Below are 144,179 nucleotides of genomic sequence, written 5' to 3' on the forward strand. Positions count from 1 at the left end.
GATCAAGTGATCATTAGCTTTACAATAATGGCAACGCGTCTTCTTTTTGCCCTTATCACCAGAATTGCCAGATGAAGTGCTGCCAGCAGTAGCATTAGGAACATAAGTTTTGCCACTCGTAGCAAAACCATAAGAAGTGGTTGCATTACTGTTACCACCCTTTCTTTGAGAAGCAATAAAAGCCTGTTCAACTGCAGGCTGCCTAGTCCTGTTTTTTCTGGAAAGTGACTCTTGCAACAGCAATGTGCATAATGCATCAAACTTGACAACTTCAGGATTTCCTTGGGTCATAAGTCTCCAAGTACTAGCAAAAGTTTAGTAAGAATCTGGTAAGGTATCAAGAACAGTCTGCACTAGGGAACTGTCTGAAATGACTTCACCTGCAGAAATAAGTTGCTCATTGATATCCTTGACACTACTAAGGAAAGTGTCCATATCATCTTCCTCATGCATGATCTTCGACTTCAGCTCTTTACGCAGCAAGGCAATTTTAGCCTCATTGCGACTTGCATAAAGACCAGCCAAAATATCCCAAGCCTGTTTTGCAGATTTTTCTGAACGGATGTGAGGAACAATGGTGTGCTTCACAGTTAACACAATCGTTGCATGAGCATGCGCATCCTTTACATCCCAACGAGCTTGTTCTGCCGTAGGCAAAACAACTCTAATAGCTGCAATCCTTGCAGGAAGACCTGCAACATCCTCAACATCGCCTACATCCTCAGAACCAGGACGTACATCAATGCCCTGCACAATATTCCAGACACCCTTTGACACAAGAACGTGTTGCATCATGTAAGCCCACATAGGGTAATTGTCCCCATGCAACCTGTCCTCAGCAGCAGCAAAGATCTTGAACACATCTGTTTTGTTGTTGTCAGCCATGGTAAATGTTGCACCTGATGTGAAAATTGCCCAAAAATAGGAGAAACGGAGTGGGAACAACACGTGCTATATAGCACAAACTGTAGAAGACTATATGGCACCTGTTATGCAGAAAACAGCATTGACATAAATTCTGCACAAAATGATGAAATTGCATGTGCAGACCTGCATGTAGTGGAAACGAAGGACAAAATGAGCCCGAATCAAAAATCTGAGCAGAGTAAGCTCTATGAGCTTTCTCGAAATATTTGTCGACCTGCGAACGCTTGCCAAACCTCGCTGTAATCGGAGAAAGTGAGCAAGCGTGTGCTGGAGCGGCTAGCAACTAAGCCCAGGAGGATGCAACCTGCTCTGATACCAATCGTTGGATTTAGGGTTGCAGAGAAACACACAGCTTGGAGAAGACAAAGGAAGCTCAAGGCACACAATAGAGAGTGTGTTACTTAGTGTGCAATTGAAAGATAGATAGCCCTAGAGTGATGGGTGTATATACAATGCTCGGGGGGAAAAACCTCCTAAAGAGGGAAAAAATGCCCCGGCGGTCCTAGTTTGTTCACACACATCACTACCACATGTATGTGGTAACAGTGCTTGGTATGAGAAAGCGTACACTCATTTGGTCAAACAAGGCTTTCGTAACAGTCTAACAGAAAGCACATTGTTTGTAAAGCGTGAGGGTGATGTTTTTCTCATTGTGGTTCTTTATGTAGATGATTTGCTGATCATTGGACCAAATGAGAGACATATTGTTGAATTTAAGGCTGATTTGAATGCTACTTTCAAGATGAAAGATTTGGGGTTGTTGCATCATTACTTGGGTATAGAGTTTAAGCAGTGTGATGGTGGTATTGCCTTGTGTCAGAAAAGTTACATAGAGACATTGCTATCTAAGTTTGGACTTGAGGATTGCAAACCTATTGCCACTCCCATGGAAACAAGTATGAATTAAGTCTTCATGACGCTGGTGATCCTGCTGATGTCACTCTTTACCAAACTGTTGTTGGATGTCTCATTTATGTATGCAACACGAGGCCAGATATTCAGTTTGCAGTCTCACAAGTCATCAGATTTATGCATAGCCCAGGGTCTAAGCATTGGCAGGCTGTCAAGAGGATTTTTCGCTACCTTAGTGGCACTTTACATCTTGGATTGTTTTATCCCAAGGTGGGATCATTGCCACCAGACTTACATGCTTTTTCAGACTCAAAGTGGGCTGGTTGTTTTGACAGGCGAGTGTCCACAAGTGGTTTTTGTTTCATGCTTGGCAGTTCATGTATATCATGGTTGAGCAAGAAGCAGCCTACTCTGGCCACTTCGAGTTGTGAGGCTGAGTACAGGGCAATCTTCATAGCTACGGTTGAGTGTATATGGCTCAGACGCCTTATGGTTGATTTAGGTGTTGGACATGACACTGTCGACACTATCTACACTGACAGTCAGAGCACATTGGCAATTGTGAGGAATCTAGTTTTTCATGCTCGCACAAAGCACATTGAGGTGCATTACCACTATGTCAGGGAGAGGCTCTCAGCAGGAGAGATCAGCTTGGCTTATGTGCCAACACAAGACAACCTTGCAGATATTTTCACAAAGGCATTGTCTCTTGAGAAGCTTGAAGATTTCTGCAAAGCTTTGGGCTTACTCCCCTTTGTGGACTGATCATGTCCTCAGGGCATGGCACTTCCCTTTACTCATGTGCCAGCTCTCGTTCACCGCATCACTCCAGGGGGGATTTGTTACCATACACATGTGGTAGTGATGTGTGTGAGCACATCACTACCACATGTGTGAACACACTAGGACCGTCCTAGTGTGTGAACACGCTAGGACCGTCGGGGCATTTTTTCCCTCTTTAGGAGGTTTTTTCCCCGTGCATTGTATATACACCCATCACTCTAGGGCTATCCATCTTTCCATTACACTGTAAGTAACACACTCTCTATCGTGTGCCTTGAGCTTCCTTTGTCTTCTCCAAGCTGTGTGTGTTTCTCTGCAACCCTAATTCCAACATCTCTCTCTCTCTCTCTCTCTCTCTCTCTCTCTCTCTCTCTCTCTCTCTCTCTCTCTCTCAAACTTCCATTATACTATTTGAAATATAAAATGAAATGATAAACAATAAGCACTTGTGTGAGATAAGAGTATAAATATTGTTTGACACAACCAAGAAGTAGCAAACACTTTCTTTAACAAAGCGCATGTATGAAAAATGTGGCAGGGCCAAGAAGCTCTAAAGAAAATTTAGATGATGCAAAGTGAGTGCATCTCTCCGAATGAAATCACCTATGCTTGCATCTTGAAGGCACGTGGCAATTTGGAAGCCGCTGAGATGGGCAAAAGAACTCATGATGATATTGTTAGCCATGGGTTGTTGAAGAAAAATGTTATGCTTGGCATTGCATTGGTCAACATGTATGCCAAATGTGGCAAGGCCAGGAAGCCTTGGGCTTCTTTTAGCAGATGCAAAGCAAGGGCATCACTCCAGATGCAATCACCTATGTGTTCGTCTTGAAGCCATGTGGCACTACGCAAGACGCTAATATGGGCAACAACATTCACTATGATATTGTTAGCCAATGGATGCTAAAAACAAAAGTTGTGCTTGGCGTTTCCTTGGTCGACATGTATGCCAAATATGGTGTACTTTAGAAAGCACAAAAAGTGATTGCGGAGCTTCTTCTATGGAATATCGACCCTTGAAATGCACTGATTGCAGGATATACAAAACAGGGCAAGGCTAGGAAGAGGTAGTGTACTTCAAAAAGCACAAAGAGTTTTGAAGGAGCTGTTTGTTTGGAATGTTAAGTCTTGGAATGCACCGATTGTGGGAATATTGCAAAGGGGATCGGGGCCAGGAGCTCTAGACTTCTTTTAGCTTATGAAGGGAGCACATTTCTCCAGATGGGCTCGCATCTCTCCAGATGCAATCATCTATGCTTGCATCTTGAAGGCATGTGACAATTTGGAAGACGCTGAGATGGACAAAGAACTCATCTTGATATACTATTTGCTAGAAAAAATTCTTTCAATAGTATTAATTTACTATAATTTGAGAAAATAAATTGTCACAAACAAGGCCAATCAAGCTTGTCAATAAACCAATAGCCAGAAAAGGATTGACAAAGACAATAAAAAACGTAGTTGAGGGCATGTGGGTTACCTTTAATTGAGAGAGAAGCTTCTTAAAAGGTCGACTACTTACATGGTTACTTCATTGGCCTAAGGCCTTTTTATCAAATGAGCCACCAACCTCCTCCATGATGCCGAGCTCTTTGACATCCTAACAAAGTATCATTAGAGTTCATTATGCATAGAGCTGAAAGTCAACATCTTATATCTCGATCAGATGAGGGAACATTGATTGAGATAGATTGATGGCATGCTAGAGATACTAATCGAGGACTTTTGGCTATCAACATTGAAGCCTTGATACTACATATGTCTCTAGCCTTGATACTGCATATGCCTCGTTTGAACTTTTAGAGCTTATTTCTTGATGTGAGAAAACACTGATTGCAGTGATCATAGTGAGCTCTCTCACCATTTGGCTTCTGTGGATGGATTTGCTACGAGGAAATGCACTTTGAGCTTTATGAGTAATTTGTCTAAAGTTTGCACACCAAAGAGAGGAGCAACACCAAAGGAACATGTTGATCCGAGCCTATCACAAATTTTTGTTTATTATATTTTGTTGGTTTTCCTTGCTTCTAGAGGTTTACAATAAAAGAAAGAGTGAGAACAACCTCTTGGAAAAATTAAAAAAATGATTTGATGGGAATTTTTTCTTGACTAGTTCACCGGAGGTGAAAGGTAGAGGGAGAACCTAGTGGTAAAGGGAAGGGAAAATATGTAAATGTGAAAAGAAAAGATATGATGTGGTTGTGGAGCCATGCACCCATGATTCAAGGGTCATGAGTGGCTCATATTATCATGGCTTTGGAGCCATATGATGATTCAAACAGATGGGACCCAAGTGAAGACTTGGTAAAGGAAGGAACAGACACATGATTTTGCTGAATTTTTAAAAAATCCTTCCACTCCGATCCAAGAAAAGTTGTCTTCATCAAAGTTGTAGCTGATGAGCTGGAGATTCTGACCATATTTTTTTTATAATTTTTGCATCTACGGTCTAGGAGATATGGCCAAAATGGCGGATGCCAGTTTTTTCAACTGTGGTGGAGACCACCCCCTCTACCTTTACACACACACACCCTTCCTTTTCCACATTGAGACCTTCTCTAAAAATCAGCCATTAGCCTTCTCACCCTCCTCTCCTTCCTCCTCTCTCTCAAGCTCAAAAACCCATCAAAGTTCCTCTTCTAATCACCTCTCAAGTCATGCTTAATCTTGTTGTAATTCATAAGTTCTCATTCAACCCCTTTCTATTATTACTAGATATGTATTGATTTTATGTAGATTCTTTACATTTTGAAATAAGGAAGCTCTTGGACTCAAGCTATGGAGGAAGGAGTGAAGACAACACAAGTGATGATGGAGCTAATTGGTCAACAAATCACTTGGAAGGAGCTTCTTCATTGGTTGAATGTCCCTAATCAAGCTTCATTTGTACAAATTACACTTGGATCCTAACCTCACTCCTAATCACTCTCTTTCCTATATAAAGAGGCCTTCCCCTTTGTAATTTCAAGCCTCCCTCAGCCCCATTGAGTCTTTGTATCACTCACCATGAGCCCATAAGCTCATTCATTCACTCTATTCTTGCACATTCTAGAGTGCAAATTGTTTCATGCTAGTAAGCTCTCCTCCTCTCACTTATGTTAATTAAGAGAAATCTTTTATATGTGTGTGAGAGTGCTTGATGTGATCTTGGCTAATCCTTGAGTGGTTGTTTGGTAATCTACACGCTATTTGTGTTGGGAGTGTTTGAAGTCATCCATTCCTTGTACACACACTAAGGTTAATGTTTCATTCATAGTGATCTCTCTCTCTCTCTCTCTCTCTCTCTCTCTCTCTCTCTCTCTCTCTCTCTCTCTCTCTCTCTCTCTCTCTCTTTGTGTAGCGATCCTAGTCCACGCTTCCAAAACTAGGTGGTGCCCTCATCTCATTTCCCTTGTGGCGCAATGGAGTTTGTTTTGGTGTAGAGGCCGCCATTCCAAATTTCCTTCATCATAAATTGGTGCCCCCACTGAGGAGTTCTCAAGCAGTGCTCTGTCAATCCTATGAAGGAAGATCCATCAAATTCTCCGAGACTTCCACTATGGTCTCCCCAAGAAGCTCGAGAAAAGAAGCGTCTTTATCGACAAACGGCACGTATGCGGGTAAAGAGAGTTAACTACACACACCCTTCTTTGCTTCAAGGAAAATCTTGTAGTCATCAAGTCCCTAGGTCAAAGCATTGTGTTGAGTGCTTTGTGGCTAGTGTGAAGACCCTTCCTTTGAAGCCTCGACTCCAGGTGGTGAAAGCACTCTCAAACTCGGGTATTAACAAATTTTTGGAGGGGGAGCTACACATCAATGAGGTGCGGTATTGGCAAGAGGCTACATATGGTGATGCACTCCAACTACTACTAGCAAGAAGGCTCAAGGTGGTTGAGAGGGTAGCCATTGAACCCTATGAACTCTACAAAGCTGAAGATGGTCACACCAAAGCTAGGCTAATCACTGGTGAGCAAATTCTTCGCATCTCTCAAATGGTGGGATCCAAGAGAGAGAGCTCAACTTCAATGAAGTGCTTCATGGAAGTTTGTATTTAATGCACCAATGAATAATCCTATTTTCTATAACTTCTTTCAATCAGTTCATAATATTAGGGTGAATGTGCGCATTGATAGAAAGATTTTTTTCCAACAAAGATTGGTCTTCTATTGTGGAGCTGAGAGGTTGAGAGAGATATTGTTGTCCCCTGACCCTATAATATTTCCTATTTTGGAGTATAATGTATCTTTTGATGTTCACATCTTCATCTTGCTTTAAGCATACTCCATGAATCATAGGGATTTATATGGACCTTTCCAACCTCTTGCTAGACAAACTGTGCATATAATAGCTAGCACAAAGCTTAGGTTCCAAAACATCATAAGGAACTTACTAGGCCCTCGTCGTCTAGCTGAGATTAATGCATCTATCAATCCATTTATTCTACCCTTAATAAGATATGATTTGGGCTTAGACGTTTTCATCTTTGTGCTGTATTGAGAGGAAGGCAACCCATTTTTATGATGGCTTTCCCAAAATTTTTTGGGCGTAGTGGGGAAAATGTTGGGGATTTTTTGGATAACTTGGAGATGGCTTTCCTTGTCTCTGGGAGGGATGACGAAGCATTGAAATTGAGAGCTTTTCCTTTGGTGCTCAAAGAAGAAGCTAGGGTATGGTTCCAGGCTCTAGATCCAACCCAAAGAATTGATTGGGAGGGATTGAAGGCGGCTTTCCTACAAAGATTTCAACGAGCCAATTCGGCAGAAGAACTATGGCAACGGCTTCTGGCCCTTCATCAAGTTGACCCTCATGGTTATGCAACCTATGAGGAAGGTTTTCTGAAACTTTGGGGGCAATGGTCAGACTCACTAAACCCTGGTGAGCGAGCTCCCAATTGCCTCCAAAAGGATCGATTTATCTCAGGGTTGTACCCCTTGCTAAGGGAGAAGGTAAAGAGCAAATTTCCAAATGCTTTTGAAGATGCCTTAAGAATTGCCAGGGAAAAGAATAGAAAGATTCTCTATCAAGCCCAAGCTGGCCAGCTAGCTTTGGGAGGCAATATCACAACTATGGAATCTTCTCACATACCTCCAAATGTGCCTAATGCACCAGACCTCAATAGAGGTCAACAAGAAGATATGCTCCAACAAATAAACAATCTCACAAACCAGCTAGAGGGGTTGAGAGTAAATTTTGTGCAGGGTGCAAGAAGGCCTATTGAGGGAAATGGTGGGAATCGGCCACCAATGCGACGTCAAGCAAGGGAAATGTTGTGTTACAATTGTGGGGAAAATGGCCACGGCATGTATAATTGCCCTCATCCCAGAAGATATGACTACCCTGTCAGAGGTCCTCGACAACAAGTAAGTCCTCCCCGTGCTAGAGCTCAAGCACAAGAGCAACCGCAACCTCAAATTTTGCAGCCACCTCGTGCTCAAGCTCAAGCCCCTGCTACTCAACCAAATGTGAGCATCATAAGGATGGAGGAGGTCCTCAAGGGCAGAAGCAACCAGGAAGAAATAGCTAAAGGGAAGATGAAGATAGATGAAGTGGCTACAATGCCTATCAAACGTGTGCGTGTCCAAGATGAAGTAGGTAAAGAAACAAGCAAGGATGCAAGCAATGAAGCAAGTACATCTCGGGCAACTAAAGATGAAGCCAAGAAGAGAAAGACCCGTACTAGGTCTCAAATTGACATCTCTGATTTCCCTATGGGATCTCGGACACAACCTTATGACTTGACAGCTGATGTGAGTTCTCAAGGACCAAAGATTACTTGGCCACAACTACTTCATATCTCCCCAAAGCTTCGACGACAATGGTCAAAAATGGTGAGCACGAGGGCAAAGCGAAGTAAGCTAGTAAGTGTAATCAAAGCATATGGTCTCAAGGATATAGTGCCTTTGGTGGAGGCTCAAATCAAGGGACAACAGATTCCAAAAACTTACATTGACAGTGGAGCAGAGGTTTGTGTCATGACAGAAAAGCTAATGCATCAATTGGGTTTAGAGGTAATGGAATCATCAAACTTTAGGGCAAAAATGGCCAATAATGTCTCTGTCACTTGTGTGGGTGTAGTGAAAGCTTTGAGAGTTTCTGTTTTTGGAATCACTACAGAGGTTGATGCTTATGTGATGCCAGTAAAGGGAGAAGGATACCCCCTTATTTTAGGACGACCTTGGCTCATGGGTATAGGAGCTAGGCAAGATTGGGCAACAGGAGACTTGGAGTTGAGGCCTCGCATGGGTGGCCATAGTCGGAAGGTGGTTTATAACCTAAAGAATGGGCGACAAGAGAACCTTGAACTAGAGACGTCAGCTGATGAGTGGAGCTCAAGTGGATGCTCCTCATCCATGGACGAGGAAGAGAGTTCAAGTGAAGAGAGTGATAGCACTCTCGAAGTCATGGGCATCACCATAAAGGAAACTACCTCATCAGAAGACAACCCAAGGATCCAAATGAAGAATGTGTGGGATGCCAGCCTAGAGGAGATGTTATCCAAGGATATAAAGGAAGAAGAAAAGGAGGGTTATGTAAATGTTCTCAAGAAGCATGCATCATTGTTTATTTCTGATTACACTCACATTACAGGTGTCACTGCAGTGAAGCATCATATCCATCTAAAAGAAGGGAGCAAGCCAGTAGTACAAAAACTAAGAAGATTAGGAGTTGTGCAACAAAATGCACTGTTGTCCGAGGTGAAGAGACTCTTAGAAGCAGGATTCATATACCCAGTAGAAGATTCAGAATGGGTCTCCCCAGTAGTGGTGAGGCCAAAGAAGAATGGTAAATGGCGAGTGTGCGTGGATTACAAGCCACTAAATGCTGCAACAAAGAGGGACCACTTCCCTCTCCCATTTCAAGATGAGATTCTAAATGAAGTAGCAGGCCATGAGAGATACATAGTGTGTGATGGCTACTCTGGCTACTTTCAAATACGCATTGCAGAGGAGGACCAAAAAAAGACTACTTTCATCACACCATGGGGCTGTTTTGCATTTCGAGTCATGCCTTTTGGTCTCACCAACGCTCCAGCCACCTTTCAACGATTCATGAACATGGTCTTCCAACCTTACTTTGGTAAGTCCATAAGGGTTTTCATAGATGACTTTTGTATTTACAGCTCCAAAAGTATGCATCTCGGCAAGATTGATGAAGGATTTACTCGTTTAGCTAAGCTGGGTGGACAACTAAACAAGGACAAATGTCACATTGGGGAAAGCAAGGCTACACTATTAGGGCATGTAGTGTCCATTGATGGAATCGAGGTAGATCCTGAAAAGATAGAAACATTGCTAAATCTACCTTCCCTAACTTCCATCAAACAATTAATCTCTTTCTTGCAAAAGCTAAGATATTTGAGTAGGTTCATACACTTACTCTCCCAAGTGATATTTCCTCTACAACAGCTGACTCGTCAAGAGACGCTTGTTTGGAGTGAAGAAAGTGATGGGCATTTTAGAGAGATTAAAAAAATGTTAGGGTCACTCCCTGTAATCCTCCAACCTTGTTGGGAAGAAACATTCTTTGTAAACCCTAGTGTGGGAGAAGAGGCCATTGGTGCTGCCCTCCTACAAAAAGATCCAAAAACATCCTTTATGAGGCCTGTGTATTTTGCTAGCCGTCTCATGGAAAACACAGAGAAGGCCTACACCCTGATGGAACAGCTAGTGTTAGCTCTCATGTTTGCGGTAACCAAATTTTGGCCATACTTGCTGCCGAAGAGGTTTGTAATTATCACTGTGGAGGATATGTTTCCCTATGCACTACAACATATGGAAATCTCTGACAAAATAGCAAAGTGGGTGGTGCGACTTCAAGAGTTTGATTATACAATACAGGTTGAAAGAACAACTCGAGCATGCTTAGCCGACATTTTAACAAACAAGTGCTATGAAAAAGTTTTCCATTTGAAGAGAAAGGAACTTCCACTACCTCCTGCTCCAGAGGCTTTGGTCAATACTTATAGCCTCTACTTTGATGGAGCATACAAGAGAACCAAGGATAAGGCAGCTGCAGGCATCGTGGTCTTATCTCCATTGGGAGAGAGGATCCATGGTGAAGGGATCACTCTAGAAGATGTCCACTCCAACAATGAAGCAGAATATCATGCTCTAATTCATGGCCTTTGTTGGTGCCTCAATAATTCAATTAATAGATTAAACGCTTTTGGTGACTCCATGCTTTTGGTAAGGCAAATGCAAGGTACATGGGCTTGCAAAAATGCCCGTCTCTCTACTAAAATGAGAGAAGCCAAAGCTCTTATGAGGAGATTTAGGGAGGCACAAGTACATCATGTGCCAAGAGACCAGAACAAGGATGCAGACCACCTAGCATCATCAAAGTTAACTGAGTCAATAGTGGGAGCAGTGGCCATCAAACTTCCACTTCAGCAAGGCAAGGAGGACTTAGAAGATATTATGCACATTCTGGAGCAAGAAGAGGCTCCTAAACACTTGAATGCAGGGAAAAGGCGATGGTTAGCTAGGAAGGCTACCAGGTATCGCATAGTAAATGATGACTTGTATTGTCTTGGTAAGGATGGTGTGCTTAGGAGAGTGCCTTTGAAGAGTGAAATTGAAGAGATTTTAAAAGCTTGTCACGATGATATGTGCGGAGGACACTTTGCACACGACGTCACTAGTAGAAAGGTTCTACAAGCTGGGTTTACTTGGCCAAGTCTTCATCGTGATGTCAAATACTGGTGTCAAACATGTGATGAATGTCAGAAAGCAAGACCACGATGGCTCATAGCTGAACCTCAGAACCCAATAAAGGTATATGGGCCCTTTGAGAAGTGGGGAATTGATGCCATAGGGCCTCTACCACGCACTCAGTTAGGTAAAGAGTACATCATCATGGGAGTAGACTACATGACTAGATGGGTTGAGGCTATGCCGACCAATAGAATTACTGCTAAGGATGTGAGTCGGTTCATCTTTGACCACATTTGTTGCCGGTTTGGCACCCCTCTTGAAATACTATCTGATAGAGGACCAGGGTTTAGAGCAGACTTGGTAGGAGAACTCATGAAGAAGCTAAATATTCAGCATCAACTCTCTACTCCTTACTACCCTCAGTGCAATGGTTTGGTGGAAAAGGTAAATGGAATCATTTGCAAAATTCTCACCAAACAGGTACATGCCAGGCGCCAAGATTGGGACAAACACCTGAATGGAGCTCTATGGGCCTATAGAACCTCCTTCAAAACCACATTAGGGTACACACCCTTTCATTTGGTTTATGGAAAGGAGGCGCTTTTGCCCATTGAAGTGAAGTTAACAAGTCTTCGAATATTGGGTAGCCAGGTAGGCTCTCAAAAGGAGAAAGTACATCAAAGGATCATGGATCTAGAGAGGCTGCAATTGGATCGTGAAGAAGCCATCAACCACTATTCTCAAGAAGCAGAGAAGCGCAGAGAAAAGTTCAATAAAAAGCTAGCATCCAAAGACATCAAAAAGGGATCTCTGGTGCTTCGATATGACAATCGCTTTGACACTCGTAAGGATGGAAAGTTTCTTTTTCAATGGGAAGGCCCGTTCTTGGTCACCAAAAAGTTCAAAAATGGCTCTTACAGACTTCAAGACATTGATGGTAAAGTGCACAAGACCAGGACAAATGGGTGGCGTCTAAAGCCTTATCACATCAGGATAAGGTCAGCTCAAGATCAAAGAAAGTAGGCTAGAGGCATAAATACCCCTAGCCAGGTTTGGGGGGGCTATGATCCGAGCCTATCACAAATTTTTGTTTATTATATTTTGTTGGTTTTCCTTGCTTCTAGAGGTTTACAATAAAAGAAAGAGTGAGAACAACCTCTTGGAAAAATTAAAAAAATGATTTGATAGGAATTTTTTCTTGACTAGTTCACCGGAGGTGAAAGGTAGAGGGAGAACCTAGTGGTAAAGGGAAGGGAAAATATGTAAATGTGAAAAGAAAAGATATGATGTGGTTGTGGAGCCATGCACCCATGATTCAAGGGTCATGAGTGGCTCATATCATCATGGCTTTGGAGCCATATGATGATTCAAACAGATGGGATCCAAGTGGAAGACTTGGTAAAGGAAGGAACCAGACACATGATTTTGCTGAATTTTTAAAAAATACTTCCACTCCGATCCAAGAAAAGTTGTCTTCATCAAAGTTGTAGCTGATGAGCTGGAGATTTTGACCATATTTTTTTTATAATTTTTGCATCTACGGTCTAGGAGATATGGCCAAAATGGCGGACGCCAGTTTTTTCAACTGTGGTGGAGACCACCCCTCTACCTTTACACACACACACCCTTCCTTTTCCACATTGAGACCTTCTCTAAAAATCATCCATTAGTCTTCTCACCCTCCTCTCCTTCCTCCTCTCTCTCAAGCTCAAAAACCCATCAAAATTCCTCTTCTAATCACCTCTCAAGTCATGCTTAATCTTGTTGTAATTCATAAGTTCTAATTCAACCCCTTTCTATTATTACTAGATATGTATTGATTTTATGTAGATTCTTTACATTTTGAAATAAGGAAGCTCTTGGACTCAAGCTATGGAGGAAGGAGTGAAGACAACACAAGTGATGATGGAGCTAATTGGTCAACAAATCACTTGGAAGGAGCTTCTTCATTGGTTGAATGTCCCTAATCAAGCTTCATTTGTACAAATTACACTTGGATCTTAACCTCACTCCTAATCACTCTCTTTCCTATATAAAGAGGCCTTCCCCTTTGTAATTTCAAGCCTCCCTCAGCCCCATTGAGTCTTTGTATCACTCACCATGAGCCCATAAGCTCATTCATTCACTCTATTCTTGCACATTCTAGAGTGCAAATTGTTTCATGCTAGTAAGCTCTCCTCCTCTCACTTATGTTAATTAAGAGAAATCTTTTATATGTGTGTGAGAGTGCTTGATGTGATCTTGGCTAATCCTTGAGTGGTTGTTTGGTAATCTACACGCTATTTGTGTTGGGAGTGTTTGAAGTCATCCATTCCTTGTACACACACTAAGGTTAATGCTTCATTCATAGTGATCTCGCTCTCTCTCTCTCTCTCTCTCTCTCTCTTTCTCTCTCTCTCTCTCTCTCTCTCTCTCTCTCTCTTTGTGTAGCGGTCCTAGTCCACGCTTCCAAGACTAGGTGGTGCCCTCATCTCATTTCCCTTGTGGCGCAATGGAGTTTGTTTTGGTGTAGAGGCCGTTCCTTCGTGAATGTTTAATTCTATCCCAAAGAATCTATGTTGTCCTTGGGAAGATCGCATGCTAGAAATAGGAGAGCGGAATCTTGATGAGATTTTTGTTTAAAATTTCATCTCTTGGAATGCGTTGATTATAGTATATGCCCAACATGGCTATAACAAGGAAGCTTTGGGCTCATTGCTCCTCTACCTCTACTACGATAGCTTACTCAACCCAACTCTGCCAACATTTTTCATTAGCCTCATTGCTCTTGCACTTGTACTCCAACAGCTTACACAACCCAATCCTACTAGAATTTTGCATTCCCCTGGCTCAATAATAGTTTATTGCTTCAGCCATTCTCCTATAGTGATTGCGCCGAAGCTTATGAAGTGAGAACTCATCAGTACGATAAACAATACACCATCTATGATGTAGAACATAAAGTTACATTTGTTTCTCTTTAAGTTAAATCTATATCTTGCATCTTTTGTATCTGTGTTAACTCCTATTTTGTGTGTAACATTTAATGGCCTAAAAACTTGTGTGTAGCGGAAATTAGCATGAACATAGTGGGCATTTCATTAGAATAGATTCCTAATGAGAATTACAAGAGTGCTTGGGTGGAGAGAGCAACAAAAAGCATAACACCTAGTTAGATAGCATGAACAATACTTTCAAAAGAGACAGAAATTAAGCTATTGACAACAGTTGAGGACCGGATTTGCATGGAGCCGGTCCCCCCTCCAAAAGGCTTTGTATTATGGTTTCTCCCATCAAGAGAGACATTGTACAATACAATTCTTTGTGTTCCTTCAAGACTAGCTAGTGCAATGAAGATGAAAGCTTCATGCACTAAGCAAAACACAACATCAATTATCCCCGGTCTCAGACCCAAGACCTCACACACCTTCGAAGATGGTGAGAGCTAGCAGGGTATGAGAGTAGATTGAGAGGAAGTAGGAGTATTCTTACGAGAAAGATGTACATCTCCTCACATAATCACTCATATTAGCATAGCTTAGCTTAGTAATTAGCATGGTAGAGGAGATGATCATGCATTGAAGCTTGGATCTTGGTTGGATTTGCATCACAAAGCCAAGAGTTGTTGGTGTAGGCCTCCCTTCTCACAAGCTTGGAGTAGGTGATAAGCTTTCCATTAAAACTTGAGAAGGAGAGAGAGTTTTCTTTACTTCACACATGAGATTGTGTGAGTGTGTGTGTGTAATAATGCCTTCCAAAAATCAGCCCCCTCTCTCTCTTGGGCGACCCCTCTTGCTGTCCTCTCATTGGACCTCCCTAGGGCTAGCCAATGACAATTAAGCACCATAAGTGATAGCCTTCTGACATGTGTCCCCCTTTCCCCTTTTGTGAGAGCTTTAGGTAATTTGATAATTCAACTAAACTCTCATTGGACCCCTTTGCCTCCTGGCCAATAGGAATCAGGCAAGCCATTGGGCTGCTGAATGCTCATTGGACCCCTTGGGAGACTGTCCAATAGTCTTCTAGAGGACTTAATTCTCATTGGTTCTTTTATTAAGTGTTTTTAAATTAATTAAACTAGATTTACTCTACTTAATTCTCATTGGTCCACCTCCAAGGCCATCCAATAGAAATTGGGTACACCTTGTGGGCATCTGGCCTAGGGAGCTGACATGTGTCCCTCATTCCCTTTGTGTAAAGGGAGCTTGTGTGTGTGTGTGTGTGTGTGTGTGTGTGTGTGTGTGACTTTCTCTCTCATCCCCTACAAGCTAGGCTCGCCTCCTCCTATGTAGGGATTTGAAAAGACTTTTCGGACACACACAAAGCATCCAATTCCCCCTATGGTTGACCTTTGGACACAACCTTTGAATTTTGGAACCTTAGCATTTTGGAAGTCTTAATGGGCTGAACCTTAGGGTCTTTTTAGCCCATTGTTGCACATGGCTCTTTTGCAGATGGCCCCCCCTTTGGATCCCTACTGTGGCCAGTCTGCTAGCTTAACCAATATTGTAGCTTTTTCTCCCCTGGCACTTCCCCATATTAAATGATCAGTTTAACATGAGAAAATCATTTAGGAGAATTAGATATTGATTATTATGGCATTGCGTGTCACATAAAGTGCATATATTCACAAACAGTGGATGTTTCGACTACACAACTATGACTCCAGCTCGATGACACTGCAAGGTCTGTTATCTGCATCTAGTTCCCCATGCCTATGCATTTGCTTGGTCCACTCATAAAGCCTACAAAGTAGGGCACGACTTGCGGTTCTTATAACTTTTGGAAAGACCATAGTGTCAACTCTCTACCATATTTTGTATGGCACTTTTGCATGATGTGCACTATATAATTTGCAATTCACTTTGTGGTTGTTCATTGGAAGACAAAATGTTTTACTATTCACGTTGCTTTTATGTAGCTTGACTCATTGTCCTCTAGCTTGCACAATTAGAAGACACCCATACACGATTACCAGGTCGATAGTGCAGTTTAATTTTTACAGTCTGTTGATGCTTTCCGTATTTTTTGAGTTTGTCAAATGCTTAGTTTAGCCACACATTTTCCTCACTAGTGCATGCTCAATATCGATCATCATATCTATATATCGAATAGACACACACTTCTTTTCTCACAGTTTGGAAATTCAACTTATGTATTGCAATACTCAATGCACTCTGTACATATGTGGTTGATGTGAATCTACGTAAGTCCTTGTTTGATTTGACATACATCTTATATATTGCAACCCAATGTTCTCCTCTGTATACCCGCTTTATAGCATGAGGATAAACCTTTATCCCATCGTTTTTCTCCTTAGATATGTTTTGCACTAGGTTCTATGATCAACAGCAAGACTCAGTTCTCCCTCCAACTGTGACAACACATAACTCCCTCTCTCTCTCCCTCTCTCTCTCTCTCTCTCTCTCTCTCTCTTAGTTCTATAAGAAATAAGGCAAAATTCACTACGCATGATTTTGAGTAAGATAGGTGTCTCAACAAAGATGGGTCCACGGTCCAGAGCTAAATGGCCGATATTACTAGGTTGAATGGCAATCAACAAAAAACTATCAAAGTAGGTTAAGGAGTAGGTTTAAGCAAAATGATTAAGCTGCAACCCTTTGATCAATTCAATTCCCCCTTCAGTAGCCCTTTGTTGTATAGAGATCGCTATGGGACAAAACTTGTGAGACTTGGGGAACTACCTTGGGTAATCCTCCTCCCTATCGTCCTTTATATAGACTCTTGGGCTTCTAGCCCTAGCCGAGGCCCTAGCCTATTTTAGGATCCCCCTATCCACACTATGCAATCCAAACCCTTGGCCTAGGTTCGTGACTTGGCCTTTGGCCTTATGCAACTTGCTTCTTTCCAATGCTCATCAAGTCCCAAACTGAGCTATTGTTGTTGCCTATCAATTGGTTCTAATCATCTGCTCGTGTTCCACAACAAAAGTTAAGGTCATAGCAATCACAACCAACTAATCAAGTAACCAATGCTCTCCAAAATCTATCAAAACACGTGTGGAAAAGGCCCACTAAGAAAGACTACTTTCTTTACCTTCCCTAGTCTTTCTTCTCCCTAGAGGTCATTACACTGTGTATGTATTGAATTTATTTCTTGGAAACCATTTAAAAGAGCAACAGGGGTATGTTGATTGAACCGTCAAGGTCCCGAGGAGGGGGGAGCAGATCTGTGCCCTCCATATGCCCTACATTATCCAATGGAATTGAAGCAATTGGTTGTTGGATTTCTGCCACCTCAACAATTGTAATAAAAAACGTTGCCTCTTACATGACAGTGACAACTTCAACAATCAATGGCTGTCATCTCAACATCTGGAATGGATCCAATATTTGATATATTAGCAACTTAAGAGGAATGTCGTGCAATTATAGCTTCCCACGTCAACACTTGGAACAACTATGGTGAAGCGTTGAACGACATGTCCGTAGTGGAAAAATTTCCACCATTTGACAACTCAGCATCAGGAATGTCTCCAACGTACTGCAGCAATGAAAGTGAGCCTCTTTAGCAGTGGGAATTTCTATGCTGTGCTCTGCAGGTCACTGAGCTGCAGTGATCACTTAAACTCTGTACGTCGCACTACATGAAACAACAACTTTGGCTGCCCCGCCCCCTCCTCCCGACACTTGACGGCCGGGAAAGGTCATTGGTTGACCTTTTCGTGCAACCATGCTCTCCATGAATATCGATCGCCGTGAGTTGCTTGGATTAGAGCTAATGAGTTTACTTTCACGCCAACGCAAGCTTACGTCGTATTTGGCTATTAAAAAATTATGCCCTGAATTTTGAAAAGTCACTACGTGTAATTCGAAGCTGTAGAATCCTTGTTTTGGTGCCCATCTAGGCGGTGCTTCTCTTCTCTCTCTCTCTCTCTCTCTCTCTCTCTCTCTCTCTCGCGCATCGCAGGACCGGTTCGAGGTATCTCTCTGTCTCTGCGCTTTTGTTCCTTGTGTGTGGAGGGATGTCATTCACATTAGCGCGCGTGTGCAAAAAAAAAAAAGAACAAGGAGGAGGATTGGGGATTTCGCTTCAATCAATAAAATCAATCAGCTTCCGTGAGGAGGAGAGAACAGACAATTGTCGCCTACAAATGCGTGTGCGGAGCGTTGAACAAAACGGTGGAAGCTTCGACTTCCTAGCGTGTCCCTGGAACAGATTATAGAGAATGAGAGTTTTTTTTTTTGGCTGTGCTTGGTCCTATGTGAGGGATGAGCCCTGCCTTGTGTGCGTTGGTAGTGCTTAAGCTACCTGTTCCTAGACATGCTCATTTTGCTCGAGAGTCTTGAAAATCTGTCATCAGAGATGGGTGTAACACAGCTGGAAGAGCTGCCTATGTCGCCTCCTCATTGTGCAGGGAGTGAGCCTTGGACCCGCAAATGGGCATAAGCCACAAACCCATGTACGTCTTACGTCTTTGGCAGAGCGTACGGAATTCCGTGATTTGCAGCAGGGCTGTACGGAATACTGGTTTTTGCGCAAGAGAATTCTACGCTAGCTCCAGTTGCTTTATTTTAAGGTGTTTTTAAAAGTGAAAGCTTTTGGGGCTCTGCTTTTGGACATCCCTTGTAACCTTTATAATGAACCCAAGGGGGCTCACTTTGCAGAGCATTTGGATGCAGAGTCCGAGAGCGAGCACCCGTGGGAGTTGTACTTTGTCGAAGATTAATATAAAAAGAAATACCGAAAGGGGCGCTAGTCTTTGGGGCCAATACCTCATGGCACGGAACTTCGTCGGGCTGTGTCGAATCAGTTGTGAACTGTTTTGAAGTGAATTTATATTGTGTCGCGGTAGAATCTTGACTTGGAGTGTCCAAGTTTGTTATATACGCGATTGACCAGAGCCTATGTAGCATTGGGGAGACTTGAGAGGATATGTTCGCAGGTTCAATTCCAGGAACCTTGGACAAGCTTTGACTTTTTGACACTTTGGTCACCTCGGCCATGCTGTACAGAATGGAGATATGGGGCCCCTCAATTGATCATCATAGCAGAGCTGGAAGTACTGATGGATGGAGATGTATGGAGAAGCCCTTGGTGTCTATGATTTCTCGGCGGATGATTAGGACCAAGGTCTTAGTACCACATGACATTGTTAGGGCGGAGCTCGCTACTCCTCCATTGGTAGTGGAGGCACTCACTCGATCAATTTCATTTATGCATAGCACTTGGGCTTTCCATAGAGATAGATATGCTCGATTAGCACTAGAGTCTTCACGACAGCTAGCATTGCAGGGAGATAGATCATGTTGGTATGCAGAGATGGCATCTTGTTTTCAGTTACATGGCTTTAGTATGGATCGGCTACCTCCATTTCAGTACTCTTTGGATGCACCCTCCATCTTTCTCACTCGGGCAGAGATTACCACGCTCCTCAGACAGGACTTGATTCAGTTGGATACGAAGAGGACATGGATATAGCCTACACACGAGCTAGGTACGAAGATGACTTTCTATAGAGAGCATCTTCTCCAGCTCATGGAGGATGGTTTTGTGATCAGATCAGGATACATGGATACTCATCTATCCCACGGGATACAATGTGCTATTGGTCAAATACGCACATCCTCACATCAACTAGAGATCAAGACGGGCAGATTTAGAGGAGTACCCGTTGAGTCCAGGATTTGTCAGGTGTGCGAGATAGAGCCCGACACAGAGCTACATTACATGTCACTGCCCAGCATACTATGAGATACGAGGCCGCTTTCACTCTCTATTCAGAGAGGGTTTTGGGCCACTTTCTAGAGTCATGAGATACCATGCCTCGGATTATACTTACTGGAGATTCGCAAACACAGAGAGGACCTCTTGAAGAGGGGCACAATGAGAGGGATCCAGCGACAGCGGAAGACTACAGATTTCTTTCAGTCAAAGACAGAGTTCGAGCAGGCCTCACAGCATAACAACACTAGAGGCACCAGAGGCATATTGCTTGATCGGGTGAGAGAGTTGGGGCGGTCGTCGCCCACGGATGACGGGCCCTCTTGACATCGACGCAGATTGCGACAGAGGATCCATACCATACTGCGACATAGGAGCCGTCCCGACAGAGTGCCTACTTTGGAGGGCATTGAATCTCTATAGCCTTTTGGATACTGATGTATATGTATATGATGCCTCGATTGTTAGAGAGCTCCATTTATTCCCTTTGTATCAGCTTTCACCCCACCCCTACCCACTATTTTCTTTTCAATTCTTTGTACTTTTTGTACCCAGACCTGGTATTAGATTCACCACATGTAACCTTTTGGTCTCATAGGTCATTTTGGCCTTTTGAAGACGTAAATATTACATTTCATTTCTCTGAACCTGAATTTCAGATTCTCTTTCTGGGCAAATTTTCTCTCTCTATCAAAATCTGCAGTATTTTATCTCTAAAAACAAGGATTTTTTTCTCTCAAACAGAATTTGAAAAATCAGTTTCTCTCTTCTGAATGTTTTTTTAAAAAGAATGCCTTTTCGCTTTTTCCCTCTTCTGAGAAAAATGCCATCATTTGTGGAAAAAGCGGCCTGGGGGGGCCTGTTTTTGGATGTCCCTGCTTTATGGAGATCTGCTATTATTGGAGCCTATAAAAGCCCCTCTTTCTCCAGTTTTGTGCACACAGAGATTATGGAAATTGTTGTCGCATTATTGGTTGAGCTTATAATCGCGATTTCAGCCCTCCGACTTTTGTACCAGAAGATATCAATTAAATAAAGAAATATCGACTGGGGGTGCTGACAGTGGCAGTTCGAGGGCCCTGATTTTGTACAGGGGCATCCCACTCTGATATCTTCTCTCTTTGTCTTACACTCTCAGTTTCAATTCAGTTATTTCAAGTTTTTTTTGATGATGAAGTGTTCCAAACTGTTGCAAATTGTGGTTGCCTCTGTGTTTCTGTCCGATCACTTGTTGTATGTGATTACATGTCAGGTCAGGTTTTTTTCAACTGCCTAGGCTTTTGCAACACTGTCTATGTATGCCTGCAGTTGTCATTTGCTGCTGTGAAGTCTAGAACAGATTATGGATTTCTTTGTCGATATCTTATGACAAGTGGCTGGATTTTATTTCTAAATTGTAGACTTTTTCCAACACTGTTTGTCTATGCCTGCAGTTATGAGTTTGCTGCTGTGAAGGCTATAATAGATAACAGCTGTTGTCAATGTCTTGTGACAGGTGGCAACCATTTATCTACTGTTTTAAGTGGGCTACCAAGTTTTTATTGGTATGGACAAAGTTAGAACCATGCTGACACACAAATATCCCTATCCGCATGAGCACTCTCGACATGCAGTCTTGGCAGTTATTATTGGCTGGGTTTTTTTCTTATCATCTGATAACATGCACACTCTTGTATACAAGCTCGATAACAATCTTAAATGGTGGTCTATGTATGGATGCCTCTTTGGGTTTTTTTATTTTTTCGCATCCCCCTTTTATGGAAAAACAATTCAGCCAAGCTACTCCAATTTTAGCCGATGGTAAATGAGCTCTTTTATTTTTCCTCTTTGGAAATGGAGAAGTTTTGCATCTGTAACCCTTGATTTAATTGATGTCCAGGTATGTAGCCTGGCTGATGGTTGCAGCTTGCTATCATCTTCCAAGTTTTCAGTCTATGGGGGTTGATATAAAGATGAATCTCTCTCTCTTTTTGACATTGTTTCTATCATCTGTTACTGCTTTGATACTTTTTCACATAACTTTCTTGGGTCTCTGGTATTTTGGACTTGCCGCACGTCTAGCTGGGAAACGACCTGAAATTTTCATCATTCTACAAAACAGTGCGGTAATTTATAAGCACCAAAACTGTTGGTGATTGTTGCAGTGTCATTCGCTGAAATAGTTAATAGAAGACTTGTCTTGCAGGTTTTAAGCATAGCTTGCTGTTATTTCTACAGCCACTGTGGAAACCGTTCACCGTCATTTGGCAGACAAAGATCTGGTCATTTATTTTTTGAATACTTGAAGAATTCAAAGAAAACCTGGCTTTGGGGATGGCCTACAATTCAAGAGGCAAAAGAACAAATTTGCTCAACCTGGCTAGGTCCTGTGGGTTCTGCAAGTGACTACCCCTTTTTCTCCAAATGGGTTTTATATGGAGAAGTGAGTTTATGTTACCTTTTTTGTTTTGTGTAAGCTACTTGGGTTTGCTCCATGGTCTTTTTATTGCAGGGGTGCGGGTGATGATGTTCTTGAATTTTTGCTTGTAGCTTGCTTGCAACGAGGGATGTGATGGGACAGCCAACATATCACCGGTCTATTCATTGTGGGCTACATTTATTGGACTCTACATTGCGAATTATGTGGTGGAGCGCTCAACTGGGTAAAGCTCTTTGATGTTAATGCTGGTATTTTGGCATCATGGTAGTGTTCAACTTGATTATGATGGTCGGCATGTTTGTGTGTAAACCACAAGGTGGGCTTTGACGCATCCAACATCCACGAAAGGCAATAATGAGCTTTTATCTGTATCCAAAACCCCGATGTTTTTGGACATGGTTCCTTGGTATTCTGGGTTTGTGAACAACTTTTCTTTTATATACCTGTTAGATTTTTTATCTGCTTTTGAAAGGAGGCTTGTTTAGGCATAGAATTTCACAGTAAGTGGTTAAACTTGGTGCAGAACATCAGCTGACTTGTTCAAAACTGCTTTCGACCTCTTGGTCTCTGTCACTTTATTTCTTGGCCGTTTCGACATGCGGACAATGCAGGTATGATCCATCTTTGTGAGAGATTTTGCGCCCTCCTTATTCAAGCAGGTTCCTTATCCTTAAGGACATAAGCAAATCTTGACTAAATTGTTGTATTTTGTCGGGCCTTCTTTATGTTTGACCAGCTGATAGCACCCCCTTTCTAGTCTCTTTAGTGAGAATTTGAGCCCAAAATAGGGATTTCTTCTTTTTGAGATTTGTGGTGTCAAGTTTTTTCGTGTTTTCTGCTTTAATATTTAGGGGGTGGGATCTTTTTTATTGACAGGCTGCAATGGCAAAGGCGCAGCCCTGCGGCAAAGAAGATGACTTTTTGTACAATCATTTATCCCAGCGTGCAGATCTATGGTTCGACTTCATGGCAGACACCGGAGATGGTGGCAACCCCACATATACAGTGGCCCGTCTTCTTGCCCAGCCACTCTTAAATGTGGACATGGATGGAGAAAAAACACGTTTACCACGTGGGGACTTGTTACTGATTGGAGGAGATTTGGCGTAAGTTTAGAATGTGTGCTACTCACTCTGCGAATTGTTTCTATTGCTTCAAGATTTTGAAAGCCATAGTATCTCTTGTTCCAGGTACCCAAATCCTTCTCCCTATTCCTACGAAAATCGGCTTTTTCGTCCCTTTGAGTATGCTTTACAGCCCCCGGATTTTTACAACCCTGCACATATAGCTGTGAAAAAACCAGAGCTTCCAAAAGGGTTAAAGTCACTTGACAGCTATGAAGGACCACAATGTTTTGCGATTCCAGGAAACCATGGTGTGTTTCTTCTTTCTTCCTCTGCCTATCATCAAATTATCATCTCCAAATTACGATTTATTCAAATATCAGTTCTTTTAGTAAAAAGCTTTTGCATGTATAAAACTGTGGATGGTTATTTTTTATCATGTATAGATTGGTTGGATGGGCTGGAAGTGTTTGTTCGGTATATTTGCCATAAAAGCTGGCTGGGTGGCTGGCTCCTTCCTCAGAAGAAGAGCTACTTTGCTCTGCAGCTTCCTCAAGGCTGGTGGGTTTTTGGCCTAGATCAGGCCCTGTATGCGGATATAGACATTTTGCAATTTCGTTACTTCTCGGAACTAGTAAGAAAGCAGGTAGAATTCAACTCTTATGAAAGGTCAATAGAAAGAAATAGAAGGCCTTTGAATAACGTTCAATCATGCCAAGCTACTTGTAGAGGAATTGTTGATCGTAAAATATTTCAGAGAAAGCTAAGTTTCAAAGTGTGAAGTTTTCTTTGTGTGGTTACATATGTTTCCAGTCTGTATTATTCATCCCCGTTGGCACGTGGTGCGACTTAGACAGATTCGGAAAAACACGCAGTCCTGGCGAAAGGAAATGTCAGGCGGGTGCATGGTTTTTAGCCTTAATAGAAAAGAAAGTTTTGATACACCATTTTCAACATGGTCAAGAACGGTGTTTCGCAGTCTTAAGTCGAATGCGATGACCAGTAGTGTATCCAATTTGCTTTATAGGATGCCAATAAAGCTTTCTTTCTTTCTTTCTCATTCCGATGCATCATCTATGTAAACCCCCCCCCCCCCCCCCCCCCTCCCCCCGCCCCTGCCACATCTTTGCATGAGTGTTAGTATGATATCTTCCGGTACAATTAGTACAGTGCCATACCAGGGTTGGCGCATGGTTTTTAGCCTTAATAAAAAAGAAAGTTTTGAAACACCATTCCAACATGGTCAAGAACGGTGTTTTGCAGTCTTGAAGTCAAATGCGATGACCAGTAGTGTATCCAATTTTCTTTATAGGATGCAAATAAAGCTTTCTCTCTTTCTTTCTCATTCCGATGCATCATCCATGTAAAACATCCCCCCCCCCCCCCCCCCCCCCCCCCCCCCCCCCCCCCCCCCCCCCCCCCTTCTTCCACATCAATGCACGAGTGTTAGTAATAAGTATGATATCTTCCGGTACAATTCATTGTGAAGCTTTTCTCAATCTTAAGCTGGATCTTTAACTATCTAATTTAAAAGAATCTCTTGTCATGTAGGTTAAAAAGAAAGATTCTGTTATAATTATGACACATGAACCTTCTTGGTTATTGGATTGGTATTGGGGTGGCAGTACTGGGCCAAATGTATCACACTTGATTCAAGACCTTTTGAAGGGTCGTTGCAGGATACGGATTGCTGGCGATTTGCACCACTATTTCCGCCATTCTCTCATAAGCAAATCCTCCAAGATTCCCAGTATAGAGCATCTTCTTGTCAATGGATGCGGAGGGGCCTTTCTCCATCCGACTCATGTATTTGCAAAATTTAACCATTTTTTGGGGTCTGCTTATGAAAAGAAGGCAGCATACCCATCCTTTGAAGACTCCCAAAGAGTATGTAAAACTTATCACTTTTTTTCTTTATTTGTGTTTATTTTTCTTCATGTGCTTATAGAGATGCTTTTTCTATCTAGATAGCTTTGGGGAACATTTTGAAGTTCCGCAAGAAAAATTGGCGATTTGATGTTATCGGTGGAATTGTTTACTTTGTTCTGGCCTTCTCAACTTTTCCACAGGTAATCCTTCTTCCCTCTCATGCTCTCTGTGTCAAAGATGCTAGATATTTGACAGATCTTTAATTACAACAGACCTTTATTAGCACAATGAGCAGAATTAACAGCAGAATTTAGCTGCATTTGTGTAATTTTGAGTAATCAAATTAAGGAATAAAGAAGATCAAGGAGAAAGAGGCGTGCACAGGAGGAAAATAAGCAACTGCTAAGTCTGCAAATTTGTGCACGATTGATTTGCTTGGATTTTGTGATGCGTGTTTTCTACGTGACTGTGCATGTATAAGAAGCACATGACCATTATAATTTAGCTTTGTTAGTTTGTTTGCAATAAGAATTGTGGTATGTGTTGTTCTTTTAGATTGTATGATGTTGCATGTGAATGTGAGTGTTTGAGTTTGAGTGCTAAACATGGGGATTTTATTTGCTAGTGTGATTTAGACAAGATATTACAAGACAACGCGTTCGCAGTACGAATCCAAAACTTCTTGCAGACATTGTGGATAGCAATTCTGAATATGCTGGAGTACTCATACATATCCCTTGGTGGAACCTTGGTGCTGTTGATCATAGCTTATTTTTTTGTTCCTCCTAAAATATCGAGGAAGCGTCGTTTGTTTCTTGGATTTGTGCATGTCAGTGCACATCTGACAGCAGCTATGATCCTCATGCTATTATTGGAAATAGCAGTGGAGATGTGTATCCGGCATGGGCTACTGGGAACAGCAGGTATTTTCACATTTTTCTGATGATGATGCATCGATGAAGCTATGGCCTAGCATGTTTTCCATGATTTTAAACATTATGTAAAGCTTCTCCTTGTAGTTAACTTTATTTTTAAATCCTCTCTTAGTGAAGTAGTCAGCTGCAGATCTCAGCCTTCAGAGGATGAGTGCATTTGCTGTCTTGGAGGGTTTTCCTTGCAGTCATTACCTTGGCTAGCTCTTAACTGTGTTCAGTCGAGGAGAATTGATGTTTTTGTGCCCTCGTAGAGTTGGAAGCTATACAGTGTAGGCTATTCTCTTGGACTTGTGGGGTTCTTCTGGTTGTCAGCTGCTCTTAGAGGGTAGCACAACCTTGGCACCTATGTTTGTAGCCACACACCTATCCTGCTGCTGCCCCTGCTTTCGCCATGGACACACACTTCCCCCCTTTGCCATCCACCTCCACACCTCCTCCTGCTCCGCTGCCTCCCCCACATTCCACTCTGGCCATGCATGTGCCTCTGCCTGGTTCCCCCTCCCTACCTTTTGACACCTTCCCATCTTCTCCACCTCTGTTTTGTGCCCCGTCACCACCACTTATTCCCCGCTCTCTTCATGGATAGCTCCCCCCCACATGGCAGTTTTTGTGCACCGAGCACAGTGGGAATTCTTCTGGTCCTATGATGGATGCCTCTATATTCTGCGCCCGGAGGAGCCGGTCCTTTCTTGGTAGTCATCAGAGCCGCATGCTCTCTTTTTCCTTACCTTTGACGGGATGATATGAAAAGAGAGCTTTGTTATGGAGTTGTGTTATCAACATACTTTGAGAGCCCTTCAGTCATGGACGGCTAGTCCCCCCGTTTCTTCTTACATTATGGAGTTGCGTTTATCAACATACCTTGAGAGCTCTTCAGTCATGGGCGGGACGAGAGACATGGAGGGAGAGCGTTGTCCACAAGATGATTATTCCTCTTGGTATATTGCTGCATGTTCTTTTGTCTGAGGCTAGTTGCTCAGGCTGTTACCTCCAGATGTTGATGCACTCCCGCTTGACCCCACAGTCGGTGATAGATGATGTTATACAGGCTAGAGCCTTGTTTGAATGTAGATACGTGTGGGAGTTTGATGGCTCCGTTCTCCATGTAGGAGATGCATGATGTGTTTGGTATTGATGGTGCCTCTTGTCTTGGAGAGGATGGCTTGACGTGTCGGTTCTTCTTGCAGTATTGGGATATGCTTTGCCATGTACTACCGTAGGGTATGTTACATAGTAACAAGAAACGCTGTTTCAGGTTGGCAGAAATGGAACACCATTTCTTGACAGTTTTGGCTGTTCCGAAATGGCATTTGGAATATTTTTTTTACGAAGGGAAAAAATCATGCACCCCCATTTCAATATGAAAACAGGCTTTATTTTGTGGGGTGTACGATGTTTTTGGAATGTGTGTTTATATGTCTGCGCTTTGCTGGTTTCTTGCCCTTGATTTTTATTTAATTTTTGGGACCCTCTTGTTAAAATCACAAATGCTCGGACATTGCATGGCCAGTGTGAAACGGCCGTTGGTTGAGAGTTTCACCTGCAGTCAGGAAGGGTAGGTATCATGAGATGGTTGGGCGAGTCGGCACTGAAATCCGAGCAGTAAAAGGTTGGCTAGGCTGAGTTCAAAGTCATTTAGGCCCCTTGGCAGGACTTTTAAGTTGGTGGGTACTAGGGAGTTAAACCAAAGGGAGTCAAATGGACACTTGGCGGTAGGGGAGCTGCATGCAGACCAACACACACTATCCAAAAGCCTCATCCAAGTGGGGGCGCCCAAAAGTGAGGCAAAAGGCTGGTTTTGATAATAAGTGACTACAATGTGTGTGTGTGTGTGAGTAGTGGGTGCAGGTGATCACAACTTTAATGGAAAGCTTGCCTTCTCCCCTGTTTTATGTAGCGTGATGATTTTGCTCTCGTCACCTCTCTCCCGCTTTGAATACATAATCATAATGCCCAGTTGTAAGGTGTAGTGGAAGTGAATGTTGAACTTTGCTCAAGATGAGTGCTCCGAACTGTGCTCAAGGTTCCTTTTACTTACGGAAGGGAGAGCCTTCCGTTCCTTTGATGAGAGAGTGCAAATGATCATAAACAAAGTGGTAAACACTGTGAATGAAGGTGCATGAGACTGAGAGATAGAGAGAGAATAATACGACACTAGAATGTTGTCAAACCCTCATCCGAAGGCCCCACTCTCTATGGCAAGAGCGGTCTACTATTGATTGCACAAATCTCTACAATGCTTTGGACTTGTTGACGATGTCGACGATGATGAGGATGACGACGAGACGGGCTGAAATCTGAAAACGTTAATGGCTGAAATCTGCAAATCTTTATCTGCTGAATTCTGACTCTCTGTCGGTGATGACGACGACGACGACGACGCGCTGAAAACGCAGATGCTGAAATCTGCCTTTTCCGGGCTGAATCTACAAACTTCGGTGGATCTAACCGTGCAGTGAGGATCTGTTGCGGGAAGGTGAGATCTGTGTCACAAAGTGATGATGTGGCTACCGATAGCAAAAACCCTAATTTTCAGCAAACCCTAATTTCTGGAAACCCTAACCCTAACTGCTGGCTGAAATCCTAATTGGCTAAAACTGCCACGTGGGCCAGCGTACGGATTTCCGGATTTGGCGGGCTGCTTTTTCCTCTTCCGAGCGACGCTATTTGCCTTTTCTGGCTATGCATGGGAGAGAGAGAGAGAGAGAGAGAGAGAGAGAGAGAGAGAGAGAGAGAGAGAGAGAGAGAGAGAGCATCATTGCTTTTTTTTGGATTAAAAGCTCAAGAGAGAGCTTGTGTGAGAGAGAGAGAAAACTTTGCTTTTGCTTTCAAGCTTTTGGGGCTCTGCTTTTGGGCATCCCTTGTAACCTTTAAATTGGTGGTGAGGGCCTCACTTCTCAGAGCATCTAGACGTAGAGTCTGAGAGTGAAACCCTAACCGCTCTTGTACTTTGACATCGATTAATACATAAAGAAATACCGAAAGGGGCGCCAGTCTTTGGGGCCAATATCTCTAGGCACGGAACTCCGCTGGGCCAGTGTAAATCTATTGTGATCTGTGAATTGTTTTGAAGTGGTTATTTGGTGGTGTCGCGATTGATTCTTGACTTGGAGCATCCAAGTCTGTTACAGTGGTATCAGAGCATGGTTGATTTCTCTTCTACGGGAAATCCGATCCCCAAATTTTTTTCCGCAGCACCTATGGCTTCAAGCAAGGATCAGTCGACTCCCTCCGCATCTGGAGATGCGGGCAGGGATCACAACGAAGATTCAGACAGAGAGTATGGCCCGACTCGGCCTACTCAGGCAGAGCGGTGAGAGATGGAGCGTCGTCAATTGATTGGCGATGCAACAAAGACGATGCTCAATTTTGCCAAGGACCCGAAGATGGCAAAATATATGAGCCAGACAGACCTCTTTGGAGGAAGTGCAGATGGAGTGCAAAGAACCACAACACCACTCCCGAAACCCGCTCTCAAGAAACCTCCCGTCTCCAAGAAATATACAGCGAAGGAATTGGAGAACGTGGTTGATGCACGGATTGCTCAGCTTTTTGACATGCAAAAGAAAGACAAAAAGCACGGCAAAAAGCAGAAGAAAGGCACTGACTTGCTGGGATATTTGGGTCGTCAGTCGACATTCGACAAGGCAAAGAAACAGAAGAAGCGTGTCAAATTTGAAGGAGTACCCAGTTCTTCTTCTTCTGACAGTTCTTCTAGCTCTTCAGACTCGAGCGAAGAAGACAGAAAAAGCAAAAAGCGAAGCAAGAAGCAACGCTTCGGAAAGGGCAAGAAAAAGGCAAAGAAGTCTAAATCTCGCCCAGTGAGAGACAGTTCTACAGAGGACTCGTATACAGAAAGTTCAGACTTCGATAACGGCAACTTTTATTCGAACAAGAAGGATTTTTACAAAGCCAACCAGTGTGACTTTCTCGAAGATAAAAGCAAGAAAGTCCGAGAGTTTAAGGAAGGTGGCCACGTGATCAAGTTTGATACTTTTTCAGGATACTCAGATGCTTCGAAGGCTTTGTCTTTTATACAGCAGTTTGACATCGCTTTCGCGGGAGGACGCTATTCAGAGTACTCCAAGATTCGGAGAGCTGCCTCTTACTCTAAGGGGAATGCTCGCACTTGGTGGTCCACACTTCTATTAAGCAAGACTGTGCCAGTTACATGACTGAAATTCAAGAGGCTTTTTATTTCTTCTTGGTTGACGCAAGAGTATGAACGAGATATACGAGTTGCTTGGAACCATCTTCGGATGACCAAGAGAGATACAATGGATGCTTACTGTGAGAGATTCTGGAGCTTTTTTCTACTCGCCTCTTCATTCAAGAAGATCTCGTTCAGAGAACAGATTGAGCGGTTTACCTTGGGTCTACCTACAGAGATCCGAGATCACTGCTTGGAATAGAAGTCAGCTTCTATTCAGGAGTTGATGAGTCATGCGAAGCGGGGCTTTGCCATTCACTCTGGCAGTCTGACCTACCCCACAGATGAGGTCATGACACAACGAACCGAACAGACTTTTGGGAATGAAAGTAGAAAGAGAAAGAGCAATCCAGAGAAAAAGGATGCACGACCCAAGTTTACTCTTGAGGAAAGAGCTCGCTTCATCAGGGAGGGGAAGTGCTTTGGATGCGGGGAACGTTGACATTTCTCCGCGAAGTGCCCTAACAAGGCACCGAATGAACAAGATGAAGAAAGGCTAGAAAGTTCTAAAGCAGTTGAGAGACGTGGCAGAAAAGGCAGATAAAAAGCAGAACTGGTACCACATGACGTGGGACTTGAACCGTATCAAATGAATGAAAGTACAAACTTTGCCGTTTTTGGGGCAAAGTGAAGGAACAAGAAGCTCTTTTGAAGGAGCCAAGGCCAACTTCTTTTCACTTGGAATTGGCGGCTCGATTTGGAATTATGCCCGACAGACTGACGCCACAGGCGGAGGTAGTTCGACTAGCACCCGGACGGGATGTTGCCATTACACCGAGCATTGGCAAACTTCGTTTGCAATGACACGGGTGTTCAGGGCACGCGAGTGACGTTCTACTCGGAATCCCTTGGTACCACCAGAACTACGCTGTGGTTGACTACCGAGCCGAGAAAGCGACTTTGATAAATGCAGAGCTCAGAGATTGTACTTGATGAACTTCAGTTTCTTCACTCATTCTTTTGGGAGAGAACTGAACGATGGATAAAGGTTGAATATGTTTTGACCTGAACAAAAGAATGCCAAGATTTTTCTTCACACTCATGCCGATTGCTTTTTAGAGGGCCTGAAGATCATACCATTGATCTGATACCTGGAAGCACACCACCGAACCGGCCAACTTACCGTGGGAGCCGAGCACAGAATGAAGAGATTATGAACCAAGTGAAAGACCTCTTGGAAAAGGGTCTTGTCCAGCCTAGTACTTCACCGTATTGCTCTCCAGTGGTGTTGGTTTTTAAGAAAGACAGATCTTGGAGAATGTGCATCGATTATAGAGCTCTCAACAAAATCACCATCAAGAATAGATTTCCGATTCCTAGGATCGATGATATACTCCACAGGTTACAGGGATCCTCGTGCTTTAGCAGGATTGACTTGAAGAGTGGATATCATCAGATCAGGATAGCGCTGGGAGACGTCTACAAGACAGCTTTTCGGATGACTTTTGGGTTATTTGAGTTTTGGGTGATGCCTTTTGCCTTAACCAATGCTCCTGCGACATTTAACCGGATGATGGACAGGATTTTTCGAGAGTACAGGCTATTTGTTGGCACTTTCTTTGACGACATCATTGTGTTCTCCAAGAAAGAGGCAGAACACAAAGATCATCTGCTTCAGGTCTTTCAGGCATTACGAGATCACAAGTTAGTGATTAATGCAAAGAAAAGTGAATTTTTCCTACCAGAGATACACTTTTTGGGACACATTGTTTCAACAGCAGAAGGAGTGCAAATGGATCCGGCCAAGATAGAGACTATCAGTGATTGGCTCGATTTGAAGAATGTCCATGAAGTTAGAAGCTTCTTCGGACTGTGTTCGTACTACAGGCGGTTCATACAAAAGTTTGCAGAGGTTGCTTCCCCTTTGCATATCTTGACACAGAAAAGAGTCCCTTTCTCGTGGGGACCTACAAAGGTGACTGCCTTTCAGACATTGGAAGAGAAATTTGACTACAAGACCTATTTTGACTTTGTCGGACTTGCAGAAGTCATTTGAAGTATATTGTGATGCTTGTGGTCGTAGTCTGGGTGCGGTCTTGATGCAAGAAGGCCATGTCATTGCTTACGAGAGCCGATTGTTCTCTAGGCCGGAGATGACAGCACAGATTTATGTGATAGAGCTTTTGGCGGTTATCCATGCTCTTACTCAGTGGCATTACCTACTCGGAGCGGATTTTACTGTCTTTACAGACCATCAGAGTTTGCGCTACTTCTTGTCACAGAAGCAGCTTTCGGAAAAGCAGATGCGGTGGGCGAACATCTTGTCTCAATTTCACTTCCAGATTGTCCACGTGCAGGGACAGAACAATGTGGTGGCAGATGCTTTGTCTCGGAAGCCGTTGGTTTTGGCTATTTCCGCGATACACCATAGGAGCTTCGACGATTTGGTAGATCAATATGCCACAGATACAGATTTTGCAGATATTTTCACACGGATACGGGATGGGGAGACAGTAGCTGGATACTCCCTTCGAGAAGGCTACTTGATGAAAATGACTATGTTGTGCGTTACACAGCCGTTGAGAGAAAAGGTTATGACTGAATGCCACTGTCCACCTTTTACGGGTCACTCGGCATTGCTACCACCATGAAAGGGGTAGAGAGATATTTCTTTTGGCCGACACTCAAAAAGGATGTGGAAGTGTTTGTGTGCAGTATGCCAGAAGGTCAAGTTTGACAAGCATAAGACACAGGGATTGTTACAGCCTTTATCCATACCCACCCACCCCTGGGAAATTATTGCAATGGATTTCATTTTTGATTTCCCGAGAACACAGAATGATCACGATGATTTTCCGATTACATGGCACGTCTGAGACCATTGTCTCTGACGGAGACCCTAGATTTACGAGTTTGTTTTGGAAGGCAATTTGGGTGAACATTGGCACGCGGTTGCAGTTCTCATCATCTTTCCACCCGCAGACTGACGGGCAATCCGAGATTTGCCAATTCAGTGGTTCTAGATTTATTGAAGTCTTATATCTCAGATCAGAAGACTCAATGGGAAGATACTTACCTTTGGTGGAATTTGCCTACAATAACACGATACACTCTTCGACGGGGAAGACGCCATTTGAGATTATTGAAAGTGCTACGAATGTTCCATCCTTCCTGAGCACGAAAGATTGATATTTGAAGCGGATGAATATTTGCGAGATTTGGATACGGCTTTTGCCAAGGTTTGCGAGACTTTGCAGAAGTCTCAAGAACGACAGAAAAAGGCAGCGGATCGTCATCGTCACGACTTGAAATTGAAGGAGGATGATTGGGTGCTCTTACGTTTTTGAGAAGGCACGCCTAAGAAAGAAAAAGGGAAAGGAGAGGCTTTTTACAAAGCTTAGTATGCGATACTACGGCCCTTGCCAAATCACCGAAAAGATAAATGATGTCTCCTTCTGATTGAAACTGCCAGATACTTGGAGGATTCACAATGCATTTCATTTGAGTCTCTTGAAACCTTTTCGGGGTGATGTGCCAGATGATGGGGAGCCCGATGAGCAACCCGAAGTGGAAGAAGACCCTTGTTCCTGAACAGATTTTGGCACAGAGGGATACGAATAAAGGTAAAGTTCGAAGGCGGCTCTTGGTTAAGTTCAAGAACTATCCTGCATTTGATGCGAAGTGGATGGAGGAGGAGGACCTAGCAGATACTCCTCGGATTGTGAAACTTTACCTCGATGTTTTTGGTTTAGCGTTGTCTACTCCAAATGGAACCCAAAATTCAGCTTGGCTGGAGATCTGGTGCAGTGGGATGCACAAGAGGGGAGTCGCTCCGCTCCTTTGTCAACAGATGCCTTGATTTTGATACTAAAGTCATTGGTGTCTCTTTGAGCTTCAGGGATACCGAGAGTTGACAATATTCTGCTGGATGACTTTATGAAATGGAATTCCTGATAATGATACTGATTTGTTCTTGACTTCTTTTGAGTGCAGGAACTGATAGACGAAATGACTGCAGCATTTTGGTCTGATTGATCTCGAATAGACATGGTTGCAATAGGGGTTAGTCAATCGGACATCGATGAGGTCCCGATTGGACCTAGATGTGATTGCTAGCTACATTGCCGATAAATCATGGTCTAAGATCCGAATGAATGTTGCATGTCATGTGATGTCCTGTGATGTCTAGTGATGTCGTGTGATGTGATTGTCGATTTGGTACATGTGCTAGATGTGTGTCCCTAGTACGTAGGTACTAACAGTCAGTGTTTGCTAAGACGGTTTATGGCTTTTATCGGTTTTGCAGGCGTAATCGCGGCCGATTACAATGCTTTCAAGAGGGGGGTATGTCACAAAGTGATGACGTGGCTACCGACAACAAAAACCCTAAAATTCTTGCAAATCCTAATTTCTGCCATAAACCCTAATTTCCGAAAATCGCGGAGGTAATATATATATTTTTTGTTTTTTTGTTTTTTTGAGCGACGCAAATCTCAGCTTTTGGCTACGCTTTGGAAGATAGAGAGAGAGAAAGGCATAATTGCTTTTTGTTGCTCTCATTGAGAGAGAGAATCTGCTTTTGCTTTCAAGCTTTTGGGCATCCCTTGTAATCTTTATATACACGGTTTAGGGCTCACTCTGCAGAGCATCTGGACGGAGAGTCTGAGAGTGAAACCCTAACCGCTCTTGTACTTTGACATTGATTAACACATAAAGAAATACCGAAAGGGGCGTTAGTCTTTGGGGCCAATATCTCTAGGCACGGAATTCTGCCGGGCCAGTGTAAATCTATTGTGATCTGTGAATTGTTTTGAAGTGGTTATTTGGTGTTGTCGTGATTGATTCTTGACTTGGAGTGTCCAAGTCTGTTACAGGTACCAATCCCGACACCATGGACGAAAGTACAGAACTTTGCCGAGCTTGGGGCAAAGTGAAAGATCAAGAGGCCCTGATCTTCTTTGATGGAGGAGCCAAGGTCAACTTCATTTCACCGGAATTGGCGGCGCGGCTGGAGATCACTCTTGATCGGATGGGACCACTTGCGGAGGCAGTTCTAGCGGCACCAGGCAGGGACATGGCCATTACACCTGTCATTGGCAAACTTCGGTTGCATTGTCAGGGGTATTTGGGGCATGAGGACTTCTTCATAATGCCTTTGGAAGGTTGTGATGTTCTCTTAGGGATTCCCTGGTACCACAAGAACAACGCTGTGGTCGATTATCAGGCGAGGAAAGCGACATTGACTACAGAGAAGGGCAGAACCATTGTACTTGATAGTAAATTGAAGGGCCAGTCTGTCCCTATTGTATCGGCTTCGGCCATTTCTAAATTAATGAAATACAGTTTGTTTGTTTACTCGATCTTTATGAAAGAGTTGATTGATGAGGATAAAACAAATATGTCTAAACTTGATAAAGAACGCCAAGATTTTCTACACTCTCATGCCAATTGCTTCTTAGACGGCCTGCCAGGCCCACCTGCTCGTCCTGAAGATCATACCATTGATCTAATACCTGGAGACACACCACCGAACCGGCCACCTCACCGTGTGAGCCGAGCTCAGAATGAAGAGATTATGAACTAAGTGAAAGACCTCTTGGAAAAGGGTCTTGTCCAGCCTAGTACTTCACCGTATTGCTCTCCAATGTTGTTGGTTTTGAAGAAAGACGGATCTTGGAGAATGTGCATCGATTATAGAGCTCTCAACAAAATCACCATCAAGAACAGATTTCCGATTCCTAGAATCGATGATATACTCGACAAGTTACAGGGATCCTCGTGCTTTAGGAGGATTGACTTGAAGAGTGGATATCATCAGATCAGGATAGCGTCGGGAGACGTCTACAAGACAACTTTTCGGATGACTTTTAAGTTATTTGACTTTTTGGTGATGCCTTTTGGCTTGACCAATGCTCCTGTGACATTTAACCGGATGATGGATAGGATTTTTCGAGAGTACAGGCTATTTGTTGGCACTTTCTTTGACGACATCATTGTTTTCTCCAAGAATGAGGTAGAACACAGAGATCATCCGATTCAGGTCTTTCAGGCATTACGAGATCACAAGTTAGTTATTAATGCAAAGAAAAGTGAATTTTTCCTACCAGAGATACACTTTTTGGGACACATTGTTTCAGCAAGCAGGAGTGCAAATGGATCCGGCCAAGTTAGAGACTATCCGTGATTGGCCCGATTTGAAGAATGTCCATGAATTTAGAAGCTTCATGGGACTGTGTTCGTACTACAGGCGGTTCATAAGAAAGTTTGCAGAGGTTGCTTCCCCTTTGCATATCTTGACACAGAAAAGAGTCCCTTTCTCGTGGGGACCTACAAAGGTGACTGCCTTTCAGACATTGGAAGAGAAATTTGACTACAAGACTTGTTTTGACTTTGTCGGACTTGCAGAAGTCATTTGAAGTATATTGTGATGCTTGTGGTCGTAGTCTGGGTGCGGTCTTGATGCAAGAAGGCCATGTCATTGCTTACGAGAGCCGATTGTTCTCTAGGCCGGAGATGACAACACAGACTTATGTGATAGAGCTTTTGGCGGTTATCCATGCTCTTACTTAGTGGCATTACCTACTCGGAGCGGATTTTACTGTCTTTACAGACCATCAGAGCTTGCGCTACTTCTTGTCACAGAAGCAGCTTTCGGAAAAGCAGATGCGGTGGGCGAACATCTTGTCACAGTTTCACCTCCAGATTGTCCACGTGCAGGGACAAAAGAATGTGGTGGCAGATGCTTTGTCTTGAAAGCCGTTGGTTCTGGCTATTTCCGCAATACATCATAGGAGCTTCGAGGATATGGTCGATCAGTATGCCACAGATACAGATTTTGCAGATATTTTCACATGGATACTGGATGGGGAGACAGTAGTTGGATACTCCCTTTGGGAAGGCTACTTGATGAAAAAGACTATGTTGTGCGTTACACAGCCGTTGAGGGAAAAGGTTATGACTGAATGCGACTGTCGACCTTTTACGGGGCACCGCGGCATGGCTACCACCATGAAAGGGGTAGAGAGATACTTCTTTTGGCGAGACTCAAAATGGATGTGGAAGAGTTTGTGCGCAGTTGCTTAGTATGCCAGAAAGTCAAGTTTGCCAGGCATAAGGCACAGGGATTGTTACAGCCTTTACCCATACCCACCCGCCCCTGGGAAAGTATTGCAATGGATTTCATTTTTGATCTCTCGAGAACACAGAGTGGTCACGATGATATCTGGATTGTTATTGACAGATTTAGCAAACATGCTTATTTCATTCCAGTGAAGAAAACAGTCAAGCCGGATCACTTAGCAAGACTGTTTGTGGCCCAGATCTTCAGATTACATGGCATGCCTGAGACGATTGTCTCCGACAAAGACCCCAGATTTACGAGTTTGTTTTGGAAGGCAATTTGGGAGAACATTGGCACGCGGTTGCAGTTCTCGTCATCGTTCCACTCGCAGACTGACGGGCAATCTGAGATTGCCAATTCAGTGATTCTAGATTTATTGAAATCTTATATCTCAGATTAGAAGACTCAATGGGAAAGATACTTACCTTTGGTGGAATTTGCCTACAATACCACGATACACTCTTCGACGGGGAAGGCATCATTTGAGATTGTTGAAGGTGCTGCGAAGGTTCCACCCTTCATGAGCACGAAAGATAAAATCTTTGAAGCGGATGAATATACGCGAGATTTAGATATGGCACATAAGGATACGAAGAATAAAGGTAAAGTCCGAAGGCGGTTCTTGGTTAAGTTAAAGAATTATCCTGCACTAGATGCGAAGTGGATGGAGGAGGAGGACCTAGCAGATACTCCTCAGATTGTGAAACTTTACCTCGATGCTTTTGGTTTAGCATAATCTATTCCAAACGGAACCCAAAATTCATCTTGGCTGCAGGTCTGGTGCAGCGGGATGCACAAGAGGGGAGTCGCTCCGCTCCTTTGTCAACAGATGCCTTGATTTAGATACTAGAGTCACTGATGTCTCTTTGAGCTTTAGGGATACTGAGAGCTGACAGTATTCTGCTGTATGACTTTATGAAATGGAATTCTTGATTATGATACTGATTTGTTCTTGACTTCTCTTGAGTGCAGGAACTGATAGACGAAATGACTGCAACATTTGGTCTAATTGATCTCGAATAGACATGGTTGCAACAGGGGTTAGTCAATCGGACATCGATGAGGTCCCGATTGGATCTAGATGCGATTGCTAGCTACATTGCTGATAAATCATGTTCTAAGATCTGAATGAATGTTGGATGTCATGTGATGTCCTGTGATGTCTGGTGATGTGACTGTCGATTTGGCACATGTGCTAGATGTGTTTTCCTAGTACGTAGGTACTAACAGTCAGTGTCTGCTAAGACGGTTTATGGCTTTTGTCGGTTTTGCAGGCGTAATCGCGGTCGATTACAATGCTTTCAAGAGGGGGGTATGTCACAAAGTGATGACGTGGCTACGGACAGCAGAAACCCTAATTTCTGCCGGAAACCCTAAATTTCCTGCAAACCCTAAAATCTGCCAGAAACCCTAATTTTCAGCAAACCCTAATTTCTGGAAACTTACCCTAACTGCTGGCTGAAACCCTAAAAACTGCCACATGGGCCAGCATACGGATTTCCGGATTTGGCGGGCTGCTTTTCCTCTTCCAAGCGACGCTATTTACTTTTTCTGGCTACGCATGGGTGGAGAGAGAGAGAGAGAGAGAGAGAGAGAGAGAGAGAGAGAGAGAGAGAGAGAGAGAGAGCATCATTGCTTTTTTTTGGATTAAAAGCTCAAGAGAGAGCTTGTATGAGAGAGAGAAAACTCTGCTTTTGCTTTCAAGCTTTTGGGGCTCTGCTTTTGGGCATCCCTTGTAACCTTTAAATTGGTGGTGAGGGCCTCACTTCTCAGAGCATCTAGACGTAGAGTCTGAGAGTGAAACCCTAACCGCTCTTGTACTTTGACATCGATTAATACATAAAGAAATACTGAAAGGGGCGCCAGTCTTTGGGGCCAATATCTCTAGGCACGGAACTCCGCCGGGCCAGTGCAAATCTATTGCGATCTGTGAACTGTTTTGAAGTGGTTATTTGGTGTTGTCGTGATTGATTCTTGACTTGGAGTGTCCAAGTTTGTTACATCTGCGAGGTTCGAGACTTCTACTGCGGAATTCGACTGCTGAAAACTGAAAACGCTGATGCTTGCTGTGGTCCTGTCGCGATGAATCTGCAAAACGCTAGGCTGTCATGCTGATGCAAAAATGCTAGGGTTGAATGTTGTCGTGTTACAAAAACGCTAGGTATGTGCTGAGTACTGCTGCTGGGCTTGATCCGCAACTGCAAAATGTTGGCTAATCTGCAAATGTTGAAAACGCTAGGCCTTTTGGATGGCTGAAACGCTATGTCTCCTGCCCGGGGGGGTCTTGTTGAGAAGGTGCACTGTCGAACTCTGTGTTCCTGCTACTTCTTCTGCCAGAAAGTGCTAGCGCTAGGTTTTCTTATGTACTTGGTTGTTAAAATTGCCCTACCTAGTTCCCAACAAAAGTCACTTAAAAATAATAAGTGAAAAAGAAAGGTAGAAAGATAAAACTGCCGCTCGTTGCTGCTGCTTCACCTGCGCACGCCATCGCTTCCCCCCCCCCCCCCCCCCCCCCCCCCCCACCTCAGCCCGCTGCCTCCCCTCCCCCTCCCTTCTACCCCGCTGCCCACCCCCGCGCTGCCTGCTGCTTGAGCCGCCCCCCTTGCCAGCCCGCCCGCTGCCTGCTCCGCGTTGCCGCCCCCGTCACCCCCTCCTCCTGCTGCCGCCAGCGCCGCCTCCCCCCCCGGCCCGTCTGTCCGCCCACTTGGTTCTCACCCCGACAGCCCTGCATTTCGGCCCACTTAGCTTTGCTTCAATTCTTGGGCGGTGCTTTCTGCGCCGGATTGCATCATCCTCCCGTCGACTTCTTCTTACGACACAGCAATAGACACAAATGGAGGCTCCAGCTTCGCCAGAGTGGGACTCGCCAGAAGCCCCCTCGCCCGACCCCGCTGAGCCCTCCATTCGACTTGCTCTCTCGGCGACAGAGCAAGCGAGCCTTGCCGCAGAAGTAGAGCGATTGCAGGCGACTTCGGTCATCTACAAGATTCTCGGCACCCGACCTAGCAGAGGAGAGCTGCGAGACCTTCTCCAAGCCCGCCTTCTCGCAGAGGTGGGCAAGATCTTGGATGTCCAGATTCTCGGACGAGGGTACTATCAGATTGAGTTCGAGACCTCAGAGATGGCGTCCAAGGTCATAGCTATGAGTCCACTGGCCATGCGAGCATCACGCGCCCACTTTCGACAGTGGCGACATGGTTTTGACCCGACTTCGGATGTTCTAATAGAGGAGGCAGACATCCCCATCTCAGTCTGCTTTCCGGGTTTACGGAGGGAGTACCTACCACTTCTTTCCAGGATTGGCTCCGCCATAGGGACTGTCTTGGAGACACCTCGTACGGCAGCATCAGTAGCTGCCAAGGCGGCTGGCATCCCCTCAGCTCGAGTTTTGGTCAGAGATACCCACACGCTCCCGAAGGTCATCCTTTTGCCTCGGGTGAGTGGGGGTTGGTTTAGACAATGTGGAGTACTCGGGCCTCCCGAACGAGTGCTTCATTTGCCGACAGATGGGCCACCTTGCGAAGGCCTGTCCACGGAGGAGACCACGACCTGCACCTCAGCCTCAGCCCCAGCCTGCCAAGGTTGGGCCGCAGCCACAGTCAGTGGCACAACGCACAGATGTAGAGCCACCCTCCGAGCCTAGGGCTCCTGCGGAGGGGTGGCAGCAGGCCCGTGGCCGTTGATGCCAGGGGAACTGCTTTGGTCCTCTTGAGCAGGAGGAGCCCCTACGCCAGCCTCCACCTCCGCTTCACTCTCGACAGCCGCTCCCCCTTCAGAGTTCCCCTCCTCCTCCTCATCCCCCCCCCCCCCCCGCCCTCTGCTCCCGTCGCCTGTCCACCTCGCCCCTCTACCTCTGTCGCCCCACCCCGCTCCTCTTCTCTGCTCCCCCCAGCTCCTTCTCCCCCCCCTCCTTCTCCAGTTCCATAGTCGACTCAGGAGACTGGTCCCTCTCCGGCGGCTAGGAGATCTCTTGGCAGTGCCTTTGCCACGAGTCGCCTAGCGAGAGAGGGTCAGCCCTTCTTGTGGCCCCCTTTGCAGATTCAGACATCTTCCCTTGCAGCTATCCCTCGTGGTTTGACGAGCATTGACCTCCGACGCCGCTGGGACTTCTTCGACTATGGGTTCACTCGCTTTCTCGGCGATTCTGTAGCAGACCACGAGGCAGCCTGCTTCAGGGTCCATGCTTTGTTCCTCGCCGCTAGGGGGACAGAGGCCTTGGACTCGGCAGTTGGTTTCTCCTTCCCCCTCTGTGGTAGGGCCGAGACAGAGTGGTTCCTTGACTCAGTGTTGGGATGGTTGCATACACAGGTTCTCGAGTTCTCTCATCACATGGGAGAACTTGGAGTTACAGATTTGTTGCAGACTTTGTGGCCATTGGCCAAGTTTGCGGTGACACCCCCAGACTCAGCAGGATGTAGGCACATTCTGGTGTGCTTCTTTGCTGATATTGGGCTTGGGCTAGGCACTCATTGGAGTCTCACCTATCTAGAGGACGCTCGGATGCGGATTACTCCCCATCCAAGCCAGCCTCGAAGATAGCCTGTCTTGCTGCTGCGGCAGCATCTGTTCTCTCTCGCTCCCCATGAGGATCGTCTCATGGAACGTGCAGGGACTAGGTGGGCCCTAGTTTCAGCGACAGCGGGGCCGATTGCGTCAGGAGCTTCAGCGTTGCCTTGTGGGAGGAGAGATTGATCTCCTTATGCTTCAGGAGCACCATCTGTGTGAGAGCCGCATTCGGCGATGTGGTCAGATTTTGCGTGGACGATATGATACCTTTTGGTTAGCTGCTTTTGGACCTGGAGGCATCGAGGGTGGGGTATGTATGACTATTGCGGATTCATTGCAGCAGGCCATTGTGGGCAGAGGGATTATTGTGCCAGGCAGGGCTCAGTGGATTACTATGCAGGTTCAGGGTGGCCTTGTGGGCTTCCTGAACATCTATGCGCCCAATGTGGCGAGTGCTCGTGCAGAGTTTTGGTCACAGATTGTTGAGGCTTTGCCGCCGCAGGCCGACCATTGGTGTGTAGGAGGGGACTTCAACATGTTGGAGGACGCTTCTGACAGGATTGGAGACAGCCATGCTACTGTGCATGAAGTCGAGTTAGCAGCTTGGGAGAGGTTGTGTATGACTTTGAGGGTCTCGGATACATGGCAACACTCTGGCTTTGTGAGGCCTCCAGCCAGTCTTGCCTTCTCTAGATCGGACCGCAGAGTGGGAGGAGTGAATCTATCGCGGATAGATCGCTTCTACACTAGTGACCACTTCAGTGACTTGGGGGGATCAGTGGGCATCCTAGCAGGGACATCCTTCTCGGACCATGCACCAGTGATCCTCACAGTGGCAGACAGGCAGAGGAGTGGGAGCACGATGCTTCGCATCCTAGAGCGGGTCTTGTTAGACTCAACACTCAGAGAGAGGGTAGAGGCTCTCTGGACAGAGGGCATGGACAGCCAGGTTCCACCTGCAGACAGAGTGGCCTTAGGCCTAGCTCAGCGTAGCCACTTTTTTCTCCAGGAGTCTCTGGCTCGCCAGGCTGCAGCGAGAGAGGAGGAGCAGCGTCTCAGACGAGGCATTGCTTCACTACAGAGGATGCAGGAGCAGCATCCAGACAGTCCATGGTTGGAGGAGGAGTTACAGCAGGCTCGACAGGAGCTTGCTAGCACAGAGGAGAGGCGTCATGAGTTTGCCTTTCACCGACAGGCATCTAAGTGGACTCAGGTGGGTGACAGAGTGACAAATGCTTTTTTTGAGACAGTGGGACCTCGGCACTCGCATGCCAAGGTCAATCAGTTGAGGAGACCCGATGGGTCAGTTGCTTGTGAGCCTGAGGATATGCGTGCAATTGCTATTGACTTTTATCGTGAGTTATTGTTGGTTGAGCCCCAGTCAGAGCGGCAGGATGCATGCACGGAGCAGGTTTGGGCACAGATGCCTTGTCTTGTGACAGAGGAGATGCGCCAGAGGCTAGAGATGCCACTTCAGCTTGAGGAGCTGCACACGGCTCTTAGGGCCCTCCCTCGTGGTAGCTGTCCAGGTGAGGATGGGTTGACTCCCAGCTTTTTCTTGGAGTATTGGGACCTGCTTGGCCCAGATCTTTGTAGTGCCTTTCAGTACATTTTGCACACAGGAGTGATGCCTGATAGCATGAGTGAGGGCCTGATTTACCTCATTCCAAAGGAGGGTGGCTCCTTGGATGAGATTCGACAGTGGCGCCCCATCACCATCCTCAACTCAGCCTACAAAATTCTTGCCAAGGCTCTGAGTTTTGAGGATTCAACCACTTTTGGAGAGCCTTATACATGGGACTTAGACAGGTTTTGTCAAGGAACGCAGTATCCTTGACAACATCTTCACTTTCTAGGAGGCTTTTGCCCTGGCACGGCTCCGTGGGAGGACCTTGTGATTCTTCTTCTCAATTTTGAGAAGGCATACGACAGAGTTGACTGGGACTTTCTAGAGGGCACGGCTCCGTGGGAGGACCTTGTGATTCTTCTTCTCAATTTTGAGAAGGCATACGACAGAGTTGACTGGGACTTTCTAGAGGGCACTCTACGCAGGATGGGCTTCTCAGACGCTTGGATCAGAGGGGTGTCAAGCTTTGTACAGACAGGCTCACAGTCAGGTGCTTTTGGCAGGAGGTAGAGGTGAGCGCTTCATGCTCACACGCTCGGTCAGACAGGGTTGTCCTCTTGCCCCCTTTCTCTTTCTGTTCTATGCGGAGGCGATGAGCAGATTTTTGGTGTCACAGCAGGTTGGTCTGCGGGGCTTAGCACTCCCTATTCAGGGGAGATGAGCTACTGAACGCTGAGTTTGCCGATGACTCAGCCTTGTACTTAGAGGGCCAGGAGGCCAATTTGCACAGATGTGAGCAGGCTTTGGAGACCTTCTGTTGTGCATCGGGCGCACTGATCAACTGGAGAAAGACAGTGGCTTTCTCGGTTGGCAGTGCTCTTGTGCCAGATTGGATGCCAGGAGGGGGTTTCAGGTGGATTCCCCCCGGGACTGCAGTTCGGTACTTGGGTTGTCAGGTTGGTTTGGACTTGTCCCCCGAGCAACAGATTTCTCTTCTTTCTCCTGTCCATCAGGAGAAAGCTGTTACATTGGAGCTCAGCACGACTTTCGTTGGCTGGTAGAGTAGTAGTTGCCAACCAGGTGTTGTTGGCGACTGTGTGGTACATCACTTCTTACTGGATCTTCTCGAGTTCTTGTATCAGCCAGGTAGAGAGGCTGATCAAGAACTTCCTTTGGTCAGGTCGTGACACTTAGATTGCCCGAGCCAAGGTGGCTTGGTCGGTCATCACACTTCCTTGTTCTCAGGAGGGCTTGGGATCATTGATCCAGCACAGCAGAGTAGAGCCCTTCTTGGGAAGTTCGTAGTCAGAGGACTTCTTCCAGGAGAGGAGCCCTGCCAGGGTGCCTCAGTCAGGAGGCCCTTGGCAACCTTCGACCATATGGATCTTTACAGAGTTGCGCCGAGCATGTGTCAGGACATCACAGAGTCAGTTCCAGCTGAGTGGCTCATGCCTCTCGAGCCAGCAGCACCCCGGTGGATGGGAGCCTTCACACGATTGGAGGTTCTCATTTCAGTCAGGGCCTGCTCAGAGTTTGTCTCAGCCCTGTTCTTCGAGCTTCAGGGTGGGGGATGACTACAGCGAGTTGCAGTAGAGGCCCCGCAGGTAGCAGAGTGTTGTTTTCAGAGGATCCGAGTAGTGGGCATCTGTGGGAGGACCTGCGTCATAGACCCTGACCCAGCAGTTCTTGTGACAGGACACTGGAGGCTATGGGCTTGGGAGTGTTGTCCGCTGGCACGAGTACAGTGGGATCCTGGTGAGTGGCTATGGAGGGATCCCTTCTCTTCTGCAGACCACCTAGGAGTCCCTTTCTTTCAGTACACTGTTCGACTGGGACGTCATATACTAGCAGCACAGAGAGAGGCCCTCCCCGCCGTAGCACGTCATTGGCAGGAGGAGGGTCTCACAGTCGAGTTCTTGGCAGACTTTTGGGAGAGGTTGTGGGACTCCAGACAGTCGAGGCGAGTCACCTTGTTTCAGTGGCTGGTCGCACATAGAGCCACAGTAGTAGGGAGCTGGCTAGTGCATAGTGGTCTCTCGGCCACATGTGCAGCTTGTGACCATTTGGTGGAGAGTCAGCGTCACTGTCTTTGGGACTGTCCCTCGGCCCAGCAGGTGTGGCTACGAGTTCTTCGGCTGATGCCTGCTCTCTCCACGGCTTGACAGTACACTTGGGGGGCAGCGGCTTGGTCCACCCTCACGGGCCCGACACTTCAGTTTGAGCTATCTTCCACCAGTAGGATGATAGTGATGCAGGGGGGGCGTCCTACACTCCAGCCTGCTACAGAGCTTACTCCACAGGAGTGGTGCAGTGAGAGAGGAGTGTTGGGAGCTCATCAGTGGCCTGACACTTTGGTTCATCTGGCGGGCCCGTTGTTTCCGCATCTTTGAGGTTCGCCCTGTGCCACCAGCAGAGACTGTTCGTGACTTTTGGCTAGAGCTGATCCATACTCTCAGAGGACAGCTTGAGGGACTACAGGGCAGCTCCGACCGCATGCGGGAGCGCCGCGAGGCTTTCCTTCGACTCTGGCGCCCTGGGCCTTTCTACACCATAGTCCAGGGGGTGCTCAGATGGCACTACTGTCCACCTGTGTGGCTCTTCCCTCCTCCCATCTCTTGATTTAGCCTCATTGTATATATGCTGTTTTTTCATTGGGAGAGTCTCCCCATCATGCTTGTTGTAGCCCTCTCTTGCAGAGGTGGTTGTAGCCCTATGGGCAGTTTTCATTAACTAATAGAAGGATCTTTTTCTCGGAAAAAAAATAAAAATAATAAGTGAAAAATGGCTAAAATAGGGAAAATAGGTCTATGCATTGTAAAAATGCTCCTGATGGGTTCTCATTGAAATCTGATGGTCATGCTGTGTGCAATGTCACAAACTGATGAGATGGCTGCCCAATGCACACACACACCTCTGTGGCGGGCTGAGATGGTGACTGTACCACTGAAAACAGTCCCGCGTGCAAAGAAAATGCTGACGTGGCAGCCTCCGCAATTTGCGGCGCCATTCACGGAAATCCATACAGCCCTGTTGACGTGGCAGAAAAGCGTACGGAATTGGCTGCTTTTCTGGCTGCATTGCTGGACTTGCATTTTCTATGCGAGTTGAGAAAGAGAATTCCTTTGCTTGATTTTTATGCAAGAGAGAGAAAGAGAGCCTTCATGCTTTATTCTTAGAAGGCTTTTGATTTTCAGCTTTTGGGTCTCTGCCTTTGGCATCCCTTGTACTCTTTAAATAAGCAGGTAGGGTCTCACAACTCAGAGCATATGGACGCAGAGTTTGAGTGTGAGTGCCTGCCCGCACTCTTGTACTTTGAACACAGATTAATACAAAAAGAAATACCGAAAGGGGCGCCAGTCTTTGGGGCCAATATCTCTAGGCACGGAACTCCGTTGGGCCAGTGTCGAATCAATTGTGAACTGTAAACTGTTTTGAAGTGGTTATTTGTGCTGTCGCGGTAGATTCTCGACTTGTAGTGTCCATGTCTGTTACAGTGGTATCAAAGCACAACCAATTTCTCTTCTATGAGAAATCCGACCCCTAATTTTTTTTCTGCGGCACCTATGGCTTCAGGCAAAGATCAGTCGACTGCTTCTGCATCCGGAGATGCGGGAAGGGATCACAACGAAGATTCCGGTAAGGAGTATGCCTCGACCTACTCAGGCGGAGCGTCAAGAGATGGAGCGCCGACAATTGATCGGCGATGCAACAAAGATGATGCCTAATTTTGCCAAGGACCCGAAATTGGCTAAATATATGAGCAAGACTTCTTTCGAAGAGTTGTACACGCAGTGGCAGAAAACCACTAAACCACCCCCAAAACCTGCTCTCAAGGAATCTCCTACTCCCAATAAGTATACAGAGAAGGAATTAGAAGAGGTGGTTGATGCAGGAATTGCTCAGCTTTTTGACGCGCAGAACAAAGCTGAAAAGCACGACAAAACGCGCAGAACAAAGCTGAAAAGCACGACAAAAAGCAGAAGAAATCGCTGACTTCTCGGGTTATTTGGGTCGTCAGTTTACTTTTGAAAAGGCAAAGAAACAAAAGAAGCGTGTTCAATTTGAAGGAGTACCCAGTTCTTCTTCTTCTTCTTCTGACAGTTCTTCTAGCTCATCTGATTCGAGCGAAGAAGACCGAACATGCAAAAAAGCGAAGCAAAAAGCAAAGCTTTGGAAAGGGCAAGAAAAAGGCAAAGAAGTCTAAATCTTGCCCCATGAGTGAGTTCTACAGAGGACTCGTCTACAGATAGTTCAGACTTTGATGACAACAACTTTTATGCAAAGAAGAAATTTTTTTATAAAGCCAACCAATATGACTTTTTTAAAGACAAAAGCAAGAAACCGAGAGTTTAAGGAAGGTGGACAGTCAATTAAATTTGACACGTTTTCTGGTTATAGAGATGCTTCGAAGGCTTTGTCTTTTGTACAACAGTTTGACATCGCTTTCGCGGGAGGACATTACTCAGAGCACTCAAAGAGCTGCCTCTTACTTTAAGGGGAATGCTCGAACTTGGTGGTCCACGCTTCTATTAAGCAGGACTACGCCAATTAAATGGCTGAAATTCAAGAGGCTTTATTTCTTCTTGGTTGACTCGAGCGTATGAACGCAAAGAGGATACAGTGGACGCTTATTGGAAGAGATTCTGGAGCTCTTTTCTACCCGCCTCTTCATTGAAGAAGATCTCGTTCAAGGAACAAATTGAGCGGTTTACCTTGGGTCTACCTACAGAGATCCGAGATCACTGCTTAGAACAAAAGTCAGCTTCCATTCAGGAGTTGATGAGTCATGCGAAACAGGGTTTTGCCATTCACTCTGGCAATTTGGCCTACCCCACAGATGAGATCATGACGCAAAGAGCCGAACAGACTTCGAAAAATGAAAGTAGAAAAGGAAAGAGCAACCCAGAACAGAAAGAGAAAGATGCACGACCCAAACTCACTCCTCAGGAGAGAGCTCGCTTCATCAGGGAAGGGAAGTGCTGTGGATGCGGGGAAACTGGATATATCTCTGTGAAGTTCCTTAAAAAGGCACCGAATGAATAGGATGAAGAAAGGCCAGGAAGTTCTAAATCAGCTCAGGGACGTGGCAGAAAAGGCAGATAAAAAGCAGAACTGGTACCACATTGCGCGGGGCGTGAAACGAATCAAATGAGTGAAAGCACAAACTTTGCCGGGCATAGGGAAAGATCAGGAAGCTCTTTTGAAGGAGCCAAGGCCAACTTCTTGAATTGGCGGCTCGATTTGGAATTACGCCCGACAGGCTAAGGCCACAAGCGGAGGTAGTTCAAGAGGCACTCGGACGGGATGTTGCCGTTACACCGAGCATTGGCAAACTTCGTTTGCAATGACAGGGGTGTGTAGGGCACGCGGAGTTTTACGTAATTGCCTTGGAAGGTTGTGACGTTCTACTCGAAATTCCTTGGTACCACTAGAACAACGTCGTGGTTGACTACCGGGCCGAAAATGCGACTTTGACAAATGAAGGGCTCAGAGATTATACTTGATGAACTTGAGTTTCTTTACTCACTTTTTTTTTGGGAGGGAACTGAACAACGGATGAAGGTCGAATATGTTTTGACCTTAACAAAAGAACGCCAAGATTTTCTCCACACTCATGCCGATTGCTTTTTAGAGGGTCTGTCAGGCGAGTTACCACCCGCTCGTCCTGAGGATCATACTATTGATATGCTACCAGGAAGCAGACCACCGAACCGGCCACCTTACCGTGTGAGCCAAGCCGAGAACGCAGAGATTATGAACCAAGTGAAAGACTTCCTGGAAAAGGGTCTTGTCTAGCCTAGTACTTCACCGTATTGCTCTCCAGTGTTGTTGGTTTTGAAGAAAGACGGATCTTGGAGAATGTGCATCGATTATAGAGCTCTCAACAAAGTCACCATCAAGAACAGATTTCGATTCGTAGGATCGATGATATACTCGACAGATTACATGGATCCTCTTTAGCAGGATTGATTTGAAGAGTGGATATCATCAGATCCGAATCGCGTCAGGAGACGTCTACAAGACAGCCTTTCGGATGACTTTTGGGTTATTTGAGTTTTTGGTGATGCCTTTTGGCCTAACCAATGCTCTTGCTACATTTAAGCGGATGATGGACAAAATTTTTTGGAGTACAGGCTATTTGTTGGCACTTTCTTTGACGATATCATTGTTTTCTCCAAGAATGAGGCAGAACATAGAGATCATCTGTTTCAGGTCTTTCAGGCATTACGAGATCACAAGTTAGTGATTAATGCAAAGAAAAGCGAATTTTTTCTACCAGAGATACACTTTTTGGGACACGTGTCAGCAACAGGAGTGCAAATGGATCCGGCAAGATAGAGACTATCCGTGATTGGCCCGATTTGAAGAATGTCCAGGAAGTTAGAAGCTTTTTGGCATTGTGTTCGTACTACAGACGGTTCATTCGAAAGTTTGCAGAGGTTGCTTCTCCTTTGCATATCTTGAAACAGGAAGGAGTCCCTTTCTCGTGGGACCCACAGAGGTGATTGCCTTTTAGACAAAAGTGAAATTGACTACGGGACCAGTTTTGACTTTGCCAGACTTGCAGAAGTCGTTTGAAGTATATTGTGTTACCTGTGGTCGTAGTCTGGATGCAGTCTTAGTGCAAGAAGGCTAATGTTATTGCCTAACGAGAGTTGATTGTTCTCAAGGCCAAAATTGACAGCACAAATTTGTGAGAAAGAGCTTTTGGCGGCTATCCATGCTCTTATTCAGTGACGACATTACCTACTCGGATCTGCTTTTATAGATGATGGGAGTTTACGCTACTTCTTGTCACGGAAGCAGCTATGGGAAAAAGCAGATGCGGTGGGCAAACATCTTGTCACGATTTACTTCCGGATTGTCCATGTGCAAGGACAGAAGAAATTGGTGGCAAATACTTTGTCCCAAAAGCCGTTGGTTCTAACTATTTCCGCGATACATCATAGGAACTTAGAGTATATGGTCGGTTAGTGCGCCACAGAACAGATTTTGCAGATGTATCTAGTTGAATACAGAAAGGGGAGATAGTAGCGGACTATTCCATTCGGGATGGCTACTTGATGAAGAAAACCATGTTGTGCGTTACATAGCCGTTGAGGGAAAAGGTTCTAACCGAATGCCACTATCTGCCTTTTACAGGTCACCGCGGCATTGCTACCACCTTGAAAGGGGTAGAGAGATACTTCTTTTGGCCGAGACTCGAGAAGGATGTGGACGAGATTGTGCGCAGTTGCTTGGTATGCCAGAAGGTCAAGTTTGACAGGCATAAAATACAGGGAATATTAGAGCCTCTCACCCATACCCACCCCCCCTTGGGAAAGGATTGCAATGGATTTCATCTCCCGAGAACACAGCGTGGGTACGACTGTTTATTGCCCAGATCTTTAGATTACATGGCATGCCTGAGACGATTGTCTCCGACAGGGACCCCAGGTTCACGAGTTTGTTTCGGACGGCTATTTGGGAGAACATAGGCACGCGGTTACAGTTCTCGTCATCGTTCCACCCGCACACTGACGGGCAATCAAAGATTGCTAATTCAGTGGTATTGGATTTGTTGAAGTCTTCTTTGTTGGATCAGAAGACTACTTGGGAAAGGTTTTTATCTTTGGTGGAATATGCCTATAGAAACACGATTAACTCTTTGATGGGGAAGGTGCCATTTGAGATTCTTGAATTTGCTACGAAGGTTCCACCCTTCCTTAGCATGAAAGATAAGATTTTTCTTTGAGGCCGACCAGTTCACGAGGGACTTGGTCTTGAAGGCTTTGCGGAAATTTCAGGAAAGACAGAAAAAGGCAGCAGATCACCATCGTCACAATTTGAAATTGAAGGAGAATGATTGGGTGCTCTTACATTATGGGAAGGCACGCCCGAGGAAAAAAAAAAGAGGGAAAGGAGCGGCTTCTTTGTAAGCTTAGCATGACATAGTGTGGACCTTTCCAAGTTTTCCGAAAAGATAAATGATATCTCCTTTGGACTGAAGCTACCAGAATACTTGGAGGATTCACAATGTTTTTCATGTGAGTCTCTTGAAGCCTTTTGAAGGCGATGTGCCTGATGATGAACAGCCCGAAATGGACGAAAACGAGCAGATACTCGTTCTAGAACAGACATTGGCACTGAAAGAAAGTAAGAAGGTAAAGCGAACTGATGGTTCTTGGTTAAATTCAAGACCTACTTCGCATTGGATGCGAAGCAAATGGAGGAGGAAGACCCAGCAGATATTCCTTGGAATGTGAATCTTTACCTTGAAATTTTTGGTTTAGCATAGTCTATTCCAAATGGAACCCATAATTCAGCTTGCTCGGAGATCTAGTGCAGTGGGTTTGCACAAGAGGGGAGTTACTCTGCTCCTTTGTCAACAGATGCCTCGATTTTGAATATTGGAGTCACTGATGTCTCTTTGAGCCTCAGGGATACCGAGAGCTGTAAGTATTCTGCTGAATGACTTTATGAAATGGAATTCCGGAATATGAAACTGATTTGTTCTTGACTTGTTTTTAAGTGCAGGAATGATAGACGAAATGACTGCAGCATTTTGGTCTGAATGATCTCGAATAGACATGGTTGCAATAGGGGTTAGTCAATCGGGCATCGATGAGGTTTGAGTGGATCTAGATGCGATTGCTAACTGCATTGCCGCTAAATCATGGTCTAAGAGCTGAACGAATGTTGAATGTCATGTGATGTCTAGTGATGTCCTGTGATGTCGTGTGATGTGACTGTCGATTGGTACATGTGCTAGATGTGTGTTCCTAGTACGTAGGTACTAACAGTCAATGTCTGCTAAGGCAGTTTATGGCTTCTGTCTGTTTTGCAAGCTTAATCGAGGGTGATTACCATGCTTTCAAGAGGGGGGTATGTCACAAAGTGATGACGTGGCTGCCCACTGCACACACACTCTATGGCGGGCTGAGATGGTGACTGTACCACTAAAAACAGTCCTGCGTGCAGAGAAAATGCTGACGCGGCAGCCTCCGCAATTTGTGGCACCATTTACGGAAATCTGTATAGCCCTGTTGACGTGGCAGAAAAGCGTACGGAATTGGCTGCGTTGTAGGACTTGCTTTTTCTACGCAAGCTGAGAAAGAGAGAATTCCTTTGCTTTATTTTTATGCAAGAGAGAGAAAGAGAGCCTTGATGCTTTATTTTTTGAAGGCTTTTGATTTTTAGCTTTTGGGGCTCTGCTTTTGGCATCCCTTGTACTCTTTAAATAAGCAGGCAGGGTCTCACAACTCAGAGCATCTGGACGCAGAGTTTGAGTGTGAGCGCCTGCCCGCACTCTTGTCCTTTGAACACAGATTAATACAAAAAGAAATACCGAAAGGGGCACCAATCTTTGGGGCCAATATCTCTAGGCATGGAACTCCGCCGGGCCAGTGTCGAATCAATTGTGAACTGTGAACTGTTTTCAAGTTGTTATTTGTGCTGTCGCGGTAGATTCTCGACTTGGAGTGTCCAAGTGTGTTACATGCAACCAAAGGTGCCTGGACATGCACGGTCTGCGAACAGATTCACAAAAGTGCCAGATCACTTTCTAAGCTAGGCTAACTGAACTGAATTGAACCCACGTCATGAAGTAGCTTGTCCACGTACACATAGGGTTAGATGTGCACGTGACATCCCCTCCTTTTCAAAGTGAGGTACTGGTACCGAACTGTATGGCGTCGAGGGAGATCGCCAACAGAGTCTAGATCCTTGGAAAGGACTCTTCGTCGGCCCACTCTGATGCGTGGGTCATGTGATACTTGAACTTCACAAAGATCTGCAATGCTTACTTCTTTGGGCCGCGCCGAAAGCGACAGTCATCTGTGGCTCCTTCAATGCTTCAACTTCATCTATAGTCATGCGTTTACCTTCTTCGAGGATGAAAATTCCTGAAACCACTTCCAATACAAAAACATGAACATACCCATTCCATGTAAAGTGATTGGAAAAATTCGAGTCTTCTTTAAAGACTGTGCATCCAATGTAGATGAACATATAGATGGAGTGCCAAACCATTCATGAAACACATGCAAACAATGGAATCGAATCTTGTCTTTCTGATCTAAATTATCAACTGTGGCAAATCACAATGGAAATGCTGATGCTTGATGGTCAATCCTTTTTGTGCTCTTTCGGATACTATGTCATGCCAAGGAAGAGACATGGAATGTGAATTCCTTGAATGCAAACATTTCATCTTTTCATGAGTAATCCGCATACATCTGTGCTCATTCATGAGTGGGTTGTGTTCATCATACAATATGTCATGCCTGTGAAAAGGGATCACATAAGGATGGTGACTAAAATACAGGAAAGCATCACGAATGAAACACTCGAACAATGCGTGTTGACTAATCATTCGAATAGAGAATACTTCCTGTGAGGACTCTTTGGACCTCGACATGAGAGCCAAGATCCGTTCTTCGTGATTGATCGAATCTTCCTGTGGGGTTCTTTGGACCTCGACTCGAGAGCTAAGACCGGTTCGTTGTGATTGATCGAATCTGCAATGAGGTTAGCTTCACTAGAAAAAGTATCCACTAAACCATTATTCTTGTGAACAATCACATCTTTTTCCTGCAAATCATCATGCTTGTGAGAAATCACATCTTGATCATGTAAATCATCATGCTTATCATTATCAAGCAATTCGTGTGTGTCATGCTTTGGAAAAGAAGAGGCTGAGAGAGTCTCCTTCTCTGGGTTCTTGTCAAACTACGCCTGCACAATAGAAAAGAGTCGGAACAACTCTTGCATGTGTTGGGCTCTTTGTTCTTCATACGCTAATCGTCTTTCTTCACTCTTGCGATCGAATTTGGCTAGGCTTTCTTTGGCCACCAAGCGTGCTTGCTCGTGCTTACGCTCTAAGGCTGCCATTCTTTCTGCGTTTCTTTCTTCGCGTTCTAACTTCTTGTCCATCTCATCTTGTTGAAAACCTCCATAGGAGTTAGTGCAATCCTTGGCATAGATGGGGAAGGGGAAGGGTCGGAAAAACCTCCTGGTGGGGAAAACTCTTCTTTGCCACTTCCATGCTCACCACCTCCATGCGAAGTATCCATTCCGCTTCGAATGATGACCATCCACTGAAGTCTTGGGTTCTTAAGTTCACGAGGAACTTGGGTTCTTGTGGGTCTTGGGTTCTTGAGTCTTGAGGTTCTCGAGGTTTTTCTTTAGCTTGCAATCTGTGTTAGAGAAGGATCTTCTCTTACCTGAGTACTACTCTTTTCCGTGGGCGCACCCGTTGGCGGCCTTGCGCTAACACCAAGGTTGCTTTTTCCTACCTCACGTCAATTGGCCGGTCGTAAGTGCACGATGCGCTCTCAACGAGTGAAAAGAGAAACAAGGGGAGGTTGTACAAGCCCTTCTTTCTTGGGTTCCTGTCACTCTTCAAAAACACGATTAGGAATCGACACGCCCAAGAGGTCTTGGGTTACGTGCGATCGCAACAAGCAAAAAAAATTATGTGGTTCTTTCCTTGAGTGTTACAGAACATTGCCAAAGCTCTGATACCAATGTAAGGTGCAGCGGATGTGAATGTTGAATTTTGCTCAAGATGAGTGCTCCAAACTGTGCTCAAGGTTCCTTTTACTTATGAAAGGGAGAGCCTTTCGTTCCTTTAATGGAAGAGTGCAAATGATCACAAACAAAGTGGTAAACACTGTGAATGAAGGTGCATGAGACTGAGAATAATACGACACCAGAATGTTGTCAAACCTTCCTCCGAAGGCCCCACTCTCTATGGCGAGAGCAGTCTACTATTGATTGCACAAATCTCTACAATGCTTTGGACTTGCTGACAACGTCAATGACGATGAGGACGACGACGAGACGGGCTGAAATCTGAAAACGCTAATGGCTGAAATCTGCAAATCTTTATTTGCTGAATTCTTACTCTCTGTTGGTGACGACGGCGATGATGACGAGGTGACGACGACACGCTGAAAACGCAGATGCTGAAATCTGCGTTTTCCGGGCTGAATCTGCAAACTTCGGTGGATCTGACCGTGTGGCGAGGATCTGTTGCGGGAAGGTGAGATCTGCGAGGTTGGGGACTTCTACTACGGAATCTGACTGTTGAAAACTGAAAATGCTGATGCTTCTGTGGTCCTGTCTTCGCCATGAATCTACAAAACGCTAGACTGTCATGCTGATGGAAAAACGCTAGGGCTGAATGCTGTCCTATTGCAAAATTGCTAGGTATCTGCTGAGTACTGTTGCCGGCGGGCTTGATCCGCAACGGCAAAACACTGGCCGATCTGCAAATGTTGAAAACGCTAGGTCTTCTGGATGGCTGAAAACGCTATGTCTCCTGCCGGGGGGGTCTTGCTAAGAAGGTGCACTGTCGAACTCTGTGTTCTTGTTGCCTCTTCTGCCAGAAAGTGCTAGTGCTAGGTTTTCTTATGTACTTGGCTGTCAAAATTGCCCTACCTAGTTCCCAACAAAAGTCACTTAAAAATAATAAGTGAAAAATGGCTAAAATAGGGAAAATGGGTCTATGCATTGTAAAAATGCTCTTGATAGGTTCTGATTGAAATCTAATGGTCATGATGTGTGCAACCAGAAGATACTCTAAGTGCCTGTACATGCACGGTGTCACCAGAAGGTGTATTTTTCATGTTGCCTTCCATAAATAAGTACTAGATATTTTAATTTATTTTCAGGTTTACTTGTTTTGCTCGGAACCCTCTAAAAGGTGCAAGTGGACATTGCATGGCCAATGTGAAACGGCTGCGGCCGAACAGGTTTCTCGCATCTAAGTCGGTCAGTCTGGGACTGGTTGGGCCAGTTAGCACTGAATTATGATGAGTATGGAAGCATGTGTGGGCCAAATGAAGTCTGGGCCACTTGGAAAGTCACTTATAACTAATAAGTCAGTGGGAACTAGAGAATTAACTCAAACCCGGCAAACTGGACACTTGGCGGGAGGAGAGCTGCCTGCAGGACACCTCAGGAAGAGGAAACGCCCAAGGGAGAGAGGTGGTTGATTTTTTACTCATAAGTGACCTACATAATGGAAAGCTTGCCTTCTCCTCTGTCTCATGTAGCGCGATGATTTGCTCTCGTGCATCCCTCTCTCCCCTTTGGCACATATGGTAATGCCCCACTAGTTGGGCTACTCAGATGAACATGTATAGTTCTGGGGGTTTATGCGCGTTTTCCAAGGCAAGAGCCTTCTGCACATGAACCGGATTAGCTAATTGCTAATCCCCCACAGTTACGCACAATTCCATCGCGAAAGATTGCGAGTTTGGAGAGTTTTCTCACGTGAAAACTCGTCCAATTCACTGGGGAACTATCCCATTGTGAGCGGGAGCTTGGGACACGCGTAGGTGTGTTCGCTCCGCTAAAAGCGATCCGAAACAGGGGATTACAGCCTGTTGTGTTTTTCTGCAGGTTTAGGGTTTCGCACCTAAACTACAAGGGAATACCAAGGGAGCGTCGTGAGAGCCTTGGGATGCGTGTATAGGCTTTTGGGCACCCGAAGTGAAAAAACAGAGAATAATAGTCCTCTTGGGATCAACCAAAAGTTGATTGTACCCTGAAAGGCCATCTAAAAAGCTATAAGCTTCTTTTCCTACAACTCGTTCTAAAACATGCTTGGTGATTGGAAGAGGGTAGTCATTATGTAATAGAGATTGGCCAACAATATTTCACTCTCACTAATTTGTTTGCTTCTCTCCCCAAAGCCGTTCTCCTTCCCCTTTTCCTATCTCTCAATTGACAATTCTCTCCTTCTCCCTATCTCGTTCTCCAACATTCTCTACTCTAATTTCTGTGACAACTCACCAGAAAGCTTCTAGATAGCGAGGGAATTCGCCCTAGAGAGGTTCTTTTGACCTATAGGGGTTTTTGCGCTGTTATGCTACCGAAATCAGGTCGAAAACCTGCGTTTTCAGTCCTTGCCAGGTTTGGACAGCTTTGTGAAAGCTTGTGCTTAGTGGTCGGATCGTCTACCTTAAATTAATAAAGAAATACTGAAAGGGGCTCCAGTCTTGGGGGCGTACAGGGTGTCGGTCTCGTGTGTGCAGTGGCATTCTAGTCGCTTGCCTCATCTGTGTTCTCTTTCCTTCTGAGTGCTCTGTGTAAAGTTAATAGGTAAATGAAATAGTATCGCCCTATACGTTGTACAGGCCGGTTATATGGTTCCATCGCCGGGATAGTCACTTTTTCTTCAAAAAGTGCAGCGTGGATTGTTGTGGGTGAAAGCAACACAGAGCTTGTCGTTATGGTAGAGAAGAGAGACCAAGTAATTGAAGAGGGATCTTCCTCACATGGCACAGAGAGAGTTCCTTCAACTCTTCAAGAAGAGGACAGGTTGTTTAGAGCTCAACTGCGTTGTTGCATGGATATGTTTCAGCAGTAGTTGGCTAACAACCCAAGGATGCAGGAGTTCTTACAGGCTCCGACACAGGATTTTCAGCCTCCTACACAGGGCATGACTGAGCCATTGCAAGAAAAGGAGATTACGAATGCACAGAGGACTCATGATGCTCGAGGGAAAGCCCATGAGGTTGAGCAACTAGCGGTGTCCAATGATCCAAAGCAACTTGCTTTAGCTGGACAGGAACCGCTTGTGAATGGTCAAGGGAGTAATGAACAGGCTATGCGTCAGACCCTTCCATTACCTATTACTAATCCTGGTTATTTTGGAGGTGGTTCAATGTTTCAAGTTATGGCTGGACCTTCCACAGGTTATATGCCAGGCAATGTGTTCGGGACAATGCAAACAGGCATGGGTAACCCTATGTTCTCGAACATGGGTGTCCAACCAGGTTTTCAGGGTGCCTATGGCCAGTTTCGAGTGCCTGGAACACAATTTCGTATGGCTGGTTTTTCGCAGCCATACGTACAAATTGCAGATATGATAGGTAAAACAGGTGATGCGGGTGCTGGAATGAACAACCATGGAGCACCTCTGTTACAGGCACGTTTATGACAACGTGGCTCCTTTGAGTCAGCCTAAGGATTACAAGGAAGGTGGGTAGGGAGTGAAGTTTGAAACTTTCAGAGGAATTGAGGACCAATTGAAGGCTTTGACCTTCATACAGTAGTTCGATGCAGCTTATGGAGGCAACTTCACGGAATCTTCAAACGCAAGGTTGCCACTTTCTTAGATGACATTCTTGATCGGCTTGAGGGAGCGTCATTGTTTACAAGGATAGACCTCAAGAGTGGGTACCATCAGATACACATTAGGCCAGAAGATGTCCATAAGACTGCGTTTAGGACAACATTTGGTCTCTATGAGTTTCTTGTCATGCCATTTGGTCTCACAAATGCTCCTGCCACGTTTAATAGAATGATGGACAAAATTTTTAGACCACATAGAAACTTCGTGGGTACTTTCTTTGATGGCATGATTGTCTACCCAAAGTTCGAAGAGGAGCATAGGCATCACTTGACCGCAGTTTTCAATGAGTTACGTAAGAACAGGCTACTCATTAATGGGAAGAAGAGTGAATTCTTTTTGCAAGAGATTCGCTTCCTTGGGCACATTGTTTCAAAGGATGGGGTACGCATGGATCCCGCTAAAGTGATAGCAATTAGGTCATGGCCAGACTTGAAGTCCGTACATGACATTCGAAGCTTTCTAGGCTTATGTTCCTACTACAGGAGGTTCATCTGAAATTTTGCTGAGATTGCTTCTCCACTTCATGCATTGCAAGGAAAAGGAGTTACTTTCAAGTGGACAGCCAAGGAAATTTTAGCGTTCAAACACTTGAAAGAGAAGCTGACTTCAGATCCGGTAATCATTTTGCCAAATCTTTCGAAACCTTTTGTGGTTCAGTGTGATGCGTGTGGCCATAGTCTTGGTGCAGTTGTAATGCAGAATGGTCGAGTAGTCGCATATGAGAGCAGAATTCTTTTGAAGACTGAAAGGAACTTGTAAGTCTATGAGAAAGAATTGCTGGCAGTAATTCATGCTCTCACTAGTTGGAAACACTATCTGCTAGGGGCTGATTTTGTTGTTCAAACGGATCATCAAACCTTGCGATATTTTCTCACACAGACGAAGTTGTCTGAGAAGCACATGCGATGGGCAAACATCTTGTCAATGTTCCATTTTCAGATTGTGCATGTGTAAGGGAAAATGAACGTGGTGGCTGATGCGTTGTCACGAAAGCCCTAAATTTCAGCAGTGTCAATTCCGTACCATTGTAAACTAGACGAAATGAAGACAATATGCTGAAGATTCAAATTTTGCAAGGATTTATGACCAGCTTGTTGATGGGCAACATCATGAGCACTATATGCTTAAGAATGACTTTCTCATGATGCATGGAAAGTTATGCGTTACTAGACAGTTATGGCCAAAGATTTTGATGAAAAGTCACGCTCCACCTTATGTTGGACATCGTGGAATTGATGCAACAGTGAAAGGGGTATTCTTCTATTGGCCAGCTTGGCATCAAGATGTTGACACATTTGTAAGATCATGCTTAGTTTAAAGTCAAATTTGACAGGCAAAAGCAACCGGGATTGTTGCAGCCATTGCCGATTCCTGATAGGCAATGGGAAAGCATAGCAATGGACTTTATCTTTGATCTTCCAAGAACGCAAACAGGCAATGATGGGATTTGGACTATCATTTGCAGGTTCAGTAAGCAGGCCCATTTCATTCCTGTTAGCAAGAAGATAAAGCCAGAACACATGGTCAAGGTATTTATGAGCAATATCTTTTAATACCACAGGATTCCTTAGTCAATTGTCAGTAACAGGGATCCATGTATCAAATGTTATGTGTTGGAGCACAAGGCAACTTGGGAACACCATCTTCCATTGGTTGAATATGCTTACAATAACACTGTGTATACGTCAACAGGTAAGGCACCATTTGAGATAGTGGAAGGAGGGAAGAAAGTCCCGCCCATTTTGTAGACTAAGGACAAGATTTTTGAGGCAGACAAGTATGTGCAAGATGTGGATGAAACATACAGGAAGATAAAGATTGCTCTTGAGAAGACTCAGGCCAAGCAAAAGAAAGCTGCTGATCGTCACCGTCGTGAACTAGTATTTTCACTTGGTGATTGGGTGCTTTTGCGCTTTGAAAAGGCCAGGTTAAGGAAAAGGAAAGGCAAGGAACGCTTGTTTCCTAAGCTCAGTATGCGATATAATAGTCCTTTTCAGATTTCAAAAAAGATCAGCGATGTAGCTTATAGGTTAAAGCTACCAGAAGGCTGGAAAATACATACTGCTTTTCATGTCAGCCTTCTAAGACCCTTTGTTGGTAATGTGCCAGAGAATATACTTGATGAGGAACAACCCGAAGTGGAAGAATTGGATGAGATCCTTGTTCCTGAACAGATATTGGCACATAAGGAAAGAAAGGTTAGAGGAAAGGTTGCAAGACGCTATTTGGTGAAGTTCAAGAACTATCCATCGTTGGATGCCAAATGGATGGAAGAGTCTGAATTGGTTGATTCACCTCAGCTATTGCAATTGTATCTTGAAGCCTTTCAGATGGAACCCATAGTGACTTGATGTAGCCTTTTTGGAGCAAGGCAAGAGCATGGTTCATGATGCTCAAGAGAGTAGTTAAGCAATTGTATCTACTCTTTCCATACAGAATTTAGCTAGAGAAGTTTGTGCTTGAGAATACACTAGAAGACTTCTATGCTTGATATATGTATCGTAGCCAGGTTGGTGGGATTTGTTTAATCGTCCAACGCTACATTTCCGGAAGCATGTATATCTTGGGATTCCCATCATAGAATATGTGTGATATCAAGAGATACTGCATGTATTATTGGCACGCAAGTGAGGTCGCTGGCAGTGTTTCAAGGGTGGGGTGTGTCACCAGGAGGTGTATTTTTCTTGTTGCCTTCCATAAATAAGTACTAAATATTTTTATTTATTTTTATTTTTACTTGTTTTGCTTGGAACCCTTGAAAAGGTGCAAGTGGACATTGCATGGCTAGTGTGAAACAGTTGCGGCCGAACAGGTTTCTCACATCGGGAGTCTAGGTCGGTCAGTCTGGGACTGGTTGGGCAGTTAGCACTGAATTTTGATGAGTATGGAAGCTTGTGTGCGCCAAATGAAGTCTGGGCCATACAGAAAGTCACTTATAACTTTATAAGTTAGTGGGAACTAGAGAATTAACAAAGGGGCAAACCGGACACTTGGCAGGAGGAGAGCTGCCTGCAGGACCTCAGCAAGAGGAGGCGCCCAAGAGAGAGAGGGGGTTGATTTTTTACTCATAAGTGACCTACAATGTGTGTGTGAGTAGTGGGTGCAGGTCTATAGCTTTAATGGAAAGCTTGCCTTCTCCTCTGTCTCATGTAGCGCGATGATTTGCTCTCATGCATCTCTCTCCCCCTTTTGGCACGTATGGTAATGCCCCATTAGTTGGGCTACTCATATGAACATGCACAGTTCTTGGGTTTATGCGCGTTTGCCAAGGCAAGAGCCTTCTCAACAGGAACCGGATTAGCTAATTGCTATTCTCCCACAGGTACGCATAGTTTCATCGCAAAAGATTGCGAGTTTGGAGAGTTTTCTCACGTGAAAAATCGTCCAATTCACAGGGGAACTATCCCATTGTGAGCAGGAGCCCTTGGGACATGCGTAGGCGTGTTTGCTCCGCTAGAAACGATCCGAAATAGGGAATTACAGCCTGTTGTGTTTTTCTGCAGGTTTAGGGTTTCGCACCTAAACTGCAAGGGAACACCATGGGATCCTCGCGAGAGCCTTGGGATGCGTGTATAGGCTTTTGGGCACCCGGCAGTGAAAAAAAAGAGAATTACAGCCCGCTGAATTTCTGTGACAGCTCCAGATAGCGAGGGAATCCGCCCTAGACAGGTTCTTTTGATCTATAGGGGTTTTTGCGCTGTTATGTTGCCGAAATCAGACTGAAAACCTGCGTTTTCAGCCCTCGCCAGGTTTGGACAGCTTTGTGAAAGCTTGTGCTAAGTGGTCGGATCGTCTACCTTAAATTAATAAAGAAATACCGAAAGGGGCTCCAGTCTTTGGGGCCTACATGGTGTCGGTCTCGTATGCGCAGTGACATTCTAGTCACTGCTGTGTTCTCTTTCCTTCTCATTGCTCCGTGTAAAGTTAACAGATAAATGAAATAGTACTGCCCTATACGTTGTCAGGCCGGCTATACCCGGTTTGCGAACAGACTTACAAAAGTGCCAGATCACTTCCTAAGCTAGGCTAACTGAATTGAAGTGAACCCATGTCATAAGTAGCTTGTCCACGTACACATAGGGTTAGATGTGCACGTGACACCAACTCAAGGGCTTTCCATCTGCATGTAGAGTTTTGTGGGTTTCATGCGCGTTTTCTGAGGCTAGAGCCTTTGGTCCAGGTACTGGATTAGCTAATTGCTAATACCCCGTAGGTACATGTGAATTCGGAGAGATTTCATGCAAGAAATCTCGTCCGATTCAAAGGGCAAGTAGCCCTACAGGTGCGGGAGTACGAAAGCTTGCTACGGATGCGACTGACACGCAAAACGGAGGCCAAAACAATAAAATACAACATGTTGTGTATTTTTGCAGGTTTAGGGGTTTGACCCTAATTGTTCCCTAATACCTTCAAGATCTTCGGGGAAGCGATGGGATCGCTATGCGGGTGATCTTGTGCATTTTCGGAGCGAAAAACAGAGAATTCAGCATGCTGCAGATTTTTGCCAGGTTTGGGAAAGTGCTCGTATGCGCCGAGCAAGTCACCTTTTGCATGGGGATTTTATTTCACTGAAGCCTCCTAATACGGTTATGTTACGGAAATCAGGCTAGACTAGGCCATTTTCAGCCCGGTAAAAGCGGGACAGCTTGTAGGAACTTGCAGGTTTTCTCCCACGTTCTATAAGAATAAAGAAATACCGAAAGGAGCGCCAATCTTTGGGGCCTACAGGGTGTCGCTGTCTGCTTGGAAGCACTCTAGCTCCCAGGCTATGTCACCAGCGTGTGACTACTATCTATCCTTTTTGTTGATTTCTTTCTTATTATCTATTTACTTTCACTTTTTGGAAACACCCCTCGGGAAATCTAACTGCCCTGCATTGCATAGCTAGTGTGGAACTGTCCAGAGGGAGTTTAGGCCTGAGGGCAAGAGAGCACTAAGGTTGGACAAGGACTATGGTTAGCCAAGTGGGGTCATTGACTAGCCAAAGTGGAATCCTTTGCTACAGAGGCTACATTTCAGTTCTGGATGTGGCCACAGTGTACAAAGAGGGTCGGATGACCTAGAAAGATACAATGGCAGCATCTCCTAAAATTTAGGGAACTGCTATTTTGGGACGTGAAAATGTGTTGGCGTCATTACCTCCGGAATGACAAAGGGAACATTTTCTTACTCTGCCGTGAAGTCAACTGGGCAACCGGTTGGGATATTTTTAGGCGGCAACCCTGAAACGGGAAAATGCTTATAAATGTGCCAAGTGGCACCTTCTGGTGCACTTGCCTCATGCAACAAGAAGTGGCGCTGAATTTTAAGCTGGGAGAGGCTCATTTGCAGCTTTTGTCACAGGTTAAGAGCTATGGAGTGCTTGCTTTCCCTCCTATGTACAGTGTGGTGCCAGGAGTGATGCCCTGCACGCTACGCACTACCCTCTCTCTCCCCTTTGGCAGTATGTTATGCCCCACTAGTGGGCTTTTCATTTGACCAATGTACAGTTGTGTGGGTTCATGCGCGATTGCCGAGGCAAGAGCCTCTTGCACAGGTACTGGATTAGCTAGCGGCTAATCCCCCCCCGCAGGTACAGGTGAATCCGGAGAGGTTTCACGCCAGAAATCTCGTCCGATTCAAAGGGCAAGTAGCCCTACAGGTGCGGGAGCTCGAGGACTTGCTACGGATGCGACCGGCACGCGAAACGGAGCCCGAAACAGTGAATTACAGCCTGCTGTGTATTTTTGCAGGTTTAGGGTTTTGGCCCTAAACGGACCCTAATACCCCCAGGAGGTTCGGGGACGCAAGGGGACCGCTGTACAGGTGATCTGGCGCATTTTCAGGGCTGAAAACAGAGAATTCAGCGTGCTGCAGATTCTCGACAGGTTTTGCAAAGTGCCCGTATGCGTCGGGGAAGTCGGCCAATGCGTGGGAATACTGGCTGTGAAGGGTTCTAGTACAGTTATGCTGCCGAAATCGGGCTGGAACAGTGGAAATTCAACCGAGTTTGTGCGGGGCAGCTTGTAGGGAACCACAGCGTTTATTCCCTCTTTTTAACAATAAAGAAATACCGAAAGGGGCGCCTAAGTTAGGGGCCAATCTGGTGTCCGTCTACTCATACAGGTGTAATCTAGCAGCCTGTATCCCTCTCCCCTTTGTTGTGTCTTGAAAGTATAGGTAAAATAGATGACTAATAATGGGTGAAAGCTAAATCAAGGTTTGAAGTAAAGTCTACCGCCCTTTTTGGATTGAACAGGCCGGTTTCAGGCTGTGCTTTGTTTGAAGTGTTAATTCCAATCACATGTTTATTCGTGAAGTTTTCCTGTGTCGTAAAGTCAAGTCAAGTTTATCGAGTAAAGAATCGGGTGAAAGCTAAAGTCTAGCGCCCTACATGCCAGTTTCATGGTTGCGTCGCTGGGACATAATCACTTTTTTCTTAAAGAGTGAGCCTTGGTTGGTTTGCAGCGAAGGCAGAGAGCACAAGAACTTGGAATTACACTCTGGCTGATAGGACATAATGACGTCAAGGAAGAGGTTTCCTCTTCGTAGTACAGACGCGTTGTACCTCTAGTGTTCGAGGTTGGCGAGAGTTCACGGCCACCATTGTTTGTGCCTTTTGTTGCTGTGAATGCTCCACAAGTTCGAGGGTTTATGATTGGGCAACTAGACGAGAATGCGTTCAGGACAGAGTTGGTTGCTGTTGTGAATGTGTTTTCTTGGTTGGTGCAAAATCCTAGGTTTATGGAATTTCTGCAAGCGCCGCAAGTGCCACAACAAACAAGGCAACTTTCTCATGCAAGAGAGCCCTTTGAGGCTCAAGCCCAGATCCTATGCATCCAGCAGGATAGGGAGCACTCGCATGTTGCGGAGCCAGTCGGGGCTCCAAGACAACTTCCTTCTGTCCACGAATTGGTGGTTAGGACGCCTATTCCACAGGCTTTGCCAGTTCAGCCAGCCACCTCTCGGAGTCCTAATGTTGGTTTAAATAGACATGCCTAATGTTGGTTTAAATAGACATGGAATTAATTTCCACGCTATTTGTCAGGTTTTTCCACCACCCACTATGGATCCTGTGTATTTTGGGGGTGGATTAGTGTTTCAAAGCATGGCTGGTTATGCGCCTGGAAACCAATAGTACATGCCAAGAACAGTCTTTGGGGATATGCATGGCATGATGCCAAACCCCTTGTATGGTAATCCAACAAGGGTTTCAATGCAATAGAAGTGTACATTGCTTGACAATAATGGTCTCATTAAGTCATTTGTACACATGTTTGACAGTTTTTTCTTGCGGATGGTGCGATGATAAAAGGGTGCTTACCACACTAAATCATCTATGGAATGTACCATCACCAAATTCATTGCAGTGTTACCTTGAGGCTTTTGGTTTGTGACCCACGTATTCCCCAACTCCGGTCACTTCAGTAGAGCAAAGGTCAAAGGGCTTGGCACGTGCTCAAAAGAGGGGTGATGATAGAGCTAGCACTTCACATGTACGTAAGGATTCAATGCAATAGAAGTGTACATTGCTTGACAAAAGTACGAAGGTCTCATTAAGTCATTTGTACACATGTTTGACATTCTCTCTTGCGGATACATGCGATGATAAAAGGGTGCTAACCACACTAAATTATGTATGGCATGTATATATGGCATGCAATCGAAGACGTTTGCGATTTTAAGAGGGGGGTATGTCACGAGACCGTGACAACCACTATATATATTTGCTGGTTTCTTTCCCTTGATTTTCATTTAACTTCTGGGACCCTCTTGTTAAAATCACAAATGCCCGGACATTTCATGGCCAGTGTGAAACGACCGTTGGCCGAGAGTTTCACTCGCAGTTAGGAAGGGCAGGTCGCCACGAGATGGTCGGGCTAGTCGGCTCTAAAATCCGAGCTGTAAAAGGTTGGCTAGGCTCAGTTCAAAGTCATTTAGGCCCCTCGGTAGAACTTTTAAGTTGGTGGGTACTAGGAAATTAAACGAAAGGGAGTCAAATGGACACTTGGCAGTAGGGAAGTGGCATGCAGGCCAACACACACTTTCCAGAAGCCTCATCTAAGAGGGGGGGAGCCCAAAAGTGAGGCAAAAGGCTGATTTTGATCATAAGTGACTACAGTGTGTGTGTGAGTAGTGGGTGCAGGTGATCATAGCTTTAATGGAAAGCTTGCCTTCTCCCTTGTCTTATGTAGCGTGATGATTCCGCTCTCTTGCACCTCTCTCCCCCTTTGAATACAGAATCATAATGCCTAGCTCAAGGGCTTTCCATTTGTATGTACAGTGTGTGGGTTCATGCGCATATGCCGAGGCAAGAGCTTGTGGTCCAGGTATTGGATTTGCTAATTGCTAATCCCCCGCACGGACATGTGAATTCGGGGAGATTTGACGTGAGAAATCTCGTCCAATTCAAAGGCAAGTAGCCCTACAGGTGCGGGAGTACGAGGGCTTGCTACGGATGCGACCGACACGCAAAACGGAATACAGCATGCTTAATACCCTAATTGATCCTTAATACCCCCAAGAGCTTCGGGAAAGCGATGGGATTGTTGTGCGGGTGATCTGGTGCATTTTCAGGGCGTAAAACATAGACGTCGTGCTTCAGATTCTCGCCAGGTTTAAGAAAGTGCTCGTATGCGCTGGGCAAGTCACCTTTTGCATGAGGATTTTATCTGTGAAGCCTCCTACTGCGGTTATGTTGCCAAAATCGGGCTAGACTAGGCCATTTTCAGCCCGGTAAAAGCGGGACAACTTGTAGGAACTGATAGGTTCTCCCCCAATTTTCATAATAAAGAAATATTGAAAGGGGCGGCCAGTCTTTGGGGCCTACAGGGTGTCGCTGTCAACTTGGAAGCACTCTAGCTCCTAGGCCGTACTTTGTTTGAAGTGTTAATTCCAGTCATGGGTTTATTCGTGAAGTTTTCCTCTATGTCGTAAAGCCAAGTTTATCAAGTAATGAATAGGGTGAAAGCTAAAGTTTACCGCCCTACGGGCCGGTTTCATATGCTCTCCTTTGTCTAAGCTTAAAAGCATTTACCCATAGTGCTCTGCGTTAACTTTGTGTGGCTTATGAAGGCATTTGTGTGGCTTCTAAGAAATTTGTGTCCCTATGTGTACGCATCATGTGGTAGTCACGGGTCCAAATCAGTTGTACATTATATTGATCTTTTCATTTCAAAAGCATCGTTTCTTGACCATTTCGGTCTCCATTGAAACTAGGAAACACTAGTTTTTGCCGTTCCTGTCGGTGGTGGTGACTATGGGTATGTAGCATATTTTTGATACAAGAATGATGCCTCACAGTGTGTTTTCTGGGTTGATATCTCCTATATAGAAGGGCAGAATTTCTTCTTGTAGTGTAGGTTGATTACTCTCATGTTTTTGGTGTAAAAGATATTGGCCGGATGATATGTGGGCGGACGATTGTGCCATTTCTTGCCTGATCTCATTCATGCTTCTCAGATTGGTTGTGTTCATGACCTATGCATATTCGACAATATCGTCACATGGGGACTTTGCAGAGGATGGGCTTTTTAGACCAGTGGATTGCAGGCGTCGCGGCTCTGATGTATGTGCTTCTAGTGCTATCACCATAAGCGATCATATTGGATGACGTTTTCATCTCTTATTGAAACCGGCTCGTAGACTCACTAAAGGGCGGTAGACTTTAGCTTTCACCCGATCTTTACACTGTTGAATATTATGATACAAAGGAACTTCACCAATAAACTTGAGACTAGAATTCAACACTTCAAACAAATCATGGCTTGGCAGCCAGAGTGCTCCCAAGCAGGCAGTGACACCGCGTTGTCCCCAAAGGTTGGCGCCCCTTTCGGTATTTCTTTATTTTTATTGCACTTGAGAAAAACCTGTAAACTTCTACAAGCTATCCGACTTTTATCGGGCTGAAATTCCCCTACTTTCGCTCAATTTCGACAGCATAACCACAGTAGAAGTCTCCACGGATAAACTCCCAAGTAACCGGTGATTTCCCACGCACTTTAGAGCACATTACAAAACCTGGCAAGAATTTACAGCATGCTGAATTCTCTGTTTTTGGCCTCTAATTTGCATCAAAACACTTGTTCGGTGATCGCCTAGCTTCCTTGAAGCTCCTAGGACTTGTAGGCATCAAAAGTGGCCAAAACCCTGAACCTACAAAAACATTACAGCAAGCTGTAATTCCTTGCTTTGCGCTCCGATTTCCGTGCCGATCACTCTTGTGGGTAGCTCTCGAGCTTATAGGTTCACTTTCCCTTTGAATTATACAAGATTCCTCATGGGAAATCTCTCTAAATTGTTCTATATAAGCACACAAGGATTTCTCGAGGCTCCCTTGGCGTTACCTTGGAGTTTAGGTGCCAAACCCTAAACCTGCAAAAAAGCACAGCATGTTGAAGTTTTCTGTTTCGCATCATTTTGAGCAGAGCAAACATGTCTACACGTGTCTCGGAAGCTCCCGCACGCAATGGGACAGTTCCTTTTGAATTGAACGAGTTTTAACGCGAGAAAACTCTTCATTTTTGCAATTCTTCACGATGAATGTGTGGGTATTTGTGAGGGATTAGCAATTAGCTAATCTGGTTCATGTACAAAAGTCTCTTGCCTTGGCAAACGCGCATAAAACCCCCGTAATTGTACATGGTCATGTGAGAAACCCAACTAGAGGGGTATTACCATATGTGCAAAGGGGAGAGAGAGATGCATGAGAGCAAATCATCGGGCTACATGAGACAAGGGAGAAGGCAAGCTTTCCATTGAAGCTGTGATCACCTGCATCCACTACTCTCACACACATTGTAGTCACAATGAATAAAAGCAGCCTCCCTCTCAGTTTTTGGGCGCCCACAGCTGGGATGAGAGATTCAGGAGTGTGAGTTGACCTGCAGGTTGCTCTCCTACTGCCATGTATCCAATTTGCTCCTTCTGGTTTGATTCCTAGTACGCACCAACCTATAAAGTCCTGTCAAGGGGCCTAAATGACTTAAACTGAGTCTAGCCACTTCTTTACTAGTCGGATTGCAATGCTTATCGGATCAACCATCTCGTGGTTGCCTCGCCTTGACTCGTGCTGGTGAAAGTCTCGGCCAACGGTCATTTCACACTGGCCATGCAATGTCCAGACATTTTTTATTTCAACAAGAGAATTAAATAAAAATCAAGGGAAAGAAACCAACAAATATATATTTAGTGGTTGTCACAGTCTCATGACATACACCCCTCTTGAAATTGCAAACATCCTTGATTGCATGCATCGTATCCATGCCACATATGATTTAGTGTGGGTAGCACTCTTTTATCATCGCATGTATCCGCAAGAAAGATTGTCAAACATGTGTACAAATGACTTAATGAGACCTTCATACTTTTGTCAAACAATGTACACTTCTATTGCACTGAATCATGAAGTACATGTGAAGTGCTAGCACCATCATCACCCCTCTTTTGAGCATGTGCCAAGCCCTTTGACCTTTGCTCTACTGAAGTGATCCGAGTTGGAGAATATGATTGTAAACTAGAAGCTTCAAGGTAAAGTTGCAATACGTTATGTGATCAGTTCACTTTCGTCCATCCACTTTGCATCCATAGATGGATAGTTTTTAAACTTCACCAAATAACGTCTTGCAACTTTTGTCACGTGCACATATAACCCTATGTGCCTGTGGACAAGGTGTAACTCTTATTTCTTGGGTTTAGGACAACCTTGGAAGTGTTTTGGCAACCTTGTGAGCCTGTATGCAGGACGTGCATGTCCAAGCACTTAAGAGTAGCTGCATACCCTCTGATTGCACAACCCATGATCATTAGCATCAATACCCAACATTTTTTTCCTGCATGAACCCAACTTTCCCAACTGCATATGAACCACCTCTTATAGTCAATTTATTATTAAATCGACTTTTGGCATTCCAAATCGTGGAGCTTGGCTGATGGCTGCTCGACCCAGGACTTTGCACCTATAAAGGGAACCCATTGGGTGCATGGAGAAGGCAGAAGGAATAGAGGAGCATAGAGCACCAGTAGTACCAAGCAGTACCCGCAAGACCTAGTGAGACCAATGTTTTTGGCTTCAATGTTTTCAGCCAGCAGCAGCGTTTTGTTTCCTGGCTTCCCGCAGCAGTAGCCTTGCAGATCAGCGTTTCCCTCGTCGTGGTTGCTCTTCCCATAACGGCAAGGATAGCGTTTTCAGATTTCAGCCCTCAGTTCAGCCAGCGTTTTTCAGTTTTCAGCCATCGTCGTCGTTATCGACGACAGATCAGCCGCATGTGCCCGATCTCATCTGCATCCCTAGCGTTTTCAGTTTTCAGCCCTTAGCCTCGACCTTGTTGCCGGCATCGTCATCGTCGTCGTCGTCGACATCATCGTCGTCGTCGTTAAGTACCACGGCATCTAGAACCATTGTACTAGACTTTGTGCAATCTAAAGCAAATACCTCTCTAGCAATAGAGAGGGAGACCATGGGACCCCATCTGGTGTCGTCTCTTCTCTCTCTCTCTCTCTCTCTCTCTCTCTAGCACTCTCAGCACTATTCATTTACAATTTCCACTCTCTTTTGTTTCGGTCATTGCACATTCTCTCACTAAGGAAGGCTCTCTCTTCCTCTTAAGTAAAAGGAACCTTGAACACTCATTGATCACTCATCCTGAGCATACACCATTATTCTCTTCTGCTGCACATTACATTGGTATCAGAGCTCTTTGGCAATAAACGGTATCATCACTCAAGGAAAGAATCACAAGAACCACAATTTTTTTTTGCTTCTTGTGATTGCACGTAACCCAAGACCACTTGGGCGTGTCGATCCCTAACCTGTTTTTTGAAGAGTGGCAAGTAATCCAAGAAAGAAGGGCTTGTCTAGCCTCCTCGTTCCTCTTTTCCACTCATTGAGAGTGGACCTTGCACTTACCGGCATGCCAATCGACGTGAGGTGAGAAAAAGCAACCTTGGTGTGAGCACAAGGCCGCCAAGGGGTGCACTTGCAGGAAGGAGTTGAGCTTGGGTAAGAGAAAAGCCTTCTTAAACGTAGATTGCAAGCCAAGAACCCATGAACCTCAAGAACCTAAGTTCCCAAGAACCTCAAGAACCCAAGAACCTCAAGTACTCGAGAACCAAAGAACCCCAAGTACCCAAGACCTCATTGCATGGTCATCACCAGAAGCGGAATGGATACTTTGCTTTAAGGTGATGAGAGTGGAATTGGAGAAACAGAAGTCTTTACACCTGGAGGATTGTTCCCCGATTCTCCCTTATCCCCATCTACACCACCGATTGTACCAAGCCCTATGGAGACTTTGGTCAAATCGATGATGGAGATGATATTACAACAAGAGGCTCAACGTGCCGCCATGGATAGAGATCGTGAAGAACGAAGGGCAGCTATGGAGTGTGAGCGTGTGCAAGCACGCGAAGCTCAACGCATAGCGACTGAAGAAAGAAGGGAAGCTATGAAGCTCAAGCGTGAGCAAGCACATGAGGCTCAACACATCACGGTAGAAGAAAAGCGAGCGGCTATGAAATTAGAGTGAGAGGCGTAGAGGGACCAACGCATGCAGGACTTGATCCTAGAGATACTCTCCACGAAGAGCGAGCCATTCAAGGAGGCCGGCGAGTCATCATGTAGCACAGGTAGAGACGACGACTCCAAAAATCCAATCAGAGAAGTTGACGTTCAATAAGTATGATGGTAAGATGGATGCTTTTGTGATTCATTCTTGGTTGCATCAATTCAATGCTTACTTTGTGACTAACAAGAAACAAGCAACAATAAAGTTTTGACTACTGTCATGTATCCAGCAGGTGATGCCATCAATTGGTATCAAGCTTGTCAGGAGTCACAGTTGGCTGAGCATCTTGAGCATGCCGAGGACGACATACCCCTCTCTCTCAGTTGGTGAAACCGGCCCGTAGGGCGTTCGACGTTGGCTTTCACCCGAGATTTTTTACTTTAGACAACACACAAAGAGCACTTTGTAAAAAGAACCTGCGACGGGAATTAACACGAACACACACACGGGTCAGAAGCTAGAATGCTCCGAGCAGACGCCGACAACCTGTAGGCCCCAAAATTGGCGCCCCTTTCGGTATTTCTTTATTCTTTGAGAGGGTAAATTACAAAGTAGAGTCCTGGGAAGCCTTTACATGTATCCCGCTAGATACTACCTGATTTGGCCAAATTTCGGCAGCATAACAGCCCCAAAACTGGCGCGAAACCAATTCCTTTGCTAGAACTCACTTCCTCTGACATATACCCTCTGATTCCTGCCCAAAAACAGTAAATACAGCACGCTGTATTTACTGGTTTTTGCTCTATTTTCAGCCCCAAACAGTCCCCTAGCTGTCCTCTGCCAGTGGGGCACGATTCTCAAGGGTTCTGGTGTTTGTATGGCTGAAAAACAGTCAATTTTCTTCACATACACAGCGCTGAATTTGCACCTGTACGGTGAGGTTATGACCCTCACCGGTGCCTGCTTTGGAGTAGCAGCTAGCTACCCCTGTTTTCCTGCTCAAGGAGGCTCTTGCCTCAGCACAAAAGCATGAAACCACACAGCTGTACATCAGTCAAATGAAGAGCCCTCTTGTGGGGCATCACATAACTGCACATAGGGGGGAGAGAGAGCAGTGTGTAGCGTGTAGGGCATCACTCCTGGCACCACACTGTACATGAGAGGGAAAGAAAGCACTCCATAGCTCTTAACCTGTGAACAAAATGCAAAAGGAGGCCTCTCCCAGTCAACGCCCATTTTTCTGCATGAGGCAGGTTCATGAAAATCTGCCACTTGGCGCATTTACAAGCATTTGCCTGTTTCGGGGTTGTCGCCTAAAAATCTCCCGACTTGGTCGCTCAGTTGCCTTCAAGGCAGAGTTGTAAAGTGTTCCCTAGTCATACTGGAGGTAATGGCGCAAACACATTTCGCGGCCCAAAATAGCAGTTCCCTAAATTCTAGGAAATGATTCTGTTGGGCTCCCAGTGGTCATCTGACCATCTGTCCTCATTGGGACCGCATCCAAAAGTGCAATGTGGCCCAACTGTTGAATACTTTCTGTTGGTAGTCCCACCTTGACTTTATGCCTTTATTGAGTTCACTTCCTAGTATCCACCAACTTGCTAAGTGCGACAAGGGGACCTATATGATCTTGCTCTGAGCCTAGACATCCTCTTACTATAGAATTCCAGTGCCAACCACTACCCATCTGCGGTTGAAACTACCATTCACATTGGCCATACAATGTTCGACCGTTTGCTACTTACCATTGGAAAGAAACCAACAACTAAAGTTAGCAGTTGCCACATCCTCGTGACATAGTTAACAGCTGCCACGTCCTTGTGATAGTTGGGGCGACTTCCAAGACAAGCTCAAGGCTCGTTTCATTCCACTGCAGTACCTAGATCGGTTAAAAGAAGATTGTCGTGGTCTTGAGCAAAATGGCACTCTTGGTATGTCTTTTTCTAATCAAATTTTGCAAATTGGCATTCAATTGCGCAAATCAGATGCAAAACAAAAGGAGGCTTTCCTTTTTGGGTTGGATGAGTACATCAAGTTCGATGTGCAAGTTCGATGTGCAAGTCTTCAACCTTACAGACTATAATGCCGCTGTGGCGATAGCTCTCGCTCAAGAAATGAAGCACAACAAAGGCAAGCCTAAGGAGAACATTTCGTATCAAAGTACCTCGTAGAACCCCCAAAAACCATCGAATGGTAAGAACGGTAAGATCAATGGTAAGCATAACGGAAACTCTTCTTCTCAATCTTCCTCTACACCTAGAGCACAGACCTCTCACAATGACAAAAAAGGAAAGGCTAAATCTCAAGATAAGCCTATGTTGACACCTGATGAAAAATTTGCTCAAGTAATCTTAAGAGGATGGTTAACTCTTGTTAAGAACGAGCCCTTCCATGTCAGCACAACAACGCGTTTTGCGGAAATCCGTACGGCCAGATTGCACAAGAGGGGAATCACTCCGATTCTTTGTCACAGATTACCTGGATCGAATAGAGTCACTGATATCCCTTTGGGTTTCAAGGATTAGAGCACCGTGATATGTGGACATCGGTACAGCCAGCCGCAAACTCTTTTAAAATCCTTCTAGTGTCCCCAGAGCCTTGTCGGTAGGTGCCCATAAGTTGGGACACTTATCAAGCATGCCACATCATCAATTTGTGACATACCCCCCTCTTGAAAGAATGGTAATCGCCCTCGATTACGTTTGCAAAACAGAAAGAGGCCATAAACCAGTTCAATAAACACCGATTGTAAGTACCGACGCACTAGACAAACATAAATCTAGCACTTGCACAAAGATGACTCAGTCAATGCACATTTACATCATATCAATCACATAGAAATTGATTCCAAATCTAAGACCACGATTCATGGCAACCTATTTAGCAATCGCATCTAGATCCATCCTGGACAGATGCCGGATTAGCTAATTCTTATTGCGATCATGTCTATAGATTCTCAAGATCGAAATGTTGCAGTCATTTTGTCTTTCAATCCTGCACTCAAACAAAATCACAAGAGAGAGTACACATCAATCATATTCAAGTTCAGGAATTCCCATTTTCAATATTCGTAAGTCATATAGTAGAATACTGTCAGCACAGCACAGCACTGGATGCGATATGATTTTGGGCATTCGATGGTTTCGTGAGTATAACCCTCTCATTGATTGGGCGGAAAATACGTTCACTCTCAATGCCAAAAGTGCCTCTCCCATTGTCATTCGTGAAGAGCAAGTTGTTTTTTCTCCATTTCTCATTGCTAATGTGCAGGCGAAGATTTAACGGATTCAAGAGAAGGAGACTCTCTCAGTCTCTTCTTCTCCAAAGCATGACACACAGGATTTGCATGATTATGGTAAGCATGATGATTTGCATGATCAAGATGTGATTTTTCACAAGTTTGATGATTGCATGAAGATGATGTGATTGTTCAGAAGGATGAGGTGTTAGTTGATGCTTTTCTAGCGAAGCTAACCTCGTTGTAGATTCGATCAATCACGAAGGATCGATCTTGGCTCTCGAGCCTAGGTCCAACGAACCCCCTCAGGAAGAACCGATCTTGGCTCTCGAGCCTAGGTCCAAAGAACCCTTACAGGAAGTACTATGTATTCGAATGATTCGTCAGCAAGCATTTTTTGAGTGTTTCATGCGTGATTCCTGTATTTTAGTCAGCGTCTTTATGTGATCCCTTTTCCTAGGCATGTCATGTTGTATGTTGAGCACGTTTCACTCATGAATGAGCACGAATGTATGCGGATTGTTCATGAAAAGCTGAAAAGGATGCATTCAAGGAAGTCACATTTCATGTCTCTTCCTTGGCACAACACAGTTGTAGAAAGAGCACATGAAAGTATAAGCACCAAGCATGGGCATTTCCGTGGTGAATTGCCACAATTGATTGCTCTAGATCAGAAGAGAAAGATTCGATCTCATTGTTTGCATGTATGTGGTGAATGGATGGGCACTCCGTCTCTTTGTTCATCAACATTGCATGCACAGTCTATTAGGACGACATGATTTTTTCCAAACACTTTACATGGAATAGGTATGTTCATGGTTTTGTGTTGGAAATGGGTTCAAGAATTTTCAGCCATGGAGATTCTTGAAGAAGAAAGAAGCAGGCCTCTAGAAGAAGTTGAAGCATCGAAGGAGCCACAAAAGACTTTATGTTGCTTTCGGCGCGGCCTAGAGAAGCAAGCGTTGCAGACCTTTATGAAGTTCAAGTACCGCACGACTCACACATAAGAGTGGGTTGGCAAGAGTCCCTTCCAGGATTCCATTCTATTGGCGATCTTCCTCGACGCCATACAGTTCGGTACCAGTACCTCACTTTGAAAAGGAGGGGATATCACGTGACACATCCAACCCTATGTGTCCGTGGACAAGCTACAGCATAACAAGGGTTCCGTCAGTCTAGTCAGTCTAGATTAGAAGTGATCTGGCACTTTTGTGAGTCTGTTCGCAGACCGTGCATGCCCAAACACTTAGTGTAGATGCATATCCTCTGGTTGCACACAACATGATCATAAGCATTCCTATTAGAATCCATCAGAATCCTTTAGGGGAATTGTCCAGTGCATTTAGCCTATTTTCCCTTTTTTTTTTTGACATTTTTCACTTATTATTTTTAAGTGACTTTTGTTGGAAAGTAGGTAGGGCAAATTGAGTAAGTTTGTATATAAGCAAACCTAGACTAGCACTAATTGGCAGAAGAGGCAGCAGGAGCACAAGCTCAACAGGCAACTTCTTAGCAAGAATCCCCTTGGTGGTTTTTTCTCCAAGCAGGAAGATCCACAGCCCTAGCGTTTTTCTCTTCCCAGCATCATCGCCACAGATCCCCCCTTGGCTAGCATTTCCTCAGCAGGTACTCATCGCCAAGCAAATCTCATCTCTAGCGTTTTCCAGGACTACAGATCGCCCCCTAGCATGGCGTTTTTCAGCAGATAAAGCATCATCAAGGGCAGCGTTTTTCATCCAAGCATAGATCCCTGCCGATACCAGCCCTTGGCGATTTTCAGCAGGTTATTTTCAGCCTCTTTCTATAGCCATTTCAGCCCCAATACAGTAGCAGATTTTCAGCCCGCCAAGGCAGCGCTTTCTCTTGCGTTTTCAGCCGCAACAGAATTCAGCCTATCAGCGCTTTTGGACAGCAGATAAGAAGCGTCAGAATTCAGCCATTTGCATCTTTGGACAGCAGTACAAAGGCGTCATTATTCAGCCCTTAGATCGGTTCCGCCATCCCCGTCATTGTCATCGATCTAGCCTAGACTTGCATCAGTCACATGCATCCACTTTGTACCAGTTTGTGCAATCAATCGTAGACCACTCTCGCCAACGAGAGTGGGGCCTTCGGAGGAGGGTTTTACAACTTCTTGGTGTCATATTTCTCTTCTCTCTCTATCTCTCAGTCTCATACACTTGCACGCATAGTGTCCATTCACATTGTTTGTGATCATAGCACTCTCTCATTAAGAACGGAAGGCTCTCCCTACCATAAGGACCAAAAGGAACCTTGAGCACATTATGGAGCACTCATCTTGAGGAAGAACAACATTCATTCCGCTGCACCTTAGAGGAGCATTACCATATGTGCCAAAGAGGGGAGAGAGATGCACGAGAGCAAATCATCGCGCTACATGAGACAGAGGAGAAGGCAAGCTTTCCATTAAAGTTGTAGACCTGCACCCACTACTCACACACACACACTAAGTTCACTTATGAGTCAAATCAGCTTGTTCTCTCAAATTGGGTGCCCTCTTCATGCTGGAAGTGGAAAATCCACTTGGAGCTGCCATGTGTCTAGTTTGCCCCTTTTGAGTTAATTCTCTAGTTCCCATTGACTTATAAAATTATAAGTGACTTGCCGAGTGGCCCAAATTCCATCTGTTGCACACAAGCTTCCATACTCATCAGAATTCAGTGCTAACTGGCCTGACCAGTCCTAGACTGACCGACCTAGACTGAGAAACCCGTTCAACCGGAGCCGTTTAACACTGGCCTTGCAATGTCCACTTGCACCTTTTCAAAGGTTCCGGGGAAAACAAGTAAAAATAAAATAAATAAAAATATGTATACATATTTAAAGAAGGCAACAAGAAAAATACACCGCTTGGTGACACACCCCACCTTTGAAATACTGCAAGCAACCGAGGTTGCTTGCCAATAATACATGCTGTTCTCTCCTGATAACAAATCCAAGATACACATGCTTTCGGAAATGTAGCGTTGGACGATTAAACAATCCCACCAACCTAGCTACCACACATATATTAAGCATAGAAGTCTTTTGGTGTAACTTCTCCAGCCAAATTCTATATGGAAAGAGTAGATACAATTGCTTTACTACTCTTTTGAGCATCATGAATCATGCTCTCACATTGCGCCGTAGAGCTACATCAAGTCACTGTGGGTTACATTTGAAAGGCTTCAAGATATAGTTGCAATAGTTGAGGTGAATAAACTAATTCAGACTCTTCCATCCATTTAGCATCCAATGATTGATAGTTCTTGAACTTCACCAAGTAGTGTCTTGCAACCTTTCCTCTAACCTTTCTTTCCTTATGTGCCAATATCTGTTTAGGAACAAGAATCTCATCCAATTCTTCCACCTCGGGCTGTTCCTCAGTAGGCATATTGTTTGGCACATCACCAACAAAGGGCCTTAAAAGGTTGACATGAAAATCATTATGTATTTTACTGCCTTCTGGTAGCTTCAGCCTGTAAGCTACATCGCTGATCTTTTTTGAAATCTGAAAAGGACCATAATATCGCATACTGAGCTTAGGAAACAAACGTTCCTTGCCTTTCCTTTCCTTAACTTGGCCTTTTCAAAGCACAAAAGCACCCAATTACCAAGTCAAAATACAAGTTCACAATGGTGACGATCAGTAGCTTTCTTTTGCTTAGCCTAAGTCTTCTCAAGAGAAATCTTTATCTTCCTGTATGTTTCATCCATATCTGGCACATACTTATCTGCCTCAAATATCTTGTCCTTAGTCTGCAAAATAGGCTGGACTTTCTTCTCCCCTTCCACTATCCAAATCGTGCCTTACCTATTGACGTATGCACAGTGTTATTATAAGCATATTCAACCAATGGAAGATGGTGTTCCCAAGTTGCCTTGTGCTCTGACACATAACATTTGAGCATATCCAAAACAGTAGAATTTGCCTTTTTTGATTGTCCACCATCAGTTTGTGGATGAAACGAAGAAGAGAACTTTAGCGTAGTGCCCATGTTCTTGAACAATGCCTTCCAGAAAAGACTCGTCATACGTGGATCCCTGTCACTGACAATTGACTGAGGCATCCCGTGATACCTAAAGATATTATTCATGAATATCTTGACCATGTCTTCTAGCTTTATCTTCTTCCTAACAGGAATGAAATGGGCCTGTTTATTGAACTGACAAATGATAGTCCAAATCCCTTCATTACTTGTTTGCGTCCTTGGAAGATCAAAGATAAAGTCCATTGCTATGCTTTCACATGGCCTATCAGGGATCGGCAATGGCTGCAACAATCCCGATTGCTTTTGTCTGTCAAATTTGACTTTTTGGCATACTAAGCATAATCTTACAAATGTGTCAACATCTTGACGCAAAGCTAGCCAATAGAAGAATGCCTCAACCACTTTCACTGTCGCATCAATTCCACGATGCCCAGCATAAGGTGGAGCATGAATTTTCATCAAAACCTTTGGCCGTAATTGTTTAGTAACACATAACTTTCCGTGCATCATGAGAAAGTCATTCTTAAGCTTATAGTGCTCATGATGTTGCCCATTAACAAGCTGATCATAGATCCTTGCAAAATCTGAATCTTCAGCATATTGTGTCTTCATTTCGTCTAGTTCACGATGGTACGGAATTGACACTACTGAAATTTGGGGCTTTCGTGACAACGCATCAACCACCACGTTCTTTTTCCCTTGCACATGCACAATTTGAAAATGGAACATTGACAAGATGTTTGGCCATCGCATGTGTTTCTGAGACAACTTCGTTTGTGTGGGAAAATATCACAAGGTTTGATGATCTGTTTGGACAACAAAATCAGCCCCTAGCAGATAGTATTTCCAACTAGTGAGAGCATGAATTATTGCCAACAATTCTTTCTCATAAACTCGCAAGTTCCTTTCGGTCTTCAAAAGAATTCTGCTCTCGTATGCGACTACTCGACCATTCTGCATTAGAACTGCACCAAGACTATGGCCACATGCATCACACTGAACCACAAAAGGTTTCGAAAGATCTGAAGTCAGCTTCTCTTTCAAGTGTTTGAAGGCTAAAATTTCTTTGGCCGTCCAGTTGAAAGTAACTCCTTTTCCTTGCAGTGCATAGAGTGGAGAAACAATCTCAGCAAAATTTCGGATGAACCTCCTGTAGTAGGAACATAAGCCTAGAAAGCTTCGAATGTCATGTACGGACTTCAAGTCTGGCCATGACCTGATTGCTTCCACTTTGGCGGGATCCATGCGTACCCCATCCTCTGAAACAATGTGCCCAAGGAAGTGAATCTCTTCGAGAAAGAATTTATTCTTTTTCGCATTAATGAGTAGCCTGTTCTTGCGTAGCTCATTGAAAACTGCGGTCAAGTGGTCTCTATGCTCCTCTTCAGACTTTGAGTAGACAATCATGTCATCAAAGAAGGTACCCGCGAAGTTTCTATGTGGTCTGAAAATTCTGTCCATCATTCTATTAAAGGTGGCAAGAGCAGTTGTGAGACCAAATGGCATAACAAGAAACTCGTAGAGACCAAATGTTGTCCTAAACGCACTCTTATGGACATCTTCTGGCCTAATGCGTATCTGATGGTAACCACTCTTTAGGTCTATCCTTGTAAACAATGATGCTCCCTTAAGCCGATCAAGAATGTCATCTATCCTCGATATGGGGAACCTGTTCTTGATGGTATTTTTATTCAAGGCGCGATAGTCTATGCACATGCGCCATGAGCCATCCTTCTTCATTAGAGTACAGGCGAACAAAAAGGGGGTGTGAACTGGGCTGAATCAGCCCCTTCTCTAAAAGCTCGTTGACCTGACTCGTAATCTCTTTCTGCTGGGCTGCACTAACCCTGTATGGTGGTCTATTCGGTGGACTAGAACCTGGCACAAGATCTATGGTATGATCCTCAGGTCTCTCAAGAGGTAACTCCCTTGGCAAAGGGTCCGAAAAACAATCACTGAAACCACTCAAAAAAGTTGACCTGTCTTTATCTAAGGTAGACAAATTAGATACAACTTCAGGTACTTCTTTTGGAAAGATCAAGTACGCAGAAAGATGATTATTTAATACAGATGAAATAGCAGAAGCAGAAACAACTGGAACACTCGCCTTTAAGCTTTACATCAAGGACATGAGTCTTTCCTCTATGTACAAGGGTAATCTTTTTGTTGTAAGTATCCACCATAGCATGCAACCTGTAACACCATGGGATACCCAGTAACACATCACATCCCTCAAGTGGCATAATATGAAATTCTTCCGCATCCACATATCTCTGAATGTGCATACGAAGCTTCCCCAAAATGGGAGTAATAGGCTCTGAATGACCTGGGCATGCCAAACCTGCTTCCCTTGTCATACCTATCCTCTGCATGAATGCCCAACTTTGATGCCAATTTTGGTGATATGAAATTTGCACAGGCTCCTGGATCAAAGTAAACCAGCACTGTTTGGTCTCTAACTTTGCCTCAAGCTCTGCATAGTTCCGTGGCATCTATGTTTGGCTGGTCACCAACCAAATTTGGGACAAGTCCTACACTAGACTTTGTCTGTGCAGGACTTTGGCTTCTTCCCTTTATGGTCTGACTTGTCATCCTTATCCTGTGACTTTCTCTGCGGGCATTGATTAGCAAAATGTCCCTCCTCTTCACAAATGTAGCATTTCTTGGCCCCTCTTAGAGCTTTCCTCTCCTCAAATGTCTTGCCAGAAAAATGCATTTTCTTCCCTTGGCTTTGCCTAGAAGAAGGTTTAAACTGCCTCTGTCCCCCGAAAGGCTTCTTCTTGAAAGGTGGTACAGTGAGAGTTGTTGTGACATTGCCCTTGGCTGAAAATGCCCTGGGACTCCTTGTTGCTGCCTATAAATCCACCGAATTTACCCTACAACAAGTTATTGGCCACTGTCGCATTCTCAATCAACTGCATAATGTTGATGATATTGGTCTTCATATAGTAGTCCCTGATTTCCTTTGGCAATCCACAACCGTACCTTTCAATCTGTTCTGTCAATGGTACAAACTTGTAAGAGCTTATGGGTAACGAGGCATCCCGAAATTTCTGATAGTACTCTTCTAGATTTGCACAATTTGACGCATTCAAATTATACCATGCCCTGATCACATCCACCTCGAAAGTGTTTGTGAGCCACGTAGGAGCAAATGTATGTTTAAACTAGACCCATGTTGTAGGTGCTTGGCCCTGATTTAACAATGTGGTTCACCATCTCAACGCATTACCATTCAAAAAGGTGGCAGCCTTGCGTATGTTGGAAGACTTTGTGAAGTTTCCACCTACATATGCCGCATCAAACTGCTGTATGAAGGTCAAGGCCTTCATTTTGTCCTGTGTGCCATTAAAAGTGTCAAACTTCACGGCTGCCCCGCCTTCCTTGTATTCCTTTGGCTGGCTCGTAGTAACCACATTGTCATCAACAGGTGCTTTAAGAAGTGGTACTTCTCAGTTAAGCATTCCAACACCCATATCACCTGTTTTGCTAGGGTTATTCGCATTCTGAGCATTTTGCTGTGAAAAACCAGCCATTCCAAAATGAGTTCCAGGCATCCCAAAATTGCCATAGGCACCGTGAAAACCTGGTTGAACACCTATGTTCCTGTATATAGAGTTAACTGCACCTGGTTGCATTGCCCCAAACACATTTCCTGGTATGTACCCTTGTAAACCTGTGGATGGTCCAGCCATAGCGTGAAACATTGAACACCACCAAATTAACTAGGATATGAAGTAAACAGTGGAATGGTTTGTCGAACGGCTTGTTCATTACTCCCTTGACCATTCACAGCCTCATGTCCAGATACCACATGTTCCTTTGAACCTGTAGACACATTGTGTGTCTTCAGCACCTACTGCTGCTCTTCCACGGGAGCCTTTCCATGAGTGTCATGAGACCCCTCTGCATGTGAACCCTCTTTTTCAGGTGGTAGGGGAGAGACATCCCGTTTAGGAGCCTGTAAGTACTTCTGTAACTTTGGATTCTGAGCCATTTGCTCGAAGATATCCATGATCTTCAAGAACCGAGCTTTGAACATAAGATCCTCATCCTCCGGCTCCATGGGTCGCTTCCCTTTGTCAACAATCCTATGTTCCTCCTGCCCACCGTAAGAGGATGCTTCCTTTTCAGAACCTTTGTCTCTCCTTTTTGCCATAGTGCTTAACTCTGTATCCTTTCACCCACAACAATCCACGGCACACTCTTTGAGGAAAAAGTGTCTTATCCTGTCGATGGAACCATATAACCGGCATGTACACAGTAAAGGGTGGTACGAAATCTACAACCTGTTAATTACACACAAAGTATTGATGGAAAAGAGAGAGACTCAACACTTGCGTCCAACGACTAGAATGTCACTGTGTACACGGGACCGACACCCTGTAGGCCCCAAAGATTGGCGCCCCTTCCGGTATTTCTTTATTCAATTTAGAATAGACGATCCGAACACTTAGTGTAAGCTTTCACAAAGCTGTCCAAACCTGGCGAGGGCTGAAAACGCAGGTTTCCGACATGATTTCCGCAGCATAGCGGTGCAAAAACCCGTGTAGGTCAAAAGTACCTCTGTCCAGGACGGATCCCCTCGCTATTTGGAAGCTTTTTGGTGAGTTGTCACAGAAATTCAGCGTGCTGTAATTCTCTGTTTTTCACTTCCGGGTGCCCAAAAGCCCGTACACGCATCCCAAGGCTTTCACGGGGCTTCCCTGGTGTTCCTTGCAGTTTAGGTGCGAAACCCTAAACCTGCAGAAAAACACAGCAGGCTGCTATTCTCTATTTTGGATCGTTTTTCGCATAGCGAACACTTCCCCTGTGAATTGGACGAGTTTTCACACGAGAAAACTCTTCAAACTCGTAATCTTCCGCGATGGAACTGTTCATACCTGTGGGGGATCAACAGTTAGCTAATCCGGTTTCTGTTCAGAAGGCTCTTGCCTTGGCAAACGCGCATAAACCCCTAGAACTGTACATATTCACCTGAGTAGCCCAACTAGTGGGGCATTACCATATGTGCCAAAGGGGGGGCAGAGATGCACGAGAGCAAATCATTGCGCTACATGAGACAGAGGAGAAGGAAAGCTTTCCATTAAAGTTGTAGACCTGCACCCACTACTCACACACACACAAACACTGTAAGTTCACTTATGAGTCAAATCAACCTCCTCTCTCAAATTGGGTGCCCTCTTCATGTTGGAAGTGGAAAATAGACCTGGAGCCGCCATGTGTCCACTTTGCCTCTTTTGAGTTAATTCTCTAGTTCACACTGACTTATAAAGTTATAAGTGACTTGCTGAGTGGCCCAAATTCCATCTGGCGCACACAAGCTTCCATACTCATCAGAATTCAGTGCTAACTGGCCCGACCAGTCACAACTGACTGACCTAGACTCCCAATGTGAGAAACCCGTTCGGCCGCAGCCGTTTCACACTGGCCATGCAATGTCCACTTGCACCTTTTCAAAGGTTCCAGGGAAGAGAAGTAAAAATAAAATAAATAAAAATATGTAGTACATATTTAAAGAAGGCAACAGGAAAAATACACCTCTTGGTGACAGAAGCAACCAAAGTGTCAAAAGGCGAGAGCTTCGTCCGAGGCTTTGAAAGTGAATTTGTGAACACATCCTCTCCAATCCCCCCAATGTCGCATAGGCTCTGGTCAATGTGGTCTGTTGCTCTCCTCAATCAAAATGCCGGTCCACTAAAGACCACCCCAAGGTAGGTATATGCATCTGTATATTCCACTGTCTCATAGCCTTATGTGAATGCGGGTGCTGCTCTCTTGATCCGTTGTGTTGTGTTGTGGTGTTCAACACCATAACCTTGGTTTTATCAAACTTGACAGACAAGCCACTATCGTGGGCTAACCTATGCAATGCATCCAAGTGACGTTGCATCCTTTCCAAAGAGTTGGAGATCAACACAATATCATTTGTCACAACACGGGCACCACGTGCCAATGGAAAAGAACAGATTGAGCAGACTTTTAGCACTTCAATAACAACAGAACTGAGAGAGACGACACGCGACACGGAGTGGCAGAATTCCACCCCAGAGAGTATTGGCCCCAAACCTTGGCGCCCCTTTCGGTATTTCTTTATATTACATCAACACAGTACAAGCCTGTACTCGAGGCTCTGCACCTTCGTACTGAAGCATGCTAGAGAATGAGTCCTAGCCTCATATTTAAAGGCCCTTGGCTTGAAAAGCAGTTATAGTAAAAATCCTTTGAACTTAAAAGCTTCTGGTCCAAAAGCAAAGCTAAAAAGCTGCCAGCGTAAATCACAGAAATTTGTACAGCCTGCCACGTCATCAGCCAACGCAAAACACGAAAATCCATACAGCTTGCCACGTCATTATGCTAGCGCAATTTTCGGAAATCTGCCACGTTGCCCTTAGGGTTAGGGTTAGGATTTTTGCAGTTTTAGGGTTAGGGTTTCCAAAATTAGGGTTTGCAGGTTTTAGGGTTAGGGTTTTCCATTCTTTAGGCTTTGACACGTCAGCAGTTTGTTACATCTCCCCTTCTTGAAAGAGAGTAATCGTCCGCGATTACAACATATCTGCAAAACAACTCAAGTTAGCTCAAAAATTTCCGAGGGACAATCAATTTGCTCTTTTTATTAAGGAGTTAGCTTCTCCTTTCTGCTCTTTTGATCAAGGAGTTAGCTTCTCCGTTCGGCTGTTTTGATCAAGGAGTTAGCTTCTCCTTTCTCCAGATCGGGACTCTTGATATTCTAGCGTAGTAAAATTAGCCATCACACCCAGACCGTACTGATCTTCCACTGTGTGTTGATGCACTAAAATTACATACCCAGGCAATCTCATCCAATTAGGAATATTCAGTGGTTGGAACATCACAATGCAACACAAATGCTCACATATGCATGTTGCAAGACATAGAAACATAAAGCCGCCGATGAACACTCCCCCCGCAAATAACCATCCAGGTCCGGGCCATGAGTTGTTCAACGACTCTCTCATCACTCCTCCCGCATAACCTAACAAGGTCCGGGCCATGAGATATAGAGGCCTTTTACAACCAAACGCCCCCCAGACCGCAGCCTGCGTCGTTTGGAGGTGCTGAGAGTAACCACTACTCAGACTTCTTAATACTCCTCCCGCATAACCATCCAAGTCTGGGCCATGAGTAACAACAACAATACTGTCTCCGTAAATAACCACAAGGGTCCGAGCCATGAGTAAAAAAAACAGCACTTTTCAAACATTCAATACTCCCCCCGCAAATAACCACAAGGGTCCGGGCCATGAGTATGAACAAGCATTCTCAAACATCATTCTCACTTCTCCACCCGGGAGTAAAATCACCAATCATTGAAACCAGTATCAAACCAGAGTCAAACAATTCAAATCGGCACCAAGACAGGTTCAAAATAGATACCATCCATTTCAAACAAATTTCAAACAAAGCTTCAAACAATACTTTCTCAAACAAAGTTCAAAAGTATCTAACTATAGAACAACTAGAGAGTTCATTCAGGGTTTTGTTCGGACAACCGAACTTTGAGGACGACTGGCTTGCCCTTTTGCATCACGGTGATGGTTCGGTTCCGAACTTGGAGAGTCGCATCACGCATCATTCTTGTCATGCCAAGGCATGCCTAATAGAACGTCACAATTGCCCAACTTCATAATGTGGAAATCGGCTTTTCCATGATAATCTTGGATAGTCACTGGAAGAGCACCAATGAGTGGTACCACTTTCTAAGTTTGCCCTGTGGCTAGCTCAGCTTCAATTTCTCCACCCTCTGCATCATAATCAAAGTCCATCTGCTTCAAGAATTGTGGATGGATAAAGTTCTCTGTAGCTCGTGGGTCAAAGAAAATTAGGTCTTTCAAATCTTGGACTTTGCCATATGCTCGACACAATTCATTTGTACTTTCAAGGCGTATGCCATAGATGTCAGGTACTAATCCAATGGCCGGTTTAGCTCGTTTGGCTGGAGATGATCTTGGGTTTCTGTCGACCGTCGACGCGGGAGTCAGCTTCGCAGGTCTGTCAGTGCGTTGGGGACAACCAAAATAGTTATGTCCTGTTTGAAAGCATCGAAAACATCGGCCTTCTTGTAGTAAGGTGTCTCGTTGTTGAGGTGTCAAACGAGGCCTTTGTGGTTGACTTTCACGAGACTCCCGAAAATTTGTCCGTTGTTGCCGAGAGTTGTGGTTAGCGGCCGGAGATTCTTCTGTGGTAAACTCTAGCTTTCCCTTCATCAGTTTGTAGCCGACCGCGGCATGGTCCATAAGTTCTTGCATGGTAGAGACTTGCTTGGATAGACAATATTCTTGCAATGGTGATGGTAGTCCAATGGTGTATCGCTCGCACTAGGCCTCCAAGGGACAGATCTAAAAAAGGACACCGGAAGGTACACGTCTAGAAACCTTTGGTTATATTCGTCCATGGTTTCGGTGGCAAGCATTTTCAAGTTGCCCCACTTTGCCAAAATCCGGACTTCAAACATTGAAGTCATGTAACTACGCACAAAAACTGTCTTGAAAGCTTGCTAGGTCCTTGGAGCATGCGGTTGTGTCGCGATTGAACTCCACCATTGCATAGCATTATCTTTAAGAAATCCCGCTGCTCGAGAAATCTTGGATTCTTCTGTATAGTTCCCCAAAGCATAGATGTTGTCGAATTGGTGTAGGAATTGCAATGCTTTCTTGCGATCTTTCATCCCGGAAAAAGTGAAAAATTTGACTTTCGTGCCACCATCCTTGAAATCTTTGGGTTGGTTAGGCGCATATCCTGGGTATGGATAATAAGGGTATCCATATGGGCTCCAACCATTGTACCTTGGCGGTGGTGGTGGTGGAGGTGGGGGCAATGGCGGTGGCAAAGGCGGTTGCACTGGATCATGGTCAGATGGCTGCACCATATTCCTGAAGACTCCCCCGATTGGATCAAACGGCTGAGAAGGTTGCCGGTTGGAAGCTCTCGTACTTTCTGGTGCCAGAGGAGGAGGTACCACCTGGGGCGTCAGAGGGGGTAACATGTAGTTCAAAAATTGTTGAAAACTTTGCAGCATCGGAAGATTCTGCTGAGGATGCCGCGAAAGAATGTCGTGGAGTTCGTTGAGCAGGAACTGCAAATATTCTGCTGAATCCATGAATTCCAAGTATTGGGTTCTTAATTGGCTTATGCCCTATAAGACACTGCGGTGAAGACGGGAGCGCGCCCGATGCGCGATGAAGTAAGGGTGGGAGTCATAGTTACCAGGAACGGGAAACCGGAACGGGAACGTGGAACGGGAACGCGGAACAAAATGCCATTCCCTGTTACGGGTACTCACGTTTGAAACACGAAACAGGGAATCAGAACGGGAACTTGGAATGGGAACGGGGAACGGAGACCTGAAAACAACCATTCCCTATTACTATGGTGGGAGTGTCTCATAGGTCCGGCTTGCCATGTCATCATGTCAACGCAATTTTCGGAAATCTGCTATGCTGCCCTTAGGGTTAGGGTTAGGATTTTTGCAGTTTTAGGGTTAGGGTTTCTAGAATTATGGTTTGCAGGTTTTACGGTTAGGGTTTCCCATTCTTTAGGCTTTGACACGTCAGCAATTTGTTACATCATCAACATATAGCAATAGTGGAATCCATGTCCCTGCTTGTTGTGCCCCTCTATCACTATCTCTCTCAATATAGTCAGAAACCCCATCTACATATATACCAAATAGAGTAGGAGAAAGCAGGCAACCCTGCTTCACTTCGATTGTGTAGTGAACCAATGCAGATAGTCCCTCTAGAGTGCGTATATGCCCCACTATTGACCTGTATAATGCCATGATTCCCCAAATCAATTGTGTGGGTACTCCCATTTCTTGTAGTCTGGGCATCAATCTAGCTCTGGACACTGTGTCAAATGCTTTGCGGGAATCCACAAGGCTACAATAGATCCGTCTCCCATGTGATCTGCCCTCCTCAATAATGGCTTTGAGTGTCAGAATGTGGTCAAGAGTAGAGAAACCTCTCCTGAACCCTACTTGCCTGGTTGCGCGTATGCCCCCTCTCTGCCATCTACTCAGCTGCTGTTCAAGAATGGATGCGTTCAACTGTGCCATTGTGTGTCCAATCATGATAGTGCGATAGTTCCCAAGCTCCATAGGATCTCCTGACTTGAAGATGGATACAATAGTAGATAAACTCAAAGTATGAGGCAGACCCTTACACATGGCACGGTTGAACATCACTGCTAGAAGCTCTACGAGAAAATCCCTGGTGGCATGTATAAAATGCTCAACCACTAATCCATCATGATCTTATGCTCTCCCAGTCCTCATCCTATCAATGGCCATCTTTACCATCTCAGCTATGAAAAAAGCACATGTGTGGGCATGTGTTGCTAAATTGGCTTTATCTGACATAAAAATAATTCTAAATGAATTATTGGATTTATAAGTGAGAGGGTTTTCTCACTTGGAACACCAAGAAAAATAATTCTAAATGAATTATTGGAATTTTAAGTGAGAGGGTTTTTCTCACTGGAGACATCCAAGTACAATATATTCCTAGTGCGTCATTCAGAGTAATGACGGGAGCACTGTGAAAGGGAATATCTGTAAGGCCACCAAGAACGGGTACTTCTGATGCGTCACATCGGATGGGTGACAGGGAGCATCGGGAAGAAGTATCTGACCATCTTGGAACTGACATCTCTGATGCGTCATAGGATGGGTGACATAGAGCATCGCGAAGGAGATTGTACCGTAAGTTCGGTAGGAAAGGACTAGGTGATGGGTATTCCTGATGCGTCAGAAGGTGGGTAACAGGTGCATCGAAAAGGGAATATCCATAGTTGGGAGGAAATTCCGAACTGTGTTAGAATTGTGCACAAGGAAAAGCAAGCACTTGAATGAAGATGGGTTTAGAGGAAACTTTGAGGAAAAACGGATGCTTTCTGAGAAAGTAGGATTGCTTTTTGGGAAAGCAAATGCTTTCCCGCGAGGTTAAAAATAGATTGTGAAAGTGTTGTGAAAGCATTGTTTTTAACTTGTAAGGTTTTATTGAGTTTTTGGGCAGATTCAGACTATTTTTAAAATCGCCAGCGGCCCACTTAATAAGTGGGCAGCCATTTGATAAATAAGGCAATATGATCGCTAGCGTTTTCTCTCTCTTTTTTTCTGGTAGAACAGTGAAAAAAAAAATTGAAAAAAAAAAAAAAACCGCCGCGATCTCTACGCGAGCAGCTATTCATGCCGTGGTCAGGAGATATAAAAGCATCACATGCCCTCACTCACGGGGAGGATCAGTTTTCGCAAGGAGGAGATGCTATTGCAGATTTCAGCTTCAAAGAAGACATTGCCGACGATGCCCATGGCTGCCCCAAGTGTACCAGATGTCGCCAAGACCAGTGCGCGAGTTCCCTCGCGAAGAAGTGCCTATGGAGCGTGTTTCCATCGCGACAAGCTGCTGTTTTTCTCTGTTTTCAGCCCATAAACGTCGTAGACGTGGTCAGGAGATATAAAAGCATCACATGCCCTCACTCACGGGGAGGATCAGTTTTCGCAAGGAGGAGATGCTATTGCAGATTTCAGCTTCAAAGAAGACATTGCCGACGATGCCCGTGGCTGCCCCAAGTGTACCAGATGTCGCCAAGACCAGTGCGCGAGTTCCCTCGCGAAGAAGTGCCTATGGAGCGTGTTTCCATCGCGACAAGCTGCTGTTTTTCTCTGTTTTCAGCCCATAAACGTCGTAGGGATTTAGGTCAAGGCTGAATTTTTCGACAAATTTTTTTCCTCTACGCTTTGAGGAAGGCATCCAAGAAGATTGGGATCGGTTTGCCCAATAGGAACACGAGCGATTCAAAGCAAGTAGTGGTTCACTCTTGCCAAGGTAGCTCCATTCTTGATCCTCTTTGAGGAAGGAAAGATGAACAAATTTAACGAAGGACTTCTGCCCGAATTTTGTAAACCCATCTGCAAGATACTTCGCAGCAGATGGTGGAGTCAGCAATAAAAGCTGAAAGTGTACACCTTAGTGTACATAGAATACAATCCCCGCAGTGGGACGAGAACCATTGAACACAAAAACAACGAATTTTTGTTCTCTCTCCTCGAAGGATACGTTGCTATCCGGAGAAAGTTTGGAGTAAGGGAATTCAATCTAACTCCTGAGTTTTTGACCCTTAAACTTTAAGTGAGAGGGCAGGTCTTTGATCAAAGTTAAATCTTTGAGGAACTCATAAAATGCGTATTGCTTTTATGCACGAGATATGCACGTCTCTCCAGGACAATCACTCTCGAGTATTTATGAGAGTAGGATCAATTTGAAACATTGTTTTCTGAGATGAATTGGTTTGCTCAACTAGCCAAAAGGTCAACTATTGATCTGGTATCCGGTAGTTCTCCAACAAATTACCTGCTATTGCAGGTAGGACTGCAGAAAGGAAGGAATCATTCCGCGATTTCAAGCAAGAAAAGCTTTCACTAAGCTTGAGTACCTTATAAACCAACACTCCTTACCCAGGAAGATATGGTAGTGCTTTTCGCACAAGTGAATGAACACTCTCTTTATGAGTAAAGGAGCAAGAGACTGCTACGGCTTGTGCTCGAGGAATCCAAGGATTGAAATCCTAGCTTATTTGATGAGCGGGTTTTGCTCTAAGAACGAGCCAAGGAATCGTCAGGTTGAGCGTCTTCGCTCTAAGGATCTTACGAAGAAGGAAATTTCCCAGGTTCACCGAAACTCTAACACAACTTAAGAATTATGTACACTTTTGAGTACATGGATAACACACGAAGATGCAGACCTATGCCAAGGAACTGGACGAGAGTTTGTTATACTCTCTTGAGCGCCTTTTTGTGCGCAAGGTTATTCCGACATGAGAATCTCTATTTGAGATGTGTTAGATAGAAGGAATTTGAGTTTCTCTACGGAGAAGAGGCACTCTGATGGTCGTTGATCATTGAGTACGCTATGTGCCTTTACCATTACAGTAGCACCATTGGTTGTGGTATATGTTTCTCCATGAGCAGGTTAAGTAGCATTTACACGCTGCTGGAATAAATTTGAACTATTATGTTCGTAAGAATAAAGTTTGCCAACCGTTTCAAAATGGTAACAATTACATATGGGAGAACATCCCTGAGAATCAAAGAGGGTTCGCTCTATTGTGAACTGGGTTTGAACGTACGTTCAGAAAATGCTATGGCTAGAATCATATTTGCTTGAGATTTTGCAAGGCGTCATTGATGCTCGCAAGGTGAATCATTTTTTATGATTCTGAAAGGAACAGACTCTAATGGGCATTGGGACAACACTGCTGGTGGTAATAACTCGCAGGAAGAAAAGATTGGAAGGAAGTGCCGCCGTGCACAAGGAATCTTCGGATTGGAATCGCCCGCCTACATTGAGCGACGGCCCGGAGCAAGAACCTTCTTTAAGGTGATCGCAATTGTGAAAGAAAGACATCGAGCTTAATGCTCTATGACTTGGGCATTCCCTATGTGGGAGGAGACAAGAGATTTAATACCCTCTGGACTAACAGCGCAGGATTATGCGCAAGGACGTATACCTAGATTGATTTCTAGGAAGATTATTCTTCTCGAATTTGAGAAGACGGAATTAAGTTAACAGAGTCGCGGATAAGGAAACTTTGGATCAAAACAATTAGCCTACCCAAAGCAACGGCCCGGAATAAGAACTTACTTTGGTAAGATGACACACTTTATCTGCCGCAAGAAGATTCACATGAGCTGAATGCTCTCGACATGCCCTATGCGGGAGGACACAAAAGGTTTAATATCCTCGGGACTAATAGCGCAAGGTTATGCGCAAGGACATAGGCCTAAATTGATTTTTAGGAGGATTATTCTTCTCAGGATTGAGAAGATGAAATTGAGTTAACAGATTCTCGGATGAGGAAACTCCCGATTTGTTGGAAAGTTGCTATTGACGAGTTCTTACATGGCTCGTAAGTTTGATGATTGGTGAAGGATATCCTCGAGGTACTAGAGGAAGAACATGAACTGGTAAGGGAAGTATTGAATTATTAAATTTTTGAATTTCTGTTTAATTTAATTTTTAAGTTCTCTTTTGAGAAAGGACCAACTCAACTCACCATTGAGCAAGATTAATATTATTCCGGTTTCTCCTCCCCGGGCAGTTCAGTTGGACCTCTATAGTTGAGGACAACTGTTTATAAGTGAGAGGTATGTTGCTAAATTGGCTTTATCTGACATAAAAATAATTCTAAATGAATTATTGGAATTTTAAATGAGAGGGTTTTTCTCACTGGAGACATCCAAGTACAGTATATTCCTAGTGCGCCATTCAGAGTAATGACGGGAGCACTGTGAAAGGGAATATCTGTAAGGCCACCAGGAACGGGTACTTCTGATGCGTCACATCAGATGGGTGACAGGGAGCATCGGGAAGAAGTATCCGACCATCCGGGAACGGACATCTCTGATGCGTCATAGGATGGGTGACATAGAGCATCGCGAAGGAGATTGTACCGTAAGTTCGGTAGGAAAGGACTAGGTGATGGGTCTTCTTGATGCGTCACAAGGTGGGTGATGGGTGCATCGGAAAGGGAATATTCCATAGGCGGGAGGAAATTCCGAACTGTGTTAGAATTGTGCACAAGGAAAAGCAAGCACTTGAATGAAGATGGGTTCAAAGGAAACTTTGAGGAAAAACGGATGCTTTCTGAGAAAGCAGGATTGCTTTTTGGGAAAGCAAATGCTTTTCCCCGAGGAAGTCTATGTCTGCATTGCAAACTGTGCATGTGATTGCATCCAGGGACTCCTAGGAAGTGTTGTGAAAGCATTGTTTTTAACTTACAAGGTTTTATTGAGTTTTTGGGCAGATTCAGACTATTTTTAAAATCGCGGCCGCCCACTTAATAAGTGGGCAGCCATTTGATAAATAAGGCAATAGATCAGCCAGCGTTTTCTCTCTTCTTTCTGACAGAACAGTGGGAAAAAAAATTTGATTAAAAAAAAAAAAAAAAAAAAAAAAACGGCTACGATCTCTACGCGATCAGCTATTTGTGCCGTGGTCAGGAGATATAAAAGCATCACATGCCCTCACTCAGGGGGAGGATTGGTTTTCGCAAGGAGGAGATGCTGTTGCAGATTTGAGCCTCAAAGAAGACGTTGCCGACGATGCCCATGGCTGCCCCAAGTGTACCAAATGTCGCCAAGACCCAGTGCGCGAGTTCCCTTGCAAAGAAGTGCCTATGGAGCGTGTTTCCATCGCGACAAGCTGCTGTTTTTCTCTGTTTTCAGTCCATAAACGTCGTAGACGAGCGTCGTAGACGGGGCTGATTTGCGAGAAGGAACCCGAGGGAGTTGCGTTTCGAGCGTCGAGACTTTGAAGGTAACGATTTTCATGTTATGAACTCTGAGTATTTGTTTGCAGGTGTACTTCCTCTTAGTGAGGGAGTAGGAGCAGAGGAAGGCATGAGCCTCTGCAGGAGAAAAGCGCTCTGAGGAACTAGAGCTTGATCAGCCCAAGGGTTTCGTACCCAAGTTTGGGAAGCAGATCCATGGATCGAAGAGAGGTAGACTCTCGAGATGTGATCCGGAAGTTGAAATTCCCAAGGGAAGGACTTCGTGTCCAGGAAAGCGGAGTTGATCTGCAGGAAGAGGACTCTGGAAGGTGAGATCCAGAGGCGAGAACCTTGATTCTTGAGGATTTGGAATAAGGAACGGAAGTTCCTTGGAATAGGGTTTTGCCCTAGGAATCAGAAGCTGAGGCTTCCGAGAACCATCAAGTCTTATTCTAGAACGAACGTGGTAATACGTTTGGTTCAAGTGCTTGTATAGACTTCTCCTCAGTAATAAAGATACTATTACGGGGGGGGGGACCAGCCCATCTTCTGGTCACCAGTACTGTGTCAATCTTCTCACTCTATCTCTCTCTGTATATCTATTTCTCTCTATATCCTCTGGGTTCAATATTAAGTGATAAATTTTATTTATTTGAGTATATTTTATATTGCTATGCGCTCCCGTTTGTGATAGCATGGCTCGGAGGGGTCGGGAAGAGGCGGCTATCTAGGAATTGTGTACAGAGATGATGCATATTGGCTCCAGGCCTCTGTAGAAGTTATGGTAGGAGGGGGGGAGTGCTTATGAAAGAGTCGCCATGCCTCACTTGAGTCGCGACTCAAGAATAGTTGTTGCTATAGTCGAGCCAAAAAAGCACATTTCTTCCGACGCCTAGGCAATCTGAGATTGTCTGTGAGTGATGTTCCCGAAAAGCACCTCCCTCTGAAGTCTGGCTCTCATCTCGTGGCACTCCTCATCGTACTAGCTGTTTTGGGGCATGCCCCAGAAATTCGTCTTTGCTTAGGCTGGGTGTGTGGGCATGCCTTTGCTACTGCATCATGCAATGTCTGTGTCAGTACAGTAGTAAGCTCCTCCAGAGGTCGCCATGGCTCGTCAATGCACATGCGTCTATAGCGAGTAGGGGCTGCTGCCCGTGGCATGTGTGCTACATTAAACTGGAAAGAGATGGTCATTGATATAAGGGCATGATCTACTGCCACCCCCACAGGTTTGGGTCCAACTGTGAGGGCTTGGATACTGGAGATAAAGCTCGACTGTATCATGACATAATCCACTGTGCTGGCACCATGTCTGTGTGGAAAGCATGTAAAACCTCCTGCAGCGGGAAATCTCTGTAGGCCATTAAAGGTGGCCAATCCATATGCAGTCCCCATGTCTATCAAGTGCCGTCCATGCTCAGTATGCTCCACATCGTGTGATAATCTAGATAGGCCCATTTCTACAGTATCCAACTCCCTCGACATCTCCTCTAAAGTATCATAGAATATTGTTTTGGTGCTGGGCAGTCCTAGCATTGAATTCCCCCAAGATGATTATGTCACCATTCCGCGAGAACTTCCATATGTCATCATCTGGGTGGTGCATATACTAATGTACTCAGAGGAAAGTAGCAAATAGCAATGGAGAGATATCTACTTGTTTCTACCCTCAGTCTCACTCACATGTACCTAGCTTGCTCATCCATGCGGGCTATATGTATCAATGGTTGCAACTCCTCGTAGAATAAAACTGCCACTCGCTCGAGCCTTGTCCTTTGTGCTTTGATCGAGTCTCCTGTCTGCAAGTTGTTTGCCATCTGTATCCATTGACATGTGGCATAGACTGCCTAGGGGCCTGTGTCTCAGAGTAGAAGATAAAGTCCCTCCCAGTGAAACCATCCTCAAAGGCACCCACATCAAGGTGTAGGGATCCATTACAGTTTCAACTTTCAAGTAGCAACTTTGAGTGTGGTCCCATAGGTCATGCACCGTCATGCGGAGCGTCCCTTCAATATCACCACTCTTCCGTCGTGGTAAAAAGCAATCTTTCCCTTTTCACTTCCGCTCTAATATTCGCCATTACCTCCTGCATATGGGCAATCTGCGAGAGGGTGAGGTCATCTCCGAGGAAGATGCATGTCTTCCTAAGAGTCGGTCTCTTATTCAGCAAGTCCTTCGTTTCCATGGAGGGGAAACGAAGTGCCCTTTCTTTCGAGGTTTCCCCATTGCTGCCATTTTTCTTATTGCCCAATTACCTCGGCCATTTCTTCTTTGCATTTTTGAATGGCCTGCTCCAAGGGGTCGTCCTTGTCGACTTGCTTCCTCATGTTCGATGGGAAGATATGCACATCCTCACATCAGCTGAGAGGAGAAAGGATAGGGCAAGGCCACATCCGCACATAGATACACACTTATCTCATGGGATACGATACACTATTGGGCAGATACGCACATCCTCACATTAGCTCCACATCGAGACTGGCCGATTTCGAGGGGTGCCAGCAGGGGCTAGAATATGTCACTTATGTAACTTAGAGCCAGAGCTACACTACACGTCATTGCCCGGCGTACTATGAGATACACGGCTGCTTCCACTGCCTGGTCAAAGAAGGTTTTAGACCATTTTCTAGAGTCATAAGATACGAGGATCAGACATGTCATGGATTGTTCTTGCTAGAGCTGCGCAGACTTAGGGAGAGCTTGCTGAGGACATTAGGGGAAAGACAGCCTCAGAGATGAATCACAGATTTCTTTACACCGTCTAGGGGAGAGCCAGAGGAGCATCATCACACCAGACCTCAGAACCCACCCACACTAGAGGTATGTTGCTTGACCGAGCCATTGAGCTAGGAAAGTCCAGATGCCCGTGACCTCGGGGGGTCTCCCACCATCGACGAAGGTTGCAGCAGAAGATACGGATCACTCTAGCTCGACATGCAAGACGCCCCCAACGAGAGTTCTGACCATGGAGGAGGTTGATGAGATTCGATAGCGACCGATGAGAGATTTCATTTGAACCCACCAAACACCCCCCTCCCCTATTTCTCGTCTCAATTCCAAATCAGCTTCAGATTCATTTCCTTTTTCCTTTTTCCTTAGTGTTTTAGTGTTAGTTCTTTGTAATTTCCGTACTCATACATGATCTCAGATTCACCAATTGTAACTTTATGGTCTCATAGGTCATTTTGGCCTTTTGAAGACGTTAATATAACATTTCATTTCATTTCATCTCTCTCTCTCTCTCTCTCTCTCTCTCTCTCTCTCTCAAAGTATTTTTGGTGTGGCTCTGCTGAGCACGCAGGGGGAGCAGGTCGTGCAAGACTGCTAAGCGGGCAGGGCTGTAGAAACGCAGGGAGAGCAGGTCACGCAGGGCTGCAGAAACACAGCCTGGACCTGCCTAGCTCAATGGCTCGGTCAAGCAATGTACCTCTAGTGTGGGTGGGTTCTGAGGTCTGCTGTGATGATGCTCCTCTGGCTCTCCCCTAGCTGGTGTAAAGAAATCTGTGATTCGTTTCTGAGGCTGTCTTTCCCTTAATGTCCTCAGCAAGCTCTCCCTAAGTCTGCGCAGCTCTAGCAGGAACAATCCGAGACATCTCTGATCCTCGTATCTCATGACTCTAGAAAATGGTCCGAAACCTTCTCTGACCAGGCAGTGGAAGCAGCCGCGTATCTCATAGTACGCCGGGCAATGACATGTGTAGTGTAGCTCTGTCTCCGGCTCTAAGTTACATAAGTGACATACTCTGGCCCCTACTGGCACCCCTCGAAATCGGCCAGTCTCGATGTGGAGCTGATGTGAGGATGTGCGTATCTGCCCAATAGCGCATCGTATCCCATGAGATAAGTGTGTATCCATGTATGGCCTAGTCACAAAACCGTCCTCTGTGAGTTGGAGAAGATGCTCTCTGCAGAAGGCCATCTTTGTGCCCAACTCCTGTGTCGTCTGTATCCATGTGCTCCTAGTATCAAGCTGAATCAAATCTTGGCGTATAAGTCTGGTGATCTCTATCCATGTGAGAAACACAGAGGGTGCATCCAGGGAGTATTGAAACGGAGGCAATCTATCCATGTTGAAACCATCCGACTGAAACCATGCTGTCATCTGTTCATACCAATAGGCTGTAGCGCTAGTTGTCGAGATGACTCCAGGGCAAGCTGAGCATATCTATCTCCGCGGAGATCCCATAAACCGTGTATAAAGGATACTGATCTAGTCAATGCCTCCACCACGAGAGGGAGGGGGGGGGGGGGGGGCTAGCTCGGCTCGAATAATCTCCTGTGGCGCTAAGGCCTTAGCCCGAATCATCCGAGCGATCATAGAGACCAGAGGCCTCTCCATCCATCTGTGTTGGCAGATCTCCCATGATGGTCTATTGAGGGTCGCCGTACCTGAACCCCATAAAGCATAGTTGAAGTCACTAGAGTGTCAAAAAGCTAGAGCTTTGTTCGCGATTCCTGAAACTGAACCTGCGAACACATCCTCTCCAGTCCTCCCAAGGCTGCATACGCTCTCGTCAGTCTAGTCTCTGATGCTCTCCTCAGTGAAAACACCGGTCCACCGAAGACTACCACAAGATAAGTATATGCATCTATGTACTCCATAGTCTCCTGGCCATACGTAAATGTGGGTGCTAACCTCCTGACCCACTGTGGTGTGGTGTTGAACACCATAACCTTGGTTTTCCCTAGGTTGACAGACAATCCACTGTCACGCGCAAATGTATGGAAATCATCTAAATGATGCTGCATCTCCTCTAGAGAGTCAGGAATCAACACAATATCATCAGCATATAGTAACAACGGAATCCATGTCGCTGCTAGTTAAGCCCCTCTGTCTCCCTGACGCTCTACATAGTCTGAAAACTCATCCACGTACATCCCAAAAAGAGTCGGAGATAGGGGGCATCCCTGCTTCACTCCAATAGTGGAGTGGACCATGTCAGACATTCCCTCCGTAGTGCGAACCCGCCCCATCACCGTCCTGTATAAAGCTAGAATACCCCATATCAGCTCTGTAGGCACACCCATGTCCTGTAGTTTGCGTATAAGTCTGGCTCTCGGCACTGTGTAAAAAGCTTTGCGGAAATCCACAAAGCTACAATAGATCCTCTTGCCATGGTGTCTAACCTTCGCAATAATAGCTCTGAGTGTCAGAATCTGGTCAAGAGTGGAGAAACCTCTCCTGAATCCTACTTGCCTTGGCGCTCGTATGCCCTCTCGCTCTGCCCATCTACTCAGCTCGTGCTCAAGAACGGATGCATACAGCCTAGCTAATGTGTGACCAACCATGATGGTGCAATAATTTCCGGGAATCATGGGGTCTCCTGACTTGAAAATAGGCACAATCGTAGACATACTCCAAGTCTCAGGGAAGCCTTCATACATGGCTCGATTAAACATCATAGCAAGGAGCTTTGCAAGCATATCTTTGGCATGGATGAAGTGCTCTGCTACCAGACCGTCATGATCATGTGCTCTCCTTGTCTTCATCCTATCAATGGCTTTCCTTACCCTCTCGGCAGTAAAGAAAGAACATGTCTTCGGGCATGTCTCTAGTGGGTCCGGCAAAGGTGGTTGCCCTGGTGGTGTATAGAGAGATGTGGCATATTCCCCCCATGTCTCTGTGGAGGTGACTGCTGGTGGTGGTGAATGCTTGTGGAATAGCCTCCATGCTCGCCTGAGTCTTGACTCATAAATAGTTGATACAGATCCCGCTCAAGCTGAGATAGATAAGCCCTTTTCTTTCGTCGCACTAGGCGGTGAAAGATAATCTGTGACTGTTTATGTGTGGTAATACCCATGAGCACTTCCCTCTGTAATTTGATCCTTGTCTCTCTACACTCCTCATCATACCAACTGTTATGGGGCATGCTCCCAGTCTCCGTGTAGGTTGGTTGTGGGGGTATGCCTTTGATGCTACATCATGGAGCGTCTCTGTCAGTATCTGAGTGAGTTCAGCTAGTGGCCGTCGCGGCTCCTGAGTGCATAGCTGCCTGTATATCTCATCCATATACGCAGAATCTGTCTCCCTCATGAAGGTATACCGAGTGTGCATGGGGACCTCTCCTAATGGAGCCGTGCTGAACTGAAATGTCAGGGTGAAAGACAAGATAGCATGATCAACTGCTACTCCAACTGGCCTAGTGCCCACCATGAAATCCTGAAAAAATGGAATGAGACCTGGCTGGCCCATAACATAATCCATTGTGTTAGTACCATGTCGGTGTGGAAAGCAAGTAAAACCTCCAGTTGTTGAAAACCTTTGTAGGCCATTCAAAATGGCCAATCTATGTGCAGTTCCCATATCTATCAAGTATCTGCCATACTCGGTGTACTTCTCATCTGTGATAGTCTGGATAGGCCCATCTCTATAACATCTAGCTCCCTAAGCATCTCCTCAGAAGTATTATAAAATATTGTCTGGTGATGGGCAATCCTAGCATTGAAGTCCCCTAGTATGATAATGTCACCATCCTTGGAATCCAGAATAGCAAAGGGGGACTGTCCTCTAGGTGATGCATATACTGACGTACTAGGAGGAAAGTAACAGATAGCAATGTAGAGGTATCTACCCGTCTCTGCCCTGAGCCTCAACCGCATGTACCTAGCCTGTTCATCCTTGCGCGCTATATTTATTAATGGCTGCAACTCCTCCGTGAATAGAACTGCCACTCCCCCTGAGCCCTGTCCTCGATGTTCCGATCTGCTCTCCAGTCTGCAGGCTGTCTCCCATCTATATCGCTCACCTGCGGCATATATTGCGCAGGGGCTTGATGCGTCTCAGAGTAGAAAATGATGTCTCTCCTTGTGAAACTATCCTCAAAGGCACCTACATCAAGATGGAGTGACCCATTACAATTTCAGGTTGCCATCTTTAGTGTGGTTACATAGGTCTCGCACTGTCATGTGGAGCGTTGCTCCAATATCACCACCCTTCCATCCCTGTAAAAAGCAATCTTCCCATTCTCCCTTGCTGCTCTAATTTCCAGCATTACTTCTTGCATGTGAGCAATCTGTGAGAGGGTGAGGTCATCTAGATGCCAGTCTTCTATAGAGTCAGTCTCTTCTTCAAGAAGTCCTTCGCTTCCATGGAGGGGAAACTGCCCACTCTCCAAGCCCTTGTATGTGTCTGCTCGTTAACCCCTACCAGAGTCGTGATTTCTTTCACCTCTTCATCCACATTATCTTGGTCTCTTGAGGCCACAAATCCTTACGCCCTTTCCTTTCTTGACAATCTCGATCCATTTTTTTGCCTTTTTTGCTTTTTGTTGGGTCTTTGTGATGACATCTAGCCACGAGGTCGTTATTTCTTTTTGTTACTCCTCACCTTCATTGATGGCCCGCACTTGTTCTTTAATAGTGTTAAGCTCTTCAATGACTGAGGGTTGCCTTTTGTGCTTTTTGTTGGGTCTTTGTGATGACATCTAGCCACGAGGTCGTTATTTCTTTTTGTTACTCCTCACCTTCATTGATGGCCCGCACTTGTTCTTTAATCGTGTTAAGCTCTTCAATTACCGAGGGTTGAAGCTCTCCATCTTCGAGGACATTTTGCGATCGCACCTCTACAAGCTCTTTCTTGAGTAGTGCGATTTCCTCATCTTGGGCCTCCACACGATCCTCAAGTGTATGTATCATGCTTTCCTGTGCCATCACGCGCTCGTCGAGTGCGTTAATAGTACCTAGGAGGTGGCGATTGATCTTGTTGATGGACTCGCTCTTTTCTTCTTTGCATTTTTGAATGGCATCCTCCATAGGGTCATCCTTGCCATTTTGTTTCCTCATGATTGAAGGCCGCAAAAAGAGGGGGGGAGGGGGGAGAGAAGATTTTATATATTCTCTCTCTCTCTCTCTGCGCTTGCAGGTTCTCTCTCTATGCGTGTAGGGTTTTTTTTCCCTCTCTCTCTACACGCGCAGGTTTTCTCTCTATACGCTTTCTCTCTCTACGTTTTGCATTTCTCTCTCTCTACACTTGAAAGTTCTCAGCCTTCTCTCTCTACGCACTCCTACCTTTCTCGCGAGGCAGGGCAGCGGGCAGTGGGTAGTGGGAGCGCGAGCAGGGCAGGGCTGCGGGAGCGGGAGCGGGGAGCGCGAGCAGAGCAGCGGGAGCAGGGCAAGGCAAGGAGGCGCGAGGCAGAGAGAGAGAGAGAGAGAGAGAGAGAGAGAGAGAGAGAGAGAGAGAGAGAGAGAGAGAGAGAGAGAGAGAGAGAGTTTTACTGTGCTCTTCAAGTAAAACGTTTAACTGAATAATTGTAGGTTACCATACATTATATGAATGGTACAGATCTGTGGAGAATGAGCATTTTCCTGATCCAACTGGACTCAAAGCAAGAATAGAGTTTTGGACTTTTGGACTTTATCCAGCATGCATCAAATACTTAATGTCAGCATTCGATGTTCCTGAGGTACATATATAAACTTTATTACACCATAACTTTATTGCTCAGCAGTTTTTAGTCGATAAGTGGTAAAAAGGAAAACTAAGTATAACAGGAAAAGCTGAGTTTTGCTATAATTCAGAATTGCTTGAATACAATATTTTCCAAATTAAAAACTTATATGCTTCTTGGAGTACAAGACTTTTCAAGCTATATAACTGTATCAGTTTCAAATAAGACATGTGAATATAGACCTGGCTTTCAAAGGAGTAATTGGATTACGGCATTGTACTGTGGCTTTTTACAGGTGATTGCAGTGACTCGCATGAACATATGCAAAAGCGGAATGGCAGCTTTACCCAGGGGATACGCTCTTGTTTATTACTTAAGCATATTCGTTTACTACTGGGTGCTTTCAACGCCAGTTGTTTCTCTGGTCTTTGGCTGCTACCTATATATATGCATCAACTGGTTCAATCTTCACTTTGACGAAGCATTTTCCTCCTTGCGAATTTCAAACTACAAATCCTTTACTCGGTTTCATATCACCAAAGGAGGGAATCTTGAAGTGTACACGGTCGCTGTTGATAGGGTCTGTCCCCATCTTTCCTCTAATTAGAATAAATTTTGGCTTTTCTTGCTTCTAAAAATATGTTACATGCTGAAAAATGAATGGGGAAGAGGCTGGCTGCAGCAACATCTATGCTCTTGTTCTGTATTTGTTAGGGGATATTTATGGATGGTTAGCAGGTGAAATTTGGCAGTTAAAAGAAACCAGTAACTAGATGGCCAAATTTTAGAGACCGTCAGTGACGACAAATGCAATACATGAAATGCTTGCAATAGAGGTTCAATTTGTGCATGGACATGCGTGTGGCGTGCTTATGTGTGTATGGCATCCGCGCACACGCATTTAGTCAGCAATCACACACAACCTGCATGTCAGCCAGCTCATTTACTCCGTTATTTGATTACGCATTTTAACCTTAGCTTGTAAGCATGCTCCAGTGACACTAGGGAAGTAGCATTGAGGGTGCCTTTTGCCTTCTATTGTTTCTGTCTATTTAGTAGGTGCTTCACCTGTTTCCTGGTAAAAACAACATATAAGTGAAACAAATACGTTGTGATAATCTGATCTGCAAGAACCTACTTTTTTGGAAAGGATTTTTTTCTCATGTCGCAAACAATCCTCGTCTTCCCAACATTTGTATTCTGTTCTGAACTTGTGATTCTCTAGGTTCCAAGAGAATGGGTGTTAGACCCTCGCTGGGAGGAGGAAGAGCAGCTTTTAAAGGGAGAATCTCCATCATACACAAGGAAGCATCCTAGCAGCTGGTCTCCACGATGGCCGTTTCCAGACCCAAATCACAATGCCCGTGTTATCGACCAGTTTGTCATTGAAAGATTGTGATATTGTGAAGCAAAATGGCTTGATACACAAAGATCAGACCCAACCATTATGCCTAAGTGATTTGAGAAGGGGACTGATCGGCAGCATGTGTTGAGGCTCTAGACAAAGAGAATCATTAAATGAGCAGCGAGGTGAATGATTCCTGGTGATATGGACTGGAAGTTGTCTTTATAAGGATGTGATCTTATGGGCATCTGAAATCCTTTCTTTGCTGTTTTTTTGCAGAAAGGCGGGGACAAGGAGCACAAGTTCTTCATGGAGTCTGCTATTGCAGACCTATAAACATCTCATTGAGGAGTTTTGTGCTGTTTTGCCCACATGGAGCTTATTGTATTCACCCCGGTCTTCAAAGTCTTTTTCTCGATTGAGGTTCTGTTCAAGATCGATTGTACAATGGCCAGCTTCAACCTGTATATTTGTGGAACGACATGTTTATGCAGATCCTTGTAAGTCTTTGGGTAATGGACAAATGCTATGTATCAATGTCTTGAACTTCTCCCAACAAAGTCACCCTTATTTGAGAGCTAGTTGTCTGAGACAGGCCGATCAGATTTTACCGCAATGCAATTTATCACCAGTATTTGTCGGTTGGTGATTAACATCTTTTTTTAATTTATGGGAAAGGCGGGACATTTTTTGCAAATTAAGTCGGTAGAGAATGCCACATGCTAGTTATCAATGTCTTTTGTGAGGAAAATTTTTGCCTTAATGCTGTTCTAACCAGAAAATGCAAAGATACCCTACTTTGCTTGAGCTTAAAGAGGGAGTTTACACACACAGCAGCTGTTAAATTAACACTTTTGAAAGCGGCCTAATTGTACACAGCTGTTTTAGTTGATTGGCTGAGTGCTCGCCCTTGAAGTGGGTAACCAAAGCTGAAAGCCATTTGGGACTGTATATCATCTTGGACAAGGGTAGGGGGCTGCCCAAACTGCAGCCTCCATTTTTTGGATAAGTGATGTTTCTCTTCAGCCTTTCATGCATCTTGAGCATCAAAGATCGTGCTCAGTGTGCAAATGGCCTTGAGAGAGAGAGAGAGAGAGAGAGAGAGAGAGAGAGAGAGAGAGCATTGCTTTTGGATATGCCCATATGCACAGCCGGTTTGGTGCAATACGTTGTTTGCTTATCACAGTTGGTATTCATGACAGAATTAGTTGTTCATGATGCGTTTGTGACGTGGTTTCATGACTATTGCGATTTCCAGGGTCACACACTCTGTTTGAGAATTCTCCTACATATTCAATCTTTTTGCTTACATCTTTGGGTTTTAGACGAGGCATTTTTTATATGCTTCCACCCATTGTGCATCTGTTTGAATCTCCATCCTCGGGATATATTCTTATTACAATATGCTGCATTACCTTACGAATTATGTGGAAGGTTTGTTGTGCTCACATAGTGAGCTCTCAGCCTTCCTCAACATCTACCACCTTGACAGCTATTGAGTCGGAGTGTTGCATACTTATCGTAGCCAACGGGATACATCGGCAAGGTCCTCCCAAGGTAGCAGAACACTGTAGATACTCCTTTCTTTGGCTATGGGTGCAGTCATCAGATTCTTCAGTTTGGATAAGAGAGACACCACCTGGCATTATGCAACCCCTAGGTGCTTCATATTACATTCTTCCTATATGCTATCAAGATGTATAGCTAGCACTTAAGACACTCCTCTAGTTTGTAGCTCCTCAGAGAGAGAGCATCTATTTTCTGTGTACTGTTCCACTTTTTTTAAAAGAATTTATATATTTTCATGAATTAATAAGACCACCACTACACTCTCATAGTAGTATCATGATAGTCATTAGAGGCTTCAAAGCAACATTCAATTCATCATAGAGCCCAATTTGCCAAACCATCCACCAAGTAATAACCATCATGTTAAAAAGTCCTTATTGGTTGTATGAGAAGGTAAACAAGGTTCCAACAAGAAGATAGTGTGAGTAGGAAAAAAGTAACTCTTGAAAGCTTCAACAAATGGTTCTTGGTCTCAAAAGTCAAAATAGCATCCACATATGGATAAAGACAGCAGGGGAAGTATTAATGCTATTAGAATGATACGAAGAAGAAGAGAGGAGACGTTTTAATGTTGTAGGAAGAGTGCCAAGTGACCTCAAAGATCTATTCAACGAGCCTTGAATTCAAGAAATGATACTCTAGAAGGAATTGAGATAACCAATCTACCACACTTGGGTGCTAGAAAGGTTATTCCATTTCCTCCCTTCTCTGTCTCTCTCTCACACTCTCTCTCTCTCACACACACACACATTAGGAGACATTTTAACATTGTAGGAACAATCAATGTATGAGAGTCAATCAAAAAGCTTCATGAACTAAAGTAGGAAAAACAAAGTATGAGACATAAAAATAGAATTAGAATCAAAAGCCTAGCTCAAAGTTTAAGAAAAGAAAAACTCTAGTATTGTGATAAGAGGTAAGAGAACCTAAGTTGCAATGTACTTATACAAGGTATGTAAAATTTGCTTTAATCAACGCATTATACAACCTTCCCAAATAAAATGGACGTATTATACGGTGTCACATCAACCATATACCATTTCGTATAATTTCTTAGCAATTTGATCAAAATATAGCTCGATCGAAACGGTGATTGGTTGATGTGACATTGTATACAGAGTCAACCTTTGCGAGCCTTTTACCATTGTGGCATCTTTAGTGAATAGTTTACCTTGAGTTCACATCAAAGGTGAACTTTAAAACCCAAAAAAATAAATCTTTTTGTTCATTGAGCTATTAATTAGAAATAAAGTCTATTTTAGCAAGAAATAAAAACTTTTAAATTAGTGGTTACTTTTTTTTGTAGAGCCATTCTCACACTAGGTAGATTTAGATTGTGGTTGTTTGCCAAGTGCAGAGCAATGCTCATACTAGAGGTGATTTAGGTAGGTAGAATAGTAATTGCTTGCCTTGTGTAGAGTTTGACTCATATTTGGAAGTGCCTTGTGTAGAGTTTGATACACATTTGGAAGTAATTTAGGCAGATAAACAGAAATTATGTGTATAATACGGATATATGCTTTAATTGCATTTTATACGTATAAAAATTGATTATATGGATGTATAAATGATGTTACCATATACATGTGGTAGTGATGTGTGTGAACACACTTAGGACCGTCGGGGCATTTTTTCCCTTACTAAGAGGTTTTTCCTCTCGTGCATTGTACATACGCCCATCCCTCTAGGGCTATCTATCTTTCCATTGCACACTAAGTAATACACTCTCTGTTGTGTGCCTTGACCTTCCATCGTCTTCTCTAAGCTGTGTGTGTTTTCTTGCAACCCTAGTTCCAACAATTGCTGTCAGAGCAGGTTGTGTCCTCCCTAGCTTAGTCGTCAGTGTCGCCAGCACACGTCTGCTCACTTTCTCAAATTTCAGTGAGCTTTGGTGAGCGTCAAAAGGTCGACAAATACTTCGGGTGTGCTCATAGAGCTCAATCTGCTGAGATTTTTTGTTTGGGCTCGTTTCAGCCTCCGTTTCCACTATAGATAGTACTACATAGGCTATTTTGTCATTTTGTGCAAGATTTTTGTCAATGCTATTTTCTGCATAATATGTCCCTTACAGTCTTCTATTGTTTGTGCTATATAGCACGAGTTGTTCGTGCCTCGTTTCTCCTCTTTTCGGGTAGTTTTCACATCACGTGCAGGCACTCGCCATGGCTGACAGCAACACGAATGTGTTCAAGATGTTTGCTGCTAAGAACAAATTGGATGGGGACAATTATCCTATATGGGCTTACATGATGCAACATGTCCTTGTGTCAAAACGGGCGTTCGGAATACTATGCAGGGCATTGATGTACATCCTTGTTTTGAGGATGTAGGCGATGTTGAGGATGTTGCACGTTTTGGTGGCAGGATTGCTGCTTCCAGAGCTATTTGCCCATGGCTCAGCAAGCTCGTTGGGATGTAAGAGATGTGCAGGCTCATGCATTAATCGCATTATCTGTGAAGCACGCTATTACTCCTTACATTCGTTCAACAAAATCTGCAAAACATGCTTGGGATATTCTAGCTGATCTTTATGCAAGTTGCAATGAGGTAAAAATTGCATTGCTGCGTAAAGAGCTGGAGTCGAAGATTATACATGAGGAAGATGAAATAGACACTTTCCTTACTAGTGTCAAGGATATAAATGAGAAACTTATTCTTGCAGGCGAAGTCATTTGATAGTTCCCTTGTGCAAACGGTTCTTGATGCTTTGCTAGATTCTTACATAACTTTTGCTAGTACTTGGAGACTTATGACCCAAGGAAATCCATAAGTTGTCAAGTTTGATGCATTATGCACATTGTTGTTGCAAGAGTCACTTTCCAAAAAAAATAGGGCCAAATAGTGTGCAATTGAACATGCCTTTATTGCTGCTCAAAGAAAAGGTGGTAACAATAATGTAGCCACTTCTCATGGTTCTTCTACGAGTGAAAATCTTATGTTCCTAATACTTCTGCTGGCAGCACTTCGTCAATTCTGGTGATAAGGGAAAAAGGAAGATGCGCAGCCATTATTGTTAAGCTAATGATCACTTGATGAAGCAATGTCGGAAATTGAAGGCAAAAGAGGCGAAGAAGAAAGAGGCTGGATCAACTACAGGGTCCAATACAAGTGCAGCGATTGTAGAGTCTTCTGTGAAAGGAGATTGTGATGCTAATGTAGATACAGAGTGGGTCTTTAGTGTAGAGTGCACTTATGATCATTCTGTCCATGATGCACCATGCTTGGCGATCACTCCAATGTGCACTAGGCATAGACTGGAGCCACTTGAGGGCTTGATGATCTGTGCGAACTGTAAACTCTCTACCATACAGAAAATGCTTCCAATGCTTAAGAGAGTGAATGACAGACAAAAGTTCTTTATCATAAACTGAATAGTTCTTTTTTGCACTATTGAGCTTCCGGCTAAGGAAAGCTACTGGACGACTATGTTGTTGAAGCACAGCGCCAATGGCAAAATTGCTCGCATCCGTCCATACCTCAAAGTGATCATCCCAAGAGGCAAGGATAAGACACGGTGCTTTTGTCACCACAACCTGAATTTATGACCATAATTTTACATTTTTTGCTATATACTTCTATTTCTTGCATTGTATGTAAGTAAATCTGAGCATTTGTAATTTCTTATCATGTTGACACACAATCTTCTTGGGTACATGAATATGTGGTGTAGTCAATAGGTTGATTCCATTGCATTTTGACTTTATTTTCTACTATATCCAACTCTTATCAGTAGTTTAATTTTGTCTCATTTTGACTTCATTTGCTACTACTGCCAACTCTTTGACTTTAAATTTGTTGCATTTTGACTTCATTTGCTGCTACTGCCAACTCTTTGACTTTTTCACCAACTTTGAATTTGTAGAAAGTATATATAGCTTTGAGATCTTTGAAATGCGCTCCTTGTCTATGAAGTTGATGTTTTTTGCCATTCATTTGGGTCTTTGACGGAGCATTGTTGTTGTGTTTGAAGACGGGCTATTCTTGGCAAAGCATAGTTGAGACTTGTATGTCTCCACTTTGATTCTTTCATCATTGAGCATTGGTAGCAACAAGATGGTGATGAGTGTTTCTAAAGCAGGGTCTAAAACTTGGATGACCAAAGGGAAAAAATTCAGTGGGAGAAAAGAGTCTTCGGTATGCGCTCTTATTTGAGTTGAGCAATTTGCATAGAAGTACTTGTTCATGGAACTGAGTGCCTGGGAGAAACAAAGGAAGAGTACCTAATGAAAGTGCCATTTATGGGACACTCTATATGCATACAAGAAAATTTGTCGAGGAAAACATGTAGTGCAAGATTGAAGTTGATGGGTGCTTCAACGAATACAAGTAGCACGTGAAATCAAAAGACATCTCAATATATCTACTTTTCCAAGAAGTTTTTTTGATGTAGAAGCCTCTCCACTCATATTGCACTATGCTCAATGTGTGAGTATCTAATTTTAGACTTTTCTCCTTGACTTTGTCAGACTTAAAATACATAGACCTTGACTCTTATGCTCACCTAACTAGCATGAGCGAGATGATATAGATATTCGTGAGTAGTACTCAGAATAGCTAATCCTCAAACCACAAAAAAAATTACTTAAAGCTTTGGAACCAATGCCTTGCTCATTTATTGGCTTAGATACCTAACTCTAACTATTATTCCATGTATTTTTAATGGCGACTTGGACTTACCTGATCGATGTCAAAAACCCATTACCAGAGGCTCTTGAGATTAGGATTTTGTCATTGTTTTTATTTTTGGATGCCACCATTTTGTCCAATAGGTTAGCATAGTTTTTCTTCTCTTGATTCTTTCATTGTACATTGGTAATGCTTTGTGAAACAAGTTTTGAGGTTGCAAGAGGGGTTGATGAAGCCTTTGTAACTTTGGATTAGATAGGGATTGAGTGTGTTTTTTGAGAGATTGACAGCCTCTTGTAACCTTCATACACTAGTCAAGTCTACTTCGTCCCACAGTATGACATTTATGTTCGTGAAAGACTTCCAAAAAGACAAGTGTCATCACCAACAAGGAGATATTTTAAGATCAAAAGATTGGGGAAGCAAATAGACAAGTGTCACACAAATTTTCACATAATTGATGCATGACACAAATGGCTAACTTGTTTGAATACTACCAAATATATTCTCCTTAAGGAGACAACTTTATCTATAAATAGGGTCCTTTTTCCCTCAAATGGACATCACATTTCCAATGTACCAAGCTAAACTATAATCTTCTAATCGCATTTTCACTCTATCATGCTAAACGGGTGCTAAACCTTAAATCTCCTAATCACATTCCCAGTCTACCAAGCTAAACCTTAATCTCCTAATCACATTTTGACTCTATCATGCTAAACCTTAAATCTCCTAATCACATTCCCACTCTACCAAGCTAAACCTTAATCTCCTAGTCACATTTCCACTCTGTCATGCTAAACCTCAATCTCCTAATCACAATTCCTCTCTACTAAGCTAAACCTTAATCTCATAATCACATTTCCACTCTATCATGCTAAACCTTAATCTCATAATCACATTTTTGCACTATCAAGCTAGATTTTAATTTCCTAATCATATTTCCTAGCTACCAAGATAAACCTTAATCTCATAATTGCATTTCCACTGTTCATGCTAAACCTTAATCTCCTAATCACATTTCCACTCTATCACGATAAACCTGGATCTTCCACTCTACCAAGGTAAACCTTGATCTCCCTATCACATTTTCACTCTACCACATAAAATTTAATCTCCCAATAACATTTCCACTCTACCAAGCGAAATCTGAATCTCCCAATCATATTTCTACTCTACCATGCTAGACATTAATCTTCTAGTCACATTTCCACTCTACCAAGGTAAAACTTAATCTCCCAATCATGTTTTCACTCTATCACACTAAACCTTTAACTCCTAATCATATTTCCACTCTATCACGCTGGTGCAACCAAAGTTGGTTTGTGTTGTGAAGTGTGAAAGTCTTGGCTAAGGCCACAGACAAGTGCAAGATAGAGAGATTAAGCAGGTATGAAGGCCCTAGGCACGCAGGTGTTGGCAGAAATGTATGGTTGATACAATTTTTTAGGCCATGAAGGCTCCAAGAATGGGCCAATTGGGTTGATAGGTGAAGGTGCCTGAGGTGATGAGTTGGTGCTCTAAAATATGCTCTTCGAGATGTTTTAGAAGTCGGTCGACGGCTCATCAAGCAGAGCTATAGTGTGAAAGATATAGTTGTCCAAACATGGAAGGCTTTGCAGATCACCGACAGACAGGGTAGGTAGAGGGGAGCTATCACATTGGCAAAAATAACCCCACATGTGCAATGGACGTCAAAAGCAATGAATATATGCTACAACATGATCTCTTTGAAGGCATCACGAAAGGGAGCGCTACTCCTTGGAGCTCGTGGTGATGGTGGGCGCTCTGTTGAGTGCTGCGTGCATGGCGAGCGGCCTAACGGGGCACATCGGTTTTGAGTTGAGCGATGGTGGCAACAACACCCTGCGTCGGTGACACCCACTAGATGGTAGTGGCACAGTGATAATGTGGCATATCCACTAGAGAAGGAGTTCCCACAGCCCTTGGGCCCCGATGGATTGCTGAAGGCAAAGGTGGTGAGGCACTAGCACTAGTGCTAGTGCCCCCCCCTTGGGAAATTGAGGCAGCAAGAGAAAGGAGTAGATTCGACTCAGAGCTCATTTGAATTGCTAAATGAAGCATCGGCAAGAGCTAATCAAATCAAAGTTTCTAAAAAGGTCCAACAAGGCTCTATAAAAACACACTTTTTGATCATTTAAAGGGTTCTTTGGTAGTTTTTGGACAAACAACAGGTCTCTTTGCTAAGACCAAAAGGGAGTTTTTTTAGAGGTCGTTCCCGCGGAGGGGTGTGCCCGTGGAGCCGAATGTGTTGTGAAGTCAATGGAGCAGCAGTGAGCCAACAAGGGCTCACCCCCATTGTTTTTTGTGAAACAAAGCTTTGGATTGTGTGTTGTTTTCTGAGCCGGCCATGTTTTGGTGCTCATGCCCATGTAAAGAGTCTTTTGTGATGAAATAAAGCCTACATTGCCCAGTTTTGGTGCCAGTTCTCCCCTTCCCCCTTCTCTTTCTGTGGTTGTCGGATTTTTTTTCGCGGTGTCGGCTTTGTGGAAGCATGTGCCCACCTGAATCCGTAGTTCTTGTGTGTGGAGTTGTCTTCATGGTGTGATCTGATCTTGGTTTTTTTTTGTGTTGGCTACTGGATAGCTAGTGATGGAGTGGCCAGGCTCCCCCCCTTTTACGACAAGATTTAGTAAGGTGTGTCTTGCCTCATGTCCTATTTGAGTGGGAATTTCCTTGTGGTAGAGGACTCTCCACGAGTGGAAGCCAAGCATATCGTTCTTTGTCGAGGGTGGCTCCTGTTCAGCATGTTTAATGTTGTGGGTAAGGGCTCCATGTAAAAGCCCTGAACAGTTTTCTTTTTATGGATGATTGGCTCTCCTATCACATGTTGTGGAGGAGCTAATCTTGTAATTGTTTTGGTCTTAATTCGTTTCCAACTCACCAATTGGTGAGTACTGCTAAAAAAAAAAGGAGATTTGTAATCTTTTCATATAATATCAATGACTCGGATTTCTACCATTTGTGCAATTGTGCATTGATTATGTACATTGTGTTCTTTTAATATCTATATATGTCAAGTTGTTCAATTTAAACTCCCTACCATGATCACGCACTCCCGATGGCTGGGGGGACATTGTCAGTCAAGTTTTGTTGAAATCAAGCAACGGGGGGACCGTACAGGGGTAGTGCATGACGATGTCTGACGGGGTCCGATGGCACAAAAAAAACCATCGTTCAGGTTTGTCAAAATCGGGAAACGAGGGGATCATACAGGGTGACAGGATGCCCACGATGCACAATAGTGCACAAGGGCTTTTTTTGCACCGTTGGACCCCATCGTGCATCGTGGGCATCCTGCCACCCCCATACGGTCCTCCTATTGTCCGATTTTGACAAAACTTGGTTGGCTGTGTTCTCCCGATCGTTGGGAGTTTTTGAAATGGTTTCATACACGTGTTGCGATAATGAAATTGTTTGGACAATATGAACATAAAAAAATATAAAGTATAAAATGTTGGCAAAATACACAAGAAAAGACAAAAATGTTCTTTATTGCTTTGGGAATTACATCATGGCTGGTTAGTTTTTTTGCAAATTACATATGTGGGTATGGGGCAAATTGCTAACCTAGGGTTTTTACAATTTCATCTGGATTTGTCACCCCTTGACCTAGGCTTAGGGCACAATGGGAGAGGACTGACCCAAGGTGCTTGCTTATAAAGGCATACAAGGTTTCTCATGATCCACCAATATACATTTGTTATCATTAAGGGTGAGGGAATCTTCGGCAAGGATGGCACTTAATGCTATGCACTTGAGCAGCTCCGCAGTACCATGCTTGGAGAACTCTGTGTGAGCAACTCGAACAATCGCTGGTCACAAGTGGCTTAGGTACTGCCACAAGGAGCTATCCCTACCCATGGACACGTGCAAGAACCTCCAGATTGCATTGCAAACTTGTAAACCTAGTATGTGGTCCGCAAACATTTTAAAGGACTTTGACACTTTTTGTAAGGAAACAAAGACAATCGTTTAGGTTTAAAAATGTTTACCTCAATTTCTTCAAGATTTTTTCTCATAAGGTTGATGATGGAGCAATCATCTCCACCCATAGGAACCAACGGTTTGTGTGGATGGAAAGCACTTTTTGGGATTCTTTCATAAAAGGAGGCACATGATTTGATCTCCTCTAGGGTACTTACCACTGTTTGCACCAACTACTGTTCGTTTTCAATGGGGAGGAAGGAAAGGTTCATGGGAGATGTTGGCCTCCAAAGTCAATTTGAAATTTAGTCATCTCTTCCTTTCCACTTAGATCCTTCATGCCCGCATAGATAGCAAGCACTGAGAGCGACTTATCTTCCCGGGGTCCTAGTGTTTTAGCAATGTCATCAAGGAACAAAAATTGATGAATTCATCCACCACTACATGCAAAATGAGAATTTGGAGTTCAGGGACTTCCTCCAACACCTCATCTCCCTTTACAATCCGATCTTCCTCCTTAGTGGAGCAGGGATCTTGCAAGAGGACGAGTGCCATAGATGCTTCAGTCTACTCTCATCAACCTCTTTGATAAGTCCATTTGACTCCTCCACAATGGTCACAAGGGGTTTCTTGCTGTCCATTTCCTTTAATTTTCCCTTCTCCATGCCCTCACGCATAAGTAAGACCAGAACCATATCCCAAGAAAGGAATTGGGTCCCTATGCACCTCATGCAGAAGTCTATGAGATCGTCCTCATCCTCTGTCATGTAGTCCCATTCAGTGAGACCTTTAACGAACCTCAACATGCAAAAGCAAAAGTTTTTGTCGACTACATAGAGGTGCTCGAGGAAATCCACTGCAACCACGTCATGTCAGTTCCCTCAAACACTATGGCATATTCCTCCATGTGATGTGCCATGTAGTCAAGAAAGCTTTGGAACCCCTCTGCATGCAGGTTGGTAATGGCTTGCATGTCGATTTTCCCCTCGAACACACTGACTAGTTCATGCGCTTGATCTACAAGGCCGACCTTTTCTAGTTGTTCGAGAATGCATCAGAAGATGTTGCCATGGGTTCATTCGTGAAAAGATGGCAAGAGAGCTTAGAGTTAGAGTCTTGTGAATGTGAGAAATGAAGTTTAAAAACCTAAAAAGTGACTTATATACCCAAGGTCACTTTTTGATTAACACTTAAAATTAATATCAAATTAACGTAAAACTATATTTTTTTACTAACAAATCACGTGACAAAGCAACAAAAGACACCGAGGTTGAAGGCATTCACGTTCCAAATCAATGAAATTGCAAATTTCAATCAAAATCTTGGACAATTTGAAAATGAACAAATATGCTCAGAGACATGTTTCATTACTGGGAGAAAAATTCAGATCAATCACACAAGATTTTACAAAAATACATTGCAAATATGCAATGTCCTCACATAGAAAGCTCTTCTCTTTTTTGGACCAAACAACCTTGTCATTGATTACAAAGAGATATTGCTTGGGCAATTTATATCTAAGATTAAGATACTTACGACGATGACTAAGGTGACAACCTCTATTCATGGAGATTTCATTCACGGCATCATCGTGGAGGCATATTTGCAAATCAATGGATTCTCGTGCAGCAACATCACAGTCTAGTGCCTCCCATTTTCCCATCGTCAGCTTCCATCTTCTGTAGGGAAAGACCATTGATAGGCTTTGCTTTGCAATATGGTATCTAAACACCAATTTCTCAGTAAATAGAAAGCACTTAATTCTATCTCCCTGGTGATTGACCACCTTGGTCTCCCATCCAATTGCAAGGAAGCCATTCATTGCACTTCCCCCTTTGCAATTCCACATTGTTGGTGTCCTGTGAACACTCTGCAATCAAAAGATATACATGGACACATGAAGAGACATAAACCATGTTACCATTGCTTTGTGGGAACCATAGGTGCACTTCATTGATGCATGCACATCTGTCTCAATTCTCCTTTTGGTTGTTGCTATCAAAGGTTAGCGAGTGAACCAGAGAAAGATTACTATAACCATTTTGCCTAGGTGTGACATAAGTATGGTTATAAAAAAATGTCCCATGAGGCAAGCTTAGAGGATGGACAATTAGCATAGAGTAAATTTCCAAGGTCAATGTGGATGGCCTCAAAGGTTCCTATGAAGGACTCTATTGGCTCCCACTCTACAAAATCGGTTGGGAAAACTACAAACATGAACAAGCAATGGAAATATTACAATCATCAAAAGCAACGTATAAGGGGAAAAAATTACAAAAACATAATTTAGAAACTTGATAGAGGAGTGAAATTACAGCTTGCATGAAACCTCGATTGAGCCAATGTTATCTCTAGCTATAGTTGTGAAGCAACATACACATGATGCACCTTTGCAAGCCGCTTACCATCTCGGGTTTTCTTGAACTCCATGATTCTTACCTTTCAGTGGTGTGCACGAGAATCCATGTGTCTCCTTGAGGTCTTGTGTGCACCTCTTGAGCGAGGTTGCATTGTCACCCACATTAATCATTTGTAGTCGATCATCACCCAACATCCACTATCGTCTTGTACATGCTACATGAAATGGAGTTGATAACACTCCTAGGTCATCGAGTACCTGATGATGCCATGGGGAATAGTAGCATAACCTGCACATAGACACTTTTAATTAATCTATGCACATCCATGTTCTCAGCTGCATAAAGATCAAGATTAGAAGGTACACGATGATGGTTAATGTCACTTACTTCTATGTTGTTCTACCTACAAGTTGGAAAAATGGGGAAGATGATGTAGAGAAGCTATTGAGGGAAGTAGGCCCACTCTAGAGAGCTTAATGGAGAAGGAGCAGGAAACCTGTTGAGGAGTGTGAGAACTGGGAACTGGAGCATGCCACTTTCCACCCAACCGTGCCCTAAATAGACCCAACCTTCCTAATAATAGGGACCCCACCCCGTGTACCGCATGTCCGTCTTGGCCCTTGGCCTGACATTACTCCCCCCTTGGAGAAGCATTTTTCATCCTCAAAAACAAAAGTTGTGATATCTTCGGAAGAAAACGAATGTTTTCCACAGTGGCACCCTTCATGGATCCAGCTATCCATTTGAACGAAACATGGTTCAGTAGGAGGTTCAATGACATCAAGAATAACATCTTGATTTTCCACATTGTTGTCCCTTTGCAACCATTTTGTGTAACCAGCCCATATCCAACATAGCATATAGACTATATTTAGAATACATTTGAGTATACTAAATGAGTTAACACAACTAGGAGGTGTCTAAAAGAATACCTCTTCTCACCTTCCATGAAAGTAATTGCTGACATAACTCATCAACAAAGCTTAAGTCCTTGACTTTTTATCTTATCACATCAGTAAACAACCCCATCATAACTAGTATTCAAGATTGAGAACCTGACTTCAACATGAAGAAACTAAACCTAGTCGCAATGCTTTACCTTATGGTAAGCAAACTCCAAATAGAGTGATACATGCTTTCTAATTGGATTGCTTGGTGCTAACATACGTGCTTCACATATCCTTAGCACAAGATTACACTTGTAATCTGCCTCTCCTCTTAGGATAAATGATAGTATTGAGGTGTGTTTCTCGATCGTTTACAGACATTCTTCCAAAATCACTCGTAAACAGGGATCACAGTGCCTTACAACATTGTTGAGAAATCGACAATGTTATATGAATAACCATCTTGGTTAACTTGAGAGATCCACAAACACACAAACCAAGCCATGACCTCTATTGTCTGATTGCTAGATCAAAAAATACTCCATAAAGACACTGCACATAGAGTGCAACATGCTTTATAAGCAACTAACGTCATGAATGTGCATGCAGCTCCAAATCAGCCTTTGTTAAACACTAGGGCCCTTAACAGCTAGTGTGCATGCCTTTAGCAAAAACAGATTCAAACCCGCATATTCATTATCCTACTTGTCAATGCTTATGGCTAACATTATGCTCACGGCTCACAGGGAAAGAACTAAATACTTTCCATGTGAAAGCCGTGAAAACATATTTGGACCATTATAGAATGTGAAAATCGATCACACTTAGGTACCAACTGGAACATGTTCATCAATAGAAATAGCTTTGCTACATGTAAAAACAACCATCCGTTGAATTTTCTTAACAACACTTGTACCTTAACAAGTCTGAGTAGGTATCTGAAAATTTTTGCCACTAAAATTGTTCGTGATACGAGGTGCTCAAAATGGTCTTAGAAATGGATTTGAACAACACCTAAGCACTTTGTCGCGACACATAATTGAAATAGCGAGCACCAGCGTTAGTCCCAAAGACTCATATTCTTTGCATGTGGAATATGTCTCAAATAAGGATTTCTTAAAAAACAACACTCTTCAAGTACAAGATGTACTTGTGTGTGGAGGTAGCTATAAACAAAGCTACATGTGTGAGAGGGGCCCTCATATACTTTTCTCCACACTTGCTAAACCAAACTCCTTGAGTTGTTAGACCATGTTGTATCCCATGTGACAACATGTGCCACAGAAAGCCCTAGATATAGGTCCCTAACTGCATAATACAAACAATTGGGACCCAGCAGCCCAAAATTCTTTGCTCGTACATGACCTTGTCATGTCTATGAAGAGAATGGATGAAATCATTCAAGCTCTGAGGGCCAATTCACAAATTTTGCTCCACCTCTCTCTTGGTATGCACTTGGTGGCAAGGCTTTGTAGAGGAGGAAGGACCTGAAGCATGAAAGTCACAAAAAATCTATGTATTTATTTTGTACATAGCTATGGTTTTGACACATTTGGATTTCAAAAATAAGGAGAGGTAGGAACAAACCCTATGAAAGCAAAAAATTCACTGGATGCTGACTACCTGACGGTCACTACATGTGAAGAATAAGAATCAATAGTGAAAGGGAGAAGAATCTTATGCATTGAGTAGGAGTCAACGAAATATTATCAAATTCAAGCATAATTCACTTGTGGACACAAGGCTTGCACATGGAGTCAAGAGGGGACCACCTGGAAGACTTTTGGAAGGAAAAAGACGGACACATCTTTTGGTGGGATTTTTCTCTATTTTTTTCGTTCCAAAATGGAAAAAGTTTTCAACAAAACAGTTGTAGGTGTTGAGTTGATCTTTTTGGCCCTATTTTTTTAATAATTTTTGAACCTACGGTTTGGAGATATGGCTGAAATGGTGGATCCTATCTATTCACATGGGAAGAAGCCATGGTTATCCAACCCCACACACAAATTTCTTATAGTTTTCTCTCCATTATTGCTTGATTTTATCTTATTTTATCAAGATTCTCTCAAATTTTATAAGGAAGCTCTTAGACTCAAGCTATGGAAGGAGGCATGGAGACAAAGCTCACCACCGTGATGAAAGCGATTAGGAGGAAATTGGTCAATAAGTAGGGCACACGGAGCTCTCTCATCGGGGGAATGCCTCTAACTGAGATTACTTTGCAATAACTCCTCTTGCTCATAATATCTTCCCTAATCACTCTCTTGGCATATAAAAGGAGGCCTTCTCTTTTGTAAACGGAGACACAATCAAGCTCCAACACTCATGCTCTCATATGTACATCCTTATGTATGCACATCTATGCACACATAGTTCTGTTATGGCATAGTATTGGCTATGGTCAATTGTTTTGTTTTCTTAATGGATAAGAGGTTGGAGTTATCATGCATACATGAGTTTGTGATATGTTGACTATGTGCAATTCCTCTCGTAAATGTTTGTATGGTGTCTATGAACCCTATATTAATGAAGCTCTAATGATCTCTTCCTCTCCCTCTCTCTCTCTATCTCACATCTTCCTTGTGCTATGTGTCAACCCCCCTACCATGTGTCCTAGATGCATGTCTTGGTGTAGAGGTCACCAGGTCTTCTTACACTCATGCTCTTAACAGCCTATGCTCTCTCTAGGTCTAGAGAGTGAAGTACGACCACCCAAGTGTTGCCGCCACATGCAAAATGGAAAGCCGATTGAGGTAGACTCTTCTCACCCAGTCAATTTTGAACCCAATATGGATGATTATGTGGGCTTCAACAAGAGGTAGAGGCATGTGGTGAAGGTGTCACCTCATCAACACTCAAGGTATGCAACTCTAGTCTTTGAAGCCTTTCCCTACACCCAACATGGATAATAACAATAGGCTAGAAGTATTTCCTTTCTGTTTCTTGCAATACATGCATGTAAATGTGTACATTGATAGGAAGATATTCTACCAGCAAAATATTGTTTTCCTATTTGGAGCAGAGATACTTGATGAAATCCTTAGATCCCCACATCCCATCATCTTGCCCATTCTTGATTACGGCCACTCTTTTGATGTACGCATCTTTATTCTATTCTATCCTTGCACTCTTCTTAGCTCCTACTCAAGTTTTTCACCCATGTATAAACCTTTATGAATCACTAAGTCATTCCAAAAGAAAAAAAAAAATTGTAATGTCTGCTCATTGATTTATTACCATGGAAAGTGTCTCTTTTCCCACATTCAGTGGCAAGAAGCAAGAAGCAAGAAGACATCACCACCAATTTTTTGGATAACTTTGACATCGCTTGTGTGTTTTCTAACGAGGATGATGATGCTTCACAGCTATGAATCTTTCCTCTATTGATGAAAGTAGAGGCCAAGTCCTTGTACAATGATTTGCCCCAAGCTACCAGGGATGCATGGGACTTACTACGTGTTGCATTCGTGAAGAGATTTGGTGGAGGCACAACCTCAAAAAAGTTATGGTAGTTTTTGACAGAGTTAAAGGAGGGAGATCTGTTAGAGAATGCAACTTACGAATCCAAGTTTTTGGATTTGTGGGAGCGATGGGTTGCCTCACTGGAGGAAGGTGAAGGAGCACGTGATTTCTCGAAGAAGGATCGTTTCATTGCTGCACTATGGTCACCTCTTAAGGAGAAGGTGAAGGGGAGATTCCTTGCAACGTATGAGTTGGCAGTGGAGGTAGCCCACCTTAAAGACAAGAATTTTTGCATGCAAGCAAGAGTCAACGAGTCTGAGTAATCGAGCTCAGTCCGACTAACCTCAGTAACTGCAACAGCCGCTCAGAGGAACCAACCACAAGAGGCATCAATAGAGCAGCAAGACCTGTTGAGCCGCATCACTTCTCAGCTGAAGAATCTATCTCTGCATTTGGTGCAATAAGGGCATGCACACAACCGCAATCAAGAGCAAGGGAGAGGACAACAAAGGCAAAACCAAGAATACCACTGCTACAATTGTGGGGCAGATGACCATGATATGTATTATTGTCCACACCCAAGGACAAGGGAGAGGACAACAAAGGCAAAACCAAGAATACCACTGCTACAATTGTGGGGCAGATGACCATGATATGTATTATTGTCCACACCCAAGGAGGCAAAATTTCAACAGAGGAGCAAGACAAAACCAAGTTTCACCACCGACAACAATACCACCACCACCAAGGGCACCACAACAAGCACCACCTGTGTAAATCCTACAACCACCCGTTCAAGCACTTCCACCACAATCTCTCATTTCACCCTTACCCCCACCACTAATCGGCAACCAGGCAGTAAGTGTCGTTAGTCTTAAAGGTGAGGGAAAGGAGAAAGTGGAGAAGGATATCAAGGGAATGGCAAAAGGTAAGACCAAGGTTGAAGGAGGAGATGCCATGGGGATAAAGCACACTAGGCATGGTGAATCTTTCCAAAAGGAAGAAAAGATGAAAACTAAAGGGGAATCTAGCAAAAATCCGTCCAAGTCATGATGTAAAATTGACATTGTAGATTTCTCTTTGGGTGAATAATCTAAACCATATGATTTGGTTTCAAGATGTTTCTATGCAGGGCCCAAAAATCACATGGCCCCAGTTATTCCACCTAGCACCTAGGGTGAGGAGACAATGGACAAAGATGGTTAGCACGAGATGACCAAAGCCAAAGATTGTTGGGGCTATCTTTGGGAGGAATCTAGATGACATACTACCAGTGATGATGCTCACATCAAAGGACAGCACATCTCTAATATCTAAATGGATGGTGGCACATAAATTTGCGTCATCAGTGAAAAAATGATGCATCATTTGGGTTAAGAGGTGAGTAGATAGACCGGCACCATGCCGAGCCAAAATGGCAAATAATGTAAAAGTTCAATGTGTTGGTGTTATAAATGGAGTTAGGATAAAGGCGTTCAACACCGAGGTAGATGTGGACATCTTTGTCATGCCACACAAAGGGGAGGTCTATCCTATCATTCTAGGGAAGCTTGGCTTATGGCTATGAGAGCTAAGCAGGAATGGCATAATCCATATGAAGGATGCCAAAGGGAAGCCAATACTTTATGACATGAAGACAGGTCGGCAACGCGACATGGATCTAGAAACCTCTATGGATGAGTTTTCTAGTAGTGACTCTTCAACCATTTCAAAGGAGGAGTCAATAGTGTTTGAAGAAAGCAACAGTAGCATTGAGGTGATGGGGTCGTTCTCAAGGAACCTAAGAGGATGAAGCAACCTAATGCATCGTAATCAAACCAAGGGGATACATCAGGTATACAAGCTCTGGTAGAAGCAAGTAAGCTACATCGAATGCCCTCTAGTGAGTTGTGTGGGAAGGAGCATGAAGATTATATTTTGATGCTAAGTAATTTTACCACATTGTTCTTTGATGAATATGATAAAATCACTGGCATCATAGTAGTTCAGCATCACATTAAGCTCAAGCGGGAAGTAAACATGTAGTGAAGAAGCTCAGGCGGCTAGGAGTAATTCAAAAAGAGGCCTTGCTCAAAGAGGTAAGGAAACTGCTAGAAGCAGGTTTCGTCTATCCTGTTGAAGACTCAGAGTGGGTTTCTCCAGTGGTAGTCACACCAAATAAGAATGGTAAGTGGAGGGTTTGTGTTGATTACAAGCCCCTTAATGTAGCCACAAAGAGGGACCATTTTCCTCTTCCTTTTCAAGGTGAATTTCTCAATGAGGTAGCAGGACATGAGCGCTACACGGTATGTGATGGCTACTCAGGCTACTTCCAAATTAGCATCACTGAAGAAGATCAAAAGAAGACAACCTTCATCACACCATGGGATGTTTGCTTAGAGGGTTATGCCTTTTGGTCTCACCAATGCTCAAGCCACTTTTCAACGCTATGTGACATTTGTTTTTCAGCCATTCTTTGGAAAATTAATTCGTGTTTTTATTGATGAATTTTGTATCTATAGCTTCCACTCTCTTCATTTGGAGAAATTTTATGAAGGTCTAGCCAGGCTGCAAGCTTTGGTTGGCCAACTCAACATGGACAAATTCCACATTGTTGAAAGCAAGGTTACTCTTCTTGGCCATGTGATCTATGCCAAGGGCATTGAAGCTGACCCAAGCAAGGTTTAAGCCTTGGTGGCTTTGACCTCTCCCACCACAACAAAGTAGTTGGTCTCTTTTCTTCAAAAGGTGAGGTATTTGAGTAGGTTTGTCCACCTGCTCTCTCAAGTGGTTCTCCCTTTAGAACAAGTTACCCATCAAGAGATCTTCACTTGGAGTGAAGAAAATGAATAGTAGTTCAATGAGGTAAAAAAATTTCTAGCCTCACTTCCCACCATTGCACCTCCAAAGTGGTACGAGCCATTTTATGTAAACCATAGTGTGGGAATGACACACTTGGGGCGGTATTGATGTAAAAGAATACTCAAACTTCTTTCATGCATCCTATCTATTTCTCTAGTCGCATGATGACTCCATCAAAAAAGGGATACACGGCAGTGGATCACATGGTGCTTGCATTAATGTTTGCTACCACCAAATTTTGCTCTTATTTATTGTCTAGACCACCATCCATGATCTTAACAATGGAAGAAGTATTTCCTTACGTAATGCAGCACATGGATGTTTCTTCTAGGATTTCCAAATGGCTCATAAGGTTGCAAGAGTTTGACTGCACAATGCAAGTAGAGCTCCACAAGAATCAATCTAGGAGGAATTATCACTCATCGCCACTATGAAAAGAAGTTGAACATCAAGACAAGTGACAAAGAAGTAACACCTGTGTTGGAAGTCCCTAAGTTGGAGAGAGCTCACTTTCTTTTCTTGGATGGAGTCCATAAGAGGACAATCAACAAAGTTGTAGTGCGCATTGTCATCTTCAATGAACAAAGGGAAAAGGTATTCTCCATTGGGCATCTCTTGGATTCCCACTCCAACAATGAGGCAGAATATGTAGCCTAAACACTTGGGTTAGAGTGGTGTGTGACACAAGGTATTCAACGGTTAAATGTATTTGGTTATGCCATGCTTTTAATAAAACAAATACAAGGAACTTGGGCTTGTAAAAATCTTAGCTTGCTGGCCATTTGCACCAAGTTGGGAAACTTTTAGGGAAGTTTCAAGCTGTACAATTACATCGTGTCACTTGAGCAAAAAATCAATAAGCAAATGCTCTAGCTAGAGAAGTTACAAGATGTTCTAGTGGTGGGTGCTATCAAGTTGAAGTTGCCTCTCTTCCAAGGTAGCAATGCTATGCCTGACATCTTGAGTTTCTTGGACACAGGAGTGTATCCTAAAGATCTTACTAAGGGCCAAAAGAAGTGGCTTGTACGTAAGGCAACAAAATACCACCTTATCAATGACCACCTCTACTGCAAGGGTAAGGATCAAATTCTTAGGTGTGTACCTCTCTCTAGAGAGATCACAAAAATAATTTCAAGTTTTCATGATGGTGTTTTAAAGGAACCTTTGCACTTGACATCACGAGTAGGAAGGTTCTACAAGCCGGGTTTGTGTGGCCCAATTTATAGAGAGATGTGCATCACTGGTGCAAAACATGCAAAGAGTGTCAGAAGGCTAGTGATAGGAGGCTTACATATGAGCAACAAACTCCTATAGTCTCTTATGGACCATCTGAGAAATGGGGGATTGATGCCATTAGGCCTTTGCCAAGGAGCCAATCATGTAAATTGTATATCATCATGGGTGTAGACTACATGACTAGGTGGGTTGAAGCAGTTGCTACCACCTGGATTACAGCTAAGGAAGTGGATAAGTTTGTATTTGAAAACATTTGTTGCCGTTTTGGCACTCCTCTTGAAATATTTTTTGATAGGGAACTTGGTTTTAGAGGAGACCTAGTAGGAGAGCTAATGGAGAAGCTGGGTATCTCACAACGACACAACTCCCTACTAGCCACAATGCAACGGTTTGGTGGAAAAGTAAAATGGTATGATCTGCAAGATCATCACTAAACATGTAAACAACCACAAAACTGATTGGGAAAAGCATCTTATGGCCACACTTTGGGCTTATCGCACTTCATTTTGCACATCCCTTGGGTTTACACCATATCACTTGGCGTATGGCAAGGAGGTCATTTTACCCATTGAAGTACAATTGACTAGTCTCAAGGTGCTAGCTAGGCAGATGGAACGGCCTAATGCTCATCTTCACAATCACATTCTTGATCTAGAGAGGCTTCAACTAGACAAAGAAGATGCTATCAACTATTATGCATCACAGGCAGAGCAACGTTGACTTACCTTCAACAAGGGACTTAGGGCAAAAGGTCTCAAGAGAGGTATGCTGGTCCTAAGGTATGATAATAGGTTTGACACTAGGAAGGATAAAAAGTTTTCATCCATATGGGAGGGTCCATTCATCATTACAAAGCACTACAACAATGGTAGTTATTGATTGATGGATGCAAATGGTAGGCTACACAAAACACATGTCAATGGATGGAGGTTGAAGCAGTACCTTTTTAGGTTTGATCAAGCACCTACGATGGAAATCCCTAAGGAGGGAGACTAGGCTCCACCTCAACTGAAGAAGAATCAAGTACAGAGCTAGAGACATAAATGCCCCTAGCTTTAGGGGGAGGGCTAATGAGGGCCGCTTTTCAAATTTTGTTCCACCTCTCCCTTGGTATGCACTTGGTGGCAAGGCTTCAAGGCTTCGCGGAGGAGGAAGGACTTGATGCATGAAAATCACAAAAAATCTATGTATTTATTTTCTACATAGCTATGGTTTTGACAGATTTGGATCTCGAAAATAAGGACAGGTAGGAACAAACCCTATGAAAACAAAAATATCATTGGATGCTAATTCTAACTCACTGTCCACTACAGGTGAAGAATAAGAGTCAATAGTGAAAGGGAGAAGAATCTTATGCATTATTGAGCTGGAGTCAACAAAATATTATCAAATTCAAGCATAATTCACTTGTGGACACAAGGCTTGCACATGGAGTCAAGAGGGGACCACCTAGAAGACTTTTGGAAGGGAAAAGAACGACACGTATTTTTGTGGGATTTTTCTCTTTTTTTTTCCATTTTGAATTGGAAAACATTTTCAACAAAATAGTTATAGGTGTTGAGCTGACCTTTTTGTCCCTTTTTTTAAAAAAAATTGAAGCTACGGTTTGGGAGATATGGCCGAAATGGTGGAGCCTATCTATTCACATGGAAAGAAGTCATGGTTATCCAACTCCACACACTTAATTTCTTATAGTTTTCTCTCCATTATTGCTTCATTTTATCTTATTTTATCAAGATTTTCTCAAATATTATAAGGAAGCTCTTGGACTCAAGTTATGGAAGGAGGCATGGAGACAAAGCTCACCATGATGAAGGCGATTAGGAGGAAGTTGGTCAATAAGCAAGGCACACAGAGCTCTCTCATTGGGGGAATGCCTCTAATTGAGATTACTTTGTAATAACTCCTCTTGCTCATAATATCTTCCCTAATCACTCTCTTGGCCTATAAATGGAGGCCTTCTCTTTTATAAGCGGACACATAATCAAGCTCTAGCACTCATGCTCTCATATATACATCCTTATGTATGCACGTCTATGCACACATAGTTCTATTATGGCACAGTATTGGCTATGGTCATTTGTTTTTGTTTCTTTGGACAAGAGGTTGAAGTTATCATGCACATGTGAGTTTGTGAGATGTTGATTATGTGCAATTCCTCTCGTAAATGTTTTTATAATGTCTATGAAGCCTATATGAATGGAGCTCTAATGATCTCCTCCTCTCCCTCTCTCTTCTTATCTCACATCTTCCTTGTGCTATGTGCCAACCCCCCTACCATGTGTCCTAGCTGCATTTCAAGCTAGGTGGTGCCCCTATTGTATACCTCCTATGATGAGGCTATTGTGCACAATCTTGGTGTAGAGGCCACCCGGTCTGTTTTGCGCTTCCGCCTCTCAGCTTATTCATCCAACTTGAAAAAATCAAGAAAAGCATTTTCAAAATGGAAAGAAAACCAAATCAAATGCATACCTGGAGGTTGAACATAATGTTCACTTACCCATAGGCACGTGCACTTTGCAAACCTGAAAGATAAAAGTGGAAAGATATCTTACCATAAAACCAGCCTTATTCAAGCTTATTGGTCCAACTTGAAAACATCAAGCAAAGCATATTCAAAAAGGAAATAAAACCAAATCATATGCATACTTGGAGATTGAACATAACGTTCACTTACCCGTAGTCACGTGCACTTTGCAAACTTGAAAGATGTACAATTGGAAAGATGCCTTACCATAAAACCAGCCTTAAAGTGGTAATATATTGGTGACCTATTGAACACTAAATGAAATATTAGTGAAAAACAAGCAATAGAAGCTCGTAACCCTATGTGTTTCCTTTGCAATCAAAACCCCTTGGTCAGCTGCTACAATGTCAAACCACTTGGTTAGACTTTGCGTGATTTTGCTCGACCTAGCGACCAACGGTGATGAACACACTTTACCATGGTCAAAAGTATTTGGAATCAATTGAAAAGGTTAAATTTGCCCACTACTCCTTGGTAGATTTTTTATTTCTTTCCTTGGAAGTACAACTGTGATGAGCTTAAATCATAACACGTATGGAGTGATTGTGTATTAGGTGAGGCATACCCCTAAAAATACCACTCCTAGAGACATAATCAATGATGTAACTAAACAATAGATCTTTTACAGTTGGAATCTTATTCACAACTAAGTCATGAGAGAATCTTATTCCTTCATGAATAGAAAAGAAAGATGTCAAATAACCCCAAAGAAAATAGTCATAATAAATTTATCAAGTGTTGACACAAGAGATTGCCTGCATGGAGGCTTTCTTAATCTATTCATATCATGCCATGAATCAGTTGCTTGATAGTTAGGTCATGCCTACTTGCTACTCATAAAAACCTTCATTTGGATTGGTTGCACCTTGTGCATAGAGCCAATGATGTAAAGTGCTCACCATTGTATACATATACAACGATCAGAAGCCCCTCTACCAGTCTCAATTCTTCTTGGACAAAGTAGCCGATGTTATTGCAAAAGCGTAAACAATGATGGAATGGACATAATGCCATCTTATTCGCATGCCATGCATGCATATTATAAAAAAATATTGATAAGTCCTTGACTTCAATGACAATCTCAACCTTGTGATCTCCTATTATACATGCCTTGCACAATTACAGGGCATGGATACATCATAATGCATCATTGCCAAACCTAAAATGCGAGCTTATATCCACTTAATTAGTGCCAAATATGTGCCATTATCCTTGATTTGAAGTCAATGGATAGTACCTTGGTATAGAATAGAATCCTTGCTTCGCATGAAGGCTGCCAAAGCACTTTGCTTTGTGCAGTAGGGATATCTTTTGCAAATAAAAGGTTTATAGAAATAAAATAAGTATAACTTGAAATGTAGTACTAACCTTGTTGCCTCTCTGGGAGCGGTTGTCTTCACTTGAAACTGGCTCATAGGCTTGTCTGCTAAGAAATTTAGAGCTATCAGATGTACCCTACATGCCTTTGTGGCTTGGGTCATACCGGCCTCTAAGAGAAAATCAGATAGACATGGTGCCAAGGTTCTCCAAGTTCCTATGCTACTAGCATATTCCAAACTTTGGAAGCTTGCAAAATGTCCTAAAGTGAATCCTGGCTTCACATAAGTGCATCTAGAAAACTAAAAGAATGGAACCTGGGTGCTATTAGCTCTAACAAGTACTCTGGTTGACACCAAAATGTTAAAGCAAAAGAGAGTTGATCTTGTCAAACTTTCATAGAGAATCGACCTTGCCAAAACATGCAACTTCTTGAGAATCATGAGAATAAGCTGTGAAATTTTATCTTCAATGCCAAACTTTGCTTAACCAAAGCAACGTTTGCTTGGGTAGCTAGCATTATAGAAAGTTTTGCAAGAGTAATAAATTCAAAATTGGAAATTGAAATTTAACGTACTTACCAACTTTTTGAAATCTCCACCCTTGGCATCAGAAGTCATAGTACCCATGGTGTGATTTTTCTCATGCATAGTTGATCCCATAAGTAGTAGTCTAGCTCCACATGCAGAATCATGTCTTAAATCCTTCTCACAAACTCAAAAAGATTTGCCTAGGAGACTTGCCCTAGCAGAAAGTGAAACCCCAAATTTTGAGGTAGGTAGAGAAATATCTATGCTTGCTTCTTGAGCAACGAAGAGCTGCGATGCCCAATATTTGGCACCTCTCACCAAGGTTAGCAAAAATAAATTCTGGCCTTCTTGAAAAAGTACAAACTCCACCCTCCTTGAGAGCTCTAATGACATAAATTTGGGCTTGACTATCCCTTGCTTCTCTTTGTACTTTTGATCTTGTGAAACCATAAGAGCTTTAAAACTCATGAAACCTCACATGATCACCACCATGCCTTGCATGGATTCTGTAGGAGTTTTGTAGTTACCTGTGACCTTGTCGGCTGTTGTAAAAATCTAGCATAAAGATGCCTTGACTACCCTCTGACGGTGCAGTACTACTCGTAGCTTAAAGAAAATAGAGAATCGTCGGTGTGGAATGTTGGAAAGGGGGAAAGGGGAACACACCCAACACACAAACAATACACCTCTCACTGCACCCCAATCCACTAGAGTTCACCTTCAAAACTCACACAATTTTCATATAGACCACTGCTTGCATGCTTTGCACCAACAACTGACAGCACCCCTCACCAATCTTGCCAATTTGTAGCCTTCACATAGCACACGCCACTCTCTCTTTCTCTCTCATTCACACATAGAGGCCTGGGGAGGCATGTCACACACCGGCACTGTAACATTTAATGGCTTAAAATCTTTTGTGTAGCGGAATTTAGCATGAACATAGTGGGCATTTCATTAGAGTTGATTCCTAATGAGAATTACAAGAGTGCTTGGGTGGAGAGAGCAACAAAAAGCATAACACCTAGTTAGATAGCATCGACAATACTTTCAAAAGAGAGAGCAATTAAACTATTGACAACAGTTGAGGACCGGATTTGCATGGAGCCGGTCCCCCCTCCAAAAGGCTTTGTATTATGGTTTCTCCCATCAAGAGAGACATTGTACAATACAATTCTTTGTGTTCCTTCAAGACTAGCTAGTGCAATGAAGATGGAAACTTCATACACCAAGCAAAACACTTAATCAAACACAACTTGAATTATCCCCGTTCTCAGACCCAAGACCTCACACACCTTCGAAGATGGTGAGAGCTAGCAGGGTATGAGAGTAGATTGAGAGGAAAAAGAAGTATCTTACGAGAAAGAAGTACATCTCCTCACATAATCACTCATATTAGCATAGCTTAGCTTAGTAATTAGCTTGGTAGAGAAGATGAGCATGCATTGAAGCTTGGCTCTTGGTTGGATTTGCATCCACATGCCAAGAGAGTGTTGATGTAGGCTTCTATCTCACAAGCTTGGAGTAGGTGATGAGCTCTCCATTAAAGCTTGGGAGGAGATAGAGTATTTTTCCTTCACGCATGGTCAAGTGTGAGAGTGTGTGTGTCAATGCCAAGCAAAAATCAGCCCCCCCCCTCTCTTGGGCGAGCCCTAGCTGCTAAGTAAGTCTGGCTTTTGCCTCATTGGACCTCCCTAGGTCAAGCCAATAGGGAATAAGCAGCATAAGTGATAGCCTTCTGACATGTGTCCCCCTTTCCCCTTTTGTGAGAGCTTTAGGTAATTAAATAATTAAACTAAACTCTCATTGGACCCCTTTGCCTCCTGGCCAATAGGAATCAGGCAAGCCATGGGGCTCCTGAATGCTCATTGGACCCCTTGGGAGACTGCCCAATAGTCTTCTAGGACACTTAATTCTTATTGGTTTCTTTTATTAAATGTTTTTAAATTAATTAAACTAGATTTACTCTAGCTTAATTCTCATTGGTCCACTTCAAGGGTCTTCCAATAGGAATTGGGCACACCTTGTGGGCATCTGGCCTAGGGAGCTGACATGTGTCCCTCATTCCCTTTGTGTAAAGGGAGCCTGTGTGTGTGTGTGTGGCTTTCTCTCTCATCCCCTAGCTTTGGGGCTCGCCCCCTCCCATGTAGGGATATGCAAAGACTTTTAGGGCACACACTAAGCATCCAATTTTCCCTAGGGTTGACCTTTGGACACAACCTTTGAATTTTGGAACCTTAGCACTTTGGAAGTCTTAATGGGCTGAACCTTAGGGTCTTTTTGGCCCATTGTTTCACATGGCTCTTTTGCAGATGGCCCCCCCTTTGGATCCCTATTTTCCCTCCTTTGGATCCCTACTGTGGCCGGTCTGCTAACTTAACCAATATTCTAGCTTTTTCTCCCTTGGCACTTCCCCACATTAAATGATCAGTTTAATATGAGAAAATCATTTAGGAGAATTAGATATTGATTATTATGACATTACCTCTCTCTTGAAATCATAGTCGTCCTCGACTATGGTGTAGAGAAGATAAAGCATATGCATGAGTCCTTTTCTTAGCGGGTAGAGGATCCCTATGTTACCCTACGACATCATTCCATAATGGATGACTAGTCCATTTGGCGCTTGAGAGCCTGAGGCTGCCGCAAGCATGTCTGCACATTAGTCCTATCAGTCTTCCATAGTAGAGTGACAAGCTCTACTTGGTGTTTGGGAGACGTCGTCTCCGCAAACTTGATCTAAGCATGCATACTACTTCATTTTTGTGCACAAATAAAGAAAAAGGGAGTCTTATAAGACAAAAATTTTTGTTCATTTTTAACATTTTGTACATTTGCTTACTCTTGGGAAGCATTGTAAGCATTGACAAGGTTTAGGTTATCCTTTAATTGTATGCCTTGCATCCATCTAGCATCTTCAAAAGGATAATTCTTAAACTTAATAAGATATCGTCTGATAGTCTTACCGCCTCTTAATACCTTGTCTTCATGTCGGAGAATGGACTCGGGCTGCAGCACCTCCTCGTGGTCCTCGATCTCCGGTGGGTCTTCAATAGTTGGTTCTTGAGGTGGCTCTCCTTTGTAAGGCTTTAAGAGGCTCACATGAAAAGCATTGTGTATGAGCCAATGATTGGGCAACTTAAGTTGATAGGCCATCTCATTGATTGGCCTAAGAATCTGGAAGGGACCATAGTACCTTTTTGCTAGTTTAGCATAGTACTTTTGGTGGCCCGTAGGATTCTTGCCCGTAGTGTGCCTTAATCGAGCCTTAGGAAACTTTAACAAAACCCAATCGTTTTCTTTAAAGGCTTGGGCTCTTCTGTGCTTGTCAGCAGCAGCCTTTTGCCTTTGCTGTGAGATAGAGATAGCATCCTTAATCTTTTGGAAAGATTCTTGTAGGTCTCGGCTATACTCATCTGCAGCGAAGATCTTCCCATGTACCTTAAGTAGCAAGGGACTTTTTGACCTTCCCTCAATTACCTCGAAAGGTGCTTTTCCTGTAGAAGTATGTACAGTGTTATTGTAAGCATACTCTACTAAGGGTAAGTACTTCTCCCATTGGGATCTTTGATCTACTTCCGTTACATAGGCTTTTAGTAGATCGAGAATAGTTAGGTTAGCTATTTCACTTTGGCCATCAGTTTGTGGATGATAGGCCAAAGAGAAGTTTAGCCTTGTTCCTAAATTCTCAAAGAGACCCTTCCAGAAATTACTGGTCATTCTAGGATCTCTATCCGACACTATGGACATTGGCAAGCCATGGTACTTGAAAATTTGTGAAATGAAGAGGGTTGCCATTTGATGGGCTTTGATAGTCTTTTTGACAGGTATAAAATGAGCTTGTTTACTGAACCTGTCTACTATCGTCCATATTCCCGTATTCCCATGGATAGACTTAGGCAATCCAAAGATAAAATCCATGGATATGCTCTCCCACGGTGAATTAGGGATTGGCAAGGGTTGAAGCAATCCAAGTTGCTTCCCTCTATCAAATTTTGTCTTTTGACATACCACACATTTGGAAACATACTCATGTATGTTTACTTTCATGGTAGGCCAATAGAAATATGTTTCAATTCCCTTTAGGGTAGACTGAATCCCTCTATGCCCCGCATATGGGGGAGCATGAGATTCATACATTACTTTCTCACGTAGTGAGTTAGTAACGCATAGTCTATTGCCATAGAGAAGATAACCATCTTGTAAAGTAAATGGTTCTTCTTTCTTCCCTAATGCAAGGGCTGAAATCACATCTCTAAAATCGGGATCAATAGCATACTCATCTATCATTAAAGATAGATCATTGTGAGTTGCTATGGAAACCGCATTCACTCTCGGTCGTCTTGAGAGTGCATCGGCTACTTGATTATGCTTGCCAGCAATGTGAGCAATATGAAAATGAAATTGCGAAAGGAAATTTGCCCACCTCATTTGTTTGTCGGAGAGCGTGGTCTGCGTCATGAAGTACTTAAGACTTTGGTGATCCGTTCGCAGAATGAAAGGAGTCCCCAATAAATAGTGCTTCCATGAGTCTAAGGCATGTAGAACTGCAAGGAGTTCTTTTTCGTATATGCCTAGAGCTTGCTCAACAGGGTCGAGCCTTCGACTCTCATAGCCTATGGCGTGCCCTTCTTGGAGCAGAACAGCCCCAAGGCAATCACCACAAGCATCACATTGGACCTCAAATGGTTTTGAGAGATCCGGTAGTGTAAGCACAGGTTGAGAGATAAGCTTTTCTTTAAGCTTTTCGAAAGCATTGTTCTCCTTAGCAGACCACGTATACCTGGAGGTGTTGCTTGTGTTCCTCTAATGAATTAGAGTAGATGATAATATCATCAAAGAACACTCCAGTGAAGGTTCGATGAGGCCTGAACAGCTTTTCCATCAAGCGGTTGAATGTAGCTGGTGCATTAGTCAAGCCAAAAGGCATGACAATGTATTCGTAAAGACCAAATGTAGTACGAAATGCGGTCTTTACAATGTCTTGATCAACTATCCTTATTTGATGATAGCCACTTTTTAGGTCAATCCTACTGAAGTAGGTCGATCCTTGTAGCTTATCAAATAGGTCTTCTACCCGTGGAACGGGAAACCTATTCTTGATAGTGATCCTATTTAGTGCTCTATAGTCGACACACATACGATATGTGCCGTCTTTCTTTTGCACTAATAGCACAGGTGAGCAAAATGGAGATGAGCTAGGCCTAACCATGCCCTTCTCAATTAACTCATGCACTTGCCGCATAATCTCCTCTTGTTGAGCTTGAGAAACTCTATAAGGAGGTTTGTTAGGCGGTGAACTTCCTGGAAGAAGTTCAATTGCATGGTCGTCATTACCTCGTTTAGGAGGTAGCTCACAAGGGATGTCGTCAATAAAGACATCTTGAAACCCCTTGAGAAAATTGGATAACTCTAATTCCTTTTGGTTGCTTTTATTATTTTTTTTTGCTAAAGCATTAGGTTCATTTTGAGAATCTTTAACAAAAATCATGTACACGGAAATAGAGCTCTTTATTGACTTGTTGAAAGCTGGTGTATGTACAATGGGGATGGTGTTACCCATCTCCCTAGCATCTATATACATGTCCTTTTCCCTGAACTTAAAGGAGATTCTCCTTTCAGGAAATTTAACATGGGCAGCCAGACGGTCAAACCATGGTGCCCCTAGGATTACATCCTCATGCTTGAGAGGAGAGATAAAGAAGTCCTCTTTGTCCACATAGCCTTGGACATGAAGCCTCAATTTCCCGATTAAGGGAGTGACTGAAGCTTCTTGCCCCTTGAAGGCACTATCTGCGGGTAGGATATCTCCCATCTCGTAGGATTGTATGCCTAGCTTGGTGGCTAACTCCATAGATATAAAATTGTGAGTAGAACCAGGGTCAAAGAGAATAAAAGCATCATGTTCTCTTACCTTTCCCCAAGCATGGCATAGAGGAGATCCTTTGTGGTGCGTTTGGTGAATCTCCTCCTCTTGGATTTCAACCAAAGAAGCTCTAGGAGGATCTTGGCGGTTGTTCTTTTGGGGACAAGCGCGGTACGCATGCCCTTGTTCGCCGCACTTGAAACACCGGTTATCTTTACGATAACGCTCAAGCTCTTCAGGAGAGAGTTTATTCTTTCCTTTGTAAACTCCCTTCTCTTTAGCTTTGTTGGAATTGCCCTTAGGAGACTTTTGGACATTGTCCTTCCCCTTAGGCTCATTGGAACCCTTGTTTTCCGGGGGCTTATTATTTCTTTACCCCCCGTTTGGAAATTGATTCGTGAGGCCACCATAGTATGGTGTATTACCGCCGATATGGTACGTGGCCTTTGGGAGTTGACATACTCCGCCATTTCTTCGGTTAAGCCCGCACAAAATTGTTGCTTTTGCTCTCCAAAATCCAACTTTTTGAAGACAGTGGCTTTGAGTTGTAGGTCCCAAAACTTGTCTACATATTTGTGGATGGATTCATTGGGAGAGAGCTTTAAGCTTCGCCATTCGGTGAGTACTTTGTCTTTGGCATCGGTGGCCAAAAACTGCTTCATAATGGAAGCTCTTAAAGCCTTCCATGTTCGTGGAGCTTCACCGTTGGCTCGTAGGCTAGACCACCATTGTCTGGCGGACTTTTGAAAGTGCATAGCTACATGGCGTAGTTTAGAGGACTCCGTGAAGCCCTCATCTCCAAACGCCCCATCGAATTGCTGGATAAAGGCAAAAACTTTGTCTGTAGCACCGAAGGTGCCATCATAGGTAAGGAAAGAGATGCTCTTCCCTCCCTCTTTGAATTTCTTCAACTTGGACGACCTCTTCCATGCGGCATAGGATTTTCTATGGCCTCTTCTTTTTGATGGTTCAAAAGTTGCACCATCACTTTCTTCAGAAGATGAAGAATTTGAAGAAGGTGGAGAAGAGGGTGACCTCTTTCTCGCCTTTTTCTTGTCTTGATCTTTGTCGTCTCCACCATAGCTTTCATAAGAGGAAGAGGATGAAGAAGATGGAAAAGAGGGTTTCCTCTTTCTCGCCTTTTTCTTCTCTTGCTTTTTATCATCCCTCTTTGAATTATGGCGTGGAGAAGAGTGTGATGGTCTTCTCCGCTTTGGTGGTGATGGAGAGCGTTTAGCCCGCCGTCTTCGTGGAGCCATCTCCGCCGAGGTGGCGGGAGACTCGCTTCTTTCTCGTTCCTTCGGTGGAGGCTCTTGAGTTCTCCTTTGGGAAGGAGATGCATCATCAAGAAGTAAGTTCTTGAGCCCTTCATATGGATTCTCTTCTTCTTCCCGAATCGGAGAGAGACCTCTTTTGGTAGTCTCACAAGGAGGCTTCCTAGGTGTTCTCTCGTCATGGTGATGAGCTTGGAGAATCGCGTGAGCACGGAGCTGTCGTTGCACTTCACTTTGGAGAGATGGATTGCCCATGGCTTGTTGAAGCCTAGAAACAAGATAATTAACAAGCATTGAAGCATCATTAGTAGCTTGCTCATGAGCAAAATCAAAGTTATCAACATTAATTTCACTCTCTTTAATATTGTCAGCCATTCTAACAACTTTTTGGTGTAAACTTTTTAGGTGTACTTTGGCACTTCAAGCCCTAGTTGCTACTCCTCTTTACCCCTTTAGAAAAAGCACTCAAGCTACTGTACCCGCGGCTCGAATACCATTAATTGCAAGGAATAGAAGAGAGGGTCTTTCGACACCAAAACAGCACCGGCTCCTGTCAAGCTTCTAATAGCTCAATAGTGGTTAAGCCGTAGGCAAGCCCCGTAGGACTCCACTATTAAGACCATAGCTCTCGACGGTGATGCCCCGTTAACTGCACAAAGGCAGGCGCACTGCAAGGCTGAAAAATCCCTATTCTACTTACTCACAGGCAATTAATAATACCAACCATTTGTAGCTAGCTTGAGGACCTCCCTTCTTGAGCAAGAAAAGAGAAACCTTGAGCTCTGATACCAATGTAACATTTAATGGCTTAAAATCTTTTGTGTAGCGGAATTTAGCATGAACATAGTGGGCATTTCATTAGAGTTGATTCCTAATGAGAATTACAAGAGTGCTTGGGTGGAGAGAGCAACAAAAAGCATAACACCTAGTTAGATAGCATCGACAATACTTTCAAAAGAGAGAGCAATTAAACTATTGACAACAGTTGAGGACCGGATTTGCATGGAGCCGGTCCCCCCTCCAAAAGGCTTTGTATTATGGTTTCTCCCATCAAGAGAGACATTGTACAATACAATTCTTTGTGTTCCTTCAAGACTAGCTAGTGCAATGAAGATGGAAACTTCATACACCAAGCAAAACACTTAATCAAACACAACTTGAATTATCCCCGTTCTCAGACCCAAGACCTCACACACCTTCGAAGATGGTGAGAGCTAGCAGGGTATGAGAGTAGATTGAGAGGAAAAAGAAGTATCTTACGAGAAAGAAGTACATCTCCTCACATAATCACTCATATTAGCATAGCTTAGCTTAGTAATTAGCTTGGTAGAGAAGATGAGCATGCATTGAAGCTTGGCTCTTGGTTGGATTTGCATCCACATGCCAAGAGAGTGTTGATGTAGGCTTCTATCTCACAAGCTTGGAGTAGGTGATGAGCTCTCCATTAAAGCTTGGGAGGAGATAGAGTATTTTTCCTTCACGCATGGTCAAGTGTGAGAGTGTGTGTGTCAATGCCAAGCAAAAATCAGCCCCCCCCTCTCTTGGGCGAGCCCTAGCTGCTAAGTAAGTCTGGCTTTTGCCTCATTGGACCTCCCCAGGTCAAGCCAATAGGGAATAAGCAGCATAAGTGATAGCCTTCTGACATGTGTCCCCCTTTCCCCTTTTGTGAGAGCTTTAGGTAATTAAATAATTAAACTAAACTCTCATTGGACCCCTTTGCCTCCTGGCCAATAGGAATCAGGCAAGCCATGGGGCTCCTGAATGCTCATTGGACCCCTTGGGAGACTGCCCAATAGTCTTCTAGGACACTTAATTCTTATTGGTTTCTTTTATTAAATGTTTTTAAATTAATTAAACTAGATTTACTCTAGCTTAATTCTCATTGGTCCACTTCAAGGGTCTTCCAATAGGAATTGGGCACACCTTGTGGGCATCTGGCCTAGGGAGCTGACATGTGTCCCTCATTCCCTTTGTGTAAAGGGAGCCTGTGTGTGTGTGTGTGGCTTTCTCTCTCATCCCCTAGCTTTGGGGCTCGCCCCCTCCCATGTAGGGATATGCAAAGACTTTTAGGGCACACACTAAGCATCCAATTTTCCCTAGGGTTGACCTTTGGACACAACCTTTGAATTTTGGAACCTTAGCACTTTGGAAGTCTTAATGGGCTGAACCTTAGGGTCTTTTTGGCCCATTGTTTCACATGGCTCTTTTGCAGATGGCCCCCCCTTTGGATCCCTATTTTCCCTCCTTTGGATCCCTACTGTGGCCGGTCTGCTAACTTAACCAATATTCTAGCTTTTTCTCCCTTGGCACTTCCCCACATTAAATGATCAGTTTAATATGAGAAAATCATTTAGGAGAATTAGATATTGATTATTATGACAGGCACCAAGCACTTTGAGGAGAGCAAAGATGAGAAGGAGGGAAAGGGGGAAGAAACGACACCCAATTTGGCTATGATTTGCTTCAATTTTGATGAAAATACCATCTACAAACAACCACGAACCTTGGCTACAATCGGCTCCATTCGTGCACGAGCACAACGAGCGCAAAAAAACCTGGCAATCACTGGCTTCGCCTTTGTGTGGCTCTCTTTGCTGGGAGTGCAAGGAAAAAAATTGTAGGCACCTTCGTTGGCTCCAAAATGGTCCACCAAAGTCCCCTATGAAAGCTCCAAAAGTACTTGTGGGATGCATGTCTAACCTCACCATCCTATCTTATTGCAGTATTAGCGAGAACCGCGATTAATTTGTCAAACCATGGGATGAAGCTGACTCGACTAGTGCATAGAGGCTAGAAGAGGTTGTCAATCTCTCAGAAAACAACTAACAAGTCGCATCTAACTCAAGCTACACTCAAGTGACTAAAATCACCAAAAGCCAATCGCTCATCGGCAAGCAAATCACATCTGTTATAGCATCAAACCACATCCAAACGTAACGAAACTTCTAGGACAAGTTTATAAGACCGAAGCACACATGCCTATGGTCTCAAACCCCACTTTAGGTTAAGTTCCAAAATCGTGATTATTAACAACAGTGGATTTTTTACCTAGTCATTTTCGACCCAGAATGCATCTAAATGCTTAGCAATGATGCTCCAATACCCTGCCTATGCTTAGTTTTTGATTTAAAAGTGTAAATTACTAGTTATGATGAAATTAGGCAGCGGGTCGACAACACCAAAAGTTACAAAATACTATGAATGGCTTACGTCAATGCGTAGAGCTCTTACCTGCGATTGCAATGCAACAAACGCATTCACAATGTGACAACCGGAGAGGGAGTAGGAAGCGCGAGAAGGAGAGGAGTGAACGCCGTTAGCTCATGCTGTGTATTTCTTATCCAAAAACTTATTACAAAACTTACAAAAATTGGCTTTTATACCTTAGCCAAGGTTTTTGGGTGGTCAAAACTTATAATCTGGAGTTCAGATTGTAGCATAATCCTTTGTTTCCTTCCAAGAATGAGAGCCATGGGGCTCCTGTCTGCTCAGGCTCATTGAAAACTTGTATGCATGTGAGTAGCATCCTGCAGATCTTATATAACATTGCATAGGAGAGATCTGGCAGACTCTTGAAGAATGACATGGCGCCCATTAGGGTTTTCACCATGTATTCCTCTGTCGCTTGGCCTCTCTCTGGAGATGGCAACCTAGGGAAGTTGATCCAAGTTGGCCTCTTCTTCTGCAGTGCTTCATGCGCTTGCCATGTCCTTACTCTGGGTACAGGACAGAATGTTGGATCTCTTTGTAAGGTTGCAGGTGCTCTTGTGAACAGAATCAGGTATCTCAGATTCTTGTTCAGCCAGCTTAACCTCCACTTTGCATATCCTTGTACAACCCCCGGGGCATTCACTTTTTAGAATGTGTATGATATCACGTGAGTTAATCGGAGAGGATTATTAAAAGACCAAAATGTATAAAAATGTATACATACAGACGTGGGTGGGGGTTTTTTAAATAGGCTCACAGTGTAATTATAGTATGTATATTGGGGTATTATTAATTACCTCTTGAACGCATGTGATATAGGGGTCTTTTGATAAGTGACTGCCCCTGGGTACAACCTTTCTTTTACCTGTAAAAGTTCTACTTTGATGAGAGGGTACGGTAGGGATTGTTGGTTCCATTGAGCGTTGATCTGATTGGTGGGAGTGAGTTGAGTGACATTGACAGAGTGTAAAACTCTTAACTCCCAATCCATAGCGGCCTTCCACACTACTCATCCACCTCTAAGGTGATCTTCTCCTTCAGTGCTTCTTCTTCAGCTTTTGACAGCTGGACCATTGACACTGTATCTTCATCTGTGATATGAATCTGAAAATCTTCATCACCACTCCGCTCTGCTGTGGACTGCATCTCAAACTCAGCAAACGAGACCGAGGGAATGTCTATTTGTAGCTTCTCTAAAGTGCCTGCCTTCTCCTGCGTGTCTGGCTTTCCATCTCTGAGGAGTTGATTTATCTGCTTGAGTTATGCTATCTCCTTTAGGAGCTCCTCCTCTCTTTGAACCCACATCAGTGCCAGGTCTCTGCGCTGTGATTGTTCAAGCTTTAATTCCAATTCTAAGTCCTTGTTTTTCTTTTCAAGTGCCTTGTACACTTCATTAGTTCCCTTGATCGAGGCCACGGCTGGGTTTTCTCCGATTTGTCGTAAGAAAATGGCCTGATCATTGATTCTGTGATCAGAATATTGCAGGGAAGCATTGGCAACATCTAACTGCACTTGAATTTTTTGAGCTGACAGAGAAGTCGTAAGAAGTTCATTCGTGACTTCTGTTAGCTGCTCATCTTTTACCTTGCAGGCATCAGTTAATTTGGTGAGGACGTCACCTAACTCCTCCATTTCTCTTTGTTGTTTATCCCTGGCTATCTGATGTTGTTCCGCTCCTGCCTTCAGCTGTTGCACTTGCCTTTGGAGATCACTGATGATAACCATCATGTCTTCTAGATCTCCTTGAAGAGCGTCGATCACCATTTCTAATTCCTTGGCCTTTGTGCTGCGGTTTAAAGCTGTTGAAATCCTTGAGCTAATGTGTTCAAGTCCATGATTGACCTTGGTGGAATGTTTTGGAACCATGTCAAAGCTTTTCCTTCTAATGTCATTTCAAACCCCTCGAATTGAGTATGGAAATTGAATATGCGCTCTGCTTTTATAGCAGGTGCTTAAAGCTTGCTAAGTGGTCGTATGGATCCCCTGATCCACTGTATTTTCTGACCCATTTTTGAAAATTAGCTGGTCTGACACGTCTATTTGGTTCAACTCCAAGTCTTCTGGGAGTTGGTCCTGTTCCAAGTCCTTCAAATCAGTCTGTTGGAAATAGTGACTCATGTAGCCCTGGACTAGCCTTAGTGTCACCCGATTTTCTACGTGATGAGGTGGTTTTTGGTTTCTTCACATTACTCTCAGATGATCTCTCACGGTGTTCATCTCTTGGAATTGTTTCTGGTCCTTGCCCCAATATCCAATCCCGTATGGAATACCCTTGGTATTTGGTTTGTTCTACCTCCTCAAGAGTCATCATAGTTTCTATCTTCCTAGCAATAGACTCCGATCCTAGGATTATCCGTACTAAGCCATTTCAAAGGCTTCAAGTCTACTTGATCGTATCCCTCGAATTCTAAAGTTGGTGGTCCTTCTTTTGCTGACATATCTAGGATTATGGTGTTTACCTCTAACCCCCATTTGTCTATCACATCAGGGTTTTCGACCTGTAAATACTGAGTTCCGTTTCAATCCATGTACATTTTTCCTTGTTTATTTGCCGTAATCTCTTCTTGGAACTCAATACCATGGTCATCAATGCGAATAGCATACTCCTTGTTAGGGTCCAAGTAAACTTGGGCTCCATAACGGTTAGTCTTGTAAAAAGATAGTATATGCTTATAGCGCACTGTCGTTCCGGTTTTTGAGTGAGTAACGTAAGAAGACATCTCGGATGTTGAATCTGAAAAAGTGTCTGAGACTTCTTCAAGAATGGTATGCAAGGAATTGCCTTGATTCACGCTTTCTTCAATGAAAACTCTACTAGAGGTTTCTCCGAATGTGCCCTAATTTCCTAGTACCCGACCAGATCTAAGGTTCATATAGACTTATGAAGCCCTAGATTGAGTACTCACCTTTGGATTGACTTCTCGTCAATTTTCATTCGATTTAATGGTAACTTTCTGTCAAGCCACTGATTCCTCGTCTGCAACCTGATTTTTGTACAAAATTAATCAACTTAGCTATTCTTCTATAAGGACAATAGAGGTTTTGCTACTCTCGTAGTTGGTCTCTGTGCATCACTTCAATTCAAGCTATGGGAGTCAAAATTTGACTTTCAAATTCGACTTTAGCACAAATCAAAGGTTTAATCTGCAACCTGTAAACTGAGTGTATATGTACCAATTTTGATCCGATTGAACCCAAAATTACCCTGTGGCCTTATATTATGTTGGTCTATCACTGTATGAGTTCAAAAGTCCAAAATGATGTCTCAGGATAGTAGAAGTAAATAATCGCAATTATTTACTTTTGTCAGTTTTTTGCATTTTTTTGATAGGTTTGGCACACAACTTTTTAGAGTCTCTGGGCAATTTGCAACAAGTTTGGACCAATTTTGATCAAGTTTATCAGCTGTTTGGTGTCCACAAACTCTGATTTTGAGAATCTGGCTTAAGTCTCACTTTTGGGATCCAATTTTCACCAAAATTGAGTTGTGAGGTCTATTTGATGTGCTTGACCTTGTGGTAAACTCAAATTTGCAAAATCATCAAGTTTTGAAGCAGATGTACATAATCGCGATTATTTACTCCAGCTATATTTTTGCAAGTTTTTGCCCCAACTTTGACACAGATCTGTTAAGTACCTTAAGTTAAGGTCACTAGCTAATTTTCATCAAGTTTGGATAATTTTTGGTCAAATGGTCATCAATTATCTGTCCGCAGACTAACTTTGCAATTTTAGTCACCAATTTCACTCCAGTGATCCAAATCTTACCAAATTTGGTTTGTGGGCTTATTACAACATGGTGAAGCTAGTGTATGTAGACTTAGTCAAAAAAGTTGAAAAATAGGACAGATGTAAATAATCATGATTATTTCTTTCTGACATATTTTTGTAATTTTTTGGTCAATTGAGCATATACACATGTTTATCACATCAACATAAGCCTATGAAACAAATTTCAACAAGTTTGGATAATTTTTTCCCAATTATACTCAAGATTCAAAAAGTCAGTACAAACTTTAGTTTTTACCCAATTTTTTGCCAGTTTAGTGATCCAAATCTTTTGGGCCTTTACAAAAGTTGTTTGTACACATGCACTGAGTCAATGGTATGAACCTTGGCCAATTTAGAGCAGAAAGTTAATAATCACGATTATTAACTTTAGGCTTGAAATGAGCA

General features: G+C 43.9%; 1 protein-coding gene across 2 annotated transcripts; it reads left to right on the top strand.

Moving 5' to 3' along the window:
• Positions 1-17,978: 17,978 nt before the first annotated feature.
• On the top strand, positions 17,979-105,047 carry LOC147454676 (uncharacterized). 2 transcript variants are annotated; one of them, XM_086516541.1, is made up of 17 exons: positions 17,979-18,116; positions 21,355-21,659; positions 21,739-21,964; positions 22,045-22,281; positions 22,389-22,501; positions 22,595-22,693; positions 22,802-22,889; positions 23,155-23,384; positions 23,469-23,653; positions 23,789-23,988; positions 24,894-25,229; positions 25,310-25,411; positions 25,837-26,134; positions 102,872-103,020; positions 103,301-103,585; positions 104,231-104,535; positions 104,630-105,047. In XM_086516541.1, the coding sequence occupies exons 2-16, from the start codon at positions 21,406-21,408 to the stop codon at positions 104,402-104,404; spliced, it is 2,976 nt and encodes a 991-aa protein (XP_086372667.1). In that variant the 5' UTR covers positions 17,979-18,116; positions 21,355-21,405; the 3' UTR covers positions 104,405-104,535; positions 104,630-105,047. The 2 variants fall into 2 exon arrangements, with proteins under 2 accessions (XP_086372667.1, XP_086372668.1); XM_086516542.1 differs by lacking the exons at positions 104,231-104,535; positions 104,630-105,047 and having other exon boundaries at positions 102,900-103,020; positions 103,301-103,438.
• Positions 105,048-144,179: the final 39,132 nt, after the last annotated feature.

Source organism: Adiantum capillus-veneris, chromosome 7 (assembly GCF_014529385.1).
Source record: "Adiantum capillus-veneris isolate H3 chromosome 7, ASM1452938v2, whole genome shotgun sequence".
In the NCBI taxonomy this organism is placed as follows: domain Eukaryota; kingdom Viridiplantae; phylum Streptophyta; class Polypodiopsida; order Polypodiales; family Pteridaceae; genus Adiantum; species Adiantum capillus-veneris.

Coding starts and splice junctions, on each gene's coding strand:
- LOC147454676 (XM_086516541.1), top strand. CDS start 21,406: ATGGACAAAGTTAGAACCATGCTGACACACAAATATCCCTATCCGCAT. Junction 21,965..22,044: donor TCATTCTACAAAACAGTGCG/GTAATTTATAAG, acceptor CTTGTCTTGCAG/GTTTTAAGCATAGCTTGCTG. Junction 26,135..102,871: donor TGGGCTACTGGGAACAGCAG/GTATTTTCACAT, acceptor GAATAATTGTAG/GTTACCATACATTATATGAA.